At 36.7% G+C, this 133,500-nt stretch overlaps 3 protein-coding genes and 1 long non-coding RNA gene across 6 annotated transcripts; 2 read left to right on the forward strand and 2 right to left on the reverse strand.

Annotated features, from left to right (window-relative positions):
- The first annotated feature begins 9,052 nt into the window (after positions 1-9,052).
- On the forward strand, positions 9,053-23,047 carry LOC121369064 (ankyrin repeat and SOCS box protein 13-like). Of its 2 annotated transcripts, none has more exons than XM_041493894.1 (6): positions 9,053-9,182; positions 16,433-16,617; positions 17,670-17,820; positions 19,883-20,017; positions 21,318-21,512; positions 22,366-23,047. In XM_041493894.1, the coding sequence occupies exons 1-6, from the start codon at positions 9,107-9,109 to the stop codon at positions 22,491-22,493; spliced, it is 870 nt and encodes a 289-aa protein (XP_041349828.1). In that variant the 5' UTR covers positions 9,053-9,106; the 3' UTR covers positions 22,494-23,047. The 2 variants fall into 2 exon arrangements, with proteins under 2 accessions (XP_041349828.1, XP_041349829.1); XM_041493895.1 differs by having other exon boundaries at positions 9,059-9,186.
- Positions 23,048-36,088: 13,041 nt separating this feature from the next.
- Positions 36,089-73,456, reverse strand: LOC121392498 (rho guanine nucleotide exchange factor 3-like). Its single transcript, XM_041523690.1, has 15 exons — positions 73,150-73,456; positions 63,388-63,463; positions 62,897-62,977; positions 54,130-54,195; positions 52,113-52,286; positions 46,477-46,539; positions 45,991-46,087; positions 43,613-43,689; positions 41,328-41,484; positions 40,358-40,416; positions 39,847-39,888; positions 39,186-39,287; positions 38,808-38,876; positions 37,825-38,008; positions 36,089-37,338 (listed from the first exon to the last, which is right to left on the reverse strand). The coding sequence occupies exons 1-15, from the start codon at positions 73,170-73,172 to the stop codon at positions 37,172-37,174; spliced, it is 1,437 nt and encodes a 478-aa protein (XP_041379624.1). The 5' UTR covers positions 73,173-73,456; the 3' UTR covers positions 36,089-37,171.
- A 4,262-nt stretch (positions 73,457-77,718) lies between these two features.
- LOC121369066 lies at positions 77,719-101,413 on the forward strand. 2 transcript variants are annotated; one of them, XR_005957550.1, is made up of 5 exons: positions 77,719-77,888; positions 93,359-93,502; positions 95,906-96,019; positions 99,061-99,138; positions 101,113-101,413. It is a non-coding gene; the product is annotated as an uncharacterized LOC121369066 (long non-coding RNA). The 2 variants fall into 2 exon arrangements; XR_005957549.1 differs by lacking the exon at positions 93,359-93,502.
- On the reverse strand, positions 80,451-115,120 carry LOC121369065. The gene is made up of 5 exons (XM_041493896.1): positions 114,920-115,120; positions 89,548-89,698; positions 87,643-87,791; positions 85,598-85,733; positions 80,451-83,173 (listed from the first exon to the last, which is right to left on the reverse strand). Exons 1-5 carry the CDS (start codon positions 114,996-114,998, stop codon positions 82,870-82,872), a joined length of 819 nt encoding a protein of 272 aa, XP_041349830.1. The 5' UTR covers positions 114,999-115,120; the 3' UTR covers positions 80,451-82,869.
- Positions 115,121-133,500: the final 18,380 nt, after the last annotated feature.

Here is a 133,500-nt window from a genome sequence, read left to right on the forward strand (position 1 = left end):
GTTCTAGTAGTAGTCCAGTGTTGAACTTGCATTGTATTTATTATTATTTTCATTAACCATTATCATTTCTGTATATTAAAGTTATGAATTTGCAGGGCTAGCTCTGGCACTCACCAAGTTTGCTAATTGCAAAATATTAAAAACAATTGGCGAATTTTATTTTAATTTGGTGAATAAATTTCATGTAATAATTGTTATTTTATTAGAAAATAACTGGGTGTTTGCAATTTCTTAAGTCTAAATAGATGAGTTGGCAAATGTTTTTGCTCACCCAGAGCTAGCCGTGATTGTATATAATGTAGCAGAATAAAAACAAAAATGTTTTGTTAAAAGCCATGACTGTAGGTAGTCCTTGAAGAATATACATTTTGTGTGTAAAATAAATTACATTTGGAGCTACTACAAACATCGGAATAACCAGAAATACATTGAATTTGTCAGTGATGTGTAATTTAATGGTAAAAAAGGTTGAATAACAAATAATTAGGGTCAGTGCTTTTAAGAAGTATACTTTACTTGTATTAAATATGGTTTTGGGGGATTTATTGTTTTTGTTTTTGGGGTTTTTTTGTTGTTGATTTTTTCATCTATTCATTTTGGTTGACAGACAGAATTGTCATGAATTGAAAAGTAGATTCCTAAAATCCTATTATCTTACAACTTTGCATATCTTTATATTTCTCACTTCAATCATCATCTATTGTATTTATTTGAATACATGAACACAAGTGCCACTCTTAAATTTTAGAGAAAATTATGACATAGTTTTACCAATGTAGAATTGTTCAATTCAAGTTTGGCAAATAGAATGTATACAATAATACTAGTATTGGCCTGTGATCAAAATATGTGAAATGGGATGAGATTTTCTGTGTATATGTGTACTCCCAGTTTTTCCATTAGTATAAGTTGGTGATTATTATATTATGCTACGGTAATGTTTGTGCTTGTTTTTTGTATGTCTTATTTGTGATTATTACATTATTCCTTTTTAGAAAACTTATGATGAGTCTGTTTTTCTATTTTCACATTCTGACAAAATATATTGCCTGTTTTAAGAAAACGTGTAGTTGCCTGGAAATAACCTTCCAGTGTCTCTGCTAGTGACATTTTATTTTTAGTCAAAGTAGCCATTTAATCCAGTATCATTGTTAAAAGTGGAGTTTATGGTGTATTTTATCTTTAGTCAAAGTAGCCATTTAATCCAGTATCATTGTTAAAAGTGGAGTTTATGGTGTATTTTTATAAAAATATAATAAAAATTAATCTTCAATCCACTTCAAGTCACTGTCACTAACTTATATCTTTTTTTATTTCTTCTTCTAGCCAGTCCATCACGACTGGTATATCAAAGGTTGTGGTATGTTCTATCCTGTCTGTGGTATGGTGCATATAAAAGATCTCTTGCTACTAATGGAAAAATGTAGTGGGTTTCCTCTAAGTCTATATGTCAAAATTATCAAATGTTTAATATCCAGTAACCGATGATTAATAAATCAGTGTGCTTTAGTGGTGTCGTTAAACAAAACAAACTTTAACTTTTGGACAGACAGCACAAATAACTGATGATTGTGCCCAGGTTAGCATGCTTAAACCTTGAGTTATAAGGCTATTGCATAACTGATTATACGGTAGAGGCTGGAGGTATTTTTTGTATACCCAGGACTACCTGCTACAAATTAAAATTTTAAAATGTTAAACAAACTTCTTCTTTTTCTGTTTCAATTGAAATCTACTTGAAATTACTACGGACACCAAAATAAACTAAAAACACATGAGTTTTGTCAAAATTGATAATTTAAACAAATGTGTAATTTAACACTAAAAACATCTTGTGTTTGGTTTAGAATTTTAAATACTGCCTAACAGCCAACATTAGTGTCCTTATTTAATGTCAGTATCGCCAACAGTGTTTACCGTTTCAGAAATTCTAAATCAATGTTGGTCCCATTTGATGTTTTTATAAGAGAAATATTTGAGATGGCAACAGTTAAATGTAGCTTGAAAGCCTGAATTTGGTGTTGTGTTCACTGATTTTATGTCTTTGCTGCAAACAAAGGTATTTTATTGTAACAGGGATATAATTATGAATATTAAAAAGTTTTACAAATTACTCCAGAAAATGTTGGATGTTGTGTTTATGTTTTCATTTTATATTGTGGTCAAATTAAGGTTTAGTATGTTCCAGTTGGCCTTGTTTAATTGTTTGCGTTTTGGTCAAAGCCTACTTAGTTTTTATCATTGATAAATATTTTACTCATAGGGAGTATGTGAATTGTCATTTGGTGCCATTAGCATTAACCTTTGTGATCTTGACAGATCAAATCAAGGTTATTTATGTTATACTATAGTTTGTCCCATCCTTGTACAAAAATGTTTTTTGCAAATGATTGAATAGGTTGTAATAATAGCCAGATCTTCACAGCACAGTTTTGAACAATTATTTTCCTAATCGTCTGCCTTATGATCGCAAAACAAGAACTACTGATAATAGCCACTAATAAAAGTATTGTTTTGAGAAGTAATAAACATTTCTACCCCCTTTGTATGTCTGAAATTGTATATAGATCCAATAATTCAGTGTTATATGGCCTGTAAAAACATGAGAACGGTATTTGTGACATGACAGCTGTTGAATTTTCTATGACACTAGCATACATGATACATATCTAAAGGTTTGTTAACACTACACCATTAGTGTAGTTATTTTTATTTATAAGGATGTTTTTCTTTCTTTCTTTTTTTGATGTGAATATACTTGCAAAAATATGTGATGGCTTGAGATTCAGGGAAAGTGTTTATAAAATTATTTTATAATCTGGTCTTGAACTGCATGCTGTTTGTCTGGTTTTATAGTTTCAGCTCTGTGTATGAGTTATATAAGTCCATATTAAAATTTGCACATACTGCCGGTAATTTATAACTTCATACGGTTAATAGCAGCTCACAATCAATTAACATAGTATCTTATAGATATAATTTCAACTCCTCTAAACTGGACACCCTCGGGACCAAATAAAATGTCTGGTTTTAAGAGGTATCGAGTTTAGAGAGGTTCTCTTCTGTACAAATATTTAAAAGGGGGCCGCGAAAAACGTCCTGTTTTTTAGGGAATTCCGGTTTACACAGGGTCCGGTTTTGAGAGGTTTCACTGTATGCGCTAATATACAAGTCCATATTAAAATTTGCATATACTACCAGTAATTTATAACTTCATACGGGTACTAGCAGCTCACCATCAATTAACATGATATCTTATAGATATAAAACGTTTCGAATTTCGTCTTAATGCTGTTAACCTTGAGGTACATACATTTTCCATTTCACATAAAGTACATTTTACATTACTAGAAACAACAGGATCACCAAAAACCAGGTTGGCTTTACCCACATTAATAATGTAAGCAAGAAGTTGTAAGTAATGAGATAGTCTATGTTATTAATAAACATTTGTAACAGTTAAAACTATTTTACACTGTTAAAATTGATTAGCCTATGCGGCTTTAATTTATAACCTACATGTATAGTCTATTTCATAAAACCATGAAAACTGTTATATAATTAGAATTTTTACTTTTGTTTAAGCAATGAATAATAAAAAAAATCGGTAAACAAAAGCTCTGGTCAGCCTGTACAATTAAGGCAGCTGTAGTTGTAATTGGGTGTCTTTCAAATATTCAGGAAATGTGTATGTTATGGTTTAATAATGTCTACAATGATTGTTATGTATATATGTTTAGTAAAACCTGTTTATAGGAGAAAAAAAAGGGGCAGTCTTAAAGTTGCATCATTACCAAAAAACATTTATTAGTTTTTCTTGTGAAATGTATGAAAACATATACCTTAAATTGCCCACAAAAAATGGCATCAAAATAATTCAATTTTTACAAAATCCAATAAGGATAATGGCCAGGGCCTCATTTTACACAGCGATCTTAGTGCTAAGATCACTTAAGTGCATAAATATCTTATATACCGTAAGTGATTTTAGCACTAAGATCAGTTGGTATAACTCATTAACTATGGGCCCGTTATACAAAGTGATCTTAGCGCTAAGATCGGTTGGTATAACTCACTAACCAGGGACCCGTTATACACGGTGATCTTAGCGCTAAGATCAGTTGGTAAAAGTCACTAACTAGGGCCCCGTTTTACAAGGTGATCTTAGTGGTAAAACTCACTAACCAGAGCCCCGTTTTACAAGGTGATCTTGGCGCTAAGATCAGTTTGTAAAACTCACTAACCAGGGCCCCGTTTTACAAGGTGATCTTAGCGCTAAGATCAGTTTGTAAAACTCACTAACCAGGGCCCCGTTTTACAAGGTGATCTTAGTGCTAAGATCAGTTTGTAAAACTCACTAACCAGGGCCCCGTTTTACACGGTGATCTTAGCGCTAAGATCAGTTGGTAAAACTCACTAACCAGGGCCCCGTTTTACAAGGTGATCTTAGCACTAAGATCGCTTCATGGAATGAAGCCCTGGTTAGTGAGTGACTTTACAATTTGAATTTGAATAGCTTCTTCATAATTATTGACAAATGGATTGACTGCTACAGGTATTTTAATGTATACAATTTAGATATTCTTGAGTTACTAAGTTGATGCAAAGTTTATATGTGGGATCGATTCATTTGTATTTATTTGTCACAAAAGACATGTAAAAAAAATAGCAAAATATGACACTTGAAACTTCAGGAATTCACCTTGTTTTTGTTTTTTAAACAGTAATTTTTCTTCTTCTTTCTTTCTTTTCGTTGTTTTTCCTATTTATAAGATTTTTTCTATGTTGTTTTAAGCGTGTTTTATTCTTTTTGAAGGAGTATTAGAATTAGTTTTCATACAATTTTGTGGATTTCCACATTAGATTTATTAAAATAAATATGTATGAGCCCCATTGGTTAGTCAGATTTTAAGTATTATATTTAATTTCAAATTTTTTTTTTGACATTTAATATACTTGTTTACAATATGAAATCATTCCATGGGTTTTATTCTAATGTTACTGTGGTAGTAGTGCAAAATATTTAATTTACTGTAGATTTTCTTAACTTTTAAAAACGTAATTTGACAATTAAGCTTTTTTCTTTGACTGGAGTGGCAAATGCTTGTATATATTTTTCAGTTTTTGAACATCAAAATCAAAATATTTTTTGTTATAATTTGGCTTTCATTAAAGGTACTTTGCCTTGAAAATAATTTGTGCAGTGTTACTGTAAAATACTTTAAAGTTGCTTTGAAATATTCTATGCACATCCATATTCCATTGTTTTGCAGAAGATATAGAAAGGTTTTTGGAGCCTGTATTGGTGCATGTTTATGAAGTAAAATGCCTACATGTAATAGTGAGTAGATGACTCATATTATTATATAACATTTAGTGAAATATCTTAAAATATCAGTGAAATAAAAGTGTTATCAGTCACTCAGTGATGATACCATTTGTGACACCCAATAGCCGATATGTATTTTTGTGCTGGGGTGTTGTTAAACAAACATTCAATCAATCAGTGATGATAACACATTTTAAAGTGAAAATTTCACTATTTCACTGTAAAATATGTTATCGTCACTGTAGAAAGTGATATCTTCACTGTAAGATTTTGTTGGTGGTATTTTAATAATAAAGGTAAATTGCCAAAAGTTATATAATAAATCTCATCTCGTGAAGTTTACAATCATATCACACTCATCACGCTTGTCAAAAATACCTGTCTTTTGAGGGCAAAGTACATTTAAGAAGGGTTGTATGGGCATTTTAAATAGCTTTTTTCATTGTGTTCTATTTTCTAGTGTTATTTCATATAGGTGTACAATGTTTTTGTTATCTCTTAAGTAAGTATATTTGACAATGGAATCTTCCAAACATGTTGTACTGGAACTTTAATGTAATGTGAATTTTATGGTAAAAGGATTACGTCTGCATAAAATAAAAAGAATGCAAGGTGTACCGTGTTCAAAGAGTGTATATGATTTAGCTTATTGTCTTATTTGTTTTATAGGAAATACTGGTAGTTGAAGTTGTTAAATGTAGAATTATGTCTAGACAATCATTACTATGGTGCAGTTTGTATAGTATGCTACAGACTACCGTCTTAAAAAAAAAAGCTTCTTTGTGTTAAACGTCAGTTCAAAGCAAATTGTTACTTGATAAACGTATCATACAGGTTGAGACAATATAGGGTGGCAATTTTTTTTAAATACGTAAAGTGTACCAAGATGGTCACCATTGTTAAAAAATAGCATCATTTTAGAGTTGTTTTTCGTCATATTATTTAAGTAATTATATATGGATTTAGTAATTATCCATTTTTATTAATGTATTTATACATGGTCATGTATATGCTTCAATCATGAAGTTCAAATTTTTTTCACAATAAAAATATTCAGTATCATTTAATATTTTGATTACAATGGTTATTTTACATAACAGTGTTTCTAAATGTTTTTATGTGTTTAAAAAATCAAAATTACAAAGCCTTTATTGCATCGAGAATTATATCTAAACCTGTGAACACATTACTAAAGAGAAATGATACTGAATGTTCCACCATTATGCTCACGGCAAGCATTTCCTTTCATGCCCCAAGTCTTTTTCTGTCATTGGCACTGAGAGAACACTGTTTAGCAATTTGTTTGGTGCATAGCATACAGTTAATTTGGTTTTTAAAATGGTATTTATTAGGGATGGGATGGTTCGGGTTTTTTATTTTTGGTTCGGTTTTTGGTCCACGGTTCGATTTATTCGTGGTTCAGTTTATTCACGATATAGTACAAGTAGTACAAGTATGCCAATTATCATACATACATTTTTATAACCTATTTTAAGAGCAAGGCATTTTATTTTTAATGGTCATTTGTAAAATAATTCTAAATATAAAATTATATCTTGACTAGAAAACAAAACGTAAATGTTTAAACATGTACCATTTGAAAAAAAAAAAATATTAACCGCAGTTCACAAATTGGGAAACGGTGGACCTAAAACCGCGGTTATCGGTAACATCGAATAATTGTCCCATCCCTAGTATTTATTAATTGTGCAATTTTGTGTACATGTAGTGGTATATTTTTGGTGTCAAAACCTTGGATTGAAATTTTACACTTGTTAAAGTTGCATTTTTGCCTCCCTGTTGCACAACATGATTTCTAAATGCAAAATAGTTTTCAATACACGTGTGCATTTTTGGTGTCAACATACATGGTCAACTGTCTTGATGTGACAAACAGGTGTGCCAGTATTTTGTTTTAATATATTGGTACACAAAACATTAAAGACTTGAGTGTGAATAGTTAATGAATGCAGATTATTGACAGCAACTAAAGGATATCAAAGAGTGGCCTGTCAAGTGAAAATAAAATGTGGATGATCTAACAGGTTAAGTACGATAGCACAAAATTTACTCAAGATATTGTAACTAATTATATATTTTATTCATCTAATTTGAACTATAGTGTGTTTTACTATGCACAGCAAAATAAACAGGACGTTGCTTATTGGAATAAGTGTGTTAAATTGGATTTTTTGTTTGTATTTGCGAGATTGTGGGAAAAAAAGATATTGATGTGACTTTGAGCACTTTAACTTAATAAAAGAATGTTTAAACTGGTCTATTTTTGTTGTGTGTGAATTCAGGTTTAAATAAAAACTTTCCTGACATGATTTTCTTCCCCAGAATCGATGTAAGCATTGTAGCATCATTCCCAGTGCCATTGCTATTACAGCTGGCTATGTCTGTACAAGGTTTTCCACATCCCAGCTATTATCCTACAACTGGTATACAGGGATGTGAGAGCTACGCGGAAACGTGTAAATGCGTTTTGCCATTTCGTCTTTAAAAAAACACACCAAAAACATGATGTTCAATACTGTTGAACACACAAGGTTCATTTGCATGTTTTCACGGTTTCAAGTTTATGATGTGTGCCTTGTATTATAAGTTATAACCAGTTTAGATCTGTTGGCAATGAATGCGATTTTTGGCAATTCCAGGGTTGCAAACACCAATTTTCCTTCAGGGGTCCTTGGGCGGCCCCTGGACCCCAGCCGCAGTAAGCTGTTTTGTTCCAGCCTCTCTCACATCTCTGGATTTACGAAGAATTATAAAACTCTAATCATATGCAGAGTACACCCAAGTTGGTGGAAAGTCGACCTCTATCCATGGGATAGCTCGATCCTGTATACTTCAGATAAGAGGAATTGTCTTTGGAAAAGTGCATACAGGTAATTATTTTTTAAAGATCCGTTGCTGCTATACAGTAGGAGTAGCCCAAGAATAGCCATATGAAGAGAGAATCGTTGGTTAGGGATTGATTGATTGATTGAATGTTTGTTTAACGACACCCCAGCACAAAAATACATATCGGCTATTGGGTGCGTTGGTTAGGGAATGCAGCAAAGACCAAACTTTATTTTTGAAATTAGAACAAATTCAGATATCACCCCAACCACTACCCCCATTTTGTACCATAAAGTGCAGGCCCGTAGCTAGCATGTTTAGTGGGGGAGATCGAAATTTCATGTAAACGGAACACATCAAATGTGAGCGCCGTAGATGGGGAGGGGGATTCCCCAAATTTATATATACAAAGTTTTTTTGCGAAATATACGTTAACAAATTGCATTAAGTTGTGGTATGCATGTAAAATGGGCTGGTCACAGATCCAAGACAAGAAACCGTTTGTTTTCAGTCGTACCAATGTATTTATAATAAATGATACATGGCAAAAATTGTAACAGATTTAAGTCTACTGGAACACATTGACTACTAATCAGCGGTTATTGGATGGCAAATGCACAGTTATATTGACACTTGGTCACAGATGAAATCCGCTGCCGCCACATGGCTACTCTTTCCATTTCCCACTTAAAATATGTTGACATTCTGTAAACAAAGTTTCTTTTCCCAGTAATAATTTATAATAAAGCTGCAGTGTATCGTTGTTACTTAATAGATTTTCGTCAAATGTGGAAACATGGAACTTGCAACTATGATAATGCACCTTTAAACCTGTATTTCTGTGGGGAAAATAGAGTTACTTCCCTTCCATATTCTTTTCATACCAAAACCACGTTTGTTGCGATTATGTAAACAAGTTTGACAGATGTCATGTCGGATTTAGCTCTGGAGGCAGCTGTTGATGAACTTTTTATAAATATAGATGAAAATATGATACAGTCTTATTGTAGGTATTGCTGTGGCTGTAAACATAACACATGTTTGCGCAAAGGCGGTCGGTGGCATAAAATATCCGCCTGAACACCCCCCCCCCCCCCCCAACCCCTACATACACACGCTTCGATGTTTTGGAGTGGGGGATTGGGGTAATTTGGCACGACGTAAAACGAATAAAAAACGTAGATTTGGAAATCAGAAAAATCTATTATGATGTCCAGTTTCCAGTGTGAAAAAAAAAACATTGGTCAAGATATAAATAAAATAGCGTTGTTCACTGAAAAAATTCTTCTTCTTTATTTCTTTATATATGAATAATGCAAATCACATGGCACATTCTAAAACATAAGTAAGAATATTTAAATAAATAGGGAATAACTGGTTACTGTCTTAAGATATCGGCTTTATCCTGCTCAAGTTAGAATGGTGAATGCAGTGGGGCTCTGCCGAGCAGCAATAGCCATTCAACCTGAGCCGGATAAAGCAAAAAAGCAACTACTTAGACTTGATGTTGGGACAAATTGCAAATTATTGCCCCATCATATCTCGCAACACCATAATCAAAACATCCACATCTCTGCCTTGCATCTGGCAGTCAATACGCCTACATTTTGGCTTCCAATCCACCGGGGGTCATTTTCTGGATTTTGATGAAATTCAACTACAGCCAGAGGAAAGACCGGAAGATCTCTTTCAGCGCCTAACTGCATTTGTAGAAGACAATCTACTCACACATGATAGTGGCATCAGTCACCATGGTGACCAGGTTGCTGAAGATGAGGAAATGTCTCCATCTCTTGAGAACTTCATTGTTCTTCAGTGGCTGAGACTTATCAATAAAGACCTACCTAGACTTATCAAACAAAGGTATGGCACAGAACTTAGATCAAGAACTTTAGCATCAATCAAGCCAGAAATATCACAAGCTTTGCCATCATTAATCGATGAATTACGCACATCTGAAGATGCAAAGGTCATGCGCTCTTCAGCATGGCGGTCGCAACAAATACCCAGACACCAACAGGCTAAGCATTTTACCTCTCGGACGCCATCCAAAGTATTCCCCATATGCAAAGCAGCAGACCGTTCCTATGATTATTTCCTGAGCCGTTGCAAACACCTTCCTGAAAGTGATCGCAAATTCCTTCTAAAAGCTCGACAAATAATCAACATAGCTGACAACCAGGACTCTGCAGACACTGATGACGACGAACAAAACGAATCGCCATCTGAATCTCACCAGTCTTTTAGTGCTTCTACACTGAGAGTGCAGATCAGACAGTCACCCTACATAAATGTGTTTTACAAACATAACAATGTTTGAGTAACTCTTGACACCGGCGCCACTGGAAACATGGTCAGGTTATCAACTGCACAAGCATTGGGATTTCACATCAAGAAAACATCACAATCAGCTCATCAAGCAGATGGCTCATCTCCCTTGAATGTGATTGGAGAAACTACTGCCACTTTCCCTCGGGGAGATAAGGAATTCCATTTTGAAGGCTTGATCGTGGAACAACTAGATGTAGACATACTTGCTGGGACACCATTTATGGAAAGTAACGACATCGGCATTCGACCTGCAAGGCGTCAGATAAGTCTTAAAGATGGTACACTTGTTCACTATGGCTCTATATCTGAAACAAAGGATCAACACACCATTCGCCGAGCTTGTGTACTCAGAGCACTACCTACTACTACCACAGTGTGGCCCGGTGACTATGTTGAAATACCAGTGCCTGATGACTATGCACTTCAAGATGATTTGTATGCTGTAGAACCACGAACCGATAACATTCATGCTACACAAGCCAAAACATGGCCTCCACACAGTCTCCTCCAAAGTGTTTCGGGGAGAATTCGCATACCAAACACAACCGACAGTCCACAACTCCCGAGGAAAAATGAACATTTTTGCCAGATTCGACCAGTATTCATCCCAGAAGTTGACAATGTCAGTGACAAACCACATCTCCCCAGAACAAATACCAAATCACAGTCATATGGCAAGTTCTCAGACCAAATTCAAATAGACCCTCACCGTATTCTCTCTCCAGAAATCAGAAAGGAATTCAGTGCTCTAGTTCAGGAATATGATGATATATTTGACCCTTCCATAGAATGCTATAATGGTGCCAGTGTTCCATTCCAAGCAGTAGTTAACATGGGTCCAGTACAACCTCCTCAGAGGAAGGGAAGAGCACCCCAGTACTCCAGAAAGCAACTCGGAGAACTTCAACAGATGTTCGACGACCTCGAGGACAAGGGAGTTTTCAAACGTCCTGAAGATGCAGGTATCAAGGTTGAATATGTTAACCCTTCCTTCCTTGTCAGAAAGCCATCAGGCGGCCATCGCCTGGTCGCATCATTCGGTGATGTTGGTCGTTACACCAAACCTCAGCCGTCCCTGTTACCTGATGTAGATTCAACATTGAGACAAATCGGTCAATGGAAATATATTATCACCACTGATCTGTCCAGCGCTTTCTACCAAATACCACTTGACAAGAATTCCATGAAGTGTTGTGGTGTTGCTACTCCGTTTCGCGGTATCCGTGTATACAACCGATCGGCAATGGGTATGCCAGGTTCAGAAACTGCACTAGAGGAACTTATGTGTAGAGTTCTGGGAGATTTATTGACGGAAGGGGTTGTCACTAAACTTGCTGATGACTTGTATTGTGGCGGAAATACCCCTGAAGAATTAATCAACACTTGGCGTCGGTTGTTGACAGCCCTTCGACACAACAACTTAAGACTGTCAGCACACAAAACAATAATCACTCCACAATCAACCACAATCTTAGGATGGAATTGGCAACAAGGCTGTATTCAGGCTAGTCCTCACCGCATTGCTACTTTAGCGTCGTGTTCGCCTCCCAACACAGTCTATGGTTTGCGCTCATTCATTGGTGCATACAAAATTCTCACCCGCGTTATACCCGGCTGTTCGAAGATCCTTGCCCCTTTTGATGATATTGTCGCAGGTCGCCAGTCAAAAGATGAAATAGTTTGGAGCAATGAACTTCATGATGCCTTTTCTCATGCCCAGACAATGCTCTCGTCAAACAAAGCAATCGTTCTCCCAAACCCAAAAGACCAACTTTGGATTGTTACAGATGGAGCTGTTAAGGATCCAGGCATAGGAGCAACCTTGTACGTAACTCGCCACAATCAACCTCGCGTTGCAGGATTCTTCAGCGCAAAACTCAGACCACGTCAAGTCACATGGTTACCATGTGAAATTGAAGCACTGTCGATTGCCGCTGCCACAAAGCACTTCAGTCCTTATATCATCCAGTCCAGTCTGAAACCTATCATCCTCACTGACAACAAACCTTGCGTCCTTGCTTTTGAGAAGTTATGCCGTGGCGAATTTTCAGCAAGTCCTCGGGTTTCAACTTTTCTATCTACAGTCAGCAGATTTCAAGCCTCCGTCCGTCATCTAGCTGGTAATGCAAATATCCCATCAGGCTTTGTTAGCCGAAATGCTCCAGAGTGAGTGTCACAATGAATCGTGTCAAATATGTACTTTCATCCAAGAAACTGAAAATTCTGTGGTTCGACACATTCTCATAGATGACATACTATCAGGTAAGACTCGGATACCCTTCACCACAAGATCAACTTGGCACTCACTACAAGAAGAGTGCAAGGATTTACGGCGTACCCATTCTCACCTGATTCAAGGTACTCGCCCTTCGAAGAAGCTCACCATTGTTACATCAATACGGTAACCATTGCCAAAGATGGTCTCCTCGTCGTAAAGCGAACTGATCCACTATTCCCCACACGAGAATGTATTGTTGTATTCAAGGTACTCGCCCTTCGAAGAAGCTCACCATCGTTATATCAATACGGTAACCATTGCCAAAGATGGTCTCCTCGTCGTAAAGCGAACTGATCCACTATTCCCCACACGAGAATGTATTGTTGTTCCCCGACAAGTTCTAGAAGGTCTCCTCAATGCTTTACATATTCAGTTGAATCACCCATCAGCATTTCAACTAAAGAAGGTAGTTCAAAGATACTTTTTTGCGCTTGACTTGGATCGTTCCATTGACTCTGTATCCAACAACTGCCATCAGTGTGCTGCTCTGCGCAAGACTCCATCTACCATTGTCGAACAAAGTTCAAGTAATCCACCTGAGACTGTAGGCAGTCCCTTTGCTGCGGATATTCTTAAACGAGAACGCCAAGTCATCATAGTTGTGAGGGAATGTGTTACAGCCTTTACAGTCGCCTGTCTGATTGATAATGAACGTAGTGATGTCATTCGACAGGCATTGATTCGTTTGTGCATAGAATTACGCCCTCTTGACGGACCCCCAGCAGTCATCCACACAGATCCTGCTCCAGGCTTTCTCGCGCTGGCAAATGACAGTTTCCTACACAAACACAGAATCACTCTTGAAATCGGTAGGGTCAAGAACATAAACAAAAACCCAGTTGCTGAAAGAGCAATACAAGAATTGGAAAATGAACTCCGTCATCAAGATCCTACTCGTGGTCCTGTTACTCCTACCGAGTTAGCCATAGCAGTCGCTAGTCTCAATTCCCGCATTCGAAACCGTGGCGTATCATCTCGTGAAATGTGGACTCAGAGAGACCAATTCACAAGCAGCCAATTACCCCTTTCTGACCAACAACTTATTACAGACCAACACTCCGCCAGATTATCAAACCACCCACACAGTGAATTATCCAAAACTCCTAAAGGAATCCAATCAACCATGCCTTCAGTACACATTGGAGATTTAGTGTATCTGTATTGTGACAGAAATAAGACATGTGCACGTAATCGATATCTTGTTGTGAACATTGACGGGCCATGGTGCGACATCCGCAAATTTGTTGGATCACAACTTAGAAATAACTGTTATCGTGTTAAACGTTCTGAGTGTTACCTAGTACCAAACAAGACTTGTCAAATTCCACAGTGTACTTCCGGTGACACAGATAATGATGATGAAACACCCCCAGATCCTGACGTTGACACAAGTTATGATCTTCCTCTGATTCCAACTGAGATCGCCTCGCCTCTACCAGACATATCTTCACAATCACTGGACAACATCCTGGACACAACAACGGAGAACTCGCTACTCCCCTCCAGACCACGACGACGGATAAATCTACCAGGTCGATTTAAGGATTTTGTGTTGAACTAACATTCACCATGTTTTTGTTCTAACCACGACATAGAAATATACTGTGTCAGTGTCATGAATCTGCATTTAACTATCGTTTACCATGTTTTATTCCAGACCCCAATGACAAGAACATCTACCGCGTCGATTTTGACGATTTTGTGTTTTAATAGTAACCATACATTTATTATACTCACAGACAGTAAGTTCTAACCTTAACATTAACAGTACAAAAACAAAAAGAAGAAAAAAGTGGTTACGCCAGATATTATGTTAGCAACCTTAGTTGGAGTTATCTCCCTTGATGTATTGGGTGAAAGTAATCGCCCTTGTTTTTCACTCTTCCTTCTCCTTTTGTATTTGTCAAGTAAAGTTGTGTTTTACTTTCTAAGTTTGTGTTTCTGATCAGTAACTATTAGGGTGGCAACTTTTCTCTTAACTGGCGTTGAGTTTATCACACAATACCCTGTGATCTTAATAAAAGAGGCACTTCTTTTTAGTGTGTCTAGACACTGTGTCTAGGGACCGTCTAAATATACACCTGCCAATCAAGAACCACAGGTACAGGCCACGGAAAGAAAATACCAATTAAGCAAGAAATCACTCCGACTATTATTTCAGTACGTGGGTTAATTTATATACAAAATATAATACAGTTATTTCAACACTTTGACAATGGTGGTTTATTTTGTATTGAAAAATAAACCACATATACACGTTGCTGTGTTACTGGGATAGATATTATTACAGAACATTACAATGCATCAGCAAACATCAGGTATGTTTTGTTTCTTCAGTTCGAAGACTAATTCCTGACGTGACACGTTAAGTATTACGTAACCATCAGCTCGCCAGAGGGCATATTCACTGGGATGGTACAAAATGGCTGTGCCCGTCATATATAATAGCCGTCACATTTAACCGTTTTATTAATTAACTATACGATTATACTTGTTGATATTAAGCAATAATGTGCATTATGTATCGTTGAATATGCACACCAGTCCAAAAGCCTTGCTTTAACATTCCTTTAAGACCGTAACCAGTTATTTATTTTATCCAACAATCCATTTTTATGTATGCAAATAGAGTATCGTCAACCTAGCAATGCTTTTGTCGTATGACATCATACAAGATAAATGAAGTAATTTTTTGTAAGATGTTACATACATTCTGTCACATTCAAAAAGTGTTTCTAAACTCTAATTCATAATAAATAGACAAGTTTTATATTGTTATCACAAAACTAAAAGTTATTTGTATTTACTGTACTTCAACAAATGATTTAAAGAGTATGTTTATTGAAAATTAGTTTATCTTTATATAAAATACAATCAACCTGAGGTTTCTGTAAAGTATAGAGTTACCTCTCTTCTAGATATCCTGACTTGTGTTAAAGGGAAACTAAACTCAAACATGAGCCTTATGTGTTGGAAAGATGCATACCTGGTCCACCAACACATACAGACCATTTAAGAAATGAAAAATGCATAATTTTAGAATTAATAAAAAAAACTGGATTATTCCTGCTAATATTTTGTTTTGTGTTCTTCGCATCCAGTACTCTAGCTGGGGAGGACGCTCCGTCGGCTCCTACTAACTCTTGCATGCACAGTGTTTACAGCTAATGCAGTAATTAGCAACAAGGCGCTTCAGTTTAATCACCTGACTTGTAAAACAACATAAATGACTTGATAATGTAATAAACTATTTAACTAAATATATTTTAATTTGCATTAACAGAACAAAATGGGGAAATAGTATATTTCTCTCATAAAAAATCCCCCCCCCCCTCCCCCAAAAAAAAACAATCCCATACTATTAGGCCTATTGCAAAAGCAAAAATGACCACCCACAATACCCAAGTAATAATTTTCTTTTCTCTGGGACTACGTAATTTGTTAGTTCTGTGATGGAACAAAATGGCTGTGCCCATTATATATAATAGCCATCACATTTAACCATTTTATTAATTAAATGTAATGTTGATATTAAGCAATAAAGTGCATTATATATCGTTGAATATGCATACCAGTCCAAAAGCCTTGCACGAGCATTCCTTTAACACCAGTATGATCTAATAGCTACTGGCTTTTTATGTTTTCAGTGAATCATGAGTACCCGTTTCATTTGGCATCTCGGGATGGCAACACTCCGATGTTGTTAGCCCTGATTCAGCGATGTAGAGACCGTGTTAACTCTGCCACAACTGACCTTGTGCGACCTCTACATGAGGCTTCTTTATTTGGTCACCTTGATTGTGTGAAAGCTCTGCTGAAAGCTGGAGCTGAGGTTTGTACTTATTTCATGTTATAACATACGTATAAAATGTTATAAAAAAATCTAACTTGTCAGTGTCTGATCTACTAAAAGTACTGAGTCCATATCCTGATTGCATGGCTCAAACTTAACAACAGCACTGAAAGCAGTTGCAGTTGTGATATGATTTACCATACGTCAGATACTTTACTGATAGCAGGGTTATTTTTGCTGCTAGATAGATATTATTGTCATTGGTTGAAGGGATATTATTTAGTATTTATATTTGGTTTATATACTGGTTTAAATTTGCTGTCTCAAAATTGCTCAAACCTAAAGTGAATAGTCCTGTCTCTGTAAAGCTATAATTTATGTTTATTTTTATTTTTTTATTTGTGTATTTTATATTTAAGTCATGTTCAATGGCCTTACAGAGACAGAACATAGGTTATGTTAAAATCTGAGACATAAAGCCATTGAGCATGATACATAAATATAAAATAGACAAATAATTAAAAAAAAAAATACGAAATATGAAATAATTCACAGAGACAGTTCTCATATTCAGTCTAGCTCAAACTCAGGGTGAATTTTAATCCCCCTTTGTTTTTGCACATGATTTTTAAAGCCCATTTTTTTCATTTAGCTAAATTGACTAATATACTTCATTTTGACACTCCTTTGAATGCTTGTTTATTTCCAGATTGACTATCCATGTATATTGTTACATAATATTTGTAATATAGTAAATATTTTAAACCTTTTTTTTCCTTTTGTTAGAATGCTTACCTGAGGTTTGCAAGATTGATTGCCCTTAATGGCATCAGCTTTTTCCCCCAATCCCAGCCAGTGCCCCTTGACTGGTAATTAAAGGTTGTGGTATGTAATGTACTGTCTGTGGGAAAGTACATATGAAAGATCCTTTTCTGCTTTATCATTATAGAAGTAGCTTTTGTGGTAGCAGTGGGTTTCCTCTTTTCGTTTCTGTTTACCAAATGTTGAAATAACTATTTAACAGACATCAAATAGCCATAGTTTAAAATGTGCTGAGGTGTTGTCAGACAAATATTCCTCTCTTTTTTCAGGTTAATGTTAGAAACATAGATGGTGCAACGCCATTATGTGATGCTTGTTGCTGTGGAAACACAGATATTGTCCAGATTCTGTTGTCTTATGGGGCTGTGGTGAATCCACCGCTGCTTCTAGCTACACCCTTGCATGAAGCTGTTTTGAGAGGTAAACATCTTAAATATATTATGGCAAGAATCAGTCAGTCATTATACAATGAAACTGGGCACTCTGTAAACTGGAACTCCCTCAAAACTGGATGCTTTTCATTGTCCCTTTTTAAATATCAGTACAGAACAGAACCTCTCTAAACCAGATACCCCTTCAATCCAGACTATTTTCTTTGTTATGTGGGTGTCTGGTTTAGAGTGGTTTCACTGTATGTGTGGTTCTGTGAAAACCTTTTTTGTACACATTAGACCAACCTACATGATAAAGGTTCACGGGATTGATAGAGAAGAATAAGAAGTTGATGGACCCATGCTGGGTATAGTTTACAAACAGATACAAGATCAAGGGATTGATAGAGAAGAATAAGAAGTTGATGGACCCATGCTGAATAAGAAGTTGATGGACCCATGCTGGGTTTAGTTTACAAACAGATACAAGATCAAGGGATTGCTACAGAAGAATAAGAAGTTGATGGACCCATGCTGGGTTTAGTTTACAAACAGATACAAGATCAAGGGATTGCTACAGAAGAATAAGAAGTTGATGGACCCATGCTGGGTTTAGTTTACAAACAGATACAAGATCAAGGGATTGCTACAGAAGAATAAGAAGTTGATGGACCCATGCTGGGTTTAGTTTACAAACAGATACAAGATCAAGGGATTGATAGAGAAGAATAAGAAGTTGATGGACCCATGCTGGGTTTAGTTTACAAACAGATACAAGATCAAGGGATTGATAGAGAAGAATAAGAAGTTGATGGACCCATGCTGGGTGTAGTTTACAAACAGATACAAGATCAAGGGATTGATACAGAAGAATAAGAAGTGGATGGACCCATGCTGGGTTTAGTTTACAGATACAAGATCAAGGGATTGATACAGAAGAATAAGAAGTTGATGGACCCATGCTGGGTTTAGTTTACAAACAGATACAAGATCAAGGGATTGCTACAGAAGAATAAGAAGTTGATGGACCCATGCTGGGTTTAGTTTACAAACAGATACAAGATCAAGGGATTGATAGAGAAGAATAAGAAGTTGATGGACCCATGCTGGGTTTAGTTTACAAACAGATACAAGATAAAATAATAATTATAATAACAACATGGCCCATTACATGTAAAACAATAGACAAACTCACTATATGGTTTCGTGTGCATTTGTAAATTTATAATTAATTAAATAATGAAGATCCCTTGCTTTTATTGACCAGTAATCTCTTCTGTCTTGACCAAAGTTTGTTTTGTTTAACAACACCACTTGAGCACACTGATTTATTCATCATCGGCTATTGGATGTCAAACATTTGGTAATTCTGACATATAGTCTTAGAGAGGAAACCTGTTACTTTTTTCCATTAGTAGCAGGGGATCTTTTATATGCACCATCCCACAGACAGGATAGCACATACCACAGCCTTTGATATACCAGTCATGGTGCAATGACCGGAACGAGAAATAGCCTAATGGGCCTATCATGACCAAGTATCAGTACTACCACCATAACAGTATGTTAAGCACCAAATAGCCATAGATTAAAATGTGCTGGGATGTTGTATAATTATTCCTTTCTATTTTATGGGCATCAGAAGATGTCAGCAATTGGAGGAGCAAGTTATATACTAATTCACCTTTTTTGGGTGGGTTGGGGAAGGAAGGAAGGACATTTTTATTTAACAACGCATTCAACACATTTTATTTACGGTTATATGGCGTCAGACATATGGTTACGGACCACACAGATATTGAGAGAGGAAACCCACTATCGCCACTTCATGGGCTACTCTTTTCGATTAGTAGCAAGGGATCTTTTATATGCACCATCCCACAGACAGGATAGCACATACCACAGCCTTTGTTACACCATTTGTGGAGCACTGGCTGGAACGAGAAATAGCCCAATGGGTCCACCGACGGGGATCGATCCTAAACTGACCGTGCATCAAGCGAACGCTTTACCACTGGGCTACGTCCCCTCCTAATGATACCTATGCTTCTTGTTTCATTGTGTGTGATTATATTAATTTACTTTTCTTTTTTTCTTTTTTCTTTTGTTAGACAACTGGAAGTGTACCGAGCTGCTGGTTGATGCTGGTGCCAAGCTCGATTCATCAGACTGTCACTTTGGTACACCTCTTCACATATGTGCCATGAAGGGCTACACCATGTCAGCAGAAATCCTCCTAGCTGCAGGTTGGCATATTATGGTGAAACTGAAAATCTAAACCGGATCACATCGGAGACCTAATATTTATCCGATTTAGAGGGTCACATTTTTATAATTTAGAAAATTCTGAACCATGAAACTTAAATTGGCTGCTTTTGCAGAGTCGGTTTAAGGATCGGCAGGGCCTGTAGCACAAATAACAGCAGGTCCCCCCTTCCCAAGATGTATATTTTGTAACCCTATCAGGGAAAGGGTAAAAATGAAATGAAAAGTATATACATTACCGCAGGACCCCTTGAAGCACGAGGCCTGTAGCATGTGCTACTAGGATAAACTGATAATTTTTTTTAAAAGTGAAAAAGAAAAAAAAGGTTAAACTGGCTCTGCAGTTTTGACAGGATTCCGGTTTGTTCAGGGTCTGGTTTAGATTTCACTGTATATATTTCATGTCTTGTTATAAATTCCGGTTTGTTCAGGGTCTGGTTTAGATTTCACTGTATATATTTCATGTCTTGTTATAAATTCCGGTTTGTTCAGGGTCTGGTTTAGATTTCACTGTATATATTTCATGTCTTGTTATAAATTCCGGTTTGTTCAGGGTCTGGTTTAGATTTCACTGTATATATTTCATGTCTTGTTATAAATTGGGAGATCAAAAAATGATATTAAATGAAAAATTGGGGAAACCTTTCAGGATCCTGAAAACTACAGCATTACTGTGAGCTTTTAATAAAATAACATGGTTAGGAACGGTTTTCTTTTGGATAGCAATAAATTCCAGAAATTTTTGTTTAATTTGTTTTTCATCTCTAAACATTAGCATATTTGCATTATTTATACTGGGGGTGCAGTAGAGAGCTCGCCTGAGGTGGTTTCATCGTAGGATTGAACCACCTCGATGGACTTATTCTCTCATTGTGTTTTATCCCGTCCCAACCAATGCCCCACATTTGGTATATCAAAGGCCATAGTACGTTTTGTCCTGTTTGTGAAACAGTTCATATAAAAGATTCTCTGCTGCTAATGTAACAAGTTTACTCTGAAGACCACAAGTCCTCATTACCAAATGTTTGACATCCAGTAACTGATGATTAGAAAATCAGTGTGCTCTAGTGGTGTCATTAAACAAAACAAAATAACATTTTACTGGTTTCAAGGCCATTCCTAAAGTTAAAGTTTGTTTTGTTTGTTGATTAACCAGTTTTTTTAAGGTATCAATGTTTTTGTCTGGTTTTAATTTAAAGCTTATTGATTAACCAATTGAAAAAATAACAAAAAATTGGATAACTGATTTATATTTATTTATTTTTAATTTTTTCTTCCAAGGTGCCAAGGTGAATGTAATTCACATGCATAATGCACCGTTACACGAAGCCGCTCGGTCCCAGTACATGGAGGTTCTGTTGCTACTCTTGAACTATGGCGCCAACGTGTATGCTAGAAACAGCCACTCCAAGACTGCCAGTGACCTGGTGCCCAGCAGCACATCTCCAGCAAAACAGTTACTTCAGTACTGGGAAAGTAAGGCAATAATGTTTAGTAGCGTAGTATTAATCTGGGCCCATATTTTTTAATGTATCTTAGCACTACCATTTTAAGCTATGACGTCACTATGGCGTGTGCTGTAGTGACGTCGTAGCCTACAATGGTTTATGATTTCGTAAGGCTAAGATAGCTTAGAAAATCCCTAGCATGATTAGCATCCTTAAGTCTTTCGGACACGGACTAAAAATAGCAAATTAATAAGAAATTATATTTTACAGGACATAATAAGTTGAAATGAATTGCATAGTTTGGGGGGTGGGTGGGTTGGTGGGGGGGCTTTTTTTTCATATACTATATCTAGACATCTCAACCTTTATGCATTTTCCTCTTTTTACAATGGACTGGTCTGAAAGTCCCCACAACCAATCATTTGGGTGAGGGGGGGGTATTCAGCATTTTTTTTTTTTTAAATAGGTGCTCCTTTGAAGTGCTTGCATCGCAGGATCGAACCACCTCAGTGGATCCATTCAACTGATTGGGTTTTTTCTTGTTCCAAACAGTGCATCAGAACTGGTCAAAGGCTGTGGTATGTGCTTTCCTGTCTGGGAAAATGCACATAAAAGATCCCTTGCTGCTTTAAGAAAAATGTAGCAGGTTTCCTTTGATGACGTGTCAGAATTACCAAATGTTTGACATCCAATAGCCAATGATTAAATAATCAATGTGCTCTAGTGGTGTCGTTAAACAAAACAAACAAACTTTTTTTAATGGGGACAAATGGAAGTTAAGAAGTCAACTTTTATAAGAATGTTAATTTTATGTTCGATTTATATATTATGGTACAGTTAAGATTGATATATTAATATATAAATTGTTCCCTTTTTTGCAGGTAATCCTCGAGCTCTTTGTTATTTGTGTCGACAAACAATCCGTGACACATTGGGCTGTACACGACTATCACATATAAATCACTTTTTACTTCCAAAATTTCTTAAAGACTACTTGTTATTTCTTTAAAATGAAGTTCGTGCATATTCATCATAATGATAGTGTTGAACATTATAAGACTATTGTAGGTGAATGAATGAGATTAAGACTGGTTTTGTTTGGCAAGAGTAGATAACTCTCATCATATTTGACATAATTCACCTTCCACTGTGGTTGGTCTATAATTTTAACATTGCCAAAGTAAATTGTGTACATACATACAAACAAAGTGAAGTGTTACATTGTATGTAAATAAATATCAAATGAATGTTCTATTAATTAAACAGTGTTAACATGTTTATCTCATTGCCTTGGCTTTTAATAAGTGCTAAATTATGTGAAAATTATTGTTTATCATCATTAGTTTTTAAGTTACAGCATTTTATTGTTATTATTAATTTTTTTATATATATAAAATCTGAAGAAAAAGTTATTGTAGGCCTGTATTTATGTGTGTTTACATGTGACTTGTATAATCATGGCCACTGCCTAATATGAACTAAAAACTGTTATTGTATGAGATGTTGCTTTTCACCATTACACTCATCTCACTGACAAACTAATATTAAAATTATTTTACATTATTATGAGGTTGTTACTTTTGTGGGGTGAGGTATTGGGGAGGGTTACCAGAATGTGAAAAATAGTATATGAAGTAAATATTTTTTACTTAAACATTTTAATCAAGAACATAACCATTTTATATATGGAGAATAATACATGAGTGGCCGTTAGATACCATTTATCTCACAACGAGTTGTTTTAAAATGTATCTAACGAGCAAAAGCGAGTTTTATACGTTTTTAAACGAGTTATGAGATAAATGGCATCTAACGGACACGAGTGTATTATTCTATTTCTTACATTTCTAAGTTATTTACAGCCATTGCACTTGTAGCCGACGTACGTGTCACAGACACATGAATGTCAGGTTATTTATACTTCACAGTCTAATCGATTTCCATCATGTAGTTTTTCACTGCCAGTCGTGTCTTGAAATTGTGTGTTAACAACTATGTGTTACCAAAAATAATGCATGCTGTTCTCACCAACGGGTGTGTAAGAAAGAACCTTTTTTAATTCAGCAAAATCTAAAATTAAATGTTGACTATAAGACTTCATCATATGTGGTCATATGGCATAGAACATTCTTTGTATATACTACTCAAAAGAATTTAAGGGTCAAAAATTTATAACCAAATAAGTTTCAGAGTGTGTGAATCCACCCCTGGCGCGAATACACTCGACACATCGTTGCCTCATGCTGTTGATCAGACGTCTGAAGAACTCTTGGGGAATGGCCTGCCACTCTGCCATAAGAAGTTGACCCAGATCATGAAGGTTGGCCGGAGGGGATGGTTATCCCGAACTCTCCTGCCTAATTCGTCCCAGGCGTGCTCTATTGGGGCCAAGTCAGGCGAATATGCTGGCCAATCCATCCTGGCGATACCTTGTTGTCTGAGAAAGTCCGTTACCACCCTGGCGCGGTGGGGTCTGGCATTGTCATCCTGCAGAACTGCCCCGCCGCCAATCTGCTGAAGGCCTGGGAGAACCAACAGCCGGATAATCTCATTCAGATAGCGGATTCCATTCAGATTGCCATCCACCACATAGAGGGGGGTCCTGTAGTGGATAGAGATGCTGCCCCACACCATGACGCTGCCACCACCGAACCGGTGACATTGTCTAACGTTAACGTCAGCGAAGCGCTCCCCAGGACGTCTGTAGACACGAACCCGACCGTCGTTGAACTGGAAACTAAACCTGGACTCATCAGTGAACATCACTCGACCCCACTGAACACGTTGCCACCGCAGATGAAGTGTGCACCAGTGACGTCTGGCTGTTCTGTGACGTGGTAGGAGTGGTGGTCGAACAGCCTGGCGACGGCAGCGTAGATTATTGGCTCTCAGACGATTGTGTATGGTTTGATCAAACACTCCGAGTTCCAGTCGCAGTCCGCAGATTGTCACGTAATCGGCGTGCAGTGGTTGTGCGTTGACGTAGAGCCATATTGGTGATGTAGCGGTCCTCTCTATTTGTAGTGCTTCGGGGTCTTCCCGAACGTGGACGATTTCGAACAGAATTCATTCCTTGGTACCGTTGCTACAGTCTCAGAGCAACATTTCTTTGCGTATTGCCATCCTGAAGCCAAGCAATAGCCCTTCCTCGATCTTCGATAGTCAGTTGACGTCGTACCATTGTCGAATTTGGAGTGTGCACCGTACACGAACGCAAGCTCCAATTATACGGAAATTCAGCATTGGGAACATGGAATACACATGCAAAGCGTGCAAATGAAGCGCTTTGTGAAAAAGCAAGTTATGGGCACTTAGCAGACCTTTCGCTTTCGCCCTAATTTACGTGCAAATGTAAGCATGTTTTCGCCATTAGAACTAGTCGACAGTGTCAATGACAGTGGATTTTAATTCATTTATGGGTTGCTTAGACCCACTTTCGTCAAAATGGAACAATACCATGCGTGACATTATGGTCTAGCTAATATAATTGACATTCAGAAAATAATGTCGAAAATATCGTCTGACCCTTAAATTCTTTTGAGTAGTATATATTGAAGAAAAACTCAAACTAACTTACTACTTTTCACAATTTTTTTGTGTCCATTGTCTATGATCAATCGTATACTCATGGGGAAAAGTTCCCATTACCCAAAATGTCAGTACTTATTGTGCAATATTTCACACATCTTTAAATGTTCAGGGTTTTTTGCCCCCAGACTGCATATTTTATATTAAAATTGTTCTGATAAACTTCCTTTCAATTTTTTTTTTTTTTTTTTTTTTAAATTGCATTTTGTACTACCAACCCCTAGGAAATACAGTTACGTTTCCTCCCGCGATCTTCTTCAAAACCATCCTATATGAAGGAAGCATCCACATAATACGAAAGGTCACAATACATCTCTGAAAACACCGAGACTTTTCATGACGGACTAAAAAGGATTTTACTACTGTTTTAGAAACAAACACCAAAACTCTTTGCATAATGGACCGGCCTCGGTGGCGTCGTGGTTAGGCCATCGGTCTACAGGCTGGTAGGTACTGGGTTCGGATCCCAGTCGAGGCATGGGATTTTTAATCCAGATACAGACTCCAAACCCTGAGTGAGTGCTCCGCAAGGCTCAATGGGTAGGTGTAAACCACTTGCACCGACCAGTGATCCATAACTGGTTCAACAAAGGCCATGGTTTGTGCTATCCTGCCTGTGGAAAGTGCACATAAAAGATCCCTTGCTGCTAATCAGAAAAGAGTAGCCCATGTAGTGGCGACAGCGGGTTTCCTCTCAAAATCTGTGTGGTCCTTAACCATATGTCTGACGCCATATAACCGTAAATAAAATGTGTTGAGTGCGTTGTTAAATAAAAAAATTCTTTCTTTCTTTCTTTGCATAATGGCAAACATAGCCTATAGTAAACTAATAGCAAACGGGCTATCATCAGATAATATGAATAATGGCCCTCTTTAGTCTAGCAGAAGACAAACATAGCCTATAGTAAATTAATAGCAAACAGAGGCTTATCGCTAGATAATATGAATACGGTTCTCTTTAGTCTAGCAGAAGACCCTGTATTACTTATTCTTAGTTCTTTTTAATTGCACTTTTAAGAATTATGTGAATGGTTATTCAACAGTCATTCAGATGAATCCATAATTATTCTACCATGTCCTAAATTTAATTGAACTCATGACATTCCATTGCTGCAGGACAGATATGTTAGCACTGATATTTTGACCTGGATCTTGTGATCAGCCACATCATGTGATTTGTTTAAGTATTTTTACTGGTATTTGATATTTTGTTTCAAAGTTCTTCCTCTCAAAAACAAAACCTTGCCCTATGCCCCAAGACTTTGGACGATACATCACAGGGGTGTGTGTGTGTCCAATTTTTTATTTTTTTTAAAGTAAAGTTTGTTTTGTTTAACAACACCACTAGAGCACATTGATTTATTAATCATCAGCTATTGGATGTCAAACATTTGGTAATGTTAAGTCTTAGAGAGGAAACCAGCTACATGTTTTTCCATTAGTAGCAAGAGATCTTTTATATGCACAATCCCACAGACAGGATAGCACATACCATGGCCTTTGATATATCAGTTGTGGTGTACTGGCTAGAACAAGAAATAGCTCAATGGTCCCACTCTCCAAAACAAAGTCTCTGAGACTTGTAGATTTATCGCGGCCTTAAAAACGGAACATTAATGTATCTCAATTTCAGCATCTAAAAGGTTGGAATGTGTGCAAGTAGATTCAATATTCAATTGTGAATATTTTGCCAAATCATGTCAAAACAGCAGAACAATTGTTAAGTAGATACATTTATTGCAATATATTCATTCTCTTTTCTTTTTTTTCATAAGAGAATATTTTTTCTCTCTCTAATATACATCATATACAATACATAATTTAATAATATGCTAGAGAAATGAGTATTCAATAAAAGTGTTTATCAAATCATGCAGTATACAAGCAGTATATTATATATACATATGACATTATCCAGGACTTCAAACATTGCATTTTGAATTATGGTCCCAAAATAACACTTTGTAAAACTCAAAATATACTTACAGACCAAAGGTAAAAACAAATTTGTCTAAGGCATATGGAGTTGCTGAGCACAATGAATGTGGAAAATTTAAACATTTCCCCAGGCTACATCATGTACAATAAAATTAATGAGCAGAAATAACATAGTGGTACATACAGTAATTGAAAAATACAATTTTTAGGCTACATCATCTTATGGTAACGAAATTAAAACAAATTTGTTGACCTTTATTGATTATTGAGCAGTTTAATTAAAAATAGAGAAATCTAACTTGCCAAGGGAAACTCAAGATATATGCATGGTTTACGCTGACCAAAAAAAACTGACTTGATTAGTAATTTAGCAAATTTTGTGTTAAAATGTGTTGCCAAATTTAAATCATCTTATCACAAAGGCTCCTTAAATATTGCAAATTTCACACATTAACGTTTTGGCAAATTTATTATTATACATATTTGGTAAATTTAACTTAATTTTTTATTTGGCAATTTTGCAAACATACCTTAAACCCTGACATGTACTTTTATACTAAAACTGAAGAAAAAAAATGTGTTGACAATTAAGTTATTGAGCGAAACCAAAGTGGAATAATCTAAACTGTCAAGAGGCATAACTCCAGATATACAGGTAATCAGAGTAGTAGAGGTTCCAACAATATCAGGCTACAAAATGAAAAGATATACAATGGACATGTACTTTATACAAAAAGTAAAATAAAGCTGCATACTTGTACATGTAAGTTATCGAGTGAGCAAAAAAAATAAAATGGAACAGTCAGTATAAATGGCCATAACTCCGAAATGGTAGTACTTAAATGCTAGTAATTACACTATAAATCGGAATATGCTTGGGGTTTTTTAATTGAGCCAATACAATATTATATTGATTCCCAAAATATGTAGTCTAGTGGTAATTTAATAAGCTGTAAATGTGTACCAAAATTAAAATAAATCTATTGGTTTAATACACATGTATATGAACACCAATGTGGAACCAAATTCAAAACAAAGCAAGCATACTTCAACACCCTAAATGAGTTATGTGATTTCCTGCTTTCAGTGAAGGGCATTCTTTTCTACCATGACTCAAAGCTTGTGAAAATTAGGGGATAGCCCTACTGTGTTTTTTAATTTGGCAACTTATATTGGTAGTTTTAGCTGCATATAACCCATTTTATTGGCGATAAATTAATGCTCGAAAATCGAAAGCCATAAAAGGGTTAAATGTTTTAAACAAATTATTTGATTTTTAGTAAAAATAACATTTACGAATGTCATCATCAAATGGTGATTTCATTCAGAAACCTAATACCAAGAGCTGGATGGCTGGACCATTAGTGGATCGGACAGAAATCGTAATTATTGAAGAGAAGAATGTGTTTTATTTGGAAAAAGATTTGACATTTAACTAACTTCATGTGCAATCAAGACACTAGTGGACGTTGCTTCATACAATTACAAAATATGCATTGTTCTCAGTTTATGACACACTCAGAAATTCTCATTTAAGACATTTGACAGTAAAACATTAGTTCTACTACCTTAAACTGAAGCTAAAATGCCATCAGCTTATTTATTATAAATGTTTATATTTGTAGCTAATCAATTCAAACATTCTAAAATAATAAAAGGATTAATCTAAGAAAGCAGAACAAAGCTTGTATGGGTTTATATTTAATAATTCCACCTTGTAAAAACATTAGAATGTTGAATTATGAACTTGGTACAAAATAAATGTATACATGTTCCCTCATGATTGGACAATAAACAGCAATCTATTGTTTTATAAATACAGGTAACATGAAACACCTATTTTGGAACCCCATTAATATGATCACTGTTCATCAACATTATCTGACAAACATTTAACAACATTTGTAATAAAAATTAGCAAAGTTAATGAAAATTGCATAGACATCATCACTCATTATTAATTAAGTTACTTGGAATCACAAAAATATCATGACTGCTGATTTTTAACTCAGTACCTTCACATATAAACAAAAATACACATAAATGGCACAAAAGTCACAAACATTGGTCCTTCTCTAAATTTCAGATTGTCCATAATGCACAACAGTAAACATACACAAATACTACATGTGTATTTGTGAACAATGGATAATGCGACTTGGTTATATGCATGTATACATGTACAGGACCATCTCAGTAATCATGAGTCGGTTTAAACAGTAGACTGTATGTCCATTTTATATTTCAAAACTAAACGACCTTGATGGCTCTGAGTATTTATCAAGAGAAAGAAAAGGTTGTTGTAGTGAGAAAATACCTTTAAATTTATTTAATTTTTAATATTTTTTTGATAATATACTCTTCAAAAAAAGAAACGCAAAAGGGTACAAATGGGTTATAACTCCGATTTTATGTTTCCTACCGGTTCATGCTTTGTGAATATAAGGTCATTGCATGTCCCAAACACATTCCCACGGTTACATTCGATAAAACGCAGCTACTGTACAATAAAGTTCCAAAATGTGAATATTCGCAAAAACGCAGCCACGTGCAAACCATGTCACCACTGCACGTGCGTTGTCTTCACGTGCAACATGAACACCGACAGTATAAAAGTGCAGGGTGTTCGCTTGCCTGGCCTCTGTATCTGGCCGACAGTTGACAATCCAGGACATGCCACGTCTCAGTGAACCGCAGAGAAACAATGCCATCGGCCGACTAGACGCAGGCGAATCCAGAACGGCCGTTGCCAGGGCATATGTGTCCCAAGCACCATCTCCAGACTGTGGGACCGTTACCAGCAACATGGATCAACACGTGACCTCCCTAGATCCGGTCGAAACGGGTCATTACCCCCGGGCAGGACCGCTACATCCGGGTACGCCACCTTCGGGAACGATTGACTACTGCCACCTCCACAGCGCAGCAATACCAGGTTTGCGCAGGATATCCGACCAGACCGTACGGAACCGCCTACGTGAGGTAGGAATTCGTGCCAGACGTCCAGTTCGAGGTGTCATCTTAACACCACAACACCGTCGACTCGACTGCAGTGGTGCCAGATTCATCGACAATGGCCTCATCTGCGATGGAGACAGGTGTGGTTCAGTGACGAGTCCCGATTTCTGCTCCGACGTCATGATGGAAGATGTCGCGTGTATAGGCGTCGTGGTGAACGTTATGCGGCAAACTGCGTGCAGGAAGTGGACAGATTCGGCGGGGGTAGTGTCATGGTGTGGGCAGCCATCTCACACACTGGCAGAACTGACCTGGTCCACGTGCAGGGCAACCTGAATGCACAGGGCTACATTGACCAGATCCTCCGGCCACACATCGTTCCAGTTATGGCCAACGCCAACGCAGTGTTCCAACATGACAACGCCAGGCCTCACACAGCACGTCTCACAACGGCTTTCCTACAGAACAACAACATTAATGGTCTTCCTTGGCCATCGATATCACCGGATTTGAACCCAAATGAGCATCTATGGGACGAGTTGGACTGACGCCTCCGACAGCGACAACCACAGCCCCAGACCCTGCCCGAGCTGGCAGCAGCCTTGCAGGCCGAGTGGGCCACCATCCCCCGGGACGTCATCCGTACTCTGGTTGCTTCAATGGGCAGGCGGTGCCAGGCAGTTGTCAACACACGCGGAGGCCACACCCGGTATTGACTCCAGATGACCTTGACCTTGGTGGTGTGTCCTATCACTTACTCACAATGGACTAGAGTGAATTGTGAACAATCCTGCAACATTTGGTAATTATCGGACTCACCATTCAATAATTAAATCAATTCTCCAAATGTTACGACAATGTGGTTTTGCGTTTCTTCTTTTGAAGAGTATATATAAGAGACCAGGGTGCAATATTTCAAAATGTTGGGTAATCGAAACTTGGTTCACGTGATTTTCACTCAAGTAACCGATTGTTTGATTTCACAAATTATATTTGCATAGGGAATAAAATTCTGATGATCTTGAAGTTTGTCATTTTTCACGAAAACAATTGGCAGTTCATGTGAATTTATAAAGTTGCATAACCATCACATGAACTGAACAGTTTGTGTGAAATATTGTGCCCTGGAAACAGAATGCTTTTCTCATATCTGTTACATAACATTTAGCTTTACTTGTTTAAAAACATCAAACTCACTTTTATGTGTTAAGATAGGTCTTAAAACTCGTAAAATAATGACATCCAACAGCCACTAAGTAGTATACTCTATTTATCTTATATTTCTTGAAAAAACAAATGACGCAAGAACCCAAAACAATCTAGTACTGCGAGAGCGAAGGAAAAATTACTTTAACAAAGCATGAGAGCTTCAACTGATTATATATGGATGCTAATGATAAACTATTTGAATAATAAATAATGAATAAAATTTGTATTTTGCCATACAGGTTTGGATTACTGGAACACCCTGTATTTTGGCTTGTTACGGTAGTTTACATACAATGGAATATGCTAACTACATTTTAACAGCCCTCTAATGGTACTACAACTACATGTTTACTGACATCTAAAAGAAACATTACATATATAAATATTGTTGCTATTTGAAAAGAACCAATTTAGAAACCGCCTTACAAACTCTTTGCATGTATTACAGTGCATTGTGACATTTATATGTTTGTTGGTTTTCTATAATACAATTTCAAGCCTTGTAAAGTGTTTTTTGAACACCAGTATCTTCATACACACTAATATCTACATAATCTAACTAACACATATACATTTTCTGTGAGTTCCTAAACAAGTGAGCAAAAGAAAACAACTTACTAGCATAGTACCGAAAATATTATGCATAAACAAGCAAAGTAGTTTTTAATTCAATACAATAAATATAATATGATTGCCTATATCATTAATGATCAAATACAAATACAAGAATTTGGTGTAAGTGTTGCATAGTATGAGCCTGAATACAAATACAATATCTATCGGAATACAATGCTTATCAGCATTAAACAAATACAACATTCTAATAATAAAATTTCTATCTATCAGAATGTAGATAATAAGGTTTATAATAATTGAAATATGTGGTCTTCAATCACAATGAAAACCTAATAATAAACAAAAATGATTATATGGACTAGTATTAAAATGTAGACTAAACTGCTTATTTTAAACTATTTACAAATAAATGGCACTTTAAAAAGTTTGAAAGGAAATGTGGAATGCCAAGTGAAGGATGATACAAAGAGATCTACTAGAGTAATGTCGGTTACATTTAAAAAGTTGATAAAAGATATTCTAGAGCAATGTGAGATAGATTGAAAAGGACATTAAAGAGGGATTTAGTAAGGCAATGTGAGAAAGATTGAAAAGGACATTAAAGAGGTATCTAGTAGAGCAATGAGAGAAAGATTGAAAAGGACATTAAAGAGGTATCTAGTAGGGCAATGAGAGAGAGATTGAAAAGGACATTAAAGAGGGATCTAGTAAGGCAATGTGAGAAAGATTGAAAAGGACATTAAAGAGGTATCTAGTAGAGCAATGAGAGATAGATTGAAAAGGACATTAAAGAGGTATCTAGTAGGGCAATGAGAGATAGATTGAAAAGGACATTAAAGAGGTATCTAGTAGGGCAATGTGAGATAGATTGAAAAGGACATTAAAGAGGTATCTAGTAGGGCAATGAGAGATAGATTGAAAAGGAACAATAAAGAGGTATGTAGTAGAGCAATGTCAGATAAATTTTAAAAAAGGACATTAAGGAGGTATCTAGTAGATTGAACAGGGCAATAAAGAGGTACCTAGTAGAGCAAGGTATGATTGAAAATAATGATAACAAAGATATCTAGTAGAGCAATGTGATAGATAAAATTAATATCTAGTAAGGCAATGTTAAACAGACTGAGCACTAATGAGCTGTTACGTCTACAAGTACAACAAACAACATTTCAAATAATTGCACTTTAACCCAGTCCAATCACCAAAACATACACGTACATAAATGTTCACCAAATTGTTAAATATACATTGTAAACTGATGGCGAGTTTGTTCTGTATTGTGATTGGTTAATTACATTCTTTTTCTGGGATCAAATTAAAATAACACCCGGAAAGCTAATGACATCATTAGAAAGTGATGTCATTAGCAAATGGAACAGGCCAAGTTGATGGTTCAAGGGTCTACAGTTAGTTCCGTAGAAAAACTATTCAGTTTACAATGGACATAACTATATGGAGGTTTTAGATTTGTGGGTGTTATTGCCTATTTGATGCCCGCAAATGTTTAATTTTTAACCTCAGGCTAACACCTTCGGTCAAACATATCATTTGCTGGATCAAATAGACACCTGCAAATCCAAAAACTTCATATGGTTATCTCCTAAATGAAATCGACTGAGAAATGGTATATTTAATGAGGTTTTATTTCTTGCTGTTGTTGTATTTTGTTTGTCTATACATTTTCAAAGATTACTAACCAAATTGCTTTTAAAAAGTAGCCAGCTTAAATTCTGTTTCAGTCTACTGGTCAGTGAGACTAAATTCAGGAATGTGTTAACAATTCTCTTTAGTGCAATTATCTGTACTTAAGAAAATGGACGCACCATGCATGCCATGATGTCTTGCAGTTAAAGTGCAATTTTATTTTTAAAAAACATTTCAAAATTGTCAAGAAACAGTATAAACCCTGTAGTTTACATACTAATACTGAAAGGAAAGTTGGCAATATAGAAATTGCAACACCAAATATCATGGCTTTTAACTGAACAAGCATTCTGAGCGTACAGACAGACAGACAGACAGACAGATGGAGACAAAACCTATAGTCGCCTCCAGTTGGATCAGTAGGGCACTAATAATAACAGTATATCGAGGCCACAATGCACCAACATTTCTACATTTTCAACTTGATACACAATTATTAAAATATATACTTTCCCAATTTTATGCTTGTACGGTTAAAAAAAAAAAGCCAGTTGGAATGTTCAAGAATGGACCCAACATCTTTTTAAAAAGCTGATTAAAAAATAAATCAAAATATCCTTTCTTAAATTTGCATGTCATATTATTAAAACTGTACAATGTAAAATAGCAAGTGTACTAGACCTCTGCATAAAATAACTTTGTGCTGTGAGTTAACGGTGGCTTATATGTCTTCTTACATACATATATCTTTATCTGATCACTGTTAACGGTGGCCTATATGTCTTCTTACATATATATATCTTTATCTGATCACTGTTAACGGTGGCCTATATGTCTTCTTACATACATATATCTTTATCTCATCACTGTTAACGGTGGCCTATATGTCTTCTTACATACATATATCTTTATCTGATCACTGTTAACGGTGGCCTATATGTCTTCTTACATACATATATCCTTATCTGATCACTGTTAACGGTGGCCTATATGTCTTCTTACATACATATATCTTTATCTCATCACTGTTAACGGTGGCCTATATGTCTTCTTACATACATATATCTTTATCTCATCACTGTTAATTGTGTTCTTTTTTAGTATTCAAAACTTTCTTAGAAACATAAAAAGCTCTAACTAGTTTTCAAAACTTTGTAACTAAATGAAAACAAATCTCAAATTAACACAAATACTATTTGCTATTTTGTAAGATAAGCTCTATTCAGTTTTCAAAAGTTTGTAACTAAATGAAAACAAATCTCAAATACTATTTGCTATTTTGTAAGATAAGCTCTATTTAGTTTTCAAAAGTTTGTAACTAAATGAAAACAAATCTCAAATACTATTTGCTATTTTGTAAGATGAGCTCTAACTATTTACCTGTAGTTTTCAAAAGTTTCTACATAACTGAAACATTCTTGTATCAACACAAATACTATTTGCCTATTTTCTAAAATGAGCTCTAATTCTAGTTGCATCTTACCAGTGTATTTTATTTATTATTGTAAGCCCTATCCACCTGGGGCTAAATCACTAAACTCTCGCAACTTTGCAATCTCACAGTGCAATGCTAAAAGACTTGTTGTCTAACAGAGCCCAGGAGACCTTTGTGAATTAGGCCCAAGAGCTATATGTACAATATTACCAGAAATTTGTACGAAAAAAATGATACCTATTTAATCTGTGAAATGTTCAGGAGAGTGAGTGCTTAAGTTGCCGGACTGAATATTAGGTCTTCACAGACGACCGGACGACTGTAAAATTTTAGTGCTGTGAACATGATTAGCATTGCAAAGATAAACAGCTCCAGTTACATACAAAGAAACATATATATGTAATCATTAATTCACATGTGAATTACAAATAATATCAAATGCACCATGCTGCCTGAAACCATTAACAAACATTAACAATACAATGTCATAAAAAAAAAATTACAGCAGAAACCCAGCATGCTCCATGTGATATGAACTGCCAACACCACCATGGTATCTGTGTTTCCACAAGTCTGTAACATTAGTTACAGCATATAAGCATGATATGTTCATTCGGAAGTCTTGAACGCAACAGAAATTCATAGGTTTATTAGTACCATAGAAACTGGGACATATGGGATCTGAGGTTCAAATTTTAAAAATCCACAAACACTACTGCTGCATATCATAAACTATTGCTCTTGTGAAAAACAATTGATAACTTAAAACTATACAAAAAAATTCACAAAACAATAATAGTTTAATTAATTTACACAACTGCATTTTTTTTCAAAACTATAATAAAATCATAGTTATTTCATTATGTATTACCTTCCCACCACCAAAATGTTAGCTCTAGTAATTATTTGTGTGTGTTTGGGGTGAGGAGTCCAATGAAGTACATTACATAAATGTTATTATTACCCCAGCAGGCACTGATAACGGGGAAAATAAAAATCATAATTTCTCACTTGAGAAATTATCATGCATTGGTTTAACGTACACTACTATTGGACGATTTGACGCCAACAAACCAATCACCTTGTCGGTACTAAATATGACGTCACCACAATTTGGCAAAGCACACACAATGACGTCACGCAGTTTAAAGCATTTGCGTTTACGTCTTTCTGGTTTCAGTCTTAAACTTGTAATACAATGGTAGTTTAATGCATTTCATATAGCTGGGGTAATAAATAGAATAACAAACTCGGTACCAGTTATTATCAAATTTATGTCCCTCATGAAATAATTTTCACTCAGGACAAAATTTGATAACTGGTAACTCGTTTATTATCCTCTATTTAAAAACTCCTACATCTGTGGTTTTTATGGTATCTAATGTTGTACTGATAAACCAAGAATTACCTGCTAACTTCATTCTACATGTTGGGAGTGTTCCTTCCAACAACAAGTATACATTGATATCCAATGTAAAATAAGCAACAACGTAAAAATAATAAACACATTCTTTGTTGCAATCTCTTACGGCTAATTTACACAAGATTTTTTAACCAGAGTTTAGTGTCTACATGGTGAAAAATGCAGAGATAAATTATAGAGCTAAAAGTTAACTCCACTGTAGAGGTTGCAGTGTTTGTTTATTTACTTCTGCTTCTGAAAGCATGATAAAATCTAAACTAAATACTGATGATAAGGGAAGTAAATCAAATTGGACTACATATGAATATAAATTGTGTTTTTGATATGGTTTTAACTATTTTCGAAGACAGTTTCACCCAACACATCATCAAGCACTATTAAAATTCAATGGTGTCACAGGTCAGACACACTAACCCGCAATTACTGCCCATGTCGATGCAGTTACAGAAAATGTTTTACATAATGATCAACACAGAAGACACAGTGTTTCAGATAGCTGCAAGTTGTAGGTCACTTTGCACATGTAAGTACCGGAGAACTGTCCACCTCCAATAACAACTGCTTTTCAGTTTTGTATCACTTGAATAACACAAACACTGGTTACTAGTTATCAAATATATAGCATAGTACCTCCAGTGTATGTTTCGCCACCCGTCTAAATCACAATCCTACTGGGACAGAAGTGACTACTTGCATTGTCTATGGATACATCAAAGAGGTAAAGACTTCACTACAGGCAGTTCGTGTGACAATGGATAAATGCTTGGCCACTGATTGCACACTGTCTATTTCGTTGGACTATAATAATGCTGAAGGAGACTGAACTACACAGATACTTGTATTGGTGACAACCACCGACCGTCAGGTGACCACTGCTAGTGATTGGACTGCGATGGTCGTCAAGCATGGACAGCTATCACGCAGCTCTCTTGTCCGAGTGTGAGTGTGACACCACGGGAATGACCTCTGTGACCTGACGTAAACACTGCAGCCACTGTCGCTTGTCGTGCTCATCGTTGGCTATCAAGGTGTGCGCCTGGCCCTTGATGGAGTCCTTGAACGATACCCTGAACACATTTTTGCCTGCAAGATAAAATAGATATTCAGTTACATTTTAGGCCTCTAGGAAGTAAAAGTAGGAGTAATACATATATTTATGTATGTAACCCATTTTATTATAACATAGCCGATTGACATCCTAAATTTAAAACAAGAACAAAAGATGGATTATGCAAAATTAGTTTGGTGAAAGTGGCAGGTAAGCAAAACTACCATTCTTACAATTTTCAGAAGCTTGCATTTAAAAAACTGCAACGCAGGATAGCCAGCTATAGTTTTGAGAGGTCACATAAAAGATATGAAATTAATAATCAAGTTTTATGTAGCATGCAAGGGTTTTAAATAATGTCCGTTTCTTCATACAGATATTCTGTTCTTGCCTGGTGAGACAAGGGCAGTGATTTTAATGCAAAAGTTGATGCCACTGCCACCATCGGAAGAGTAATACCTACATCTCGCCTTTTTACTTCATAAAGGCAAGGCAAAACAGTAGACGAAAAAGGTCATTACTTGTTTGTGACTGACTGAAAGCGTTTCTGAATGATCCCATTTTGATTTCGGCATCTAAGAGGTCCTCGGCAACGAGCTCACTGACTGGGATGGGTTGTCGATACACCTGGTAGCTGCGATTCCCGTTATGACTGGACAGCCGCGTCACCACAACAATCTTGTCGAACAGAAACACATGCAGCTTCTAAAACAAAAACAAATTGTCATTGTTCTCATTATTACAGATGTACTGAGATGAACATTCATAGACGCCACGATAAATCAATGAGTTTCAATGACCTCGGACATACACATGCATTTAGATGAAAAGGACTAATATACTGATGGAAAGAAATAAAGGATCACACAGATAGCAACAAGAAATAATGACTGCATGAAAAATCAATTCATATTGTCCGAAGTTGACTGGGAACATATAGGCAGCACATTTAACACTACAGACATTCAATACCACATTACAACTTGGTTTGAAATACAGACATGACTACACTAGTAGTGAATTAAATTTGGTCTACAAATTGATGTGTTCCCTTATTTCTTTCCATCAGTATAGTTTGAAACAAATGGAGCTAAATATAAAAATTCATACAATTGTAAAAGTATGGAAAAGTAATAACAAAAATAAGAATAGTAATATCTCTAACGTGGGATTAGACAGGGTAAGCAAAATTGAATATGCATATTTTAAATATGCAATTTTACAGATAAAAAGACAGTGCTTTTTGTTTAGCATGCTCAAACAGAATCTACACACAGAACAGGTGCAACATTTTCCACTTTCTTTAACCACCATGATTTTGACTTGTAAAATTATTTTAATTATGATGAATGCTTCTACAACTTGGTAATTATAGTTTGAAAACGGTACCAAACAAGGAATCTATTTTAAAATGTCTAAACACCAGAGGATGTCGTCATAATCTTAAGAGCAACCCATTCCATTTTCACCTGTCACAGGTAAGACAATAAAAATGTTTACTCACACTTCCTTTGTTGTTCTTCAGAACACCACTACAAATGAGACTTGTGGAATCATCCAAGTCATCATGATTCTGAAAAAACAATTAAACATACTTTCATTAATAATCAAAAAGCAATGACAAATAATCGCAGGTGGAACTTTGCATACACAGTTCCAAGATTACAAATATCTTAATGTATGTTCATACAGTGAAAAGCAAATAAATTAATTTTTAACTTTTAACTTTCTATAAAGGTATTTAAATTGTTCAAATGTATGTTTATTCAGGAATATTTCAGGGAGGCAATTTTTACCAACTCTGCTAACATGCTATATTTAAATTTTAACAGTGTTCCCAAATTACACAATTATTCTTACATATCACAAAAACATCACATACCTGATCATCATACAGGAATGTTATTCTTGCTCGGTAGTATCGACATTTTGCTTCTCCAGTTCTCTTGTCCGCCTGGGCTACAAGATGCTCTGCAACTAGGATCTGTAAATTATTAAACATTAAAATGTAGCTGAATGGCAACTAGAAATGCATCCATGCGACAACTGACTTTCTGAAACTAGAAAGATAACACTTAGTGTAATGCTATTTATCACGGCTAGCTCTTGCCAAATTATCTATCAAACTTCTAAAATGGCACAAACCCATTTATTTTCTTTACAAATATCAATTATTTCATGAAATTATTTTGCCAAATTAAAATAAAATTTACAATTGGCGAATTTGGCAAGTGCCAGAGCAAGCCCTGCTACTCAAAACATCACATGATGGCAGACAGATGTAATACAAGACTTTAGATTACACCAAAGTCGAGGTGATAAATGCTTTGTTCAAAATAAGTATGCCCAAAATAAGTATCAAAGGCTGTAATCCCTTGCTGCTAATGGGAAAATGTAGAAGGTATCAAACATTTAACATTCAGTAGTAGATGATTTATCACTCTAGTGGTGTCGTTAAACAAACCAAACTTTTTGTCTTTCAATTATTGATTAAACATGTTTTCACTAAAATACAATTTGTCAAAAGTGTTAATGATACTTACAGCTTCTTCTAAATAAGCTGCATCCTCATGAGTTTTACTTGTCTGTGAAAAAAGAAAAATAGTATTGCAATTTAGCTGAAACAAAATTTTAAAATCAATTCAACATAACAATTTTAACTCAGTCCACATTAAAACACTAACTTACATGTATTATGCTTTAAATTTATAATGGAAAGCTGTACTAATGCTACAAAGTGGAAGTACTGTATTAGTAAAGAGCATCTTCTAGCCCACAGTTAATCATCTCATAGACGACATACAGCTTGCCAAGGACTTGACTTAACTGATTGAAATGAAAGATAATACCTCATTTGCAACATAATTTTATTTATCAATGTAGTTTTTAAAAGATTGTTTGAGCTGAACATCAGTCAAGACATTCAGTGTTAGACAATATCATGAAATAACTGCCAAGCATTTCAGAAAAGTTTTTTAAAATTGGATTAAGTCAATCCCATATAGAATAAACTTGTGTAAATATGATTATTAAAAATATACTAGAAAGTCTTACATATTTCAAGATGTTCTTGATTAACAGTGGGTACTTCACAAACCGTCCTCGTGCACCATCTACAATACACATTTTATACAAGTGATATAACACATCTGATATTTATCAAAATATAACAATTATATATTATCTAACATTTGTGAAAGAAATGCATATTGTATTTCTTGCTCTGGCTCTGTATTAAAGGGGCAGGACGTAGCTCAGTGGTAAAGCCTTTGCATGATGCGCAGTTGGTCTGGGATCAATCCCCGTCAGTGGACCCATTTAGCTATTTCTCACTCCACCCAGTGCACCACAACTGGTATATCAAAGGTCGTGGTATGTACTGTCCTGTCTGTGGGATAGTGCATATAAAAGATCCCTTGTTACTAATGGAAAACTGTAGCGGGATTCCTTTCTAAGACTATGTCAAAATTACCAGATGTTTGACATCCAATAGCCGATGATTAATAAATTAATGTGCTCTAGATGTGTTATTAAACAAAATAAACTTCTTTTTTTTTTTCTTTTTTACTGTATTAAAGCTTTTTAAAAATAATTATTCACACAAAGTAGCACACATATAATAAAAACACACACAATTCAAACCATAAAATACCAGACAAATTAGGTCAATTTGATTGCAAATATATTTGAAATTTCAAACAACCAAAGATAAGAAAACTGCTACACAAGAAATAGAATTCAAACTTTTGAGATGAAAGAATGTCAAAGATAATGCATTTGTGTCTTCTCTCTCCCCCCCCCCCCCCCCCCCAGTCAACTCAAATGTATTTGATTTTTAAGATATTTAAAATTAAACACCAAAAATAAGAATACTTTTTTTTTTTTTCATGAAATTAAACGTTACAATGACTTCCCTGGTCATTTCGTATCAAGAATTTAGAGATATAAAACTGCAGAAGAGAATAATGATTTAAAAACATCACTATCTGGGCATCCTTCTAAATTCACTGCCGGTCATTCTTACCCAAGAGACTCCACAAGTCGAGTTTTCTGCTGAAGGGAGATTCTTGGCAACGCTCCAAAAAGTCATCAACAGCTGGGTCACATTTCTTCTCATCCAGCAAGGCTTTTCCAAACACCTGGTTTGCACAAAACGAGACGTAGTCTTCCAGCTTTGGAATCTAGAAATTAAGAAAACATTAAATAACTTACTGCTGCCAAGACATTCATTGAATATGTTCACAAGTAAATGGCCACATATGCATAAAGATATTTTTGATATACCCAAATTAACTTTTCTTGAAACATCATGTTTGTTACCACCTTTAAGAAGTTTGTTTTGTTTAACAACACCACTGGAGCACATTGATTAATTAATCATCGACTATTGGATGTCAAATATTTGGTAATTCTGACTCGACCTGCTACATATTTTCTCATGCAGCAAGGGATCTTTTATATGTTATCACCTTTAAAGGTACCATACTAAGTTTGCATCCATTGTAAGATGTTTCTGACTAACAGGACCTTGTTGATGACAATTATTACAAACTAAATACATTTCATGTGTACAATATCAGTATCTGTATAAACACAGTGTTTGTTGTCGTCATAATGTTTGAAGGAGCCAAAACCGGATTTTACTTCCCAATAATTTTGTACATAAAAATATATATATATATTACGAAGTAAAATTAAAAATGACTGCTACAAATATTAGCACACAACCACAGACATTGGATATACAGCGATTGGTATTCTGAACAAGAAAATGTATTTAATATGTAATTTTAGTTGTCTACGAAGATTGGTAGTCCAGGGTTTTATTTGTAAAATTTGACTTGACACCCATGGCTTTGAAATTGGGAATTTTAGCGTCGTTTTACTAAAAATGGGGAATTTTCAGTTTCAATCAAAAACATCTTATTAAGCCAAGTTAGAATTAAAAAAGTAATCATATATATATGTATATGTATATGTATGTATGTATGTGTGTGTGTGTATATATATATATATATATATATATATATATATATATATACACACACACATACATACACACATACATACATACATACATACATACATACATACATACATACATACATACATACATACATACATACATACATACATACATACATACATACATATACATACACATGTACTTGAGTTTATCAAATAAATATATCTATTGTGCATTACAAAATGTTATTGGGGAGGATAGGTTTGTCAAGTGAATGAGATTTACGTTCAGACTGGGAATTTTTTTACTCCAAAATTGGGAATAAAAATGGTGTAGAATGGTGGGGAATGGTGGGGAATGGTGCCCATTATCGGAGTCTAGAAACATAGATGATAAAACCCTGTAGTCAGAAAAACATTTGACAATGGTTGTAAACTCAGGACAGTCCCTGTAAATAGTTCCTTATTAGGAAACATTCAAAATATTAATTACTACACATGTTGTATCTCTGTGTAGGAACACAGCCCAACTGATATTAATTACTACACATGTTGTATCTCTGTGTAGGAACACAGCCCAACTGATAATTAATTACTACACATGTTGTATCTCTGTGTAGGAACACAGCCCAACTGATATTAATTACTACACATGTTGTATCTCTGTGTAGGAACACAGCCCAACTGATATTAATTACTACACATGTTGTATCTCTGTGTAGGAACACAGCCCAACTGATATTAATTACTACACATGTTGTATCTCTGTGTAGGAACACAGCCCAACTGATAATTAATTACTACACATGTTGTATCTCTGTGTAGGAACACAGCCCAACTGATATTAATTACTACACATGTTGTATCTCTGTGTAGGAACACAGCCCAACTGATAATTAAATGGAGAAAAAACATACATATACACTTGCTTGACATTTGGATTGTGTTCTGGAATTTTTTGTGCAAAAGATAAACCACTTGCACTGACCAGTGATCCATAACTGGTTCAACAAAAGCCATGGTTTGTGCTATCCTGCCTGTGGGAAGCGCAAATAAAAGATCCCTTGCTGCCTGTCGTAAAAAGAGTAGCCTATGTGGCGACAGCGGGTTTCCTCTAAAAACAGTGTCAAAAATGACCATATGTTTGACGTCCAATAGCCGATGATAAGATAAAAAATCAATGTGCTCTAGTGGCGTCGTTAAATAAAACAAACTTTACTTTTTTAACTTTTGTGCAAAAGAAAACAGCATCACAGAACCAAAGGTAGCCCAAAACACACTGGTGTTAATAATATCCATTAATAATAATAACATGTTTGAATGAAGTTTAAATCAAAGACTCACCCACTCCAAGACTTGCCTCCCAATACCGTGAGTTGTTCCATCTGGCTGCCTTTGGAATTGCAGTTGTAAAACTAGATCTGAAAAATTCACATTAAACAAGGTTACAAATTTGGTGTCAGTTTAAAAATAATTTTGAAATAACAAACATAAATTATATAATGCAGATGCTGGGCATCACTTTTATGTATGGCTGTAAACAAAGTTATAGTCCGTCAGATGTTGGGCATCACTTTCATGTATGACTGTAAAGAAAGTTATAGTCCATCCCATCCTCCTATACAAATGTTTTTTTGTAAATAATTTCAGGTTTGTTCAACGTAAAAAGAAAAGTAAAAGTGTTTTGGAAATACAAAAAAAAACTAAACTATTCTGTGTCCAATTTAGAAAACAATCGGCTCAGAAATAAATAACTTGCAGTAAATTCCATAGCATGAAAAAAGGTGTTCACCGTGGGACGGACTGTAAATGCTTATTCTATAATTTAGTATTTAAATTCCACTAGTACACTCCCCCACACACCCACCCACCCAATCTTATTATCTTCAGCTATTGCTAATCATTCACATCAAATATTAAGATTGTCACCACCATTCACTTTTGCACACGTCAGAATATATCGTCAAAAATAGTATAATATTGCAGAGGCTTACATGGCTGGTATTTCTAGGAAGCAGTGGCTTGGTAATTAACATGCAAAAAATCAATATAGGTTGACCACAAAATTATCTACCCTTAAGCCATATTGAAAAATGTACCGTAGCGGGTTTCCTCTAAAACTACAAGTAAAAATATTACCAATGTCTGATATCTAATAGCTCATGAATAATAAATCAATATATGCTCTAGCCGCGTCGTTAAATTGTTTTTTACCCTTAAGCTAGAGAACCTACTCATTTTGCTATTATATAAATGGCAGCATACAACATAAAAAATTAAAAGTAATTTCAAACCAATGAATTATTTAAATATTATACGAGTCACCCTACTTGTAATTATCAAAGAACAAAAAAGAAAAAGAAAGTTTGTTTTGTTTAACGATACCACTAAAGCACATTGATTAATTAATTATCAGCTACTGGATGTCAAACATTTGGTAACTCTGACTTGTAGTCATCAGAGGAAATCTGCTACAGTTTTCCTAATGCAGGGATCTTTTATATGTATTTTTGCACAGACACAAAAGCACATACGACAGCCTTTGACCAGTTGTGGTTTACTGGTTGGAATGAGAAAAAACAATCTATTGAATGGATCCACCGAGGTGGTTCGATCTTGCTACGTAAGCATCTCATCCAAGCACTCAACCAAGATAAATCCCACCCCCTCATCAAAGAAAGATTTGAAAAGGCATGGTATTTTACTTTTGTTTTTTGTTTTTAATGAAAAGCTATCATTTCCTACACTGGACTATATTTAAGCTGCTGCACAAAGTAATGACATGGTGAATGGTGGTATGGTGCTTTAACATTACATTCCACATGTACTAACCATAATGAATCAAACATCGGACAAAACTTTAACAAGTTTATCAATAAGATAAAAAGACTGGCCTTGGTGGTGTCATGGTTAAGCCATCGAACATAAGGCTGGTAGGTACAGGGTTCGCAAGTTTTAACGACTCAATGTAAGACCACTACACCCTCTTCTCTCTCACTAACCACTAACCTACTGTCAAGGACAGACAGCCCAGATAGCTGAGGTGTGCGTGCCCAGGACAGTATGCTTGAACCTTAATTGGATATAAGCAAGAAAATAAGTTAAAGAAAGAAAGAAAGTAATGACACTAAATACTATTGGACAATTTGACGCTCACAAACCAATGACCTTGTGGGTACTAAATATGACGTCATCACGATTTGGCAAACACACAAAACGACGTCATGTAGTTTAAAGAGTTTGCATTTATGGCTCTCTATCTTTGGTGTTAAATTTATAACAAAATGTCATTTTAATGCAACAATTCCTTATAGATTTTGTAGCAGAAAAAAGAACACTTTTTTTTTTTTTTAATTATTTATGAATGCGATTAAATTATAAAGTTATAGCAATTCTCAGAAAAGTGTGCAGTGGTTTACATCGTTTCTATACAGGTTGGCCTTTGATGCATGTGCGTCGAAAATAAAGGCTTCTAGAGAAAAAGTAGCTGAGGTAATAAATAGAATAACAAACTCGGTACCAGTTATTATCAAATTTATGTCCCTCGTGAAATAATTATTTCACTCAGGATATAAATTTGATAATAACTGGTAACTCGTTTATTATCCTCTATATATTACATCTATTTTTAAACAAAAAGAAAAGAAGTCATTTCAGTTCTTAATTTTTAATTTTACTTGTTAATTTAATAAATTGAAAAACATATTAAGCATCCCGCTTACCTTCATGTACTGGTATCAATGAGCTGATTGGCCCAAAAATCTGCATTAGCTCCCCTTCCGACATGAGTTGTAGCTTCCTCATGGAGTTGTGATATGTCTAAAACAGAACAACACATCACAATACTAGAATCGTGATAACACAAACAATATCAATATATGGGTGGGTTTTTTTTATGTACCTTGACCTGTCATAAAACAATGTTTCAACAGCCAAAAATATTTTACACAGCCTAATATAGTTAATAACTAGACTTTCTTTTTTCTTCATTATGAGATGGACATACGTGTATCAGTTTCTACTGTTTAGGTTACAATACCAATCTGAAAATTAAATTTCAGAAATAAAAGCCTATTTTTAATGAATAGAAAACAACCTCAGTGTGTGGTATTCAATACATGTACATGTATGGCTATAGCACCGTATAAACAGCTAGAAACACTAAATAAAAATATATAATTCAAATTAATATAGAGTATATTACTTACATTTTGGACATTATTTAAATCTTCAATTAGGTCTACTTCCCCTTGATACAATTCGAAGATGGCCTTAAAAAACAAAACAAAAAACACATGAAATATTAAACAACTTTAGAAAAAATTATTACAGTACTTAAATGTACAAGTATATGTTTATGTCTATCATGTCTACACAAACGTTATTTTTATTTGGGATGTAATAAAAATTGATTTTCAGGTTTCTGTAATCAGTGTAATGATGTGTAATTTAGAATTTTTTTTTTTTTAAATTGGCTTTTCTTTAGGAATCATAAAAATGATGTAATAGCGATACTGGTGTTGGGAATTGGTTGAAATTTCAGTACTGATTATCAGCTAACTAAATCATATCAAAATGTTATGCTCAGATATACAGGTCTTATCTTGTTGGCTTGTAAACAAACAACACAGCAATAACACAGCAACAGCAATTAGCCAGTGCACCATGACTGGTATATCAAAGGCTGTGGTATGTGCTAGCCTGTCTGTGGGATGGTGGATATAAAAGATCCTTTGTTGCATTAGAAAAATGTAGCAGGTTTCCTCTGATGAATACGTATCAGAATTACCAAATGTTTGACATCCAATAGCCAATGATTAATTAATCAATGTGCTCTAGTGGTGTCATTAAACAAAAACAAACTTTTTAGCAACAGCAACAACAAAAATTAACCGGGTTAATAATGCAAAATATTAAATTGGTTTATGATTTTGACATAATGGGTAATTAAGCTGTAGGATGAAGCAAATTAAAAAAAAAAAAAAATTGATGGCATGCATGTTTATGTAAAATACATGCTAATATGCTGGTCTAAAATTCCATTCTTTTTATTATTTATTTTACAAAACTTATAAACTGCAAGGCGCAAAATTTTACTTTTGTGGAATGGGAATTAAGCAATCTCTGCTTTTGACATATTTGTCTGAAAAGTAAATGGTAGAAATTGAGAAGCAGTACTAAACCACTTGTACGGACATAAAACTATATTCTAATTTTATGTAGATTTCATTAAACTAGCAATCTTTTAATTCTAATTTAATTTTGGTTGTCCTAATCAGAATTTTTGTACAGTGAAATATATCTAAACTGGATCATGCTGGGGACCTAATATTTATCCAATTAAGACAAGATCAGGTATTTAGTGTGTCACGTTTTAGAATTTAAAAAATTCGAGACCGTGAAACTTGGGCGGTTTTGACAGGAGTCCAGGTTATTGAGGGTCCGATTTAAACAGGTTTCACTGTACAATGTTTAAAATGGAAAGCAAAAGCTGCTTGTGAAACTGATTATCAGAAAGCATATTGCGTCTTTCGAGTGGCAACTGTCTCTTCGTCCCAGTCAATCGTGATCTTTGATACTAAACTAATATAAATGATCCACCTCAGCCCAAACACACCCCTAATGCTACTGTATATGCTTACTGACCAAACTCAACAACCTGATATATACAGTCTATAAATTAATCAACCTAAACCTGCCAGACGAATGATAAATCCGTCAATGAAAAGTAATTAATACAAGGTGTGTCATAAAACCGCCCAGCGCACATGCTACCTGCCTGACATATAAAGGTCAAGTACAAGTCTTATTATGTGGCCATGGATTATCCCACATCAATCTGGCCTGAAGGACACAGAAACCACAGACAATAGCTGCCAAAGTTACTTGCATCATCTACCATGGCTTAACAGATTACAATTCATCACAAAATTACTTTCCCACACCAAGAAAAGAAAAAAAACTTCATCTTACAAAGATTAAACAAACAATTGAAAAATAAGACAAAAGTGTATACATGTGTGTGTGTGTGTGTGTGTGTGTGTGTGTGTGTGTGTGTGTGTGTGTGTGTATATATATATATATATATATATATATATACATATATACATAAAAAGTAAACAACAGAAAGGTGCTTTAGGGTGTATATTACTATCAAATCAAATCCCATAGATGACAATAGACAAAGATGAAATAAAAATGACAAAGATAAAACAAAAATAAGACAAAAGTGTATACATGTGTATATACATATATATATCCACATATATACATGTATATAAAAAGTCAACAACAGAAAGGTGCTTTCGGGTGTATACTATCAAATCAAATCCTATAGACGACAATAGTAATATATGTGGCTAAAACTCCTACCTGCAGCATATCAATTGACATAAATGCCAGAGATATAAATACTACCACCCCTCACCCTTAAAGCTAATCAGAAAAAATTGGGGGTCAGACTGCTCATTTCTGAGATAACGGGTAGCATCTATGACTACCCTAGTTCCTCACAAAATTCTAGTACTTTATTTTTACAGGTACCCCATACATGTTTCAAGCACAAGACTACTTGACACAGTGGTACTAGATGAAATAAAATTGCATAAATGTTTTGCCAAGATGAAAACTATTTTTTTTTTTACAACCAACACACTCACATTTATCACCAATCACAGGACTTGCGGTGTTCACTTCTCTATCAAAAATTGGGTGCACCTCAAACTTTGACACAGCCATAAGTTATTTGGTTTATTACTACCTTTAGGTGCAATGGCAGGCTTTCTGCCAGAAAATAATTTGAGGGTGCGCAATAAAACCAGACCATAAGTGCCCCCACTAAGTGTTATGGGTTTGAAATCTTTTGAAATTCAACGCTGCATTTCATGTACTTAGACAAATGTTAAACATGTTAAAAATTATAAAAATCTATCTATTAATTTCCAAGAGTTTAGGGTACATAATTTTATCTTTCATACCCTCTGGCAGAAACCCTGAATGGGCATGTAGGATCAATGCCCATTGTTGAATACATTGGCGTATATATTCCAATGCTATAAGTAAAAGATCAGGGTATGTACTGTCCTGTCTATGGAACTACTAAGTGAAAAGAAGACTTCAAGTATGTGTATATGTAAGCATGAACCACTAATGTTGATTAAACAAGTGCTGGGATGTCAATAAACAATTTCATTTCATTTTTTCAGGTATTACTGTGATAATCAACAACAAAAAAAGTTTGGTTTGTTTAACACCACCACTAGAGCACAATGAATGATTAATTATGGGCTACTGAATGTCAAACATATGGTCATTTTGACAGTCAGAGAGGTAACCCACATTTTTCCATTAGTGACAAGGGATCTTTTAGATGTACTTTCTAACAGACAGGATAGCACATACCACAGCCTTTGATATACCAGTTGTGGTGCACTGGCTGGAACGTTAATTGGCCAATGGGCCCACCGACAGGGATCATAAACCAACCGAGCATCCGGTGTGCGCTTTACCACTGGGTTACGTCCCACCCCATGTTAATCAACAAATTGTTATATAATAGTAAAACAAACAATACAATAAGCTAAATGTACATGCTTCTAGTTCAACATCAACATCACTGCAAAGGCAATACATTCAAGATCCATGTATATTTACAAATATATGTACATTTATGATAAAGCATTTTAATTGTTTGTGTAGTGATGAACAATATTTAACACAATAATTTTTATTAATGCTGTCTTCTTGTTGTTGTTGTAGTTTTGACGTCAATCAAACAATCAGGAAACACCATCAAGCATAATCATCCTCACTTTGCATACAGATGTACATCACAGTCTTGAAAACAATATGAGCACAAACCCATTTAACGGCTGTTAACACCAGTTCACTTGTCCTCCCTCTACCATAATCATTAACTGAGACCAGCTTCGATAATGTACACAGCTATCCTTGAAAACTAGATGAACAATGCAGAGTTGGAATCCCAAGTCAGTGAGCAATTGCTTTAAACAGACAATGAAGAGATATTCATCTTGCTTTGAAACACATCAAAGTGCGGACTGCAAATAAGCCCTGCGGGGATACAACACCTTAAACAATGACAACTCTTGAAGGCAATTACCCTTCATCAGTGTGCAGTGGGTAGAAACTGCAAACAAGCCTGGCATTTGATGGGTGTTGCTGGCTTTCACGGCATACGAATGGGAGGAAACTGAATACTGTACTAAATAATAAAAGCCAAGCCTGAAAACATCTCTTAGGAATTGTGTCAACACATTATTGCGAGACATGAGACCTTTTTCCAGTGCAAATTAATTTCCATACTCTTGATCCACACTTTGTTGATGAAATCAACACTCTGGAGAACAGTATTAAAAACACCAATCCCTATAGATAAACAAAGTACACACACTTTGCTACTGATAAAATCCCTTTTTTTTTTCTTCAGATTTTCATGGATTTACAATATTTGAAAATGATAAAAATCTTAATTTGTGTTATTTTAAATGGGATTAAAATTAATTATCATAACTTGCATAATCATTAATTAACATGCACCTCAAACCACACAAAATAACAATTTGCAATTTCTATGACTTTCAAGGATCTCCATGATCCATATGAACCATGAAAAAAAACAATTAACAAGTATTAAGAGAGTACTGCTAAAGCAATACATGTCCCCTACCAGACCCAACAAATTTCCAAGGGCTATAAATGGGTAAAAAAATAAAAATAATAATAAAATTAAAATTAAAAATTAAAAGAGTAAATTGCCATGAAAGTCAAACCTGATCTGTAATGGTACCTACATGGTAAAGTTACACAAAATTTCAACTCAATATCATGAGGTGTTCCATTATGGTTGCCTATAGATTTACACATTCAATCTATTCATCAATCAAGTTTAAAGAACTATTTTGCTCCTGTCTTCTGGTTGTAATGACCGAAAAAAAATCTCCATTGGTCAAGGCCATATGGCATTGACATCCAAGTTGCCAAATTTGAGGCCTGAAGACCAGTTTTTGATTGTAACTGATCATTGCAATATCACTACACAAAATACATATATGGGATTTCTTCCAGGATTTGTATTTTACCACGGCGGTGACTTGCTCAAGAAGAAGAAAATATAAAAATTTGACCCGTTCTTCTTGTGCCATTTATAGACAAGTGATTAAAATATGACATGCCCTTTATATGAAGTTCAATTGAGTAATCAGGGCTCACACTGGATGTGTCGTTTTGTTGCAGCCAATTTACAAAGCGGGGTGAGACGTAGCCCAGTGGTAAAGCTCTTGCTTGATGTGCGGTCAGTTTAGGATCGATCCCCGTCAGTGGGCCCATTAGGCTATTTCTTGTTCCAGCCAGTGCACAACGACTGGTACATCAAAGGCCGTGGTATGTGCTATCCTGTTTATGGGATGGTGCATATAAAAGTGCATAAAAAGAGTAGCTCATGAAGTGGCGACAGTGGGATTCCTCCCACAATATATGCATGGTTCTTAACCATAAGTCCAACGCCATATAACCGTAAATAAAATATGTTGAGTGCGTCATTTAATAATACATTTCCTTCTTTTTTTCTTTTTAAAAAAAAATATAAATTTAAATATAAATCATTCGGTCAACAATGTGTAAGTGTTTTTGGTTTGAGGGTTGCAGTGTATTCGACCCTTCCGAGTTCGACCCAACAAGATTTTACTGTATGTTGGGAATTTTAGTGCAGAAATGGGGAATTTTCAGTGCCACTTTATTTTGTGAAGGGGCCCCATGTTCAGACCCACAGAACGCCTGAATAAATTGCTGTATAAGCCCAAAACTACCTGCTGTAGCCACTTACTTCTTGTCTCTTGAGGTCCTTGCTGTTGAGACTGGGAAACGTCCCGCCGGTAGCCATCATATCGCTCCACGTGCGGGTGAGACGTCTCTTGGCCGGAGACGGTGTTGGAGCTTTGTACGGGGACAGGTTCTGGCGCAGACATGGTGTGTTAGGCACTTTGAAACTTGATGGTCGCTGTAAACAAAAGATAAAATTTACAAAATGGTGAACATATCAATCTGGTGTATATTAACTAAATGTCCTGAAAATGTCTTAAAAGTGTTTAGTCTACCATGCCTTGCCAAATTTCTAGGGAAAACACTAAACTTGTTAAAATATGTGCACTGGGATGAAAGTAAATTATGACAAACGTGAACGAACATAATATGGAGAAGAACACCCTGTGTATCTTTTGACCTGTCCAAACAGAATTATAAGCTAGTATTCCAAACAATACAGGTGTATCCAAGCCAGCAGATGGCATGAATCATAAACATAACTTTCAATACAAAATCATATATGTTCATCAGAATGGTTTTACAGGGCTTTAGAATACATTAAAGTTGAGGTGATAAACACTGTGACATAAAATAAATATACCCAAAATTCATTTTTTTTTTTGCTACAAAGATTTATTTCTTAAAATATTCCTTCCGTTATACACATGCACACATACAAAGACATTAAGATGAAAAAGGTCTATTTACATATCGACGATGTACATGGACATACATATACATATACATGTTCAGACTCATACATCCATCCACACATACATACATACATTCATATATACACATACAAAATTTATTATTAAAAAAAAAAAACCCATCATACACCATGATATTTCCAAATTAAGTAGAAACATGGTAACCTCAAAATATTTCACCTCAATACCACAAAAATATTAAGCTTTGAGTATATTAAAATAACTTGAAATGCATTTATCAATATCTACAAAGCTTCAGCAGCTATTAATAACATTACTGCACTAAAAATACCTTGTGTTTAGCAAGCTTTTATTTGCCAAAAATAATTTGAGGGTACATAATAAAACCAAAACAGACCAAAAGTGTCCCTACTAGTCTGTTATGGGGTTCAAATCTTTTGAAATTGGGACACTGCATTTCATGTACTTTGACAAATTCGAAACAGAAGTTCACTTATTATAAAAAAAATTTTTTTTTATTAAAATGTATTAATTAATTATCAAGATTTTCGGGTATGTAATTTTACCCTTTGTTTGTAACAAAAAGACCAAAGATCAAGGTTACAGAAGGTGTCTGGATGTCATGAAACAATATTTCCAGTGACCAGGGTTTCATTTAAAAAATTTGACTTGACACCCATGGCTTTGACATTGGGAATTTTAGCATCGTTTTACCAAAAATTAGGAATTTCAGTTTCATTTTAAAAACATTGTATTAAGCCAAGTTAGAATTAAAAAAGTAATGTACTTATGTTTATTCAAATAAATATATCTATTGTGCATTGGGGAGGGAAGGTTTGTCAAGTGAATGAGATTTACATTCAGATTGGGAATTTTTTACTCCAAAATTGGGAATAAAAAACGACATAGCCTCTTTAGAATGGTGGGGAATGGTGCCCATTACCGGAGTCTAGAAACACACGTGATAAAACCCTGGTGACGTTAGTGTGTTAACAAAATCACAGAATTTAAAGTTTTCAATAGGTTTCAATGAGTATATGGCATGGAACTAAGAAAGTGTTTTCCATAAATTTTAAATTGTGAGGCCTGTTACAGGTAGTCATTACACAAAAAGGCATTTATGTTAATAATTTGACAATTATTTGATGCTTAAGACATTACCTGAAATCACATTTAGGCCAATAATGACACTGCTACATGCTCTTTTTCTTGTTAGAGGCATTACCCAAAATATCATTTATATATATGCTATTAATGATAATAAATCTACCGAACATTACACTACATATTTGTTAGAGGCATTACCAAAAATATAATATTTGTTAATAATGACAGTTTCATTTCTTAATGACAGTGATTTTGACTTACCTTGTTACTTGGAGAAAGCAGGTTGACTAAAGATGAAACTCGTAAGAGTGATCTCTTAGATTTTTTCTGAAAAAGAATATGATTACTATAGGAAACATGAGAAATACATGTACTTGGAATAAAATTTAATTTTAAAAAACATATAATGCTCAAGTGGCCACTTTAAGTTACCACTTGTCTTAAAAAAAATATATATATATTATTATTATTATTGAATTTGGGGATTTTTATTATTTTTGTTTTTATTTTATTTTATTTTATTTTATTTATTTTAATTTTTTGGGGGGTGGGGGGTCGAGGATTTTGCTGGAATTGGTAATTTATACAATATTGATGTTTTGGAATTCCATATCAATATTATGCTTCCAACAAAGCTAAATGATAGAATATTTTAATATAAAAACTGTTTGTCATTTTGTTTTTAATTTATCGCTGTATAAGTCACAAATTGTATAAATTCACATAAAATGAAAAACTATTTTTATAATTACAAACACAACTTATTTAGTTAAAAACACACATCCCTTTCATGACCTGTTTTACATAATGACGTCTTTTTCTGATGTTTATCGAAGGATAACATTTGGTTTTTTAGTGATGTCATCCAATCAAGCTATAGTAAATCTATAATGTTCAGCAGAAAGTTTGTAATTATATATAAAATAAATTTCAAAACTTTACAGACAACTTCTTTTCTTTCTTTTTTTTATAATCCAAAATAAACAATAACACATGTTTTATAACTATTCCTTTCTATAATTTTAAAACTTTTTAAAAACAATTTATTGTAAAAATATCATTTGTGGCTGGCATATAGAATAAAATAATTGGTGGAATTAATATGAATAAAAATTCTATCGAATGTCACACAAATACAGAATTTCCTTTAGTTTTCCAAATAAAAATAATAAAAAGGTTATGACAAAAATGTTCTAACAAACACTTACATGATAAAGTTCTATATCCTGGTCAGTTCCAGACACAAACATAGGTAAAGTTTTCTCACATAAACATTTCACACAGATTCCTTTCTGTTTAATAACGTGTAGATCCATGCTGACAAATTTTTATCATTTGTATAAAATCGTCCCATGCCAATAAAGCCGTATCAAGCAATCAAAATATTTTCCATCACCAAGGCACCAAACAACAATTGGCCCGAGCAAAAGGCAGGAACTGTTATACGTCACAACACACCAGCCGCACAACATAATTACACATCAGCAAGATTAGCCCACTCGTACTGTGAAGGTGCTCTCAAGAACTGACGTCATACCAAGACGACAATTATTGAGACACCACCATAAACAAATTAAGCAAGTTTGGTTCACGAGGTTTTTCTGTTGTTGTTTCGAGAATTATCATACCAATATTACATGTCTATGTCAAGATGAACAAGATAACCACTTCAACATTAAGTGTTTTTTGTTTTTTTGTAACAGCCAATTGAGAAACTGAACAGCTTGATCAAGTGTTTATTTGTAAGCCGATCTCACCAACACAGGGTACTTCAGTGAATGGAAAACCAGCACGGCTCCACTCGTGACTATTAATATTTGATGCGAATGGCTGAGACGCAAGGTGCATCAGTGTTTGCACAGTGACTTTTATTCATGACAACACGCATCTTCCATTACTGGAACATGCAACAGATTGACACAGAACTTCTAAAAGTCAATTTCAATCACAGCCAAGCGAGTCTGAAGTGGCCGTTCTATAAAAATGAACACTCAGCAGGTATTGATCCTGTTTTGTATATGGTGCCAACACAATTCCAGACTCCACAGATATTAATTTACAGATTGCACTATTCAAGCTATTCTCAGAACAAACAATGTGCAATTCCATATTAATTCTCTTTCATTAGGACTTGTATATACCCTTGAGTAATATCGAAATCTTATAATGCTTGTTATATAGACACAAATAGGTTGGTCTTAGGATATGATTAAATAACAATACCATTATAAAAAAAAGTTTGTTTTGTTTAATGTCACCACTAGAGCACATTGATTTATTAATCATCGGCTATTAAAGGGACACACCCTAGTTACGGCTATTTGTTAACCATTACGGCATTGTTTTTCGCTATTAAACCCCATTTTTCACAAATAAAATTGCACTTTACTTACATTTTATTATTTAGAATACACATTTCCATTCACCTGAAGTGCTTTTTGGTAATCCTGATGTTTGTAAAACCACGAAATGCATTTTTTGCATTTTTTCACAGGACGTCCTGTCGAGAAAAAAACGTTAAGCAAGTGAGGTCCAATCTATTTTTAGAGGGGATATTTCCATTTCAATGTCACAGACGTTGGTATATCACGTGACCGTTATCATTTTGGTTCGGTTTGTTTTCTCGTGCACGGTTCGCGCAATCAACATCCGATTTGTTGTTGTTCATTTGTAAGATTTTTCTTCACAGTTCGTGAACATTTTCAGTAACAATAAAATTCAGACAAGTAAGTGTCTCAATACAAAATGTTACAAACCCTTAAAACCAATAATTTTGCTACGTCTTACGATATCTGGAGAGGGGATACAACCAGGACAGAACAGTTGGAACATGTCCAGGAGAGGTGAAACGAACGCACCCCAAGTCTGTGAAATTTGTCGTGACGTAGGCATTGTTGTGCTTCGAGCGACATCTACCGGTGACATCAGAATACTAACTTTCAAAATTATTTCAAGCAATTGGGACATGGGGATTCCCATGGTATTTATCGATATAAAACCTGCTTTTTCACTCCATTTGATAAAAACGTGATCTAAGTGCATTACAGGTTTGTAGATTAACCAAATTATAATTTATTTTCGCTGGATGGAACTAGGGTGTGCGGCTTTAATGAAACATATGGTCATTTTGACAGTCATAGAGATGAAAACCATTACATTGTTCCTATAAGTAGTAAGTGATCTTTCATATGCACCATCCCAAATATCATTATGAAGACTTAGTTGTTCCAGAGGCAGTGTTGAATTCTGTATATTGCATAAATTTGTTTTTAAGTCAAGTTTTAGTCTTTCAGTATTAGTCCATGTATTTACCAATGTACAGGTAGTCAACATACATGTACACATGTACATGTAGGCATGTTGTTAATCCTATGTACATGGTAAGTTGACATGCAGCCTAAGAATAAATGGCATTTTAATACAGATTAAAATAGTCAGAAGGAGTATCTGAGTGTTTTTAAAGTCTTAAAGAAAGATGGTTATTAAATTCAAGACTTCACATACATGTAGGTTTAACAGTCGTTACGGATTTCTAGGATGCAATTATATAATAGTTAGTACATGAGATCCATATATACATATCTCATAAACGATTTATATAATTCATATATTATCTTGCATATTTTTCCAAAAGACAAACTGACATTGTTTGCACGGAAGCAGTTCTTAAACCGAACACGTGCGTATTGGAAAGGACCGTCAAGATGGGATTCGATTTGCAATGACCACTTCACACCTGGGGATTACGACAATTATCTAAGATGGTCGATGGGAATGGCACCGAAACTTTTGTTAAAAGAACTTGTCTGTTTCAAGCCTGTATCCTCTCTGTTCAGCCTATTTGCAGCCCGGAGACAAAAACAAAGCCCGAATGTTAATGCCGAGGTGTACATTGTTCATATTTGACACAAAGATACACCTCAACACGATGCATTTATATTGGTATGTTAAAAAAATAAATGTAGGAAAAATATTTTTAGAAAAAAAAGAGCATTTTTCATGTTCGGGCTGTACATAACGATATCCCGAACATCGCCCGAAAACAAAAACAGATAGGCCTACAGAATGTTAATGCGATTTTTCCAAAAACATATTTTTCATACATTTATTGTTTTAACATATACAGCCAGACCTCGTTACAACGACCACCGTTACTGTGACATTTATACCATCCGACCACAAATTGATGGGAACAAACGTACATCAGTGTTATTCTGTTCATTAAAATGGAATTCACACCTTCCGACACCGACAGAGCAAATTAGAAATAAACATGCATCTGATGTCTGAAAACACCTCTTTACAATGACATTACATAATCACAGACACCATAGCATATTGGCAGTACACACACAACCACTTAGATTCCTTGGTCTCGTAGTGAGCCGACTGTGTCACATGCTGTCCGAGCTACCGATGTCTGCGAAATCTGTAGACATGTATTGCTTTTGCAAATAAGCCTTTAGTTAACCAATTAAAGGATTAACTTCGAACAATAAAATCTTCTATTTTCATATTTTGTAAACGAAACAGGTACCGTACCAATCGTAGATGTCTGTAACCAAGTAATGATTAGACTGACGATAAATGCGCCTTGTTTAATATATTTAATGATGTTTTTTAATGTATGTACATATTTAAAGTATGTACGTGCATTTGTTTTTAATAATAATTGCAATACATTAATTATTTAAATGCTATCCAGTCATCAGTTAATATTAATTAGTTGTTGTTTTTTTTAAATAGTTTTCCTACATTTATTTTTTTAACATATATAAATGCATCGTGTTAAGGTGTATCTTTGTGCCAAATATGAACAATGTACACCTCGGCATTAACATTCGGGTTTTGGTTTTGTCACCGGGCGACATCCAGGCTCCGGGCTACAAATAGGCCGACTGCATTTGGCTCGACGGATCATCGCCGATGTACTACGGTTCAAACTGATAGGGAAGTACCTCTAACGGATTTCCTCCTTCTTCCTCACCAATCAAGGTAGCATTAGAATAAATAGACAAATGCGACAAGTCCGAAATGTCCAAACTAACGTCCGATAAGAATGAGCTATTTTCCGAAGAATCAATACATGCTGTCGCCATGCTAACCTACTAATTAACAAGTGGAATTCACCTGATGCTACGTCACAGGTCAGATGATGGTCAAATCGACTGGATCAGTGTTTTTTTTCCCCCCCCAAGCGTTTTACAAAAAGTCGCTTTATTAATAATTGAGGTGGTATTTTTGTTTTTTATGGTTAATAATGTAATCGTTATGTATTTTTTTTATATACTGTGTATTAATAATGTGCCATGATTGTGGACCTTTAATTTTCTACAAAGGACCCTAATACATGGTACATCATTAAAAACTAAAACAAAGGGAAATATCCTTTTGACTCATTCATATGCTGAAGAGGGGATGTGATTTGGGGTAAATCATTCAATTAATGTGCAATGGAAGGAAGGAAGGAAGGAAGGAAGGAAGGGTTTATTCAAAAACGCACTCAACACCTTTTATTTACAGTTATATGGTGTCGGACATATGGTTAAGGACCACACAGATATTGAGAGAAAACCTGCTGTCGCCACTTCATGGACTACTCTTTTCAATTAGCAGCAAGGGATCTTTTATATACACCATCCCACAGACATGATAATACATACCACGACCTTTGATATACCAGTTGTGGTGTACTGGCTGGAGCAAGAAATAGCCCAATTGGCCCACTGACGGGGATCAATCCCAGACCGACCACACATCATTGAATTGAATTGAATTGAATGGATGTTTAACGACACCCCAGCACAAATAATACATCGGCTATTGGGTGTCATACAATGGTAAAAATAAAAAATAAAAGGTTAGGTTAAAAACAGTGTACAGAGCTGTGCAGTGGTACATGAAATTTGAAATTTTAAGTCAAAGACAGTGTAAAGAGCTGTACAAAATAATACATATCACATTTGTTATAAAGGTAAAATTTATGTTGCAAATCAAATATTACACAAAAGTAAATATAAATTTGGAATAAAATCCAGTTTCTTTTAAAAACTTTAGTACAAGTTCAGGGTGGAATCTAAAGGATTCCACCACATCCCTTGCTTCGAATATATCGTTTCTAGTCTGGATCAGATGATTACACTCCACCAAAATATGGTGCACCGTCAGTGTACACTGACAATGCTCACACTGAGGTGGAGGATCCTTCTTGAGAATAAATGAATGGGTAATGTAAGTATGTCCGATGCGAGCACGACACAAGACTATTTCATCCCTTCTGCACCGCCTATAGGAGGACTGCCACTCTCTCAGGACTGGCTTAACAGAATGAAGCTTGTTCGCGACCGCACTGTTCCAATCATCTTGCCAAGTAGAAAAGATATAATTATATACGTGATGTTTGAGATCACTATAGGGAATACCAGCATTGGCACGTGGCAAAGTCAAAGCAGACTTGGCAGCACAATCTGCCTTTTCATTGCCTCTGATGCCAACATGGCTGGGTACCCAACAAAACACAATATTCTTATTGTTAAAGGGACATACCCTAGTTTCAAACTGTGAAAATTAACACTAAGTTTAGTTAATCTATAAACCTGTAACACATTTGGATAAAGTTACGATTGAGTGAAACATGAGTCTGTGACTGAAATGGTGAACTACCCTCTAAAAATAGACTAAAACTCGACTCCATAACTGTTACTTCTCAGACGCACGTGCGTTTTTAAAAATATGAGAAATGCATTTTGTGATATTAAAAACACCAGGGTGACCAAAAATACTTAGAATGTACGAAAATTTATAATCTAAACAATACAATCTAAGTTAAGTATGATTTAAGTTATCAAAAACAGCTATAATAGTCAAAAATATGCGTTAGTGTTTAAAAACTAGGGTACGTCCCTTTAATAGATAAAAAGACACTTTCGTATCAGCATCCCAATTAAGGGATGTTCCAGCTTCATATATTGTAAAGACTGGAGACACGAAAGTGAGTCGGTATAGATTATAAATTTAGAGGAGCTAGAGTTTTTGATTTCCTTTAGGGCTTTAATAATTGCCAAAGTTTCGGCACTAAATATAGATGCCAAATCAGGCAATCTCATAGAGATTATTTTGTCTGATGGAAAAACTGTGGCACAAGCCACAGAATTCCCATCCCGTGACCCATCCGTGTAAATAGGGATGTAGTCACAGTATTTCTCTTTTATTTCAATAAAATATTGGTTATAAATAATTGGATCCGTGCGATCTTTCTTCAGATGCACGAGATCCAACACAATTTTAGGTGGTTTTATGCACCAAGGTGGCAAAACAAAATATGAAGGTGTTTCCAAAATGTCTGAAAGATCAATGTTGGAAGCAGATAAAAGCTGCCTAATGCGAAGACCAAATGTGCAGATTGCATTAGGCTTCGCATCAAACAACTTCATAAATCGGTTGTCAAAGATAGCGTTATGGGTGGGGTGTTTTGGCATTGACTTTATCTTGGTAGCATACGACCGCACATCAAGCGAATGCTTTACCACTGGGCTACGTCCCGCCCCAAAGACCACACGGGGAGAGAGAAAACCCGCCGCCATCACATAAGGGGACTATTCTTTCTGATTAGCAGCAAGGGACCATTTATATGCACCATCCCAGACAGGATAGTATACATACCACATCCTCTGTTACACTGTTGTGGAGCATTGGCTTGAAAGAGAAATAGCCCAACTATCCTAGACCGACTGCGCATTTTCTTTTCTGCATTGTATTTCACATTCCACGAATGATTAATAAATCAATGCACTATAATGGGTGTCTTTAAACAAACTTTAACTTTTTACTGCAAGCAAAATACTCATGTACATGTATGGCCATTCTATAGCAATTTTAAACCAGTAACTTTTTCAACAAATAAACAAAATTAAAAACAAAACATTATCCATTCAACCAACAGCAATAATATTTTTTCAATGGCAAGAAAAACATCCATTGATAAAGCCTCTTACCTACGGCTATTAATATAGCACCTATGGTAATTGCGGTTGGTGCCACTATTAAGTTCGAGCCATGGGATCCTTCCCAATCTGTGTGTTTATGGGAAAATGCATATATATAAAAAAATACCTTACTGCTAGTGACTGGAGTAACTTTAAAGTAGGTACGTGGCAGCATGTGGTTTTCTCTTTCACTACCTAGACCTACTGTCATAATAAAATAACTATATTTCAGATAACAGTCTTAAATTAAAAATGTGCTTAGATATCGTCAAAGCTTTCCATTCCATATATCCCATATATACATTAAGTACTGTAAATCATAAAATATTAGCAATCTCAAATAGGTGACATATTAGCAACATAAAACTTTAGCGAGATCGGCATATCCCCCTCCCTCCCCCCCCCCACAAAAAAGAATCCTGTAGGATTGGCAGAAATAATATTTTTTTTATAAATTTTAATGTTATGCAGCTTACAGACAACATAAATTAAGTAGAAAATTGCAGTAATGTGCCATACTTATAGTTTAGTCAATAGCATACAACCACTGATTTGTGTTCAGTTAATATTTGACTAAACAATTTCACAAAACTTTCAAAACAGTCATTTTATGTCTCTTTAAATTTACTTTAATTTAGCATCACGAAATATTAGCATTTTGTATGGCCTCACTAAATTCGCTAACATTTTATGCTCGCCAACATTTCCTGATTTACAGTATTACATGGTTGACATCTTGTTTCCGACGTCCAGCCTTTGCCAACTGACTCAGTCTAATGTGTCTTTTTACGTGTCTTCTAGTTATCAGCACAAATTAATGCATAAACTTACATGCATTGACACAAGTCATTTCAGTACATGTCTAAAATTCTTCATAATTTTTACATTATTCTTATGTGTGTTTTAGTTCCCTCAGTTTTGGGGTTTATTTAGTTTGGGGGCTTTTTCAGGTTTTTGAAAATGGAGGTTTACATAACACTATTTTCAGGTTTTTCATATCCTGTAGGAACTCTGCATGGAATAAAGTGTAGAGAAATCATTACCTTCATCCCTGCAGTGTCAAGACTCTGAATACTTCCAATGCTAACATCATCACCATCACCTTTTATCCTCTTCCGTTTGCGCTGATTGGGGTAGCAAACAAAGAAAAAAGAAAATATTAACCAGGATTTTTGTTTTGCTGATAAATGAATGAAGATTATTGAAACTGTTTGAGTAATCATATCACCCACTCTGTAAAACATACCAGGAATGTTAAAAACATTTTAACCTATTTTGTTATTAAAATTAATTCTTTAATTTTGAGGTATATTGAGATCGGAAAATGTCAAAAACTTGGATACCGATTTTTAGACATATACTGTTGTAAAAGTCCCTAATATTACAATCTAGAAGATTTCTGAACTTAAAGTAAGTGTGAGTTAATCAGTTTTTAAACACAAGAAGGTTTACATATGGGTTTTCAGTTTATAGTAAATACTAATAGAGGAAAAAAGTCCAACAGTTTTCATTAAATAAAAACAATTATACTTACAAACACAGGCAAATCAAAAACTGCTGATATTGAATTTCTCCTAGAACTACTCTTTCCCTTTATCATCTCTGGAATCCTGAGATAAAAAAAAAAAAAAAAAAAAAAAATTAATGTGACTGGTGATTGTGAGCATAGAACATAATTTTGTCAAGTTTAATTAGGTCAGGTTGTAGGGCTTAACGTGCTCATTCAGAGCAAGCTGTTGTAGTGCACGCCTGTCATGGGCACAGGTGTCAACTTATGCCAGCTCCTTTGTCCAGGACAGCAGTTTTAATTAAGCAGGATTCTTTTATAATTATATATATATGTTGGGGTGGGATCCAGCTCAGTCGCTATAGTGTTCGCCTTAAGTGCTATGCATGGTCACAGTATTGAACCTCCTTGGTGGCCCCATGTTTCTAAATGGGTTCATTGTTGTTCCAACCAGTGCTCCATAACAGGTATATCAAAGGTCATGGTATGTACTGTCCTGTCTGTAGAAAAAAGTGCATATGAATGATCCCTTGTTGCTAATGAAAAAATTAGGTCATTGAGACAGTAAAACAAGATCATTTTGCTCCACTGAAATATTTAATTTTAGTAAGTTTCCACCCTGTTTGGGTAACCAAGACTTGGACCAATTATTTATAACACCTATTGGAACTTGTGGTGAAACTTGTTTTAGGAGAAGATTCTAACTAAAGGAGTTTTTGGAGATCAGGGGATCTTTGCTGATTTAAGAACTGAGGTAAGACAGTTAATTGTTAAACAACTTCTTAAATGACCCCTAACACTTTTATACCATGTTTGTGATTGAAATCTATATGCTGCATGGCCACAATGGCCACAGCTGTGCCGGAACCCTTGGAGGAAGTCTGTTTATCATCTGATCCTATTACCAGTGAGAACACAGACATATGTAATTCCAATGGCCCAGCATTAAAAATACAAAACGAGGAAACCAGGAATTATACACTTAACAAAGACAAGGCTATAAATAAAATAAAAAATACACAAAACATTGTCGATGTGAAAAATGACCTATCAGCATTTACTTGGAAAAACAAAAATAAATGTGCAAGTGAGATATTAAAACCGGACAGATTTCTGTTGTACAGACAGGCCATTTTTTATAGGTAGTGGAAAGAAAGCGAAAATGACCAATGCCTAAGAGTTAAAAGGACAGAGGTCACTGATGACACAAAGAAGATAATCACAGAAGATAAAATATGTGTATCACTGGTAGACAAAGATGCAAAACCCTTAAAATTGGGAACACTTCATGTCTACAGAACTAACTGTCATTTAATGTTCCAGGGGAAGGCCCATCTGTGGTACAACAATGAAGTACCAATTATTTCAGAAATTGCTGAAAAATGGCTAATGGATAAATCAGCAACATAAATCTCCAACAACTAATGAAACTGGAAGACAGCAATGTTCTGAAGTCTATTACTGAAGATAAGAATACTTCAGACCCTTCCATCATAAACACAGAATTGACAATGGAAAATGCCAACAAAATCGAATCCATTGATATTGAGACTGTTCCAGTTGTTGAACTCGCTAGGTCTGATTGTGATTCTGATACGGAATACCAAATTAACAACGATCACAACTGTACTAAAGTCAAGACACTTTTTAAAACCAAAAAATCACCAGCCAAATCCAACCACTCAAAATGCACCATACGGAAAAGTATTCAGGGCACAGGTTCAGCATTAGACTTTGGTCACAAGGTGACAAATTTACGGGAAGCCTTTTGGACCCAAGAATCAAGACTGGATGATCATATGGAATGTACAGAAGAGCTGATTAGTGATATTCGTGTGCAGTTTGCTAACCAACTCAAAGCAATGCATGAATCCTACAAGGGAGTTGTTGAAACATTACAACTTGATAGCCTTCAAATGAGAAAGGAAAATGACACACTCAATCATAGATTGGAGCAGCTAGAGAAGAAGTATAAAACGTTATCCTCCAATCTGCAAGAAAATGTTGTCAAGCTCAAAGCCCTTCGGGATATACAGAAATTATCTGCTGAAAAAATACAACAAATAGAAATTATTCATACCATAGACACAGCGGTTACACAACAGTCCTCGCCTGATACTAGCCATTAGTGTGTACTAGTGAATCACAACATGACAAAGTCAGCTCAGAGAACCAGTCTAACACATCTAATGATGGATTCATTCAGGTAAAAAAAGAACCAAACCAACTCGAATCATGTCCAAACAAACAAATCTCATACCAGCTCTAGACCATCAATAACATATAATATACACTCTCCATTCATTGCTATACATATAATATGCACTCTCCCTTTCTTACAACCATTTGTGACACCCAATAGCCAATATGTATTTTTGTTCTGGGGTGTCGTTAAACAAACATTCATTCATTCATTCATTCCCTTTCTTACTATATATACATGTAAATGTAACCTACCCTCAACATTCATTGTTTACAATACATATAATCTGCGCTCCCCGGTCATTATTATACACATAATTTAGACAACACATTCTGTTTTATATGTATAGCAATGAATGTGCAGTGTAGAACTGAACATATATATAATCATAATTGTGGAATGCAGAATGCATTTATATTGATTAATGCAGAGCAGGTTAGATTACTAATAAAAGAAAAGTGTGTAAATCATGTGTATAATAATGACCGGGGAGCGCAGATTATATGATGAATAGTAATGAATATGGAGTGTAGATTATATGTATAACAAGCATTCTGAAAGTACTGCTAAAGCAATACATGTCCCTACAGGGCCAAACAATTTTTTGTATCTCCTAAATTCAAGGGCTAAAACTGTAAAAATGGGTAAACTGTTACAACAGTCAAACTTGATCTGTAATAGTACATGTTAAAGATATACACAAAATTACAGCTCAATATATTGAGGCATTGCAAAGAATAGATAAATCATCATAAAAGTCAAACTTCATCTGTAAAGCTACACACAAAATTTCAGCTGAATATGTTGGTGTTGCAAAAAAAAAGAAGAAGAAGAAGAAGAAAAAAAAAAAAGAGTCCAAATTGTTTTTGCCATATCTCCTCAGTTCAAGGACAATAACTCTATCAAAAATGGGTAAATCATTATGAAAATCATAATAGTATACTACTATGATAAAGCTATATTCAAAACTTAAAGCCGCACGCCCTAGTTCCATCTAGCAAAAATAAATTATAATTTGGTTAATCTACAAACCTGTAACACACTTAGATCACGTTTTTATCAAATGGAGTGAAAAAGCAGGTTTTATATCGATAAATACCATGGGAATCCCCATGTCCCAATTGCTTGAAATAATTTTGAAAGTTAGTATTCTGATGTCACCGGTAGATGTCGCTCGAACCACAACAATGCCTACGTCACGACAAATTTCACAAAGTGCGCACAGACTTGGGGTGCGCTCCTATCACCTCTCCTGGACATGTTCCAACTGTTCTGTCCTGGTTGTATCCCCTCTCCAGATAACGTAAGACTTAGCAAAATTATTGGTTTTAAGGGTTTGTAACGTTTTGTATTGAGATACTTACTTGTCTGAACTTTATTGTTACTGAAAATGTTCACAAACTGAAAACAAATCTCACCAATGAACAAGCAAACGACAACAAATCGGATGTTGATTGCGCGAACCGTGCACGAGAAAACAAACCGAACCAAAATGATAACGGTCACGTGGTATACCAACGTCTGTGACGTTTACACAGGAAGATTCCCTCTAAAAATAGATTGGACCTCGCTTGCTTAACGTTTTTTTCTCGAGTGCACGTGGATTTTTAAGAAATAAAAAAAATGCATTTCGTGGTTTTACAAACATCAGGATTACCAGGATTACCAAAAAGCACTAGAGGTGAATGGAAATGTGTATTCTAAATAATAAAATGTAAGTAAAGTGCAAATTTATTTGTGAAAAAATGGGTTTAATATCGAAAAACAACGCCATAATGGTTAACAACTAGCCATAACTAGGGCGTGTCACTTTAAGCTCAATATATTGATGCATTGTAAAACAAATTGTCGCATCTCCTAAATTCAAGGGTCATATCTGTCAAAAATAGGTAAAGCGTCAAGAACGTCAAACAGGATCTGTAATGGTACACTATAAAGCTACACGCAAAATTTCAGCTAAATATATTGAGGCATTCGTAGAGTGGGGGAGGTCCGGAAAACAAGTTCAAGGATCACAATTCAGTCAAAATGTGTAAATCAAACTTGATATGTAATGGTATATATGATAAAATTATATACAAAATTTCAGCTCAGTATCTTGAGGAATTGTGAGAAAAAAAACATCCAGAAAACTTTATATGGGACGGACGGACTGACAGACGGAAAGTCTGACAGAAATACAGAGATGAAACCTATAACCCCCTCCGTTTGGACCGATAGGGGTCTAATAATGAATGTGGATTATATTCAATGAATAGCACTTAAATTATTATCAATCCAAAGTTCATTTAAGAAAAGATTAATGTATTTAAACATAGTAGTGAATTTAAGAGTGCATATATTTGTAATAATAACCAGGGGAGTGCAAATAATTCAAGGGGAGTGTGCATTATAATAACTGGGGGGAATGCAAATTATACGTATAAAAATTACTGGGGAGTGTATATTCTTGGGGAATATAACGCTATTTAGCGTTATAAAACACTACCTACGTTGGCACGCCACCGACATGTTTACAATTTATGGACATTTGCATGCATCATAATATCTGGTGTTTGAAGCACGTCACAGAACTTTTATGAGTAGTTTATTACAATATTATATTATATACCAATGCAATTTAATGACACTGATGAAAACAAAATACGTTTTAAAAATAAAAATAGACGTGTATCATTAGCGTACGAGACGGGGGCTGGAGCAAAACCTCAAATTCGGGCAAAATGTGCTAACCTGAGACTTTTTTACCATAATATATTTCCATCATTCTGCCATCAAAATTAGTTATAATCCATGTAAAAATGTGTAGTGATTCATTTGCAACCCTATATATCTGTTTGGTAGCAATACTAATTATGAATAAATGATGTTATCCAGATTCGGGCATTTTCGTTTCATTCGGGCAAAAACCAGCCTGTCCCCATCACAAAAGGGAGCCCTTATGCCCAGATGGGTATCATGAAAATCTCTCTCACTGCTACTTCAAGCCAATCGGTATAAGTCGGCTGATTACGGATTTTCCGCGGAGTTCGACACTTGTAGCTTCTTTCAGGCTGATTCGAGTCTATTAATAACAAACGCGATGAAATTCTAGCGACTGTACCTATTAACTGTGCAGCTACCATTAGATTGATTAGTTTAAAATCCATTTTGCCTGTCACAAGACCATGTAGTATTATTGACATGCACCGCGGTGCGCAAGATCTCATGACAATCGTGTTCTCATTACTATAAATAGCATTTTAGTTTTACAAAATTCCTAATTTTCAACAAATCGAAACTAACTTAATTTTTATTTTCGCCTGGCAGCTTTCAAGTTAGTCATAGCACACAAAAAGTATATTTTCATATTTATGATAGGATGATTTAAAAGAGAAAAGCTACAAAAATCACTGATCTTAGATTCTCGTTTGATTATCGTTGCCCATTAATCATTTCAATTTTATTTAACTATTGAAGAAAATGTAATCTGAAAAATTCTAATTTTATGCCCTCCTACTGTTGAGATTGCCATGGAGATTTTAATTCTCCATGGCAATGTTTTGCTGTGGGCTAAAAAAAAAAATTGGGTGGGGGCTGAAAAGATTTCTGCTAGTTCTCCCCCCACCCCATTATATTGATACATGTATAATGGGGAATCTCACATTAACCCTAAATTCCTAACAATATGGGATTTAACAGTCAGATATTTTACCTCATATTAAATGCTATGGTATGTGCTATACTGTTTTGGGGAATATAAGAACACATAAAATCAATAAGAGTAGCCTATGTGGAAGCAGCAGTTTTCTTCTCTCTCTAGAACAAGTGTCTACAACTACAATGTTGAACACCAAATAGCTATAGATGAAAAAAGAAATTGTGTTGGGGTGTCTATAAACAAACTTCCCTTTCTTTACAAGTGTGTGTTACATGTAGAAAAAGACTTTAATAATATTGTAACATCCACTGACACACAAACAGAAATTGGCCCAATAACCCACACAAAAGCTGTGTGTGTCTACTGCCTCCCCTGGGCAGTCACAGTGTATGTGTGAGAAGTGTTACATAACTGCTAATCAGTGGAGTGGAAAACTCATTGAGGGGTGAAGAAATAACAGCCATTCATCTGATAGCTTCCTTTGAAGTCATCCACATTACAATGGAGCCTGGATCAGTTGGTGTCACTGCAGTTAGCTCAGCCAGCTGGCCAAATTACTTTCAGATTTCTTTCCAGCTAACAGTAGCACATACATGAACATGTGTTTAAATTTGCAATTGCCAGATAAAAAAAAAGGAAGGAAAAAGATTAAAAGGATGTTACATTCTCCCTAGCAGTCACCTTTTTAATAATCACTAAATAATTATACTTAATTATTCAGTTTATTCTTCCGTTCCTTGATCTTACAGTTAATCTGATAATTCAGTTTTTTCAAGTTCTACTACCCAGTATTAACAGATTGAAATAGCACTAGGCAAGAGGCAAGAAATTAGAATGTACATACATGAATAATGCAGCAATACTATAGTCCATCCATACTCCTACTAAATGTTTTTTGTAAATAATTTCAGCTTGGTTTGACATAGGAAGAAAAGTAAGTGTTTTGGAAATAAGAAAAAGATATATATTTTTGTGTGCAATTTAGAATTTAACAATCAGCTCAGAAATAAATAACTTGTAATATTTTCTTAGCAATAAAACAAAATAATAACTGTGACTTTTTTCATTTAATTAAAAGAAAACAAAACAAATAAATAAATACATGCTGAAGGTAGCAGCTAAGTGGCGATTTTCAGAAGCTACACTACAGGTACTTCAGCCTGCTTTTCATGTTTACAATTAAACACACCTAACCACACATATCTAGTAGCTGCCTGTTTTACTCAAACACTCTTATAACTGACACCTTGGGACATGCAAAATCTTTGGCATAATCCTTTTTTCAGGCATATTTTCAGGAATTTTATTTTTCTATGCATCTCACAAGTGATTCTGGTATTCTAATTTAGCCACTAGTTGAAATGTCCATGAGGTGTTAATGACTCAACCAGCAGCCATGAGATAGTTCCTAGAAGATGCTAATTGGTGTGGATAACCTCCCAGCTGTAATGCTGAAAACCAAAGTATCAAGATGCCACCAAGGCTGAAAACACTGCTTGTAATTATATCAAGTGGCAATATTAGCATCTTGTTGACTGCAACAAACCAGAAGCCTGCAGGATACAAGGGATAAAGATAAATCTAACACTACTGTTAGACAGTTGATGCTACATTGCAGAAATGTAAGGTGACAGATATATACAAGTTTGTTATGACATAATACAGTGAATTCAGGTCAAATTGTACCTCATCCCTATCAAAACCCTTGCTGTCAAAACAGTTATCATATATACAGTCTTCAGATGACTAGAAATATCACTAATCAATATTTAGAAAACATGTTTTCTGTCACTCCCGCTCTCCTCCAGACTTGCTTGTAACGTTTTAAGAGAGTGGCATTTTTTAAAAATTGATATATAATATATTTAACATTTTGACTGCGCAAAATGTCAAATATGGAACTTAGAACCATTTTGACATGTTGCCATCACTATAATATCCCTGCAACAAGATAAACTGGGTGCATGCTTATTCCATTTTTAGAATACTGATTAATTTTCAATGCAAAAGTGCTACTGAAATTGTTTTGTTTGAAGATAATTGATGCATCTGTGTTTTTGAAGAAAATATTGTAATTTATAAAAATTGTACCATTTATAGCATATGAAAATACAGTTAAAAAATGATATATTTATTTGTGTATGAAGTCACAATTAGGGTGCGGGAAGTGACTGTTATTGACATTAAGGTTGACAACAGTCACTTTTCGCAACCTCGTTTTGGCTTTGTACACAATAAATAAAACATATCCAACGGTAATTGTGTTATATATGATATATTTGACAAAAGGTACTTTTTATTTTGTTCATGTTTTAAAACTTGAACATAATATTTTGTCAAGAATTATGAAAATTAAAACATACCAACATATAAACAGCATTGTCTGCTTGCTATAGAATTTTGACAGAGGTCAAAGTTACATGTAGTACACCAGTTTTTATTTAATGTGGCAAAGCATTGTAATAATATAGCTAATTTTGAATTTGAATGACATCATTTTGCATCTCCTTACAATTTATACTATAAACTGGATACATGACGTTTCTGTTTTAAGAACGCTCGAAAACTTACAAGTAGGAGATAACCATATGGAGTTTTTAGATTTGCAGGTGTTATTGTCTATTTGATCCCGCAAATGTTAGCCTGAAGTCAAAAATGAACTATTTGCGGGCATCTATTGCACGGCTCGAAACTCGTCAAAAAATATGGTGGCCCAAAAATAATAATGGATGTTGGCAAATTAAGATAAGCGAACCATGAACCACGAGCAGATTTTAATATGGAATAAATATATGCAATACAAATATTAATAGTGGTTCATATGTTATAGTTCTAAAAAAGATCGTCCAAATAATATTATTTGGGCGACTAACGTCATTATTTTTTAATATTTAAGTCATCCAAACGGGACACCGGTCGCATTTGGCCACCTGGCCACAGGCCGTTTCGAGCCCTGATCTATTGTTTTCTATTTGATTCCGCAAATGGCATTTTTGACTAAAGGCGTTAGCCTGAGGTCAAAAATGAAACATTTGCGGGCATCAAATAGACAATAACACCCTCAAATATGGTTATGTCCATTGTAAAATGGATTGTTCTTCTACAGAACTGACTGTATATTTGGTATTTCTTGAAAAAAATACCTGGCTACAATCTAACTGTAGACCCTTGAATCGTCACCTTTGCCTCTTCCAATTGCTAATGACGTCATTTTCTAATGATGCCATTAGCTTTCCGGGTGTTATTGTCTATTTGATCCCAGAAAAAGAATGTAATTAACCAATCACAATACAGAACACACTCGCAGTCAGTTTACAATGCAAAATTGCTATTGAAATTTGTTTGTTTGAACATTATTAATGCATTTGGATGTGTTTGAAGAAAATCTTGTGATTAAAAAATTGAACCTTTTACGAAATATGGATTTCAAGTTTAATTACTGAAGATATGTTATATGTGTACAAAGCCAAAAAAAGGGTACGAAGAGTGACTGTTGTGGACTAACATCACTAAGTTAGTTTTAGTTGACCCTGCTGGCTACCAAAGTTTTAAAGAAAGTTCAATCTATTATCTTGATATCAACACTGATAAAGTTGCGAAAATGGTATGAAGTTACCAGGTTACCATTACCACATGACATGTATGATAAATGTTAATGAAGAATGCGGCAGGACTTTCCTTTGGCACCGTCATGTATAAAGAACATTATAAATACTGTTCATAAATAGAGTTAGGGTTAGGGTTAGTGACAGTGCCAAAGGAAACTCCTTCCAAGAATGCTTGTCAATGACCAGACGCGTCCTGAATGAACGCCAACATCTGACATAACAGTCGCAACACACAGACACAACTTCAACACTATTCAAAAGCAAAACAACGATTGCTGTCGTCTACTGTCTTTAGTTCAAAACGATGAAATATCTTTAATTTTAAACATAATAATTACCTAAATACATTTTCGTCTCCCATTATCTCTTGCGTGTGTTGAAAAGTAGGAAATCCTGTGTTATCTTGTAAATTATTTTCTCAAACTCCTCGCAAAGATCGAATACTCATGAATCCCTATTCACAACAACCCTTTGAAATATGGCGGCTCATCAAAATAGACTAGCGTTTAGCCAATCAAAACGGCTGATGAGAGTTGTTTCCCTTGGATATTGTGTTACTCGAGGAGATGGTAAACTTGATCAAATCACATCTGCTACCTTGTTAACTAACAAAACTGTATAATTACCGTTATCTCGGCGCTGTTTAAAAAAACCCAATAACAATAATTTAAAAAAAAATAGTAATTAAAAAAAATTAAATAAAAAAATAAATAAATATCAGCATGTAAGAAGTCTAATATTGGGGTAGTAGCCTATATAAAGTTTATTTTGTTTAACGACACCACTAGAGCACATTGAGTAATTCTCACAGAGGAAACCCGCTACATTTGTTTTCTAATGCAACAAGAGATCTTTAATATGCACTTCCCACATACAGGAAAGCACATTTCACAGCCTTTGACTAGTTGTGGATGGAAAGAGAAAAAAAACCAATCAGTGTTGAATGGATCCACCCAGGTGGTTCGATCCTACGACGCAAGCACCTCAGGCGGCTGAGCTAAATCCCGCCTCTGGGGTAGTATATTTGCATTACATTTATTTAAAAAAAACAAAAAAGCAAACAAAGTTGTTTAGCAGCCAAACATATGTGTAACCCTGAAAACGTGTGTAAAGAAATAACCCACTGTATCTACACAGGACCGTGTAGGCCCACTTTCTACAGCTATAGAGGCATGTAAGCAGGTGGCCGGGGTGGATCCCAACACACACACACACCCCTTGATCCCTACTCTATATATATATATAAAGATAAACATCTGGCTTGTGCCCCCCCCCCCCCCCCCCGAGACTGTTCCCACTCCCAACTAGAGACTGTGCCCTCCCAAATATCGTTTCTACGGGCCTGCTATGGAAGTATAAGGAGGTGGGAGGCAATAGCCCCGCCTTCCACCCACGGACACTACTGCATTTGTCACGATAAAGACATAAATTTATCTGTAAACAGAGCAGGGACAAACATATTTCGACACCCGATTCCCCCCCCCCCCCCCCCCCCCATCATTAAATTGTCATTCCATATCATATGATATGCATGACATCACATACCGCAATTTTAAATATCAATCATGAGTCATTGGCTATACAATGATATACATTTTTTTCACAAACATATTGTAACTTTTAGAAAACTGTTTGAACATTTCAAATAATAAATTTAAAAAGAAAGAACGCGCGCGCGCGCACGCACACAGACACAAAGAGAGGAGAGAGAGAGAGACACGCACGCAGGCACCAACCACCACCACCACCCCCACCCCACCACCCCAAAAAAACAACAACAACAAAACAACCCCAATTTAATCCACAGAGGGGTTTCGTTCCCATGACCAGTTTACATACTATCTATTGTATTTGACCGTTAAGTTGATAAATATTGCATCTTTGTATTGTATACCCATAGTCATTCACGTCTTGCGGTTTCTTTGTTGCTTTGTAATTTATTGTTTACTTCATTAACCGTCTAATCCCATCAGGCGCTAAATGCTCTATTGTCGTCGGGGGAATGATAGGCTCCGAATGTCTCTATTGATAACTGGCGAGGTACCGGATTATAAAGTTCTGTAAACAATTAGTGTTATTATTTTCGGATTAGCTTTTAGTTAAGGCCATTGTTGACGTGTCACTATGTAAATAAATTTTCGTTTCTAATGGGTACACAAACGAAAACAAAAGTTGAAATTGCAATGGTAGAGGTTCACCGGCCTCAGTGGCGCAGTCGTTTCACCACCACTCCAGACGGCGGCTGGCGGGCTTCTTCATAATCATAATCATCAATCATTTCATATCATCTTAAATACGGCCCACCTGTGTTATATGGATAACTGGGGGGGGGGGGCAGGATGGGGGGGACGTCGTGGTAGGGTGCTCTTTGGGTGCGTTAGGGCGTTGGCGGTTTGGGCCGGTAGGGATGCCTGGTAGGAGGCCTCCCCCTCCCCGGAATGCCCCCCCCCCCCTGGAAATCCGGACTAACCGGAATGGGCCACCCGCTTGTTGGATCGCCGGACCGACTGGAGCGCGATGCTCCCCCCTTTGAGAATCCTTGATCCTCTAGGGCCTAAAATAATTTAATTAATTTAAATTAAATTAATTTATTAAACTGTTTGTATAATATATTTATTTTGAACAGCCCGATTGAAAAATAATTTTACTATGCACCTACTAATTAATATATTAATAGAATAGTATGATATAGTTTAATTGGTGCGACTGTTATTAATTTACAATATAAGATATAATGTAATGGTAGCTCCCGAATTGTTTTCTTTTCTTTTCTTTTTTAAGTGGTCATACCACACTTCTAAATTGTCCCCTACATTTCTTGCTCCCCCCTCCCCCTCCCCCTCCCGCCCCGGAAGTGGTCACTGGCGAAGTCAGAGGCTAGATCCGGGGCGGGCGTGCCTGAACCCTTGTGGATAGGGGCACGTTAATAGAGTTGCCCGTTGCCCGTGGCGCAGTGGTTAAGCCATCGGACTACAGGTTGGTAGGTACAGGGTTCTTAAGGGCTCAGTGGGTAGGTGTGAGGCTACTACACCCTCTTCTCTCTCACTAACCAACTAAAAACTAACCCACTGTTCTGGACAGACAGCCCAGATAGCTGAGATGTGTGTCCAGGACAGCGTTCTTGAACCTTAATTGAATATAAGCACGGAAATAAGATGAAATGAAATGGTAGAGGTGCAATGCAGACATCGTGGCCAGAGCGGGCCGGACGTAGCCCAGTGGTAAAGCACTCGATTGATACGCAATCGGTCTAGGAATGATCCCCGTCGGTGGGCTCATTGGGATATTTCTCTTTCCAGCCAGTGTACCACGACTGGAATATCAAAGGCCGTGGTATGTGTTTCCCTGTCTGTGGGATGATGCATATAAAATATCCCTTGCTACGTGGTGTCGTTAAACAAAGTAAACTTCTTTGTGGTCAGTGTGGACATGCATGAACCTTAGGTGGATATGGGCATGTTAAAAAAAGGGATCCACTTTCTGATTCAGCTTGACTTATCGTTGTATAGTGAGGAAGAAAATATAACTTTTATGATTCAAATGCACGAGTTTAAAGTGCAATGCATGATGTATTTTAACATGCGTTTTTAAATATTTGACTGATTTACGGCGTCGTATGATGACAAATGGATGGTCAGTTATATATGAATTCGATTTTTAGCTCTTTTCTTCTTTTTTTTTTTTTTCTTTTTTTTTTTTGGGGGGGGGGAGAGTTACATCATCTTCAGAGTTGAGCCCCATCGCCCGCTTTCTACGCATGTTTGTTGAAAGTATAATTAATCCTCACTATATTGTCCCATGCATTGCAAATTTTAAAAAAGTTGAAAACACCCCACCCCCACCCCCACCCAGTAAACCATAACCACCAAAAAGTTAAAGTGGAAAGAAAGCTGTAACACGGGTATTTGTATCGATGTAAGTTTTTGACAAATTGATAATAAATTCAATGTACACAGCACTGTAAAATTAAAGTTTGTTTTGGTTCACGACACCACTAGAGAACATTGATTTATTAATCATCGGCTATTGGACGTTAAACATTTGGTAATGCTGACATATACATATAGTCTTAGAGAGAACACCCACCACATGTTTGCATTAGCAACACGGGCCTTTTATACAGACAGGATAGCACATACCACGGCCTTTGATATACTAGTCATGGTGCACTGGCTGGAACGACACAAATAGCCCAAGGGGCCAACCGACTGGGATTGATGCTTTACCGAAAGCGCATCAAGCGAGGGCATTACCACTGGGCTACGTCCTGCCCCTATAGACATAACTTGGACGACGTAATTGGCCCACCGACAGGGATCGATCCTCGACCAACCGCGCATTAGAGCAATGGAGGATACGAATACACCCTGATGCCCACCCGATCAGTCTCTGCCGTGCACTTTACGGTCGCTCGATCGCCCATGGCGAGTCAAAATAGCGTCGGACAAGTCAAAACCTTATCACGTGTAGTATTAGTATCTGTTGATATGTAACTGAATTTAATAATCAAACTTAGGCTAATAGGAGAAAATGTTAGAGAAAAGTATATGTGCATGTACGCACGCAAGCATGCATGTACGCACGCACGCACGCACAAACAGTACACACTAGCACCTACACTCACACGCGCGCCCCCCCCCCCCCCACACACTATTATAATTATATCATATAGGCCTAATCGTATTGAAATTTGAACATTTTATTTTTTAATTTTATTTATTACCTATCTGCATATTAGTACACATCATACATGAACGAGTACGTCAGTGTTGTATATTTTGTACATACATATATGTTTTAGTAGTAGTAGTAGTAGTAGTAGTAGTGCATCATTGTCATGGGGTTTTACGTGCACATTCAGAGCAAGCTGTTGTAGCGCACACCTGTCATGGGCACAGGTACCGGCCTTGGCTGGCTCCTCTATCCAGGACAGGAAAAGGGTTGGGGTGGATGGGAGGCGGGACCGCCCGCACTGGCAGATGCAAGAGAACACCAGCAGCCCGACCGGAGTCGGTAGCTGGCGGATGATAGTTTTAGTGCTATGGAATTTTGAATGTCGCGTAGGATTAACCAAAAGGTAAGGTTGCGTTGTTCTATGAATAAATGTACATCTAGATTCATTTTTATTTCTTTTGGGAGGTGAAACAAATAAATGTGTGTTTGTGCAAATTGTGCACAGTTACTGAGTCGCTGCGAGGCACAATTTCAAATCGAATTCTCTTCCAGGCCAAGTTTTTAAAAATATGAAAATGTTGGGGTGGTTTGGGGGGTTTTTTGGTTGGGTTTTTTTTTTGGGGGGGGCGGGGAGGGGTTGTATTAGAAACACCAGAATGACCAGAAAGACTTCGGTTCTATACTACGGAAATAAAATATAATTAGGCCTAATATTTTATTTCAGTTATCATAAACGGCTTTAATAGTAAAAAAATAAATATGCGGTAGTTTTTAAAAACTAGGGTCTGCCCCTTTAATACGATTAACAGCCTTTTTGACGACTAAAATTAGATATTAGTCTAAATATATTTTCTTGTTTAGACTACAAATGTGCGTGTGGCCGTGTGCTAATGTTTGCAGCAATCATTGTTCCTTAAACTTTGTCATATATATTTTGTTTTGTACTTACACAATACCCAGTGTATCGGGCCGGCAGTGCAGATACAGTACGGCACATTGCCAATATTGGTCCAATACACCCATGTTTACTACAAACATTAGAAAAAGAAAGAAAGAAATGTTTTATTTAACGACGCACTCAACACATTTTATTTACGGTTATATGGCGTCAGACATATTATGGTTAAGGACCACACAGATTTTGAGAGGAAACCCGCTGTCGCCACTACATGGACTACTCTTTCCGATTAGCAGCAAGAGATCTTTTATTTGCGCTTCCCACAGGCAGGATAGCACAAACCATGGCCTTTGTTGAACCAGTTATGGATCACTGGTCGGTGCAAGTGGTTTACACCTACCCATTGAGCCTTGCGGAGCACTCACTCAGGGTTTGGAGTCGGTATCTGGATTAAAAATCCCATGCCTCGACTGGGATCCCAACCCAGTACCTACCAGCCTGTAGACTGATGTCCTAACCACTACGCCACCGATGCCGGACCAAACATTACACGACAACAAAGTTTCAACATCTTGTTTATACAGTTATTGATATTCTAATGATTTTAATTTTAAAATTTAAAATTTTAATGTAATTTTAGTAATCAGAATGGCTCTGCTAATCGTAAATATGTTACAAAAGCAGCAAACTCAGGAAAGTTTGTTTTTGTTTAACGACATTACTAGAGCACATTCATTAATTAATCATCGGCTATTGGATGTCGAACATTTGCATTGGTAACTCTGACATATAGTATTAGAGAGGAAACCCGCTACATTGTTCCATTAGTAGCAAGGGATCTGTCAAATGCCCTATCCCACAGACAGGAAAGCACATACCACGGCCTTTGACCATTTGTGGTGCACTGGTTGAAACGAGAAAAACCCAATCAGCTGAATGGATCCACCGAAGTGATTCGATCCTGCGACGCAAGCACCTCAGGTGGGATGACCAAAACACTTTTAATAAACAATCACTAATATTTTATTTAGAATTTTTCTTTCTTTCTTTTTTAATATGTACATTTTCAGTCGTTAAATTCTCTGTTGGTCGACTTCATCTTAATTACAATGTATTATCAAACAAACTTCAGCGGAGAAAAACAATTATTGTGAGCTAGCAGTGTGGTTGTTGTTGTTGTGTTTGTTTGTTTTTTGTGTTGTTGTTTTTTAAACCCACTAGCTCATCGGGCTACAGGGTTTGACTCACTTTCTGGATCAGGTGTCACAATTGTTATATGTTAGAAACCTAATATTAGCCGTACTTAGTTTAAAATATGATGAGGTGTTGTTAAAGAAAACAAAAACCAAACTGCACAGACAATACGTTTATTAAAAAAAGAAAAACATTTCTCAGTACAATTTATACAAGAATGTATGGGAGAGTGTGTGTGTGTGTGTGTGTGCGTGTGTGTGTGTGTGTGTGTGTGTGTGTGCGTGTGTGAGTGTGTGTGTGAAGAGAGGAGAAATAGATAGAGAAAGAAAGATAGGAGAGAGAAAGATAGGAGAGAGAGAGAGAGGGAGAGAGGGAGAGGGGGAGAGGGAGAGAGGGGGAGAGGGGGAGAGAGGGGGAAAGGGAGAGAGGGACAGAGAAATATATAGAATGGATGAATGTTTAACGATAACCCAGCACAAAAATACACATCGGTCACTGGGTGTCAAGATAGATAGACAGACAAACAGACAGTTTATATATATATATATATATATATATATATATATAGAGAGAGAGAGAGAGAGAGAGAGAGAGAGAGAGAGAGAGAGAGAGAGAGAGAGAGAGAGAGAGAGAGAGAGAGATCTATATAAACAGATATTCAGTATAATCACGACAAATCACCAGGAAGGGAGATAATTCTGAACATTTCACCATGATCCAAGGACCTAAGCTTTTATTTGTCTCCAGATAAGATTTGCACTACGTTTTAGACAGAAATATTATACACTGATGTTTGAGGACCAAATATCTGTAATAAAAGCCCTTTCAAAACGAAAAAAAAAAGAAGATGAAAAGACATCGTTTGTTGATGTGATCTAATGTAACATCCCCCCCCCCCCCCCCCCCGAACACTCAAATATAATTATACACCAAGTGATTCACATTAAACAAATTAACCCATATCCATACTCATACGTAACTGCGCATACATATACATATACATATACAATTACATACACATAAAAATGTAAAATAATAATAATAGTAATGAAACAAATATATTTAAAATGCTGAAAAATATACACAAAATATTAAATGAATGAATAATAATAATTTAAAAAAAAAAAAAAAATAATAATAAAGAAGCCAACGGTGACTCTTACACTTATGGTCAAGAAATTCCCGTTTAGGAAATTTCTCTTATTAAAGTATTTAATACCTCCCACACACCACCCCCGAAAAACAGGGACTTAACTATAAACTACCAGAAAATCTACAACAACAATAAAGGATCCACTAATTTGTACAGTCTTGGTGGAAGTATTTTCTACTAAAGGGAACATCGACTTATTTCAAGGCACTAATTTATTAAATGCAACACACAAATGCCATTTGAATTAATCATTAAGTTTTCGTTATCAGTCGTGATACAATGTTGACATTTTGCACAGACTGTCAAGATATTGCTAGGATCAGACTGTCAACTGTCACGATGAAGTTGGCCAATGCGACGGTTGCGTTCTAATTTTCCCAACTCCCGACTTAAACGGATGATCTAAGATTAATAACTAATGGGTTATATGACGAGACTCGAGTTGTAAGAGCGCCCGGACTAGCAACTGGACAGTTGTAGAAGTCGTCATAGCAGAACGTTGGTCAACTTTGTGCTGGCAGTTGGTAGTCTGTTCCTAGCATAAATGTCTTGTTACGTACCGATACTTGATACGTATATTAAGTCCGTACGCGCTTAAGAATTCATATGAGCTTGTCAACTCCAGTACAAATCCCACTCCCATCCCATTTTACAATACATATTATGTAATTTCTAAAATGTATTTATATACAGAAAATAAAGTAAGCTACATGAACAAGTAACATAAGTCTAGGCTATATCATAAAATCGTTTGATAACGGCAGCATCGATGGCAACCATAATCGTAAAAAAGCATAATTTTAAGTGTTCTCGAATCCAAGTCTCTTTTCCCCCCTGAAAACTATAAAGAGTTGGGGAGGGACGTAGCTCGGTGATAAAGCGTTTGCCTGATGAGTGGTCGGTCCAGCATCGATCGCCGTCGTTGGGGCCCATTGGGCTATTTCACGTTCCAGCCAGTGTTCCACAACTGATGTAACAAAGGCTGTGGTGTGGGTACACACTCCTATCTGTGTGATAAAATATCCCTTGCTGCTAATCGGAAAGAGTAGCCAATTGCAACGGGTTTCCTCTCCCTTAACCATAACGTCCGACGCCATATTTATAACCGTAATTGAAATATGATGAGTGCGTCATTAAAAAAAAAAAAAAAAAAAAATTCTTTCCTTCCTATAAACAGTAGACGTCAGTTGTAATATTGTGCTCATCAATAATACCTACTGAAGAAACTATACAGGTAAAAATATTACTGGATAAAATATAACATATATTTTTTAAAAATCCCGATATTGCGTCTTTAATAGCACCAGATGTTCACAAAACAAGGTGCATTACGTACGGGATCGGTCCATTAATTTATGTAATTTATAGTTTTGATAGCTTTGGTGATATGCCAGCAGGCTGGTGGCTCCCACGTGCATTTTGGATCGATTCATATCTATTCAGAACGAGAGATATCCAGACAGTAATTAATACCTTAATATCTGTGACCTAATTACATTGGCATTGTCAGGATTTTATTGGGGGCGGGGGAGGAAGGGCATTGCGGGGAGAGGGAGGAGGCAATCATGCTCTCTATTAGGCATGTTATGGGGAGACAGGAAAATATATCACCCGGTGGGGGAAAAAGGAGCCGTGATTGGCGGAGGGGGAGGGGCGTAGTCCCTATGGGCGCCCTCTGTTGTTGTTGGGTTGTTTTTGGTGTGGGTTTTTTTACTTTTTCTTATAACTGAAAATGAATTTTGCTATACACACGTATACATGAACTTGTTTTTATCACAGTCAAAAAGGCAAGTAGCCAAACACAACATTCCCCAAACAGGGTCGAACCTAGCCTACCTTAACGGCGGAGTGGGGTAGTGGTGATGGGCAGTAAGACAAAAACAGAATCAGGGCATAATAGCATAGGGTTTTTTGTAGTTAAAACACAAAGGGCACTTTTAAACTATAAACGGCATATTGTTTGTATCTTTTTGGGAGGTAGCAACCGGCCCACCACCGCCCACCCAGTAGGCAGGTACGGCCCTGTTAAAAATCATTTCCATTAGTCACTCGACAGTCCAGGCCACTATCAAAAAAAAAAATGATGAATGGCATCCATCTTGCCTCTTTTAGATGGCTTAAACGAACCTATTGCTACCTTCACCTATTGAACTGAATGTTTAGGTCAAAGTCTAAGTCCAGGTTAATGAACAAGACACACTGTAGAAGTATGCACAGAAACACGAATACGCTCGTTTCCGATATCGTCTGCATTGATCCCGCCGCTCCGCAGCCCGTGGTGGTGGCGTCTATCTCGGCGACCTTGTAGTTGGGGTCTGCCTCCATTTCGAGGCATTTCGGAGGCTGAAATCCGTTCAGCATGTTGACCACGATGTCGGCTGCTGCTTCCCCGCACTTACATTTGAGTATTTTCTCAGAGCAGGTGACAGCAGCGCGGAAAAATCTGACGAAAAAGAAAGAAATATAAGAAAACGTCAGTGATTCAAGTAGCTCGCGTGACCTGTAGCCTCTCCTTTGTTTACATGTTATAGGGTAGAACTAGAGATGACTGTGTGTAATACTTCGTGGAAGACCAAATAGTTGCCAGTTACTATGTCTAAAATACACATTTCAGGGCCGTAGCTAGGATTTGTTGTTTGGGGGGGGGGGGGGGGGGCAATTGAGTAGTTAATAGTCTAAAACTCCTTAAACAGTTAAGAAAATAATTTTCTTTAACTTTCTATAATTCTATAATTGTTTCCGGATGTTTTTCCCTTGCCCCCCCCCCCCCCCCGACATTGAAACTTGCAGTGATTGGGTCAGGATTCAAGGTCAAGGAGGTCAAGGTTAATTTTAAAAAACAAAAATCAAAAGAAAAGCCAACTAGAGCAAGCATAACTTCTGACTTCAGTTCCGGTTCGCCTTCAATTCGCCGTCATTGTAGTTGAGCATATTTCATAGAATTTTATGAAAATAATATGCGGCTATAGTGTGCTTTACAAAATACCAACCCAATGACAGTGCTTTATATTGATTGACAGAATTAAATATTTTTCAGCTGTTTTGTGTGGCATATCCAAAATTCATTTGATGTATAAATTAGAACGTTACGGTATTGGTGAAGAAATGTGGGGTTTTTTAATCGGTAGGGAATTACATATTAAATGGAAAGCAAATAGTTTTAATTTTGTTAATGGTCCTTTATCCAGTTGTGGAGCACTAGTTGCAGGAATACCCACAAGACTTAGTATTAGGTCCCTTTCTATTTTTAGTTCACGTCAGTAATATTACTGATGGACTGAGATTTTTTATTATGCTATTAACTTCATTTGACTTAACTGAGTAGAATATTATGCTATTAACTTCATTATTTATATACCAGCATAATCAGACATCTTAACAAACCAAAACAATGCTCCCATTCAACATAGAAATCTTTATATAACAGCACAACCAGACAACGTAATAACCAAAGAATACTTCTACTAAACAGAGCAGAATTTAATACACTGTAATGATTATACCAGATTACTAGTATTATTTAACTTTCAATTTATGAATGGCGATAAAAGTAGTCTATCAATTAAATGATCAGAGTTTATAAAAGAAATGTTTTATTTAACGAAGCACTCAACACATTTTATTTACGGTTATATGACGTCATACATATGGCTAAGGACCACACAGATATAGAGAGAGGAAACCCGCTGTCGCTACTTCATGGGCTACTCTTTTTGATTAGCAGCAAAGGATCTTTTATATGCACCATCCCATAGAGAGGATAGCACATACCACGGCCTTTGATGTATCAGTTGTGGTGCACTGGCTGGAGCGAGAAATAGCGCAATGGGCCCACTGACGGGGATCGATCCCAAATCGATCGCGCATCAAGCAAGCGCTTTACCACTGGGCAACGCCTCGCCCCAGAGGTTATAAAGACTCAAAAGATCCACTCTATAATGTTAGAGACGAACACATATATTATTTAATGGGCATCTCTCCGAACGCGCTGTAAAAAAAACCCACACGTGGCATTTGTTTGGTATTCAGCTTGGTCTAAATGCAGCTTCCCTGTATTCAAATAATAACAGGAATATGGGTTTTTTTTATGTACACCGGATAACATGTATTCTATTGTCAGTTGTCAGTTCCACATGCACACGCACAACCTTCACACCATATGCTTCGTCTAAAGAATATTCGGTCATGTGGAAACCATTTTCCGTTCGTGTATCACAGTGAATGAGAAATAAATAATACCAAAGCAACACTTAGTGTAAACGGAAACCTAGTGTGGTATTCCGAGCGCCTGGGGTGATTAAAAACACCCGGTGCATGTACTAATAAATTACATAGGGACTTACATTATGTAGCCAATTATTCTTATCGGAGCTGTAATATTATAGCACAATAGAGATAAACTATGTTGTAACGCATGTGTGCCAAAACAGTAGCCTAAACGGTAAAAAAAAAGTACCACCCCCCCCCCCAACCAACCCCCCCCCCCAAAAAAAAACCCACCTAAAACAACTGGCAGGTTTTCCTTTGGGTCCAAATTAAATATTATTTACATACCTCCTTTGTATTACGGCTCTAGGTAATCTTTACCTTAAATTAACACAAATTCTTAGAAATAAGTAGACCGTTATTTTATAAAATTATAAACAAGCTATTTCTAGCTGTTTTTGGTAATATACATATATGTATATTAATTTTAGTTTTTAACCAATCGCAAACAATTCAGTTTTTTTATTAGCCCGATGCTGTTAACATTTTCGCCACGATTTAATAAAAAACTTAATTTCAAACATGTACGTAATGTAACACGTAATGTAACACGAACACCCATGTAATAAAGTATTTTAGTATTAACCAATAGAGGGCGTACCGACATGTAGACGTCATCATCACGTCCACATTTGACGTAGCCTTGACCTTTGTTTCGAAGTTTTTCTTGACGTTTCTTGCACACAATTCCTGTTGGTGATGCTGTTCTGCTATACATTCCGCGTGAGCTTCGTATACTGAAATAAAACATTAACAAGTATTTAAAAAAGATTACATCTATATTCAAGCCACTGACCCTGTTTCTTAAACAGCGTAAAATAGTCTTGGCTATAATTACAGGTGGGTTTTTTTTTTATTATTATTATTATTTTTATTTTTTTATTTTTTTATTTTTTACCGTTAACTGATACATTACGTACAACTTTTGCCTTAAAGCCGCACACCCTAGTTCCATCCAGCGAAAATAAATTATAATTTGGTTAATCTACAAACCTGTAACACACTTAGATCACGTTTTTATCAAATGGAGTGAAAAAGCAGGTTTTATATCGATAAATACCATGGGAATCCCCATGTCCCAATTGCTTGAAATAATTTTGAAAGTTAGTATTCTGATGTCACCGGTAGATGTCGCTCGAAGCACAACAATGCCTACGTCACGACAAATTTCACAGACTTGGGGTGCGTTCGTTTCACCTCTCCTGGACATGTTCCAACTGTTCTGTCCTGGTTGTATCCCCTCTCCAGATATCGTAAGACTTAGCAAAATTATTGGTTTTAAGGGTTTGTAACGTTTTGTATTGAGACACTTACTTGTCTGAACTTTATTGTTACTGAAAATGTTCACGAACTGTGAAGAAAAATCTCACAAATGAACAACAACAAATCGGATGTTGATTGCGCGAACCGTGCACGAGAAAACAAACCGAACCAAAATGATAACGGTCACGTGATATACCAACGTCTGCGACATTGAAATGGAAATATCCCCTCTGAAAATAGATTGGACCTCGCTTGCTTAACGGTTTTTTCTCGACAGAACGTCTTGTGAAAAAATGCAAAAAATGCATTTCGTGGTTTTACAAACATCAGAATTACCAAAAAGCACTTCAGATGAATGGAAATGTGTATTCTAAATAATAAAATGTAAGTAAAGTGCAATTTTATTTGTGAAAAATGGGGTTTAATAGCGAAAAACAACGCCGTAATGGTTAACAAATAGCCGTAACTAGGGTGTGTCCCTTTAAATTATCAATTCTGGCAAATCTAACCTGTTTTTGGTCATCCTGGCCTTTGAGGTACATCAAAATACATGTTATGCGAAACAGAAACAAGTTAAAGTTTGTTTTGTTTTATGGCACCACTAGAGTAAATTGATTTACAAATCATCGGTTATTGCGTGTCAAACATTTGGTAATTTCGATACGTAATCTTCAGAGAAGAGTCGCGTAACATGACCTGATCACAAAAAAAGTATTAACATAAAATAAAATAACCATAATTTCGGAGAATTTGAAATTTTAACAGTGCGAAGATTACTGTGTAATTGGTGTTTACTGTGTCTGTTTTTACAATGTGTTTGTCTGTGTGTCTGTCTCTGCTCTTTATGCTATCGGGGGCGGGATGTAGCTCAAGCGATAGCGTGTCCGCCTGTGAAGCGGTCGGTCATCGTATCGATCCTTCTCAGTAGACCCATTTGCAGTTTGGGCTATTTTCCGTTCCAATCAGTGGTCTACAACTGGTTCATCAAAGGTCGTGGTATGTGCTGTCCTGTCTGGGAAGTGCATATAACAGACCCCTTGCTGCTTATCGGAAAGAGTAGCCTATGTGGCGGCAGCGGGTTTCCTCTAAAGAAATATGTCAGAATGACCATATGTTTGACGTCCAATAGCCGATGATAAGATAAAAACCAATGTGCTCTAGAGGCGTTGTTAAATAAAACAAACTTTACTTTACTGTTTGCACTATCTGTTTCTTTGGCTTACCGACTGTCTTTATCCTTGTCCGTTTCTGGGTTGTTTTTTCTCGCAACCGTTCTTTAAAACATTATCTTTATAGGTTTTTATCGCACACAGAAACTCTATTTTGTTTATTTTATCTTGTACTCTTCTCTGTGTGTATCTCGTTATAAACGCAGACACTCACCAGGTAAATGATTACAGAAATACTCCACACTACGTCTTGTGTTCTGTACGTCGACCATCATTCGCAGTATGTGTTCTCTTTCCGTGTTCCCTGTACACTTGTCTGAGATCACCTGTAAACAGTCCACCGCCTTGTGAAGCTCGCGTTCTCTGAAATATAAATCATCATCATCATCATCATCATCATTCTCATCATCGTTATCATTATCATCATCATTGGCTTCATTCATATCTGGGAAAACGAGAATGCATCAGCTGTGTCATATGACTGTGTCAAACAAAGGTTATGAGACTAATATATAAAAAAAAATCATTTGCCAAAATGTCAACATTTTCATGTTTAAAAAAACTGTTGTATGTTTAAGACAGATTATTGTGTTGAATTATATCTAGATACAATATATTGTATAAAATATCGTATGGCTTTATTTAATATTAGATGTGGTATATTGAAAATGGAAGACTTAATAACATCCCAAGATAACAACGACTGTGTACATTATGTAATACAAATAACACTGAAGATCAGAAGATGAATATAAGTTTTTTACTTGTTTGTCCTTGTTACAGAGATTTAAGACTACGTGTCCTAAAGAAATATTATTGTGCTTGGCCATCTTATTATAAGTGTGTAAGGTTTTTATCCTTAACATCAAACAAGTGCGTACTAAGTTTATTAAAGGGACATTCCTGAGTTTGCTGCACTTTTAAAGATTTTATCGACTAACAGAGACGTTTTGACTGTCAAATATATTTTTTCTGCATAAAATATTAGTGGCTGTATATTAAACGTGTTTCTGATCGTTCTACTATTTGTACTAGGTTAAATTTCATTTTATTTTCTAAAATATATTTTTTCGTACGTACGGAATTAATTCAAGACAAAATCCAGTTTGGGCTTCTAACAAATATTAAGACGACCAGAAATATATTGAATATACAGACACTGATATTATAAACAAGAAAATATATTTAATATGTAAGTTTAATCGTAGAAATATGTTATTAGTCGGAAACATCTTACAATGCAGCAAACTCGTTTTTTAAATTTTATTATTATTTATAATATTGTTAATGTACTAGTCATTTATTGTGTTTAATGTTGCATACAGTGATCACGCATTGTATTTGTAAGTTTCAGCCAATGGCTGAATGACAGCAGCTATGGCAAATAAAATTGATTCATTCATTCATCATCATCATCATCATCATCATCATCATCATCATCATATCACCATCACCACCATCAATACCCCCATCAGAACCATCATTGTCATAATAAACCCCATCATCATCATCATCATCATCATCATGTCACCATCACACATCACCACCATCAATACCCCCATCAGAACCATCATTGTCATCATAATCCTCATCATCATAACATCATCATCATCATCATCATCATATCACCATCACCACCATCAATACCCCCATCAGAACCATCATTGTCATAATAATCCTCATCATCATAACATCATCATCATCATCATTATCATCTTCTTAGCCATCACCATTATGTGACAATTCTAATTACTCATGATTGGTGCTTGTTAAAAATTATTTACATCCATGTGATTTTTTGCATCGCTATTGCATTCAATTGTTTGACGTGTCACCTATGCATAATCATGTTATGCGGTCATACGTCTTGTTCTAGAGCGATGATCACTGAAATTTATGTTATGTTATAACAGTATAAAAATATCAGTATTATCGTTTAGAAACTACTATTACCTACTACTGTACTAGTACTACCGGAAGTCAGAAAATAGAAACGCCCTAAAGCATCTTGGGAATGACACGGCAAGCCACACGACAAGTTATGTGTCTCCCAATTTCAAATAAAGTTACTTTGATTTTATTTTTACAGTATGTTGTGCTATAACATCATTACAATCACCTGCATGCTTTCTTCGCCGTCTCCACTTTGCCCATAGCAACGAACGCGCTAGGCTGGCTGGTCTGGGGCGGACCGATCCCGAGACTGGCCGTACACAGCTGGGCCTGCTTCAGAGCAGTCTGCGGACATTCCGCTGTTACTGCCGTCATAACTGTGATAAAAGAAAATATATACACATTTTATGTTAATAACCAACTTTATATATTATATATATATATATATATATATATATATATATATATATATATATATATATATATATATATATATATATATATATAAAACACCCTCTTAAAATGTAGTGGGTTTCCTCTGAAGACTGTCACAAATGTCGAATGTTTTACACACAACAGCCAATGGTTAGTTAATTATAATCAATGTGCTCTAGTGGTGTCGTTAAACAAAACAAACTTTGGAATTAATGGATGATTAACGATACCTCAGCACAAAGATAAAATCGGCTATTTGATGTTCGAAAAATCCAGTTTTAAAAAGTGATTATTGGATCAGACAAAGGTATGTAAACGAATGAAAGTCGATATAACCATGTTGTGATCAAAGCACAGTATATGCGTGATATGCACTTGTGACGAACAAGGGGGCGGGACGTAGCTCAGTGGTACAACGCTCGCTTGATGCGCAGTCGGTCTGGGATCGATCCCCGTCGGTGGGCCCATTGGGCTATTTCTCATTCCAGCCAGTGCACCACGACTGGTATATCAAAGACTGTGGTATGTGTTATCCTGTCTGTGGGATGGTGTATATAAAAGATCCCTTGCTGCTAATCGAAAAGAGTAGCTCATGAAATGGCGACAGCGGGTTTCCTCTCTCAATATATGTGTGGTCCTTAACTATATGTCCAACGCCATATAATCGTAAATAAAATGTGTTGAGTGCGTCGTTAAATAAACCATTTCCTTCCTTCCTATGATGAACAATGAAAACTTTAAGAGATACTGGCGAGTGTAGCCTATTTTGTATATATTCACCATTCTGAAAGAAAAACTCGACGAGAATGTTTCCACCACTGCACCACGGTTAAGACCAGCATCGGGTAATGATTCTGTTACCTCCTTGATTAAATCTGGCCCGCTGTGCCCACATTACTTCCTGTTGATCTCTGACCTAACGGTTCTGATAAGACAGTTGTTTCTGATTATTAAATGTCAGTTGTGTATAATAATATACTGGGAACAAAACATATCTGGTATCATATTGACATAAGAATAGAGAACTTCCAAATGGGCCTGTCAATGACTTAATACCTGAACGTAAACGAGTTTGTTTTGTTTAACGACAACACTAGAGCACAATGATTTATTAATTATCGGCTATTGGATGTCAAACATTTGGATATACAGCCTTAGAAAGGAAACCCGCTACATTTTTCCATTAGTAGCATGGGAACTTTTATATGCACCATCCCACAGATAGGATAGCACATAGCACGGTCTTTAATATACCAGTCGTGGTGCACTGGTTGGAACGAGAAATAGCTCAAAGAGCAGCAGAACGTAAATTACACAGTATGGTCGATGAATATTATGAAAAGAATAGCTGTTTAACGACATCCCAGAAAACTGTAAATAGATAATACTACGAGTGATCGTTAGATACCATATATCTTATTCAGGCTATTTTAAAACTTATCTAACGAGCGAAAGCGAGTTGCATACGTTTTTAAACAACGAGTATGGTATGTAACAGACACGAATATACAGTAGTATTCTATGTCTTATGTATCCCCAAAAACTAAGTTTAAAAGAAATTTAAATGTCTTTTTCAACTAAAACTTATTTATGGCGCTTTCGCTTGTTAACTTGTACGTCACATAGCAGTCAGTTACAGGTTAACTTAAACGTCACAAAGCTGTTAATTTCGATCGTGGCTATTTCATTGGATGGTTGTTGGGACCGGGTCTTCACCTAAGAACAGCCAGTAATATGACTTTAACACACATACGGGTCTTATTGTCATGTGAGATCATACACATGTAAATAATTGCATGGTGTTCTCACCATTGTGTGTGTGAGAAAATATGATTTGCATTCGTCTAACACAGAGTAATTGTGACTCTTGGTTTACAAAGTAACAGAAGAAACCCGAAACCTGCTGACAAATACGATACCAGACGAATTTGATTTTATTTGTATATAATATTTAGAGAATTGAAAATGTCTTCAGACAAAAACGGAGTTCAAAGCTACTTCCATTGACGTAGCTCAGTGGTACAGCGCTCGCCTGGTGCGCGATCGATCTAGGATCGATTCCCGTCGGTGGGCCCATTGGGCTATTTCTCGTTCCAGCCAGTGCTCCACAACTGGTGTAACAAAGGCCGTGGTATGTACTATCCTGTCTGTGGGATGGCGCATATAAAAGATCCCTTGCTGCCATTCGAAAAGAGTAGCCCATGAAGTGGCGAAAGCGGGATTTCCTCTCTCAATATCTGTGTGTGGTCCATAACCATATGTCCGACGCCATATAACCGTAAGTAAAATGTGTTGAGTGCGTCGTTAAATAAAAGATTTCCTTCCTTCATTCCATTGACCCACGTTTTAATAGTGACTTGGGCAAATTGGCTATTAGCTTCCCCATTGACGAACTAACCGAGCTGACCAGAACTCTATTAACGTGTCCATATCACACAAGAGGCTCGGGCACGTCTATCCCAAGACTATTTGCTAGCATGGCCAGTGGTTCGACTTGGAACAGAAGAATTAACCGAGCCCGCGTGCTTGAACTGCAGTATCGGCAAGGATCGTTGAAGGCCGATATTTCAACGTGGTATAGTCACAACTTTGAGGAGTCATTCCACCATTAGTTTAACAGATCTATCATTTACTCACGACTTATCTTGACTGACCGGCGTGACTCCAATTTTGCTTCATTCCTCGGAGCTGCCGCCAAACGGCCAATCTCTTTAGTATATCTCTGATAAGTGCATGTACTTACAAACAGCTACAAACTGGTTTTCTTCGTACGGAGATATTGTGTGTACGTTTTTTTGTTTTGGTATTATTATAAATAGGTCATATTAATAATGTAAAGTTAAAAGTTTGTTTTATTTAACGATACCTCTAGAGCACACTGATTTATTCACCATGGGCTATTGGATGTCAAAAATTTGGTAAATTTGACACATAACATAGTCTCAGAGGAAAACCGGTAAAAAATTTCCATTCGTAGCATGGGGTCTTTTAAATACACTTCCCACAGACAGCACAACACATACCACGACCTTTGATATACCAGTCGTGGTACAAAAATACACCACATTAGATAATAATTCCAGTAACAATAGTTCTTTTTTTTTTCTTCGTTGTGAACACAGGTGATAGCTTATATAAACCAGAAAACATTAGATATTTTCATCTAAGTCAGATATGCAAAGAATATAAATACAGTTCCACATGACCGGCCTTGGTGGCGTCGTGGCAGGCCATCGGTCTACAGGCTGGTAGATACTGGATTCGGATCCCAGTCGAGGCATGGAATTTTTAATCCAGATACCGACTCCAAACCCTGAGTGAGTGCTCCGCAAGGCTCAATGGGTAGGTGTAAACCACTTGCACCGACCAGTGATCCATAACTGGTTCAACAAAGGCCATGGTTTGTGCTATCCTGCCTGTGGGAAGCGCAAATAAAAGATCCCTTGCTGCCTGTCGTAAAAGAGTAGCCTATGTGGCGACAGCGGGTTTCCTCTAAAAAAATCTGTGTGGTCCTTAACCATATGTCTGACGCCATATAACCGTAAATAAAATGTGTTGAGTGCGTCGTTAAATAAAACACTTCTTTCTTTCTTTCTTTACAGTCCCACATGGGGCCTACATCAATAGCGAAAAACCAATTCCGTCTCCTAGGCTGAATAACTTCCACTTTGATTGTGGTGGTCGCAACGGGCGCCCTCTTTCGGCGAATGACACATGGTTAAACGAGGAAATGAAAACAATATGTTGTAAGTGTTCCATAGTGACTGAAACACGATCACTTGAATAAACCAGAGAAATATTTCAATTATTTATATCATAAATATGTGAATAAGCTACAGAAATATTTCAGTGATTTATTTCACAAATATGTCAATGGACTACAGACTTCCTCTTCTTCTGCGTTCGAGCTATAGTTGTTCATGCTTTAGATTTGGAGTCTCTGTCAAGTCTTCTTTGGAACTCTAAAGCTTGACAGCCAGTGTTGCTCCGTTCGGACAGTTCTTCAACCTGGCTTCATCGTAGAGGGGGCAGAATTGCAGGATGTGGACTACAGACGTACTTCAGTTATTTATGTCACAAATATGTTAAGCTATATATATATTAAACAGTAATTGTTTACATTGGAATGAATGCCCCTTTTAACACGCAAAATTACTAATGATATTCCAATTTTAGGAACGTTCTCGGACAGCATATGTAGTAGCTCAGTACAGAAAGTAAGTTTTAATAAGTCATTTTATATTAATAATTCAGGTAGCTGGGTATATAACACGGATGTAAATTTATGTGGCATTTCATGGAAATAAACTTTTGAAAAAAAAAATCAGTTAGCAGGGCAAAATATTGATTACATGAAAATATTTCGCAACATTAAAATAAAATTGTCCGTTTGTTTTTCAAATTCAAATTTGGCGAATTTGGTGAGTGCCAGAGCTAGCCCGGAGGTACTAATCATTAATCAGTGTTGAATTCGTGGTTACCAGGGCTGTACCTAACTTCAATGAAGGGGGTGGGGGGATGCCCTAATAAATATATCACTACCGGCCTCGATGGTTTCGTGGTTAAGCCATCGGACATAAGACTGGTAGGTATTGGGTTCGCATCCCGGTACCGGTTCTCACCCAGAGCGAGTTTAACAACTCAGTGGGTAGGTGTAAGACCACTACACCCTCTTCTCTCTCACTAACCACTAACAACTAATCACTAACCCACTGTCCTGGACAGACATCCCACATAACTGAGGTGTCTGTTCACGACAGCGCACTTGAACTTTGATTGGATATAAGCACGAACATAAGTTGAAATGAAAAATAAATCAGTGCTCAATAATATAGAGTTGTCTTCAGTTAGACAAATATGACATTTCAAAAAAAACACACACCCAAAAAAACAACTTATTTAAAATTTTGTTTTCTGCATCTTTACATACACATTATATCCCGTTAGTTATGACCTTAGTAGTTTAAAGTGAAATACCCTAGTTTTTAAACACTATTAGAGCCGTTTATGATCACTGAAATCAAACATTACTTATTATATATTTTATTGTTTAGATTATCCATGTCCGTACAACCGAAGTGTTTCTGGCCATCCTGGTGTTTCTAATATCACATAATGCATTTTATAAAATTTTAAAAACGCACGTGCGTCTGAGAAGTAATCATTATTGAATCGCGTTTTACTCTATTGTTAAGGGTATTTCAACGTCACAGACTCTATTGTATCCATATTTGTTACAGGTTTGTAAATTAACCAAACTTAGTGTCCATTGTTATGGGTTGAAACTAGGGTTTGTCCCTGCACGTGCTGTAACCTCGCCGTGGTGCAGGGGTGTAACATTGAAACATTTAAACATTCATTCATTCAAACTAGGGTTTGTCCCTGCACGTGCTGTAACCTCACCGTGGTGCAGGGGTGTAACATTGATTTTTTTTAGTAAAAGTCAGTATCTATCTGTGATATTTGTATTTTTGCACAGTTCTTTACACTGTTTTTATTTAAGTCTTGAATTTTTGTATTGATGTTGATCATCACCTTATTTGTTTGCATTACCATAGTTTGACACCCAATAGCCGATGTATTTTTCGTGCTGGGGTGTCGTTAAACATTCATTCATTCAAACTAGGGTTTAGGTGAAAAATATGCCTTAGTGTTTAAAAACTAGGGTCTGCCACTTTAAAGCATCCTTCATATTTAAGGTGTTGACAAAGCTTGCAGTCTTAACATGTAGTTATAATTTTTAGTAAGTCTAAATTGTATTCCTTTCAATATCGTTGAATACGTGTAATGTACGGATACACCGAAATACGTGTATAATATTCATATTATAAAGATATTATACACAATATATAACAACATCTACATAATAATAATATATTCACATACAAATCAAGTCTTAAATCGGATTTTTTGTTTAATTGAATTTCCATTGCTATATCAATCGGTAGTTTTGGGTTTTTTCGTGGGGTTTTTTTTCTTCCCCAATTATTGTCACAGCTGAAATAACTACGACAGACGTGTCTTGGGGTTTGGGGGTTTTTGGGGGAGGGGTATTTATTTTTTATTATGTTTGTTGTTCTTTTGTTTTGTTTTTAACCTGAAGGAGTAACGTAAAACAAACCTCTGTATTTTCGGATATGTTATTTCAGCAAAAGGCGGCGTTTGGTGTGTGTATCCAATTATAACAGCAGCAGTTGGCAAGGACGAGGTTATCTATATTATCATCTATTGCCGTGACCCAGGCAGGGCGTGTCGAGCTCCAGGTTAAGTATATAATGATATTAATACGTCTGTAGTGACAATGATTTCCGGTTATTATAACATTCAATTTTTTTCCCGTATGATGTATGATATGTACTAGCATGCATACGAGTATGCACAGACGCACACACAAAAATCTATACATGTATACATGTGTGTGTGTGTGTGTGTGTGTATACATTGTATGTATGTATGTATGTATGTATGTATTGATGTATGAATTTGTATGTAAGCCGAGGTTGACTGTTACATACATAGATATTAACACACTGGCGCAGGGGATAATTAAATCCTTTTTGGCCTCACAAATTGTCCCATGCCGTTGCTGGGACTCGAACCTGTGGCACCGAATCGCCCGCATATTGCAGACAAACCACCATGTGTTCTGAGCTATCCAGACATCCATGTATGTATGTATGTATGTATGTATGTGTGTGTGTGTGTGTGTGTGTATATATATATATGTGTGTGTGTGTGCGTACGTGCGTGCGTGCGAGTGTATGTATGTATGTATGTATGTATGTATGTATGTATATCCGTACGTTTATACGTACGTACAAAATTATATGTATATCTGCATGTATATGACATACACATTTGAACAATTTGTCCAACCATTCTTATGGTGCATATATATCTTATACCTGTTTTTCTGGTCATTGTAAATACTTAACACGTTGTATTTATGACATGTGCCAAGCTATACAGTTATGCGATCGTCCATTCCTTTTAGCGCTGTATCAAGTTTTAATATTCCACAGCATAATAACTTATTAAAATGGGGGTGATTACGTAATATAAATCTACAAGGTGAAAATGTTGCACCGGTTTACCTCAAAAACAATTGTTTCAAAACTAACAATTTTGTGTGTCTGTTTATAGTCTTTGAAATCTAAAGGTTACCGTTTCCATAAAGCATATGGAAACAGGAATGAACAACAATGCACTTCCACTTCTGCATGTTAGAGGAAGCAATATAAATTGTAAGAGTAAAATATGCATGTATTCCATATTCTCGACTTTTATATCGCCCGCACAAAAAGGGAAGAAACAAATAATATTTTTCTTTAATTATACAAATTCCTAAAATTGAACCATATATCGATTAATATATTATAGAGATATGACTTTGGAAGCACTGGAGGCGGGGCGTAGCCCAGTGGTAAAGCGCTCGCCTGATGCGCGACCGGTCTGGGATCGATCCCCGTCAGTGGGCCCATTGGGCTATTTCTCGTTCCAGCTAGTGCTCCACGAGTAGTATATCAAAGGCCGTGGTATGTGCTATCCTGTCTGTGGGATGGTGCATATGAAAGATCCCTTGCTATTAATGGAAAAATGTAGTGAGTGTCCCATCTAAGACTATGTCAGAATTACAAAAATATGATTGACATCCAATAGTCGATGACAAATAAATCAATGAGCTCTAGTGGTGTCGTTAAAGAAAGCAAACCTTTTTTTTTTAAAACCTAACCTGTTTGTGGTTTTGAGTATGCACCGTTTAATTATACTTTACACATATACAGTCTACATCTAATACAGTCGACGGACCACGCTACACAAGGTTGAATTTGTTTGGTTAAAATGACACAACTAGAGTATATAGCTTTATTAATCATCAGCTATTGGATGTCATGTGTTAACAGTGACGCAGTCTCCAGAAACTCAATACATTTTTCCCATTAGCAGAAAGGTATCTTTTGTATGCACATTTCCACAGACAATCATGCTACTGAGTCATTTTACACAATACACTCTGGACATGGAGTCCATAAAATAATGTCATGACATTTTTGTGAAATGGTTCTGGCGGGGTTTTTTTTATGTGCAATAATCTATTGATCAATATGTCTACCGGAATCATTACACAAACAATTAATACCGCTGCTTTATCAATGTCATGCAAACTTAAAAATAGTGTCCTGCGTTTGCTTACATAAGGAGTCTTTGCAATGTCTACAATTATGTATTAAGTAAATTTATTTTTGTTCAGAATACCAGTGTCTGTGTGTCTCTTATCGTCTCAAACGCCATTTTATGTGCTAAATATTTATTTTTGTACGTACGAATTATTGGGAGAAAAAAAATCCATTAAGGCAATAAAAAATACATTTAATATGCATTACTGATATTGTAAATAAGAAAATGTTTTTAACACTGGCGTAGGAAGCGGGGAGGGGAGGGGGCATGCCCCTCATCCCCACTTTGTAGCAGCGTGTGTGTGTGTGTGTGTGTATATATATATATATATATATATATATATATATATATATATATATATATATATATATATTATGTGTGTGTATGTGTGTGTGTTTAAATATAAACAATCAAAAGTAGGCCTACTAATATGCCAACCTCCGTTAAAATATTGGAAAAAAAGGAAACTTCCTAACCGTATACATGATCCATTTTTGTTTATGACTATGTATGTACATGCAAGCAAATAAATATGTACACAGTGTGTGTGTGTGTGTGTGTGTGTGTGTGTGTGTGTGCGCGCGTTTGTGTTTGAACGCACTCATGCACGTATGCAGTTATATATGTATGTAAACTATTAAATAGTACTGAAGTACGTGTTAATAAGTAATATTATTATGTATTGCTTATGTATATATTTTTTAAATCCCTAATAATCACAGTGAGCTCAGGGATCCCCCCCATTCATGACACTGTCAGTTATATTTAGGGTGGGGCAGGACGTAGCCAGTGGTAAAGCACTCACCTGATGCGCGGTCGGTCGGGATCTATTGTATAGTACTCTATTGTTTGTGTTTTGCTTGACTCAACATTGCAGATTTAATGTTGGCGTAATTATATCTAACAAATATAACAAAAGAAAAAGAAAAGAAAAAGAATCTGGTAAATAAAATGTAAAAAAAGGGGGGGGGGGGGGGGGGGAAAGGAACACAAACAAGGGCCGAACAATGTAACACCACAAGCAGTCATCCGTTAACACCATTCATCACGATGATAATAGACGTGTATGCTGTACGTGTCAAAATATTAATCATTAACCTGATAATACATGTATTGTTTTTTTCAGCACAGCTGTCTAGACCATTAACATAATTTCTGAATGCAGTCGAACTGCCTATAGACCGTCTCATCCTCCTATAAAAACGTGGGTTTTTTGTTGTTGTTGTTGTTTTTTTTTTTTTTTTTTTTTTTTTTTTTTTTTTTGGGGGGGGGGGGTTGTTTTGTTTTTGTAAATAGGTTCAGTTTGGTTTGACGTAAGAAGAAAAGTAAAAATGTTTTGGAAACAACAAACAAACAAACAAACAAACAAAAAAGAAAAAAGAAACTTATTTTTGTATGCAATTTAGAAAACAATCAGCTGAGAAATAAATAACTTATAGTAAATTCCATTGTATAAAAAAAGGTGTTCCCTATGGGAAGGACTATACTTCGGCCGTAAATTCAGTTCCGATGTACTTGTAAGGAATTCAAGAAAGTGAAAACTATCTCAAGGTATGTCGGTAGTAACACAAAGGAATGAGAATATAATTCACCTTTAGTCAAAACAAGAAAAGAAAACTAGAAAATCCAGTTGGCCATGGTTACATGTCATTAAAACAGGCGTTTGAATGTGTAGCGTGAAAACAAACCAGTCGAGCAAGCGTTTGCAAAAAAAAAGGACTAGATAGATGAACTCAGCCCTGTCCTCACCATAAGGAAAATGAAGTGGGTTGTATTCGCTGTTAGTCAGTAGTGTCAATCAAAGCGTATGGTGGGTCGCAGGGTCAACCCCCTGCCCCCCCCCCCCCCCCCCCCACGACTCTTATGTGCACCTATTATCTTATTTTCTATTCTGACTAGTGCTATGCGGCTGGAATGTTCAAAAGGAAAGGAAATGTTTTATTTAACGACGCACTCAACACATTTTATTTACGGTTATATGGCGTCGGACATATTATGATTAAGGACAACATAGATATATTGAGAGAGGAAACCCGCTGTCGCCATTTTTCATGGGCTACTCTTTTCGATTAGCAGCAAGGATCTTTTATATGCACCATCCCACAGACAGGATAACACATACCACGGCCTTTGATACACCAGTCGTGGGAATGTTAAAGGTCATGGTATATGTTGTCCTGTCTGTGATGAAAGTGCAACAACTTTTGCTGTCAGTCGACGTATTTAACACCTTTATCAGTTACTGAACCTGGATTTTCGGAGTGGCAGTCCTCCTTATAGGCAATGTAGGAAGATTATGTCTATTGTCCGTGGAAATGGCAGTCCTCCTGCAGGCGAAACACCCGATATTTTCACGACAGCAGTTATGTCATTGTAAATCGTTGTTTTAATAGCTGTCTTGTACAGAGATACGATTTTGAAAATGTTAATGGTTTTGTCGATCAGCTTGGAAAATAGAAAATCAGGTTCAGCTCCGTCATTTGCCAAATTTGTCAATTGCGAATTTCATTTTAAAGGGACAGTCCCTAGTTTTTAAACACTAAGGCATATTTTTCACTATTAGAGCCGTTTATGATCACTGAAATCAAACATTACCTATATTTTATTATTTAGATTATCCATTTCCGTACAACCAAAGTGTTTCTGGTCATCCTGGTGTTTCTAATACCACAAAATGCAGTTTTAACATTTTTAAAAACGCACGTGCATCTGAGAAGTAACGGTTATGGAGTCGCATTTTAGTCTATTTTTAAGGGTATTTCAACGTCACAGACTCTTGTTTCACTCTGTGGTATCCAAATTTGTTACAGATTTGTAAATTAACCAAACTTAATGTCCATTTTTACGAATTGAAACTCGAGTCTAGGTGAAAAATATGCCTTAGTGTTTAAAAACTAGGGTCTGTCCCTTTAAGATGGCCAAATATTTTTATATGATGAATGATATTATGTTGAAAACAATGGTGGATTTTTGCAATTTTTTTAAAGTTTTTGCAAAACATTCTGTACACCCAGAGCTTAGCCCTATTACATGTCGAGTTTTGCAACAATTGCTGTTTACAGCACGTCCAGTTATCTCACATCCTAGTTTAACGCATGTCAGTGTTTGCATGATTATCACATAGATACAGGTTATGATATGTGCCCGTTTAGTTGATAATTTTGTAATGTCATTACAGATAATACGCATGCGAAATGAAGCACCCCATTAATTCCTGGGAGCACGGTGTCAAAAGTTCCCGCCGTAATAGAGTAATCGTTCCTGATTGCTCACAGCTGTGGAAAAGATGGTAATAATGGGTAACCAAGCAGGAGAAATACCACCATGTAGTCGTTGTTTTGTATATAACAGACTACCTGGAAACATAACAAAGATTCCCGGCCGGTTTTACGATCAGAAGAGGACTGTATAAACACAAGACTAGCCTATACTAAAAAGAGGCAAGACGTAGCCCAGTGGTAAATCACTCACTTGATGCGCGGTCGGTTTGGGATCGATTCCCGTCATTGGGCCCATTGGGCTATTTCTCGCTCCAGCCAGTGTACCACGAATGGTATATCAAAGGCAGTGGTATGTGTTATCATGTCTATGGGATGGTGCATATAAAACATCCCTTGCTGCTAATCGAAAAGAGTAGCCCATGAAGTGGCGACAGCGAGTTTCCTCCCTCAATATCTGTGTGGTCTTTAACCATATGTCCGATGTCATATATAACCGTAAAAATAAAATCTGTTGAGTGCGTCGTTAAATAAACCATATCCTTCCTTCCTATACTAAAAAGAACTAGTGGTAATATTCGGAACAGAATAAGAGACACAAAATTGTTACGCCCAGGTTATTCAACATGACGGCAACGTGTATGACGAATTACATAAATGTGACAAGATGGTTTACGAGAGTACGAGTCGGTACGTAGATGGACACGATCACATACACACGCTGTCAGAGAGGTCTGTCTAGGATAGGCATCGGCAATGTTTTGGGGGGTTTTCCTACTGTTTCCGGCATACTTCGTAATTCACCCGAATCTTTTCGTATACTCTCGCTATAATCCCGAATGTTTTCAAATTTGTTTTTTAAATCACTGGCAGGATTTTCCAAGTAAGATTTTGATTGGTCGAATGAAAGGTCAACTGGACATGAGCTCCAACGGGTTGCTGTTATATCCACATGTAATAGTGGAGCTAATTTTAATTAGATTGGTCCAAACAGTGCCCCACGAAAGGTATATCAAAGGCAGTGGTGTGTGCTGTCCTCTCCCCCCCCCCCCCCAACACACACACACACTGATATGTTACGACACCGAATACCTGTAATTTTAAATGTGCCGAGGCGCTGAGTTGCTTGGGTCGAATAACTGAATCCCCTCGGAGGACTTTTTCTTTAATTTTGTTTACGTCCAAACAGTGCCCCACGACTGGCATATCAAAGGCAGTGGTGTGTGCTGTCATATCTGTGAGAAAGTGCCTATAATCCCTTGCTGCTAATGGGGAAATGTAGCTGTTTTTGTGTGTTTTGTACTATCAGAATTACCAAGTGTTTCACATCCAATTGGCGGTGTCGTTAAATAAAAGAAACTTTGACTTACGACTTCTAAAATAACATTCCTATCGTTTATTTTACAAAGACAAAACAAAAACAATAGACTACCACTACCGATGAACTACCACCTACGGAGTACTGACTGGATCGGGAATCAACCCAGTACGTTCTACTTAAGGAAGGAAGGAAATGTTCTATTTAACGACGCACTTAACACATTTTATTTACAGTTATATGGTGTCGGACATATGGTTAAGAACCACACAGATATTAAGGGAGGAAACCCGCTGTCGCCACTTCATGGGCTACTCTTTTCGATTAGCAGCAAAGGATCTTTTATATGCACCATCCGATAGACAGGATCGCACATACCACGGCATTTGATCGATCCCAAACCTTCCACTTGAGGCTACGTCACACAATACGAGTGCCTGGTACGAGAATAGCCACAAGAATAACAGATTGCGTAACAACCGATCTTCTTCTTCTTCTTCTTCTTCTTCTTCTTCTTCTTCTTCTGCGTTCAGTTTATTTATGCTCCTTGAATTCAAATCGTGAGTTTTTCCGCCTTCACAGTCAGCAGCAGGTCGTCTCTTTCGCCCTAAAGTTTTTTTTCCGATTTAACAACCGATGAACTCGTAATGTTTGTCTTGTCAGTCGGCTATTCTCGTACGAGGTACTCGTATCGTGTGGCGTCGCCTTTAGAGGAATCGACCGTACTATTAACAGAACGTTCGGTGGTGCTGCTAGGTCTACAACTGGAATACATCCACTTCCTTTTGGGATTGATTTGATGCGGTGTTCTAATACCACTGGGACATTGATTCCATTTTAAACGATGTCAATAAATCACTCAGACACGCCTGCACGTAATTGTGTATTTAGGTGGGAGACCTTCTTTAGCAACGCTATTATTACGTATCAACTGCGTTCTGGCAGAAATCAATAAAGGGTATACGAAAAAATCACGTTTTCACGTTTTGCAAACAAACAGTTCATGAGACTGGTCATTTGTTTGTTCATGATTTCTTTCCTTCATTCATTCATTGATTCATCCTTTTACCTACTGACTCTTTCATTCATCCATCTATCCATCCAGTCATTTGTCCATTCATTCATTCATTCAACTATTAATTAATTTTATTTTATTTTATTTTATTTTTAATTTTGATTAATTTTTTTAATTTTATTTATTTTATTTTATTTTATTCAATTAAGCACGCTATCATGGACAAACAAGTTAGAAGTCTGGCCTGCCTGATTAGCTTGATCATTCTGTAGGATATTATTACTACAATGGGTTTAGCGGACAATATTCGTGTGTTTAAATCAACCGCGCGGAATTATACATACCTAACGAATTGTTTTTGTCTCTGATTTTTACCCCCAGGGAGCCAGTTAGAGATTTACATGGGTTGGAATTGGAATCTTAACTCTAATCCTTTGACGTACGGGCACACTGAAAACAACTTTATATAATTTCTACACGTACGTCATGCGGCAAATATTAGTTTTATTCTTTTCCGTATTCCGCGTTAGATTGCCGCAAGGAACAAGCGGCGAGAATCTTAAATACACTTGAACAGTAATTTTACGTTTTACGTTTAGACTGACCAAAAGTTTTCATGACAAATAGTTCAAGGCATTTTTAAAAACAAGATAAATTTTTACATTTACTACTTTTCAATGATCCTAATTATCGAGGTTCCGTGCATATCTGTTCTGTTTTGAACCACCCCCCCCCCCCCCCCCCCCCACCCCCCAAAAAAAAATATTAAAAAAAGTTTATGTCAGTTTATTTAAAGTGTATTTTGTTTAATGACACCACAAGAGCACATTAATTAATTAATTATCGGCTACTGGATGTCAAATATTTGATAATTCTGATACGTAATTTTCACAAAAAACTCGCTAATTTTTTTTTTCCATTAGCACCAAAGGATCTCTTATATGCATATACCACAGCCTGTGATATACCAGTAACTGGTTAAGACGGATAAATCCAGTCACAAACGTTGTTAGAGACACGAGTCAAGAATTTAAACGTTTTAGAAGCACATGGTTTGGTCTAGAGAATGAGAGGCCACATAGGTACATGGTTTGGTCTAGAGAATGAGAGGCCACATAGGCTATTCCTACTAAATAACAGCAATATATATTTTGTATGCACTTTTCCACAGACAGGATAGCACATACCACGGCCTTTGATATACCAGTCGTGAAGGCACTGGCTGGAACGAGAAATAGCCCAAATGAGCTCACCAACGGGTATGGATGCTACACCGACCATGCATCAGACGAACGTTCTACCACTGGGCTACGTCCCGCCCCTAGAAATATAAGAACTAAAAATATATTCGATTTGCCAGTTTACGCCAAAACGTTGTAATCGCCGAACATATTTTACACTGATAACCAGAGAGAGTGCCTTTGAAATATCAGAACTTCCGCCCTTATCCACCTAATCCACTACGTACTCCTTAAGTGGGAATGATAAAACTTATATTCCAATAACAATAGCATTATTATCCCAACATGAACGTTTAAGTTATCAGTATTTGTAAAGATGATGTATCATTATGATTCTTCAGTCAAAGTTTAGTGTTCAAGTTTAACTTGGTTCAAGTGTTCTGCATGCACGCGCATGTCATTTACAAGATACTAGTACTCTAAAGGACTTGGTTTTCTAAACGGAACCACTTTAACGTGCTGATCTTAACGAGAGCCAACAGTATTACAACTAACAACAGTCTTAGTTTCTTATGCAAAATTGGTTTGAAGACTTCGGATCTGTAAAATCTAAGACATGTTTCCATATTACAGAAAACCCTCTCTAAAAGTAAAATGGACATCCAGGATACCAAGTAAAACTGGAATATTTCTTTGCTGACACATTAGATCGTGTCCCATCAGTAATTATTAGTTATCAAGCCAATTGTAATTATGACAGGCGCCTAGCATGGTCTGGATCGAACATGAACCAAGCAGACCCTTTTGTCTACATTTTTTCTGGACACCAATTACGAGCAGCGTAATATTGCACTGTAAAACAAACAAACAAATCAGAATTATAAAATGTTGTACATCCAATAATCAAGGTGTTCTTGTGGTGTCATTAAACAAAACACACTTTTATCTGTTCATAAAAGTCGGGAATCTAGACAGAGTTTTTTAATCACTGCGGTTCTACATTTGAACTCAATCCCTATCACCCACCATGCGGTTCTACATTTGAACTCAATCCCTATCACCCACCATGCGTTCTACATTTGAACTCAATCTCTATCACCCACCATGCGGTTCTACATTTGAACTCAATCCCTATCACCCACAATGCGGTTCTACATTTGAACTCAATCCCTATCACCCACCATGCGGTTCTACATTTGAACTCAATCCCTATCACCCACCATGCGGTTCTACATTTGAACTCAATCCCTATCACCCACCATGCGTTCTACATTTGAACTCAATCTCTATCACCCACCATGCGGTTCTACATTTGAACTCAATCCCTATCACCCACCATGCGGTTCTACATTTGAACTCAATCCCTATCACCCACCATGTGGTAAGGACAAAAAAACCCACGTGTTTTTGAGATAGAAACATTATATATGGATGTCTGTTTTATTTATTGGTTTATCTCGCTTGGGAATCATTTTAAAAATTATTATTGTTCGTTGAGAATGCATGTTGAGTAAGTTTATCTACACGTAATTGAAGTGGATAATCACATTAATATAAAATGTCAAAAGAAATGCTATGCTTTATTTTTGTGACCCAGTGGTCCAGAATACATGCAATATGGATTATGTTTGCGGTGAATAAATGGCACCAGCGATTAACCATATTGATAACATGTCTGACAAATGCTATGCTCAATGATTCATTGCCCCGAACAGACTTCGAACAAACTGTTCATTATAATCCTTTATATTAATATTTCATAAAGTTCGACATAGCACAGGAGACAGCATGCTGTGAAAACAGTAAAGCATACGTTTTACACTTCAATAATGCATACAGCAAAAGCTTCATTTGCCATGATGCTGAGACAAGCTCAACAGGGAAAATTGCTATTCTGAATAAGATCGCAGCGACGCTGGTTATTTAAATATGAAACACGCTACTGACTTTTAGCGAAGCTCAGGAACTATTGATTTTTGACAGCCTGTAAACCCCGTTCTATGTGAGGTTAATTAAATGTTTTAACAGAATCCTGCAGTAATATAGACCATCCATCCATTCATTAATTCATTCATTTATTTATGTATTTATATATTTAACTTATATGTAGTAACCGATGATAGCCAAACTTCTATTTCACCTTAGTAGTTTTATTAATACAAATAATAAAGTTTGTTATGTTTAACGAGGCCACTAGAGCACATGGATTCATTAATCATCGGCTACTGGATGTCAAACATTTGGTAATTATGACATAATCTTAAACAGGAAACCCGCAAAAATTTTTCCATTAGTAACAAGGGGTCATTTATATGTACCATCCCACAGACATGGCAGCACATACCACGGTCTTTGGTATACCAGTAGTGGTACAATGACCGGAACGAGAAATAGCCCAATGGCCCCAACCAACGGAGATCGATTCCAGACCGACCGTGTATCAGGCGAGCACTTTACCAATGGGCCACGCCCCGCCTCCTGTAGTCCGAGGATCTAATACAAAGACAAAGGAATATTTCCACAACTCATTTAGTATACATGTCATGTATTCATGTAAAGTGGCAAAATAAACTGAAGATTGGCGAATTTTTTGGCGAACACAAATAAGAACCCAGGGTTAGGCAGACTTGTGTGTATAAAATTATAAGTATTTATTTTATCTACTTATTTTGAGCCTTTCATGCTAGAATAGAACTATTTTGTAAATGTTTCCTACAGACAGGAGATATCTTAAATACGAGATATCTTAAGAAAAAGAAGATTTTTTTATAAAGATTCCTCAACATTGTGAAATCATCGGCTGCTATGTGTTTATCATAGAGAAAACCCCCCCAATGTTGTCTTTTGAGCTACTATTTTCGTTTAGCTTCGTGTTTTGCATGTGGCACGTTGGCGGTGAAAAGTCTCATAAGGAGTGTCTGTCCTCTTATAGACGATGAACTAAATAAAAATCTATGGAATCAACCACCATCTTGCCAAATGCCCATTCGACTCTGCATTGTGCAGAGATACAGCCCTAATCGTGTATTACGGTTTTGCCGTTCAGATTTACAGACGGGATAGCACATACAACAATGTTTAACAAGAAGCTGTGGAGCAATGGCTAAAATGGAGAAAAACCGATCTGACCTAGTAATCTAGCGATCTCTCGCCCATAAATCTCCATGTTACGGTGTTTTAAGTGCAATAAAACAATGCTGCATCTCAGTTCAACTGCTTTCCATATGCATGGATCCACCCAATCACTGTTGCAAATAATAAAGAATTTCGTGTGTGTGTGTGTGTGTGTGTGTGTGTGTGTGTGTTTAATGCATATTATAACATCACTGGTACCTCAGATTGGTTTCAGAACTTTTGTCATACAGGATATTGTGCCCACGTGACCAGTATGGACTTATTTCCTGTTCATTCTCCTTTCACTTTACTGCAGCCGCATTAAGTAAAAGAATTTCAAAAAAATCAACAAGTATTTGGCTAATATCAACATTAACAGGGTCCGGCCATTAGTCAGTTTGAAGGCGTAGCAATCTGAAATACCAACATTCCCAAATGGCTTCTCGAACGCAACCATTGTACAATTTGTGCTTTCTATTTGTATTTGTCTTGAGACATAAATTGTTATTTATTGGTTTGTTATTTTTATGCACCATTAGCAGTACCGTAATTCAAGTCAGGCGCGGTTCCTTGAAATAATAAAAATAATTGTATAAAAGGACTTAAATTGGTTTCAACAACAACGATTTATTGTAAAGCAAATACACAGAGTTTGGAATGAAATGATCATGGACTTAGATAGGAGTAAAGAGTGAAAACAGAGAAGAAAATCCATCATGTACACAGGCTAATGGTTTAGTTTGTTCCCGCACATGGTGTGTTATATACAGTTTACATGCTTTGGGACGTATCTTGCGAAAGACCCGTTTTAATACAAATACCCATTACGTAGTGTATGCTTGGTTTCTTAGAAAATCAAAATATTCAAGTATCCTCCATCAATAATAAAGTATAAAACACATCTACAAATGTTCCTTCAAACAGACAAAAAAACAAACAATAAATAGATGCAATCAGTGGCGTGTGAGGAGGGTACTTGGAGCAATTTAATTTTGGAGGGGTGTTTTAAAAGCGGGATGTGAACACTTAAAAAAAAGGCCCGTAATCCAGTAGAAAATTAGCGTCTTACCCTTTTAAACCAGTGTATTATGTGTACGGATATATAACAAGCCCCAGGCATGGTGCTTATAAAACTTTTAGAGTCTAGACTCGAGGCTCTAATAGTAATAGAGTCCGAGACAGTAACGTCATGACAACACAATGCAAACTGCATGCGTGTGACGTCATTTGAGATTGAGTCTAGACTCTAAACGGGTATGAATGTTTAACAACACCAGGGCCGGAAAGCATTATAGAAACTTAAATAAATTCTCTTTTTAACTGTTTAAGGAGTTTTAGTTGCCCCCCCCAACAAAAAATCCTAGCTATGGCCCTGGCCACCCCAGCACGAAAAATACATTGGCTATTGGGTGTCACACTATGGTACATGCAAACAAATAAAGTGATGATCAACATCAATATAAAAATTCAACAGTTAAATTAAAACAGTGTAAAGTTCAGGGGCGTAGCGTGAGCTGGACCTGGGGTGGAGGGGGGAGGGTTCGAATATGAACCAAGTGGACCTTTTCTATTTTGTTTTTGCACCACCAGAAACTCCATATGTATAAACCTGTATGTTTTAGTTCTGAAAGCGGACCATTTGTTTCAGCGGGCGACACCCACCCCCCACCCCTCCCCAGCCTACGCCCCTGAAGTTTTATAAGCGCGGGCCCAGTGCCTGATTTTGATTTCGATAGTCCTGTATTTAGCGTCTTTTGTAAAACAGGACAGGGGCAAACATAAATAGGAATTATCGAGATCTACCGAATGGCATTTAAACTGGCACGATCACATTAGTGTAGTGGTTAAGCCATCGGACTTAAGGCTGGTAGGTACCGGATACGTATCCTGGTACCGGATCCTACCCAGAGCGAGTTAAACGACTCAATGAGCAGGTGTAAGGCCACTATACCGACTTCTCTCTCACTAATCACTAACAACTAACCAATGACTGGACAGACAGACCAGATAGCTGAGGGGTGTGCCCAGGATAGCGTGTTTGAACCTTAATTGGAAATAAGCACGGAAGTAAGTACAAATGAAACTATCCACTGGTGTAGCAAGGGGGTGGGACCGTGGGGGCCTTGCCATCCTCACCCCACCCCACCTCCACCACCCACCTCCAATCACACGTTTCCCCCACCACTTTTTATATTTTGCTGTTGCCCAATAACACGACTCATAGACAGTGTAGATCTCCCTCGCTCCGCCCCTAATATAAAATCCTGGCTACGCAACGACTGTATCAAATATAGAAGACAAATATCGTCTTCATGTACGTTCATATTAAATTTAATCGGTCTGAGATCGATCCTCGCACATTGGGTTATTTTTCGTTCCACAGTGGTATATGAAAGGCCGTGGTATGTGCTATCCTGTCCCTGGTATAGTACATATAAAAGATCCCTTGCTACTGATGGAAAAATGTAGCGGGTTTCGGACTTTCCTCTCTAAGATTATGTCAAAATTACCAAATGTTTGACACCCAATAGACGATGATTAAGAAATCAATGTGCTCTAGTGGTATCACTAAACAAACCAAACTTTAACGCATCACATATGGAAGACGAATACCATCTTCATGTACTTTATTATTAAATTTATTGTAACTCAGGCAAGCTGTTTACTGACTTCCCGCCTTTTTTGTATTATTCACACACAAAAAAGGAGATTTTTGTTTACATTTGCAATATGGCAGCTAGCTAACTATGATGGGAACATCAAAGAATATTCTGCCATCTGCACAAGGAGAATGCCCAACACACAGGGTAATATCCTTGTCTTTGTAACGCCAGCTGGTTCGAGCGTGCACCTTTTGTTTGATGGAGTTGCATGAACGTGTTTATATTACTAGATTGATCTCGAAGTCTTGGTTAAAACGCGGACCATCACATATTATACTGTGGAGTACCACATGGGGGTAGAGAGAGAGAGAGAGAGAGAGAGAGAGAGAGAGAGAGAGAGAGAGAGAGGAGAGAGAGAGAGAGAGAGGAGAGAAGAGAAGAGAGAGAGAGAGAAGGAGAAAAGAGAAGAGAGACAGACGACAGACAGACAGAGACAGAGAGAGATAGAGACAGATAGACAGACAGCCAGAGAGAGAGAGAGAGAGAGAGAGAGAGAGAGAGAGAGAGAGAGAGAGAGAGAGAGAGAGAGAGAGAGAGAGAGAGACCTTTTAACATGCCCCTATACCACTAAGATTTCGGGCATGTTTATCCCGGGCCCGGCCTCTGGATAGTCAGCGGTCTGGTCCGGGACCCACGTGGGGAACAGTATACGTTAATGTTTGTTTTGTATAATCACCGGCGAATGGATGTCAAACGTTTGATAATTCTGACATAGGCCCTTTTGCCTTAAAGGAAACCCATTACTTTTCTTCGTTAACAGCAAGATTTTTTTTTTTTATGCACTTTCCTCACATACAGGATAACACATACCACGGCATTTGACATGCCAGTCGTGGAGTAATTGTTGGGACAGAAAAAAAACAAAAATCAGAAAATGGGTCCAGCAAGGGGATTCGTCCCTACGACCAAAGAACCTCGGCGAGTGCTCTACCCACTGAGCTCGATCCTACCCCCATCCCATTCTAAGAAATCTTGCATCCGCCATTGTTACTATTTGAACTATTTTAATACCGTTAATTGATATGTTTCCTAGAATAAGAATACGAATTCTTTTTACATCCTCGAATTACGACATACTACACTATAGCGGTCAAGACCGTATCACTTAGCGTCCTGTTGACATTAATACAGAATGACGTATTGTGATTATTTTCCACTTCCTAATTGCTTAAAGTGGACATTTCCGAAGATAATATCAATTTCTCTGTGATAAAAATATAAAATAGACTAAGTCAAAATTTGACGTAAATGAAAACTTATTATAAATGGCACGTATTACCATAACTTGTCTGTAGGGGCAACACAGTTAAAAACGTAGTATAAACGGATCATGGACAACTTCAAATTGGAGACAACTGGGATGATGTTTATTTTAAAATTCAAATTCTTTGTTGCTTTAAGTTTTTACAATTTATCAGCGTTATACAAACATAAAAATAAAATAAAGAAATACTGTACAGGATAATGGTGGAGAGTGATTTACCTTATGGAATACATAATATATTAAATAATTTACATACATACATACATACATACATACATGCATACATACATACATTCATACATTCGACCGCGTAGATTGTAGGCCTCATGCATGTGGTTGGGTTAAACAGCATCCTTTTTATGGATGCCTGGATAGCTCAGAACGCATCGTAGTTAGTCTGAAATATGCGCGCGATTCGGTGCCACACGTTCGAGTCCCAGCAATATAGAAATTCATACATCAATACATACTAGCCAGTGCCAGGTCTGCCCACCGTTTCATGCACGTAAACGGGATCATATGGTTGAGTTAAAGAACTTCCTTTTTATGGAAGCTTCGATAGCTCAGAGAGTATCGTGGTTAGCCTTGCAATTTGCGGGCGAATCGGTGCCACAGGTTCGAGTCCCAGCAACGGCATGGGACAATTTGTGAGGCCAGAAAGGATTTAATTATCCCCTGCGCCAGTGCGTTAATATCTATGTATGTAATAGTCAACCTCGACATACATACAATATATAGATATTCATACATCAATACATACTAGCCAGTGCCAGGTCTGCCCACCGTTTCATGCACGTAAGCGGGATCGACCGCGTAGATTGTAGGCCCCATGCATATGGTTGAGTTAAAGAACTTCCTTTTTATGGAAGCTTCGGTAGCTCAGAGCGTATCGTGGTTAGCCTTGCAATTTGCGGGCGAATCGGTGCCACAGGTTCGAGTCCCAGCAACGGCATGGGACAATTTGTGAGGCCAGAAAGGATTTAATTATCCCCTGCGCCAGTGCGTTAATATCTATGTATGTAATAGTCAACCTCGACATACAATATATAGATATTCATTCATCAATACATACTAGCCAGTGCCAGGTCTGCCCACCGTTTCATGCACGTAAGCGGGATCGACCGCGTAGATTGTAGGCCCCATGCATATGGTTGAGTTAAAGAACTTCCTTTTTATGGAAGCTTCGATAGCTCAGAGCGTATCGTGGTTAGCCTTTCAATTTGCGGGCGAATCGGTGCCACAGGTTCGAGTCCCAGCAACGGCGTGGGACAATTTGTGAGGCCAGAAAGGATTAATTATTCCCGGCTGCGCCAGTTGCGTTAATATCTATGTATGTAATAGTCAACCTCGACATATACATATATAGATATTCATTCAAGCTCATCATACATACTAGCCAGTGCCAGGTCTGCCCACCGTTTCATGCACGTAAGCGGGATCGACCGCGTAGATTGTAGGCCCCATGCATATGGTTGAGTTAAAGAACTTCCTTTTTATGGAAGCTTCGATAGCTCAGAGCGTATCGTGGTTAGCCTTTCAATTTGCGGGCGAATCGGTGCCACAGGTTCGAGTCCCAGCAACGGCGTGGGACAATTTGTGAGGCCAGAAAGGATTTAATTATTCCCTGCGCCAGTGCGTTAATATCTATGTATGTAATGGTCAACCTCGACATACATACAATATATAGATATTCATACATCAATACATACTAGCCAGTGCCAGGTCTGCCCACCGTTTCATGCACGTAAGCGGGATCGACCGCGTAGATTGTAGGCCCCATGCATATGGTTGAGTTAAAGAACTTCCTTTTTATGGAAGCTTCGATAGCTCAGAGCGTATCGTGGTTAGCCTTGAAATTTGCGGGCGAATCGGTGCCACAGGTTCGAGTCCCAGCAACGGCATGGGACAATTTGTGAGGCCAGAAAGGATTTAATTATCCCCTGCGCCAGTGCGTTAATATCTATGTATGTAATAGTCAACCTCGACATACATACAATATATAGATATTCATACATCAATACATACATACATCAATACATGTATGTATGTATGTATACATACTGGACTACATTGGACTATATATTCATATTATAACAGAATGTTCATACTGTTAGTAGTTGTAGTTTGTAGATAGTTTTACATCTATATATAATAAATACGTCATACACCTATTTAGTACATACATGTCGAAATATCAATTCCAAAGTGAAATAAAATTAATTACGTTCAGATTATAACCAGATACCGCATATACGTAACGAGACCTTCGATAGTGGCGTAAGAGCCCGCCTGTTTCTATAAATAGCGTCAAGTGTTTTGCGGATGATCTATCGGTCCTGGAGGTTTGAAACCTGCGAAGTGACACTTTGTGTGTTTATATAGATACCTACCCTGCCTCGGTGGTGTCGTAGCTAAGCCATCGGACATACGGCTGGTAGGTACAGGGTTAACAAAACTTGACCGAAATACTGGCAATTCAACAAGCAGCCTAGCTTAATTAAATCTGGCGTTCTGAGGAAAAACTGACACTCCAAATAGCACGAGTTTGGCTGACTCTGCCTGGCTTTCTTACTTCATATCCTAGTATTTCATTTCAACTTATTTTCGCACGCTGTCCTGGGGGCAAACACCTCAGCTATCTGGGATGTCTGTCCAGAAAAGTGGGTTAGTTGTTAGTTGGTTAGTGGTTAGTGAGAGAGAAGAGAATGTAGTGGTCTTACACCTACCCATCGAGTCGTTAAAACTCGCTCTGGGTGGGAGTCGGTACCGGGCTGCGAACCCAGTATCCACCGGCCTTATGCCCTATGGCTTAACCACGACCCACGGAGGCCGGTTAGACGACTCCGCCTGGCTTTCTTAGTTTATATCCTAGTATTTCATGCACGTGTATTTCTTTCATTTTGCTGCTATCCTGTTAGTCATTCTGAATGCACTCGTGCTCCTTCAGTCTATAACAACATACATAATGAATATCACATTAGCAATAAAGGGTTGCCAATGGCAACACGCTCTCAACAGAATCCTTGTTTCTGAACAAAAAACCCTCACATGATTGAACAAAACGATAATGATTGAAGACACTGATAATGATTTGGCTGTGTTTGTCGAGAAGACGTGTTCTTAATCTAAGAGAGAGCGAGAGAGCGAGAGAGCGAGAAAGAAAAAGCTAAACCATAATGACAGAGAGTTGCAGACAATACTCAGGAACTTACCCGCCAAAATGTAGGAAATCGTGTAGCAGACGGTGCTAAGAAACGTATCCATTGTGCGATGTGTAGTTCTCGTGCACATGCTCTCTGTAGTGTGTGTGTGTGTGTGTTTATTGACTGACTCACTGACTCACTGACTCCATCTCACAGTCTCGTGTTTTCCCACCTCCGGTCCTATAAGCAGTTGGCGGTGCACAATCTCGAAATCGGCCAGCACTGCCTGGCCACGGAACACAACATGCAACTTCCCTCTAGAAAAAACCGACTCGGAAATCTGAGATAGTTTATTGATTATGGCTCTAACTGCCACTGGCGCCAATGTCCATTATGTAAATTAATTTTATGATGATACGCGTTAGGATGGCACTTGCTGCTATATACCCACATATTAGATAATTATTGACCAGGGGAGTTATGATTGTATTAAGGTAAACGGGTTCGAATCCCGGTTGACTGAGAACAAACAGTAATGAAATAACGAACTCTGGATTACAAAATTACAGGTTTATTTTGTTCAACGATGCCACTAGAGCACACTGATTAATAAATGCTCGGATATTAGATATATTAATTAATTACGTATTTATTTATTTATTTTATCATTCTTTTTTTAATAATTCTGACACGTAGTAATTATTTTTACATTAGCGGCAAGAGAACTTTTATATTCATTTTATCACAGACAGGACAGCACATACCACGGCCTTTGATATATCATCGGCATAGCTAGAGAGGGTTAAAGGGGGAATGCCCTTCAATCACACCTATCCCCCCACCACGTTAAATACACATTGTATTTTTCTGTGGCCCCATAACCGGACTCATGAACAGTTGCCCCTAATATAGAATTCCTGGCTACTCTAGTGTGATATACCAACCGTGGAACATTTATTGGGATGGGACAAAACAAAACTGCGGATAAAGAGAGAAAGAAAGAAATGTTTTATTTAACGACGCACTCAACACATTTTATTTACGGTTATATGGCGTCAGACACATGGTTAAGGACCACACAGATTTTGAGAGGAAACCCGCTGTCGCCACTACATGGGCTACTCTTCCGATTAGCAGCAAAGGATCTTTTATTTGCGCTTCCCACAGGCAGGATAGCACAAACCATGGCCTTTGTTGAACCAGTTATGGATCACTGGTCGGTGCAAGTGGTTTACGCCTACCCATTGAGCCTTACGGAGCACTCACTCAGGGTTTGGAGTCAGTCTCTGGTTTAAAAATCCCATGCCTCGACTGGGATCCGAACTCAGTACCTACCAGCCTGTAGACCGATGGCCTGCCACGACGCCACCGAGGCCGGTCGCGGATAAAGAGAGAGAAAGAAATTATTGTTTAGAATTTTTGCTGCGACTCTAACAGGTTTTTAACTAGAAGAGCCCTTTTGACAACTAAAATGAGAGAGAGAGAGAGAGAGAGAGAGAGAGAGAGAGAGAGAGAGAGAGAGAGAGAGAGAGAGAGAGAGAGAGAGAGAGAGAGAGATTGTGGTTTTTTGTCAACGAGTGATGGGTGAAAACCATATTTTCAGTAATTTCAAAAGGTTTGTTTTGTTTAACGACACTTCCAGAGCACGTTGATTTATTAATCATCGGCTATTGATGTCAAACATTTGATAATTTTGACATATAGTTTTTTTTAGAGGAAACGCGCTACATTTTTCTATTAGTAGCAATGAATCTTTTATATGCACCATCCCACAGACAGGGTAGCACATACTACGGTCATTGATGTCGTGGTGCACTGGCTAGAACGAGAAATAACCCAATGGGTCCACAGACGGGGATCGATCCTAGACCAATCGCGCATCAGGCTAGCGACTTACCACTGGGCTACGTCCCTCTCCTTTAGGAATTGTATTCGAAAAACACGACCATGAAATGGTATATTAATTACATAGAGGATATTTAATGTTTTTTGTCAAATATGATTTATATACTCTTCAAACAAAGAAACGCAAAAGGGTACAAATGGGTTATAACTCCGATTTTATGTTTCCTACCGGTTCATGCTTTGTGAATATAAGGTCATTGCATGTCCCAAACACATTCCCACGGTTACATTCGATAAAACGCAGCTACTGTACAATAAAGTTCCAAAATGTGAATATTCGCAAAAACGCAGCCACGTGCAAACCATGTCACCACTGCACGTGCGTTGTCTGCACGTGCAACATGAACACCGACAGTATAAAAGTGCAGGGTGTTCGCTTGCCTGGCCTCTGTATCTGGCCGACAGTTGACAATCCAGGACATGCCACGTCTCAGTGAACCGCAGAGAAACAATGCCATCGGCCGACTAGACGCAGGCGAATCCAGAACGGCCGTTGCCAGGGCATTCCATGTGTCCCCAAGCACCATCTCCAGACTGTGGGACCGTTACCAGCAACATGGATCAACACGTGACCTCCCTAGATCCGGTCGACCACGGGTCACTACCCCCGGGCAGGACCGCTACATCCGGGTACGCCACCTTCGGGAACGATTGACTACTGCCACCTCCACAGCCGCAGCAATACCAGGTTTGCGCAGGATATCCGACCAGACCGTACGGAACCGCCTACGTGAGGTAGGAATTCGTGTCAGACGTCCAGTTCGAGGTGTCATCTTAACACCACACAACACCGTCGACTCCGACTGCAGTGGTGCCAGATTCATCGACAATGGCCTCAACTGCGATGGAGACAGGTGTGGTTCAGTGACGAGTCCCGATTTCTGCTCCGACGTCATGATGGAAGATGTCGCGTGTATAGGCGTCGTGGTGAACGTTATGCGGCAAACTGCGTGCAGGAAGTGGACAGATTCGGCGGGGGTAGTGTCATGGTGTGGGCAGCCATCTCACACACTGGCAGAACTGACCTGGTCCACGTGCAGGGCAACCTGAATGCACAGGGCTACATTGACCAGATCCTCCGGCCACACATCGTTCCAGTTATGGCCAACGCCAACGCAGTGTTCCAACATGACAACGCCAGGCCTCACACAGCACGTCTCACAACGGCTTTCCTACAGAACAACAACATTAATGTCCTTCCTTGGCCATCGATATCACCGGATTTGAACCCAACTGAGCATCTATGGGACGAGTTGGACCGACGCCTCCGACAGCGACAACCACAGCCCCAGACCCTGCCCGAGCTGGCAGCAGCCTTGCAGGCCGAGTGGGCCACCATCCCCCGGGACGTCATCCGTACTCTGGTTGCTTCAATGGGCAGGCGGTGCCAGGCAGTTGTCAACACACGCGGAGGCCACACCCGGTATTGACTCCAGATGACCTTGACCTTGGTGGTGTGTCCTATCACTTACTCACAATGGACTAGAGTGAATTGTGAACAATCCTGCAACATTTGGTAATTATCGGACTCACCATTCAACCATTCAATAATTAAATCATTCTCCAAATGTTACGACAATGTGGTTTTGCGTTTCTTCTTTTGAAGAGTATATCTCATCGAGTGAAGTTTGCAATCATATCTCACGAGCTTGCGCGACGAGTGTGATGTGATTGCCAGCTTCACGAGATGAGATATTTGACAAAAAAATATGAAGTTTTCAATTTATTACATAACTTTTGGCAATGTACTTTTATTTTTAAAATGCCAGCAGTAAAATAGTTCCGGCTTTCTTACAGTGAAGATATCACTTTCTACAGTGACGCTAACACATTTTGGAGTGAAATTTTCACTCTAAAATGTGTTATCGTCATTGAGCGACTGATAACACTTTTATTTCACTGATATTTTCAAATATTTCACTAAATGTTATATATATATATATATATATATATATATATATATATATATATATATATATATATATATATATATATATATATATATTACTTAATATACATCTCTATTAATTTTTGACAATATATTTTCACTTAATATTTTGCTTATCCGATCGAAAGCACGTGATATATTTGACATGACAACAAAGTGAGGACAGTCCCTTTTAAAATAGTAATAGTAACTTTGTCTTTGGTAATGGGAATGTGAGGTTTTGATTAACGTATGACTTATTGTTTGAAGTGGCAGCTTCCGTAACAGACGACCTTATTGCATAAGTTATAAACTTTACACATAGTGACATGGTACAACAGTTACCACAAAGCATATGACACAATCACATCGTTATGGCATTGTTTTAAATAGATTATTATATCATCACGTGCGAGCAATTTGACTTGTGAATTAATGGGCGTCGGAAGTGTGGTGGGAGGGGCAAGGGGCACTGCCCCATCCGCCCCCAAATGAAGCAAAGTTTTTACAGTTCGTTTACCAAATCATCACAATTATGTGAATTAAAGTTGAATTTGTCCATTAATAATATGAAGCAGCTATTAAAGTGACGGACCCTAGTTTTTGAACAATACGGCGTATTTCCACTATTAGAATCGTTTTTGATAATTGAAGTGGACACTTCCTAGATTTTATTTTTCAGATTATCCATGTCTGTATATTTAATTTTCAGGGACTAAAACTAGGGTCCGCGACTTTAACATAGTTTATGTATTTACTAGGAGCAACCACGCAGAGACGTGAAAATATGTAAATGGAGCATATACATACTCTTTATTACATACATACTTTTATTATATTGATAATTATTATTATATTTTATATTGGATATTTTCACCACTTTCCATAGAATGTAAACACGTTTTCCTTTTAATGGTGTATGTATTGTACATGTATAAATTATAATATTATTAAATATTTGTAACGCCTATGAACTGTATGTTTACAGCTAATAAAGTATAAGTCGAAAACGCCTAGCTGCACACCAAATTCGCAAAAATGCTAGTATATTTTCTTTTCTTTTATGTCCAGCTCAAAGCTACATAAGGACAAAATTATTTATCTATTTTTCTTATGAAATGTAAAGATTATATCTTGAATTACATTACCACAAACATTACATTCAAATCATTTCATTTATACTATTTATAAATGTATATTGTTGCAAAATCCATTAAGGGTGACCGACTGCTTTTCTCGTGACGTCACAGTTTGTATTAATTGCAATTCCATAATGGCAAAAACAACACAGCAGGGCGGAAACAGTATGGGAGTTGTCAGGCGATAAAAGGCGATTTCCTTTAGACCCTCTGATATTCGGTTGTTGAGCCTTTAATTAGTATAATATTTGGTAACGATTTGGCGTCATTAATAACAAGACCCAATCTCAAGTTCTGGTTGAATGTGCGGAGTTAAGAATACCGAGTAGTAAACTATGACGAACATGTTGATAAACCACATTGATCACTGTGATATAAATTTAATATTTTATCAGGAAACTAACATTTATATACATGTACATGTATTTCTTACACACCTGTTGGTGAGAACATCACGTATTATTTATCATAAATATACATATGATACAATTTAAAGACATACGATTGGCTGCACTATGGTTAATACCCTGTCGCCACAGCCAAACTATCCAAAATTATAAGTACGTATGTCCAAAACTGATTGTACTATACCGTAAGTTAAAATGAAACTGATTGCTTTGTGACGTATAATGTAGCTACAGGAACAAGCGCCGTAAATAAGAAAATACATTTAAATTTCTTTTCAACCTCATTTTTGAGAACATGTACAAAATATTTAATACTACATTTGTTAAAAAGGCGGGTTTAGCTCAGTCGGTTGAATAAAGTTTGTTTTGTTTAACGACACCACTGGAACACATTGATTAATTAATCATCGGTTATTGGATGTCAAACATTTAATAATTCTGACTCGTAGTCAACAGAGGAAACCCGCTACATTTGTTTCTAATGCAGCAAGGGATATTTTATACGCACTTCCCACATACAGGATAGCACATACCACGGCCTTTAGTATACAAGTCGTGGTGCACTGGCTGGAATGAGAAATAGCCCAATGGGCCCGCCGACGGGGATCGATCCCAAACCGACTGCGCATCAAGCGAGCGCTTTACCACTGGCTACGTTCGGTTGAGTGCTCGCTTGAGGTGCTTGCGTAGCAGGATCGAACCACCTCGGTGGATCCATTCAGCTGATTGGTTTTTTTTCTCGTTTCAACCAGTGCACCACAACTGGTCAAAGGCCGTGGTATGTGCTTTCCTATCTATGGGAAAGTGCATATAAAAGATCCCTAGTTGCATCAGGAAACATGTAGGGAGTTTTCTCTATTGACTAAGAGTCAGAATTACCAAATGTTTGACGTCCCAATAGCCGATGATTAAATAATCAATGTGCTCAATGTGCTGTCGTTAAACAAAACAATAATCTTTGTTAAAAACTTATCCAGCTCGTTTTTGCTCATTAGACACATTTTGAATAACTCGTTAGATAAATGTATCTATTCTCTATAATTATAAACAATGTTAAATAAGGTGCATTAGTGTGCAGCCTGATTGTATTAGGTTGGGTTTCCATAGACGTTCACCATTCACGCGTGAACAGGTGAACGAACAAGTCATTTTCAAAGTGCAGGCCCGCTTTCACGTGTCACTTTATGTAGTAGTGTTGGTATAAAGTGCTCTTGCTGGCAGTACCTAACGAGAATTTTCCTGTTGGCTCAGTTGGTAGAGCTGAAAGTCCGTGGTTCGAATACCATTAGTGGAGATTGATTTTTATCTCTTACATTTACACCTTCATGTCATGGGTCACGCATGAATAAAGAAACGGAACATGTTCTTTTTTGTGACATGAAAAGCGAAGTACAATTACACTAGATTTGTAAATATGCATTTTAAAACCATTTTATTCTTGTTGTTGTTTGGCAAAAATAGCTTTGTAGTTGCGAAATGAGCCTACATATTGCAAAAACTATTACATTATGTTGAAAATGTAGTTTCTTCCTGCATGGATTTTGGGTACATTTTACCAAAATCTTTGATTGATGTTTGGTTGCTAACTGGTTGGAAATGATATGATATGATTAGATATGATTCGATTATGGTATGGTATGTTATCGAAATTATAGTATGGTAATTTTAGTATAGTGACAAGTGAACTCAATCTACGTGAACTTGGTGGAAACCGTTATGAAAGTGACTTGTGAAACGTTAATCATGACACGTGAAAAGTTAACGTCTGTGGAAACCCAGCCTTAGCTACACACCTACCAACCTGACCGTCAACCGATTGAGTTTAAAACAAAGGTTTTGAATGAACGATTCTCTGACTGACTGACTGACTTACTGAATGAACGAACGAACGAACAAACGAATGAACGAGCGAATAATCAACAATGAGCGAAGGAATGACCATGATCAACGAATGAAAGTGTTTGAGAGAGAGCGGGGCGGGACTTAGCCCAGTGGAAAAGCGTTCGCTTGCTGCGCGGTCGGTCTGGGATCGATTCATAGCGGTGGACCCATTGGGCTATTTCTCGCTCCGGCCAGTGCACCACGACTGGTACATCAAAGGCCGTCGTATGTGTTACCTTGTCTGTGGGAGGAAGGAAGGAAATGGTTTATTTAACGACGCACTCAACACATTTTATTTTACGGTTATATGGCATCGGACATATGGTTAAGGACCACACAGATATTGAGGAAGGAAACCCGCTGTCGCCACTTCATGGGCTACTCTTTTCGATTAGCAGCAAGGGATCCTTTATATGCACCATCCCAGACAGGATAGCACATACCACGGCCGTTGATGTACCAGTCGTGGTGCACTGGCTGGAGCGAGAAATAGCCCAATGAGCCCACTGACGGGGTTCGATCCCAGACCGACCGCACATCAAGCGAGCGCTTTACCACTGGGCTACGTCTCACCCCCGTCCTGTTTCAGAGAGACAACTATGTTTTCATCTTTTATATTAGCATTTATCTCCCTTTATTCACAAGACTAGTAGTAACTGGTTTAAAACCGGCCTCGGTGGTGCCGTGGTTAAGCCATCAGACATGAGGCTGGTAGGTACAGGGTTCGCAGCCTGGTGTCGGCTCCCACCCAGATCGAGTTTTAACGGCTCAATGGGTAGGTGTAAGACCAAAATACGTTCTTTTCTTTCATTACCACTAATCTACTGTACTGGACAGACAGCCCAGATAACTGAGGTGTGTGTCCAGGACAGCGTGCTTGAACCTTAATTGGACATAAGCACGAAAATCAGTTCATGAAACTGGTTTAACGTTCTACATCCAACCTAGCCCGTCATAATTGTTCAAATCACCTTAAAACATTTTTGGCGGCATTCAAATTTTACTTTTGGACGGATTGTCAAAATAAAATGCGTCGGACTCTTTATATATTATTATATGAACTGCGGCCCAAAAGTTTAAAATCCGACTAAGCCCTAACACTGATAATTAATTTAAAGAGTATCGTCTAGTTTTGATTGAATAGTTTTTAAAGTTAGCAAAAGTAATCTCATAGACAGTCTTTACAAACCAATAAAGAGATATTTAGGACATTTGTTTTTACTATGTTGTAAGAAAATAAAAAATCCCGAGTTTTAAATTAAAAGAAATTAAATAAAATATTTACCTAAGCCACTGCATTTGTCAGTTGAGCTTTTCTCCTAACGATTGGTCTAGTGTCTGTCTATCTGGCGTCTGTCCGTCAAATATTGCTTTAAAGTTTATCTTCTTATAGAGTTTCGATTGGATTTTTAACAAACTTGGTGTGGAGTGTGTCGTTAAGTAAACGATGTCTTTCTTTATTTCCAGATTTGTTTTGAACTTATCGTGAACGTTTTTCCGTTAAGTGCATACACATTAAATGTATATATTTTCAAGTAATATTGTGTTTGTTTTTTGTGTGAACGTTTGTAGGACACTGTCTTTGAAAGAAAGGGGCGGAAAGTAGTCCAGCAGTAAAGCGCTCACTTGACGTGCGGTCGGTTTAGGATCGATCCCTGTCGGTGACCTCATTGGGCTATTTCTCGGTCCAGCCAGTGCTCCACAACTGGTGTAACAAAGGCAGTGGTATGTACTACCCTGTCTGTGGGATGGTGCGTATAAAAGATCCCTTGCTGCTAATCGAAAAGACTAGCCCATGAAGTGGCGACAGCGGGTTTCCTCTCTCTATATCTGTGTGTTCCTTAACCATATGTCTGACGCCATATAACCGTAAATAAAATGTGTTGAGTGTGTCGTTAAATAAAACATTTCCTTCCTTCCTTGTCTTTGAAAGAGTGTAGGTAAAACGCGGACCAGACCGGAACGGAATGAGATAGGTAAATTACATTATAATATAGGTGAGCAATTTTTTATGTGTATACTTTGTAATTTTGAAGGCTAAATCTTTTTTATAGGATAGGCAAAGTATCTAATTTTAAGATTTTATTTGGGGGGGGGGGGGGGGGGGGATAAAATACGGACTGGATCGGAACAGAACAGAACAGAACTTTATTCACTCAGAACACCTACGGTGTTACATTTGAGGTGGTTTACAGTTTGGTGTACTGCTTAAAAGAATTATGCAATCAAACATTCAAATAACTAACTAAATAAATTTACAACACACATATACACAATAGTATACAGGTAATATAATCAAACTTACAATATAGTAACTTACAAAAGATAAATGTTTTTAAACACGTCGTTAATCAAATTAATAAAAGTACATAATTTCTTTATATTTGATATTTTTGTGGAGTTAAATAGCGGACTTAATTTAAGGGTGTTGGGTCTAATATAAAAATATTTCTTTAGATATGTACTTCTTTCATTAGTAAAATGAAGACACTAAACTAAATAATGGAACTCATCACCTACTGCAATGTTACAGAGAAGACATATTCTATCCTTTTTTTTCCATATTCTGCCATCTGCCTGTTTCAATCGGTAGATAATGATTGCTTGTTCTGAAGCGGCTAAAAATTATACGAAGTTTTTTAGGCAAGTACAGAAGGTAGTTTTCACATTCATGTTTTGTTTTAAATATCCTATAGGTAACGTATTTTGGATAAGAGTTTAAGTTATTATTCCAAGCTTGTAGGTATTGATCTCTTAGTCGTTCAGAAACTGTACGAATAAAAGCTTTTTTATTTAAAATGTTTTGTTTTGACCAGTAATTACCCAAGCCTAGTTTATTTAGAGTATCATGTATATGTATCAACCACTTAAACCTATAACCATACTGAACATTTTCACTTATCATAATTCTATACAGTATAGCTGGTATTTTGGATGTCTTTTCGGTGATCAACGTAGCCCAAAAAGTTAGCATCCTAATTTTTATCTTCATATCTAATGGAAAAGCTCCTAATTCTCCGTAAATCATGGGAAATGGTGTACTCTTTCTTAGCCTTAATATATCTCTTTAAAAGTTTAACTGTATTTGTTCAATGTTTTGATCGGACCGAACCGAAACGGTATGATGAGTTATGTTTACTAATCCTTCTAAAACAAAAAGGCCATCAGTTATCAAACATACAATTCGATCAACATTGGGTCAAAGAAGTATGTTCTGTATCCATCTTCTTTTTTCAGATGCGACGTCCTCAGAAACGATTCAGAGACCAAATATACTTTGTATTTGTCAGTATAATTTGTTTGCAGTTGTGTTTGACCCATTATTTAGAACTTTACAGTTGAGAGTAAGTTCACGGAAAGATAATACTCTACTTTGTTACTTAGTTTACCATCACGTTTATTTTCTTAAAGGGATATACCCTAGTTTTTAAACACTAACGCATATTTTTGACTATTGACTATTTTTGACTATTATAACCGTTTTCGATAACTTAAAGCATACTTTACTTAGATTAAATTGTTTAGATTACCAACTTCCGTACATTTGAAGTGTTTTTGGTCATCCTGGTGTTTTTAATATCACAAAAAGAATTTGTTGTATTTTTAAAAACGCACGTGCGTCTGAGAAGTAACAGTTATGGAGTAGAGTTTAGTCTATTTTTAGAGGGTATTTCACCATTTCAAAGTCACAGACTCAGTTTAACTCAATTGTAACTTTATCCAAATGTGTTAGAGGTTTGTAGATTAACTAAACTTAGTGTTAATTTTCACGGGTTGAAACTAGGGTATGTCCCTTTAATGGTTTAAATGTAAACAAAAAGATAAAATGACTACGTTTTGTGGTTTATATTTTAAAGGGTTCTTTATTATTTTTGTCAAGGTGAGCAGTAACAGTAGCGTGTACTCTTAGTCTTACGAAAAGTGAACATTCGATAATAATTATGTAACAGATTATCTATATGTTTTGAAGGCTTCACTTTTTAATAATCAAATTAATGTAGTATTTTAACATAGATATTGCAAGTAACTGTTTTTAAGAATGTGTTTGTACATAAAATACTCTCTCGAACGCATCCCAACCCACTTCTTTGACGTAGAACTTTGAGATGACATAAATTTAACCGAATATAACCTTTTAAATTATATATACTGAACAAAATAAGAAACTTCCGCTAACTTTGCTTGAACATAACTTGATGAAAACAAACCGGGGGAATAATTGTTATATATGCGTTTAAAGAGTGTTTCATGATGCTTCGTTTGGTGCAAAAATCATGGCCATAGGTTAACAGAAACTGGGAGAAATTTTAACCAAGTGTGGTAGGGTTTAAAAAAAAAACCACCCGCTTAATAACGGGTATGACCACCTCTTGAATTGACCACTGCAGTGCATCGCAGGCGCATAGAATTGACTAAAGTATTGATTTCTGCCTGTGGAATATTGTTCCATTCCTGAATGAGCGCTTGACGAAGTTCGTTGACGTTAGCGGGTGGGTTGGGACGACGCCTCAATCGTCTGTCCAGACTATCCCAGACATGCTCGATGGGGTTGAGATCAGGACTTTTAGCGGGCCAGTCATCAATGAAATCAATGTTATTTGTCCTAAGAAAATTTACAGTGTCTCTAGCTGTATGAGAGGTGGCATTATCATGCTGAAAAATCGAGATGTTGGCGTTGTTATGGAACAGAGGAATGACGTGATGAGCGAGAATGTCATCGCGGTAACGTTGAGCATTTAAATTGCCATCAATGACGACTAGTGGTGAACGATAACCATGGGCAATGGCTGCCCAGACCATGACACAAACCCCCATCCCCGAAACGATCTCGTTCAAGAACACAACAGTCAGCATAGCGTTCATTTCTCCTACGGTAGACGCGCACCCTGCCATCACCACGTTGTAAAGAAAATCTGGATTCATCCGAAAAAAGAACGGTATTCCAGCGTCGCCGTATCCAACGAGTGTGTGTACACGTGCCCAATTAAGACGATTTAGACGATGACGTTGCGTTAAAACGCATCCGACGTAAGGACGTCGTGCATGTAAACCGTTCTCCCGCACACGATTACGAACAGGTTGCCCACTGATTCGGTTATTATGAAGCCCAGGTGTGTTAGCAGCAGTAGCAGTGGCAGTTTGGAATCGATTGCGCAAATGCGGACGTCCACGACGTAGTAAGTCGTTGGTTCTTCCTGTCGTGCCAAATCTTACGCGAAGATTTCGTATCGCTCGACTAGAACTCCCAACATGCCTTGCAACGACTTCTGTCGACATGCCAGCATCAAGCATGCCAATCGCCCGTTCGCGTAAATTATTGGGTATTCTTGGCATACTAAAAATTATACAATGTAAAAAACGTTAATCTTTTTACAAATTCTGAAGCGTTTTCGTTCACTTGACAACAATGTCAGTAAGACAAGTAAAACAAATTGACTGAATACTACACTGGACATGTCGAACCATGCATGCACGTACAAATTGTATTTCACGTTGTCGACGATTAACAGTGCAAAAATAATCGATAAAATTCATGAATCCTGATAATACAGCTCAAGGCTAATACTACCTATATAATTTCATTACACAATGAATTCTTTAACACAACAAATACTATATGTACAAATCGGAAGTTTCTTTTTTTGTTCAGTAATATTGCAGCATTTGTTAAACCTTTGAACAATAAAATTTGTTATATTCCCCATTTCCTCAGACCCGTCATTGGTCGTTGTAAAATGGACTGTGCAAACTACTTCCACATTAAATTCGATTTGTAAAAATGCATTTGAGATTATAACTACAGCAGACTTTCATGGGCTATTTTGGAATAAATGATCATGTTCGACATCAAAAGAGCCTGGGGTCAAAATGAGAGAAAGGTTAATTGGTGTCGATGTCGTAAAACGTGTAGTAGGCCTAGATTAAAAACAAAATATTAAAAATAGTTACATTGCCTAGACTATCAAAATATAATACTAACAGATTTAGCCTTCAAAATGACAAAACCTTGAGAAATATAATTACTATATTAGAATGGAATTTGTGTATCTCATTCCGTTACATTCCTTTCTTTTGCGTTCCGTTCCGTTTCAATCGTCTCCGAGTTTTATCAACATCTTCTTTCAAGTGGAACTAGCTTTGTTTGTGGTGCACTCGCCAAGATTCTTTGCCCGAACTTTATCTGATTGGGGGCGGGGTTGAGATTAGTCAACACGTTAAAGGGACATTCCTAAGTTTTAAAGATATTATCGATTAACATAGACTTTTTAACGAGTGTAATTACATATCAAACATATTTTCCTGCATAAAAATATTAGTGGCTGTATATTAAACGTGTTTCTGATCGTTCTAATATTTGTACTAGGTTAAATTTCTTTCTATTTCTTAAACTATGTTTTTTTCGTATTACGAAATTATTTGAAGACAAAATCCAGTTTGGGCTACCTACAAATATTAAGACGACCAGAAACACATTGAATATACAGACACTTTTATTCTAAACAAGAAAATATATTTAATATGTAAGTTTAATCGTAGAAATATTTTATTAGTCGGAACATCTTACAATGCAGCAAACTCAGGAATGTCCCTTAAATAAAGTTTCCTAATCATAGCTCAGTCGCTTGAGGTGCGTGCCATTCAACTGATTGGGGTTTTTTTAGTCGATGATTAATTAATCAATGTGTTTTAGTGGTATCGTTAACCAAAAACGTTTAAAATGAGAATAAGGCCCTAAACACATCTGAACACGGCCCAGACCCAAACCCAATCGTCAGTGGGTTTTGGGTGTAATACTCTTTGTCTGATTGGGGTTTCCCGTCCCAATCAGTGTCATTGACTGGTATATCAAAGGTCACTGTACGTAGTATCCTGTACCGGCCTCGGGGGCGCAGTGGTTAAGCTATCGGACTACAGGCTGGTAGGTAAAGGGTTCGCAGCCCGGTACCGGCTCCAACCCAGAGCGAGGGCTCAATGGGTAGGTGTATGGCCACTACACCCTCTTCTCTCTCACTAACCATTAACAAACTAACAACTAACCCACTGTCCTGGACAGGCAGCCCAGATAGCTGAGGTGTGTGCCCAGGACAGCGTGCTTGAACCTTAATTGGATATAAGCACGAAAATAAGTTGAAATCAATCAATCAATTAGTGTCCTGTTTGAGGGAAAATGCATATAAAAGATTCCTTGCTAATGGAAAATAAGTTGAAATCAATCAATCAATTAGTGTCCTGTTTGAGGGAAAATGTATATAAAAGATTCCTTGCTAATGGAAAATGCATATAAAAGATTCCTTGCTAATGGAAAATGCATATAAAAGATTCCTTGCTAATGGAAAATGCATATAAAAGATTCCTTGCTAATGGAAAATGCATATAAAAGATTCCTTGCTAATGGAAAATGCATATAAAAGATTCCTTGCTAATGGAAAATGCATATAAAAGATTCCTTGCTAATGGAAAATGCATATAAAAGATTCCTTGCTAATGGAAAATGCATATAAAAGATTCCTTGCTAATGAAAATCGCAGTGGCTTTCCTTTGAAGACTACATGTGAGTTTACATCCAATAGTCGCTGATTAATTAATGAATGTCCTCTAGTGGTATCGTTAAACAATAAACAATAAAATGAGAATAATGCCTTAAACATATCAGACCAAGATCCAAACCCTGTACCTCTTAGAAATACGGGGTTACTATGTACATACACAGTATGTGTAAATACGGAAGGTAATTGAGGTTACCATGACCTTGAATACGGAGTCCGAATATTCTGATTAGAAAGATAAAAATATGCTGAATAACAATCCTTGTATGTTTAAACTACAACTAAATGTGTTTATATATTTTTTTAAATACCATAAACCTTTGACATTGTGTATTGTAATAAAAAAAAAAACGTTTTTTGTTTTTTTCCTTCTTAATGATAGTTTTAAACAATTTAAGGACTTAATATTCCGCGAATACGGGGAACACTAATACAGTTCCATGATACATTTCTTGAAGCAGTTGTTTCAATTATGTTGGTCAGGAAAGGAAAGGTAATATTTTATTTAATGACAAACTCAACACATTTTATTTACGGTTATATGGCGTCAGACATATGGTTAATGACCACACATATATTGAGAGAGGAAACCCGCTGTCGCCACTTCATGGGCTACTCTTTTCGATTAGCAGCAAGGGATCGTTTATATGCACCATCCCACAGACAGGATAGTACATACCACGGCCTTTTTTACACCAATTGTGGAGCACTGGCTGGAACGAGAAATAGTTCAATGGGTCCATCGTACAAATGATGTATCAAAAGTACTATTATCCTGTTCAATTATTTAGACCCAAAGTTTTTTGCAAATGTTACGTTTATTTCTTATTCGATATTTGTTTTCTTTGCATTTACATGAAAACAAACCCAAACCCCGACAGGTTTTATATATAAATCATCATATAAAATGCACGAAGTTGACTTAATTCCACTTTTTTTAAATCTCTGTGTCTTTTGAATGCACGTTATTTCTCCTATAAATAACTAAGGTCATTTGCATATCAAAACATTGGGATCTGAGGCTACGTGAAGGCCATTATAGCTTGTTTCACTAAATCAAGGTTATTATTGTTTTGCAGTGTGTAACAGCATTGTCTAATCTTTCCGTTAAACACTTAAACATAGATGTAAACAAACAGAACATATAACCCTTTCTTGTAGGTGCATTATATTTAATAAATTTAGCTAATGTATTATGTATTTTTATTTTATTATATCAATTATATATTAGCATACCATACCTAACCTAACACAACTGAGGTGTAGCACAGTAATAAACACAAATCACCTCACACACCGCAGGAATGTGCTTTCCAAATTTATAAATAAATTTAATGCAGGGCCGGACCCAGAAGACCGGGGGGGGGGGGGATAAAATGTCAAAGGCCACCAACATCAAATAATAATAAAAATGTTATTTAATTTGCCTCTAAGTATATATATATATATATATATATATATATATATATATATATATATATATATATAGTATTTAGGGTGGTGCTAGGGGCTGGGGTTTGGGGGTTGGGTGTTACATTTGTAATGCAAAAAACCAAAGGGCTATTGTTCGGACTCGTATGGGTTCAACCACTTTTTCATCCCGCAGACATAGCCCTGAATGTTCAAAATACGATAGCATTGCTTGGTCAATAACATCATTATTTCGATCTATGACTGCACGTGCTATTGTAGCAATGTGTAAACCACGTAAAATACAAGTTAGGTAGGGTATATAAATTCATTGAAAATGTATTAGTCGACATTCTTGTTATTGTAATTTGAGGAAAAATATGGGTAAATCGAAAAACACTTTCAGTTGATGTAAAATCGTGTATTAAGAACGTTTTCGATTATTTTGAAGATGAATATCAGCGCGGTAGACCTAGGTATGCTTCTTATCGAATTGTCGATCGAGTTGCCGCTGCACTTAAAGTTTCGGTTTCAACAGTAAAAAGAACTGTGAAAAATCTAAGCTCTACGAATCCAAGCACAGAAATCATTGTTAAAAAAAGCGACCAAAAACTCATCGATTTATTTGATAAAGATATTATTAGACGATGAGTATACAGATTTTATAGAGAGGGCGAATTACCTACATTACATAAGATTAACGTGGTTTTAAGGGAGGAATGTGGAATCAACATATCCATATCAACTTTACGAAGAACACTCCATGACCTCGATTTTAAATACCAACATATGTCTACAACCGGAAAAGTGATTTTTGAGGACGCCAGTATATCAGACAGGAGACTGTCCTATCTCCATGAAATATCCAGTTTACGAGAACAGGGGTATTTAATAGTGTATCAAGATGAGACCTGGGTGAATGTCAACCACACAACATCCCACCACTGGACAGATATCCACCCGGGCCGAAATCAGACGCTGCTGATCGAGTTCCTAAACTCTGTTCGGTGACTGGGAAGGGAAAAAGACTTATTATTTGTCATGCTGGCTGTGATAAATATGGATTGATAGATGGCTGTGAATTGATCTTTGAGGCTAAAAAAAACAGACGGAGACTATCATGGTGAGATGAATCATGAAAATTTCATCAAATGGTTTGAAGAACAACTTATGCCTTCTCTACCAGAACCTTCTGTTATCGTCATGGATAACGCAAGCTACCACAACAAATTAACTGAGATTACACGATGTCCTGCACTAAACGCCAAAAAGGAAGAAATACTTTTGAGAGTAACATGACAAAGCCAGTTCATTATGAACTTGTGAAAAGTAACAAATGTGCAAAGCAATTTGTTACTGATGATATTGCTGAACGCCATGGGCACTTGTGTCTAAGACTGCCGCCAAGACATTCTGAACTCAATCCGATAGAACTGATCTGGAGTCGAGTCAAAGGGCACATAGCTCGTCATAATGATGGTAAAATGACCACGGTGCGGAGAGAACTTGCACATGCATTGAACTCTGTCACACCTACACACTTCTCTGACGCAGTTAAACATGTAATAAAGATCAAAGAAGATTTTAGAAAACAAAATAGTTTTATAAGAAATAAAATACCCCCTGTGATAGTCCCCCTTAACGAAGATAATGATGAAGAAATGAGTTCGTCAACTGATTAAGTTATTTCTCCATACCCACCAGGAGTGTTACTTTAATGTATGCATGAACTCTTTAACACCAAAAACAATTTATTTCCATATCATTCACTATCAAACAACCTAACAACCTATAAACTAATGGACTAGAAATGCATATAGACTACACATACATACGAGAGAAATGTTTATTTAACGACGCACTCAACGCATTTGATATACGTTTATGTGGAGTCAGACAAAACGGTTAAGGAGCATTATGACAGTGAGAAAGAAACTCGCTACCGCTACATGGGCCACTGTTTCCGATAAGCAATTTTTATAAGCAATAAGGGACGTTTTATATGCACCATCCCATAGACAGGATAGCACATACCACAGCCTTTATACATCAGTTGTGGTGCACAGGCTGGAACTAGACACAACCCAATGGGTCCACCATGTGGAATCGATCAGTCGACCTACCATGAGCGAACGCTTTACCTCTGAACTACGTCCCGCTCCATATACAAAAGAAGCCTTAAGTGGGGTTGGGGTTGTGCAGAGGGTCACACCTCCACCAATCGCATGCATACCATATTCTCCTCTCTCTCTCTCCCTATAACCATATAACCATAGATTAAAATATGTTGAGTGCGTCGTTACATAAATGACGTCTCTCTCTCTCTCTCTCTCTCTCTCTCTCTCTCTCTCTCTCTCTTCAGCGCGCGCGCTTGTGTATTCCACAATATAATTATAATATTTGATACATATATTTTTTTTTCATACTGAGGTTT

The sequence above is a fragment of the Gigantopelta aegis genome, chromosome 3 (genome assembly GCF_016097555.1).
Source record: "Gigantopelta aegis isolate Gae_Host chromosome 3, Gae_host_genome, whole genome shotgun sequence".
Lineage (NCBI taxonomy): Eukaryota > Metazoa > Mollusca > Gastropoda > Neomphalida > Peltospiridae > Gigantopelta > Gigantopelta aegis.

What these genes read in the sequence shown, in the direction of transcription:
- LOC121392498 (XM_041523690.1), bottom strand. Translation starts at nt 73,172, where the DNA reads ATGGGAGACGAAAATGTATTTAG. An exon ending in GGAGACGAAAATGTATTTAG is followed by an intron (nt 63,464 to 73,149) that starts GTAATTATTATG and finishes TTTTTATCTCAG; the next exon opens with GATTCCAGAGATGATAAAGG. An exon ending in GGAGGCAAGTCTTGGAGTGG is followed by an intron (nt 41,485 to 43,612) that starts GTGAGTCTTTGA and finishes CTTAATTTCTAG; the next exon opens with ATTCCAAAGCTGGAAGACTA.
- LOC121369065 (XM_041493896.1), bottom strand. Translation starts at nt 114,998, where the DNA reads ATGTGCACGAGAACTACACATCGCACAATGGATACGTTTCTTAGCACC. An exon ending in TTTCTGTAATCATTTACCTG is followed by an intron (nt 85,734 to 87,642) that starts GTGAGTGTCTGC and finishes GTTTTATTTCAG; the next exon opens with TATACGAAGCTCACGCGGAA. An exon ending in ATGATGACGTCTACATGTCG is followed by an intron (nt 83,174 to 85,597) that starts GTACGCCCTCTA and finishes CTTTTTCGTCAG; the next exon opens with ATTTTTCCGCGCTGCTGTCA.
- LOC121369064 (XM_041493894.1), top strand. Translation starts at nt 9,107, where the DNA reads ATGTCGGATTTAGCTCTGGAGGCAGCTGTTGATGAACTTTTTATAAAT. An exon ending in AAATATGATACAGTCTTATT is followed by an intron (nt 9,183 to 16,432) that starts GTAGGTATTGCT and finishes TTATGTTTTCAG; the next exon opens with TGAATCATGAGTACCCGTTT. An exon ending in AGAAATCCTCCTAGCTGCAG is followed by an intron (nt 20,018 to 21,317) that starts GTTGGCATATTA and finishes TTTTCTTCCAAG; the next exon opens with GTGCCAAGGTGAATGTAATT.